Raw genomic sequence first — 133267 nt, 5'->3', positions numbered from 1 at the left:
CTTGGCCTCTCCAAAATTAAAATCTAATGGAATCTTGCTCCGAGACAGCATCATCGTTTGTTAAAACCTTTAGATAAGGGTGAGTAAATCCAGGTTCTTCCTTTGCAAAGGTATTTTAATTGAGTTTATTCCTCCAAACGCTGATCTTGGTAAATGACCATGTATCTTTTGCTCGATGAGGAATTGCACCCTGAAGCCCCAAAGGCGTTCTGCTCTGGCCTGTCTGTGATGCTCAGACCCCACATGCCCCTGAGCAGTGGAAAAGCAGCTGTGCTCACATTATTTTTATTTCTGGAGGTCAGCTTGGGGGAACCGAAATATGATCTGCAGACTTTGGTTTTAAAATTTTTTTTTCTTTTTTCTTTCTTTTTTTTTTTTTTTTTTTTTTTTGGGTTACTCTGCTTACACCGGAAACTCTGAATAGGTATATTTGTCAGCTTTTACAGTAAATTTCTTCTTTCCCATCCCCCAAACCTGGAGCCAGAAACCACCATCCTTCCCCACCCTGATTCTGCAGGGAGGCCCTTTGATGAGTTGGGGATGAGATACTCCCCAAAATGTTCATTTCTGCCACTCAAGCAGCTCTGGCAGAGCTCAGATTTGTGGAGCTGATGTTTTCCCACAGCACCAAGAACACCAGAACCCTTTATTATTTGCACTCAAAGAAATTAGTACCGATTCAAGTTAAAAAGCAAAACGTGAATTGTATTAAAAGCCCTTGTGGATGCTTGTACGGAGACTTAAAGAACCCTTATTCTGTATTAAAAGTTCATTTTGAAAGCCACAGGATTAAGGGGAATGCAAGAAACCTGATTTAAAGAGCCACAAAGGATGTCCTCAGAAAGCAAAAGTAGATCAGGCAAAGGCTGGAAAATCATCTTTGCTTTAACTGCCATTTTAAAGTAAAGTATTTCCTTAATGTGCATAAAAGAGGCAACAGTTCAGTGCATAAATGGAGTTCTGTCTGATCCTAGAAGGATTTATAATGGCCAATCAAGATTTCATAATTAAATTATGCACAGTGAGTTAATAAAAGAGCCAAGCTGAAGGGAAAGAAGCATTTTTTAAAAAATAAATTAGAGCAGAAACATTCGTTAAGTAATTTTTGAGGTGGATTTATGATCTCTGTACTTAGAACTCCATTTTTCTCCTCCCAGGAATGTGCAGCAGGAACATCTCAGTGTACACAGAATTAAATGTAGCTGGGAGAGATGATCTGAGGTGAAGTGATTCATTCTTGTGGGATGTGAATCTAAACAATTGCTCCCGGGGTGGAATAATAGTTCAAAATTCCGATTGGAGCTGGATACCCACCTGTACCTCAAAACCAAAGGCCAGTTGCAATCTTTAAAAATGGAAAACTTATCAATTTATGTATTTACACACCAAAGTGCAGTAAAAGGGGCAGGCAGCCACCTCTGCTATCGGTGCCTTTACAAACACCAGGCTTTGATATCCCCTGGTTTCCTTCTGCTATCGATTCCCGCCCAACACTCCGTGTAAAATATGAGTTGTTAATTCTGGCTCTGGCAGAAATGTGCTTGCCCTGCTCACATGGCTTTGGGAGAGGCTTTTGGAGCTGGCTGTAAAGTTAATTCTTCAGAACAGAGCAGAGTTTCTGGGTGTGAGGTTTTGGGGTGTAAGGTCTGTGATGTCTTGTCTCTTGTTTATCAACCTCTTGGCCAGGCTGTGAGCAAAATTTGTCTGGAACTGAAATACAGCTCTGGTCTAGGTTGGGACTTCAGCACGTGAAGATATTCAGTTGCTGAAGAGATATGAGATATTCAAGAGAAAATGAGATATTCAAGCCCAGCTAATGATGTTTAAATGGTTTGCCAAGTGACGATGTTTTCCTATTTTGGGTTGCTTTTATACCTTCTGCTTAAACAGCGAATATATTTCTTTTAAATATCCAAATTCTACTTTTTTATGTCCCTGCCTGGCCAGCAATTCTGGTGTGCCACCTTTTGGTTATATTTGCTCTGGTTTTCATTTTGGGAGTGCGTGAAGCTGCTCTGCAGGTCAGTGGCACTGAGAGACACAAAGGAAAGGAAGAATAAAATAAACGTGTTCCTGGCACAGGCACCAGGCTGCCGTGGGGATCTGGGGTCCCTGAAAGGAAAAGAAATGCTACATGAAGTTTTAATTTTTATTTTTTTCCCTCAGCTTCTGCCCCAGACCAGCAGCCACAGCCTCGGCCCTACCAAGGTGTCCGAGTGAAGGAGCCGGTGAAGGAGCTGCTGAAGAGGAAAAGGGGGAATGTCCATAATTCCAGTGCTACTGCAGCTACAACGGTAGGGAAAACACAAACAGGAGGAAAAATCTCCCTTGGGAGCTCAGTGATTGCCCTGTCCCAGCAACACTGTGCCAGGGAAAGAAACCTTTGCATCTCTGGAGCTTTCTGAAGGCCCTGCAGCCTGGTGCTGCCTGGCAGTGCCATTAATATCTCTTTAGGTGGGGTGGTTTTAGTGTGCTGAGCACCTTCCATCACTTAATGGAAAGGGGAAAGAGCTCTGCACTTGGCAGGATCTGATTCCTGGGAACTGATAGCGGCTTGGATGGGAGGCAGCGTGTTCAGGAGTCTGAAAGAGACAACCCAGAGCCATCCCTGGCTGTTTGCTGCTTGTTTTCAGCCTGCATTTGCCCTCCCAGCAGGCAGCAGCTTGGCTGGCTCCTCTCTGATGGAGAATTCCCTCTGCTGCATGAGATTTGGACACACTTTGGGCTCCCCTGGAGCTGAGGGGACACGGTGGGTGTTTGGGGTGGCGTGTCCTGGCTGCCAGGGTCGGTTCTTCTGGCCCTTGTGTGGGGTGGGAGAATTCAGACCCTGACACTGACAATCAGCTGATAATCCCTGGCGTGCTTTGTGCCTCTCTCTAAGTGATTGGATTTAATGCTGATGTGCCCCCCCTCTGATTTTTTCTTTTTCTTTATTTTCTCTCTTCCAGGTTGTTTTGCCCCATCAGCCAGTCCCTTCCTACTCACCCATGGGTAAAGTATCCCTGACTCTCCGTCACTCCCCGGGGAAGTCTGTGCTGAGCTGGGCTTTAACCCCGTCCCGTTTTGCAGGCCAGCCTTGCATTGACATGGACGCCGCTGCCCCTGCTCTGCCCGGCCCGGAGGAAGGAGCTCTGGCCTCTGGATGGATCCCCCAGCCCTCTCCCACCCCCCTGCAGCCCCTGGCTCAGTGGAGCCCTTACCCTGACTACGTGTCCCACGAGGCTGGCAGCTGTCCCTACACGGCAGATATGTACGTCCAGCCCGTGTGTCCCAGCTACACCCTGGTGGGACCCTCCTCTGTCCTCACCTACGCTTCCCAGCCTCTCATCACCAATTTTGCAGTAAGTCCGAAACACCGAGCTGGAAATGATGTTTATTCCCATTCTAGCAAGGGCTGTAGGGTGTAGTTAGTCTGAATTATTTAATTACTGTAACGTCGGCTTGAGCTGGGCAAAAAGTTGTGGTTGTGCTGGAGTCAGGCAAAATTCACAACCTTTGCCCCAGCTCTCTTCACTCTCCCAGGCTGAGCAGGGATTTTCACTCTTTATTTCCAAGTTTAAAATGGAAAAAAAAAAAAAAGAAAAAAGTGTCATTGGTGTTCCAGGAAACACATCGATCAGGTGAGGCAGGAAGGGTGACTGGGCAATAAATTTCTCAGAAGCTGCTGTTAAAGGATAAAAGAGAAAGGTCAAAATACGCAGAGACAGCAGAAGATTTGGCTTCAGGCCAGACAAAATCTGCTCAGCTGACACAAGATTATGCGGCCCCCTTTGGAGGCGAAGGGCAGAGAGTTCTGTTCCAATGGACCTCAGGCAGCTGATTTTCCTTCCCCTGCTTCAGTCTGGCTGCTCGGGCAGACCCAGCAAATCCCCCAAAGCCATGCCCGTGTCCTTGTGGCCCCCAGTGCTGAGACAGGGCCGCAGGATGGATTTGGGATGTGGCTCAGCCTGGGCCGTCCCAGAGGCCACAACGAGCTGCCTGCAGCCTTGGTGGCACCAAAGTTGGGATTGTCCAGAGGGCAGCTGGCAGCACAGGGTGTAACAGGGTCACAGGGAAGGTGGGAATGGGCACAGGAAGCTGGAGGGAGCCTGAGGCCAGCGTGACCTGGGCACAGGGAAGTGTCACCCTCGGTGCAGAGCTTCACCCGGCGGGGCAGGATGAGGGATGCTGGCAGCAGGATGAGCATCCCCATGCTGTGCTGCATCCTCCCCCTGCCCCACGTGGCCGTTCGTCTCACTTTGCTGTATTTCTGTCCCCTTCCCCAGCCCCGCAGCACCGCCCCGGCCGTGGTGCCACCGCTGGAGGTGACGGAGCAGCAGCCGCCCTTGACGTACTTCCCGTGGGCGCAGCCCCTGTCTGCGCTGCCAGCCTCCACCCTGCAGTACCCTGCGGCCTCCTCCAGCCTCCCCGGGCCCCAGCTGGTGCCCGTGCCCATCTCCATCCCCGAGCCAGCCCCGCAGGAGCTGGAGGATGCCCGGCGAGCCATCGGCGCCCTGCCCATCGAGAAGCTGCTCCTGGAAGATGAAGACAATGATACGTACGTGTTAAGCCACGCTCTCTCTGTCGAGGGGCTTTAGGTCGCACATCTGGGGCCTGGTCCTCGGCCGCTCCATGCTCCATCCAGCACCTCCGTGGGTTTTGAGTGGGGATGAGGAGGAGCGGGCGGGGTGGGGTGGGAATTTCGGCACGCGGCGTTTCGCGTGTCGAGTGAAATTCGCTTTGTCCTGGCGCCCAGCACAAGATCGCTTCGCTGTTGCAGCTCCTGCCGCCTCTCCTGGGCGGGTTTGGGTGCTGCACACTTGTGCTCAGCGCCAGCACGAGGTGATTTTCACTTCCATGGCCACAAATTGACAGATTCCTCTGTAGCCAAGGCCAGCTGTAGCATTCGGTGAGGGTACGGCCACCTCTAAATTTGGGCAAACCCGGTTCAATAGGGCTGCTTTTGTGTAAATGCCTCGTTTGTGTGTGTCCACAGAGGAACTCCCACCAGATTTAGGCCGCTAGAAAACATTGGAGGGGGGGTGCTAAATGGACACTTTTCTCTCCTAAATTTTACTACTCCTTTGGAAGTCAGGAAAACCATAAAGAGTAGCTTTGTTCTGCTGGTGCAGGCAGGCGCAGTAGCCTGAAAATAAAGCTGAACTAAATGCCAGGGCAGTCAGAGATCCCTGTTTGCAGAGCAAGAATTCACACCCAGCTGTACCTGGAAGCTCTCACCTTGTCTGCCCCCGGAGCCCAGCCCTGCAGGTGTGGAGCAGCGGGATGGGGCCGTGGGCTTTCAGCTGCAGGGGGGTTTGGGGCTCTGAGATATCCCACTTTGAGGGGTGGGGCTGATTTAGTGGCTGCCGCTGTCCCACTGAAGCCTCTGGGAGTTTTGCCTGAGTCAGGATTGCAATTCATGGCCCTGTGTCAGGAGATCACTGAGAAGACAGGGATTTTCCAGATGGACTGCAGCCCATCAAGGAATCCATGGCATTACCGTTATTTGGCAATATTTTCGCTTTTCTGTAGCATTTGAGTGTGGGGCTGGTGATGTGCTGAGCCAGGGAACTTTAGTGACCTCTCCTTGGGAAGTTCCGATTCCTTTATGGCTTTCTGATTTCCTTTCCTAAACAATGAGTAGCTTCACTTTCATGAAAGCAATGCGACTGAAAATATTTTGGTTGAGGCTCAGGAGTGCCATGTCACAGGCAAATATATTTCAGGAGATACATCCCTTTCAACCCTTGTTTATTGTTTTTTTGACAAACAAGAGGCTCTTGGCTGGTAAACAAAATTTCTCTGGGTTTTTCTGCTTTCTAAAGCCCAGGATTGTTAGATGATTTTATTATTTGCAAGATTAACTGCAAAATAATTTATTGTACTCTTTATTACCTGGAGTCCAGTTGCCACCCAGGCAGTATTTCAAGTGGCCTTACAGTTTGTGCCTGGATGAGGTTTGAAAACTCAGGTTGAAAGCCTTAAAGACTTTCCAAGAGTATTTTTTAATTGAATATTGACAAATGTGGAAGACACGAGCACTAGACCATGTAAGTGATCATAAAGTTGTTGGAAAAGAGCAGTAGTTGAGGTTTGCGTTGAAATTAGTGGCTTGTATTTGCAGAAAAACCCAGCAAAGAAATTAATTCAAAGGAGCTTAATTCACCACTGCTTCCTCCAGTTTGATAAAGTTCAGAGATATTCCCTAGGTGAAACTGGGATAAAGCAGTTGTGAATCAAGCCTGTGGTTGCTCTGACTGCTTTTCAATTCCTTTCACTCCAATGTATGTAAATTCTGTGTGTGAACATAAAACAAAGATGAAACTGTTTCATCATTTCTTTCTGGGTTGTTCTGGTTAGAAAAAAAAGACCTTTTTTTTTTTTCTTTTTTTTTTTTTTTTTCCCAATAAAGATCTACAGTAACTTTGCTACGCCTAGAGTGTTTTATTTCCTACCCACAAGCTGGTTGGTTTAGCAGTCAATTAGTTCAATAATATATGTACAGGCTAGAACCAGAGATTAGCTGTCAGACTTTGTGCTAATTTTACACATTGAGCAGACTAAGAAGGAATTCCACGATCCAGCTGTGGCCTGGAGGCATTTCCTGCAGCAGCCCTTGCTCCTGCAGCTCCGCTTCAATCACTATCATCCTCTCCTGGCACCCTTGGGGACGTGTGGGTGTGCAGCCACAGCTAATGCTGAGCTTGACTGAAAATCAGATTAGCCAGAGAATTGTATCTCCACTTCCTGAAGTTGCGAGGGGTGGCTCTGGGGTGCAAAATTACCCGAGGAGAGAAACAACTGCCCACCACCTTCTGCCTGAAAAGCATCAGATATTTCTGTCTGGGGCAGAATGAAGCCAGGGCTTGGTGTGACTGTGTGCGGGGCGGTCTCCTCCTGTTCTCGGGGCTTGGCATTTCCTTCAAGTAGGGCCTGGGGGAATGGAAGGGGCTCCGGCCAGAGCCAGATGACCAAAGGGAAGCAGAGAAGCGTTTTCCCCATCACTGAGGGCCACCAGCCACTCCCGTGGGCTGTGACAACTCTATGTCTTGTGCAAAATATAAGGTCTGGGTCCCTCTCGCCAGGAGTTTAGATAAAAATTAGAGCTGAACAGGTTGATACTGTACAAATATATCAGTTAGGGAGTTGGACAGGTTGATGTATCACAAATACATCAATTAGGCAGTTGAACAGTTGATATATCACAGATACATCAATTAGGGAGTGGTGGTGAGGTTTCCCCGACACACCCAGGGCTGCATCACCCCAAAAAAGCGATTTATACATACAATTCCCCAAACTGGGAATTGTGGAGGACTTTGACACCTCCCGGTGGCGAATCTCAGCTGAAGGAAGGTGCTGGAGTGGGAAGGAGGCAGCATGGCAGAGCTCAGGAGTGCTGAGGGCTCTCGGACACTGCAGCTCTTTGAGGTAGGAAGCCCTTCCCGTGGGAATGGGAGCTTTTGGGGCTCACGGCATGGATGTGTGGGACTCTGGGCGTGAAACCCCGAAAGTGGCAGTGCTACCCTGTGAAACTCTTTGCTCCCATGGCCCGTCAGTGATCGGTGTCTTTATTTACTGTCTTAGAATTCTGCATATTTATGCAGCTAAAGGCCTGAGGGCCCACACGCTGGCGGCCGCAGAGCGCATGAAACCCCTGAGGAGACTCGATGCCAAGGAGCACAGAGGAAAGGTAAAAAGGGGCCACTTCCTCCTGCAGGCCACGGGGCTTGGGGCGGGAGCGGCCTTGGCATGGCTGACGGCAAGGTGCCCTAAAAAAATCCAGCTCGGCACCGATCAGCCTCGCTTGGGGCAGGATCGTAAAATTGGGTGGCGTGACCATAAATTGGGTGGGATGGGAAGGAGCCCGTTCTTTTTTTTCAGGGCCATGATTCATGGAGCCATGTGGGAAAACACTGGTCCAGCAAAATACCTGAGCGTTGGCGTCAGTCTCCGAGGCTGAAGGGTTTATGGCCTCGTTGAGGAGCTGATGCAATCGGGGTGTCACAAATGCTGGGTTTGGGTTGCCAGCCAAAAGAAAGGCTGAAGAACACCAGAGGGAGTCCAGCCAGAGCTGGGAAATGTCCCCATCTCACAGTGCCATGAGGGATTCCAAACCAGGCTGTGAGCTGTGTTCCTCATCCCTGGCACCACAGTCCTCGTTCCAGTCACCCAGCACTCCCCACGCTCCCTGTTTTATGCCAGCGGCTTCTGCTGATGCTTTAGGATTTTAGCTCGTCTATTTTTCATGTATTTATAATCCTGCAGTTCTTTATTGTATAAAGCTCCATGGCCTGTCAGCAACTGTTCTCCCATTTCATTCAGACAAACAATTCCTCTCTAGGCCTGGAACTCCAGGACACCTCACTGCCTCAAGCCCTGAAAAGTATAAAGAAAATGAATTGTGAGGGGAGCAAACCGGGGGAATGTGTCTTCGTTACTTTAATGGGAGGATTAACCCCTGATACGTAAATGGACCAAACTTATAATTGTCTGAAAAACCCGTGACCACCACCCACCTCGGCCGCAGCCTCTGGGAGGCTCTGAGTGCCCAAGGTGGATCTGTCGAAGGCCTTCAATAAATTCCCATTTTCACTCTCCTGATCTCGCCTAGCCTCTGTTTCAGGTCCGGCACCCCTGCCAGGCTCTGGCACCTGCCTGGGCTGTCTCTCAGGGCTGTGTGTGCTGCTCTTGCAGACTCCCCTGCTGGTGGCTGTCACTGCCAGGCAGGCAGACATCGTGCACGACCTGATCCAGGCGGGAGCAGACATCAACGCCGTGGACAACAAAGGGCAGTCCGCTTTACACCTTGCTGCCACTTACGGCTATGCCCAAGTCCTGCAGGTAGGGGAAGTTTAATGGTTTTAACGGCTGGTGGTATAAAACCACAATAAAGCGGGGACGTTGGTGGCTTTAAATGAAGGCAAGAACTCAGGGAGAGATGGGCACTGAGCAAAGGCTCCTCGTGTCAGGAATTGTCTTCCCAGGGTGGGGTTTGTTCCTGTTTTAGGACTGTACTCGCAGCCTGCTGTCACAGAGGAAACTTCTTGAGTGGCTCTGTGGGGGGAATAGAAATTATTTCTGCAGATCGCAGCTCTAAATGTGCTGGTGGCCGTCCCCAGTGTGGCTCAGCATTGGAGGGCGATCCCCAGCCATGAGGGGTGAGGAGAGGGAGCCCTAAACCCAGGGTGAAACCCCATCCCTGAGGGCACTGTCATCCACACACGAGCAAAAAATTGTGTCCAGGCTAAATCCAGCAGAAGAGAGATGAGATGTGACCCTGCAGACAGGGACAGCCCAGGCACAGCCCCCCAAAATGAGGCACATTTGGCAGATTTTCCTTCAAGACCTGACTCATACGAGCCAATCTTTGCTTCCCTGTCGCTTCACGGATTTCCCTGCAGACAGGAACTGCGCCTAAGCTCTGTGCCAGCCCTGAACAGCAAATTAACACCTCGAAACAGGCCTGGTGGGAATTTTGGGAAGGCGTTCCAAGGCAGGGATTAGCAGCCTGTGAGTCTTAAATGCTTCACTATTGGCTGGAAAATGAAATTAATAAAAAAAACCACCCCTGTCTTGAGCAGTGTCAGGGCCGAGCACAGGCAGGGTTTGGTGGCTCTGCTGAGTGCCCTGAGGGCAGGGGACAGGGGTGAGGTGCCAGGGGGTGCCCGCGGTGCTGGCACCACGTCCAGCATTCGTTAGCTGTGCCCAGGGCTGAGCCCTGAGCGGGCAGTTAATGTGTAACACAGGCAGTTCTCTGGAAAACAGGTGTTTCCTTAAGTAGGAAAAAGGGGTTTAATCCAGATGATGCCAACAAAGCCTCGCAGAGTGCCTCGTGGTGGTTTGGATTGCAGGGTTCCTTTGTTTGGTTTTTCTTTTGTGGGTTTGTTGTTTTTCTTTTTTTCTTTTTTTTTTTTCCCTGCCCTGACATATAAAGGGAAAACGGGCAGAGACTTGCTCCTTGCTGTGGTTTATGGTTTATTTGTTTATTTTATTAGTTGGGGTTTTTTTTCCCCTAATGGATTAACTATCTAATCTCTAATAAGCACCTCAGAGCTGGCTGTCAATATTTGATCTGTACATGTTTTCTTTTTGTTGTAGGGAGATAAGTCAAGCCCTAACCGTTCTGGGTGATCTTTCAGTGGGAGGATTCTGCCCTGAGCCTTGTCTCACTTGACACAAATGAGTCACTGCAAAAAGTCTCTGCCATTAATGTGAACAACTTGCTTTATCCGATCAAAAGAAATACATAAATTCTCTGTTATAATATAGACAAAGAGCTACTTAACTCCATCGTGTTAAATCTATAGTTTTCTTATATTAAAGAGTTTTAAAACTTTGGTTCTCTGATAAATCCAAGAAATTCTCTTCTCCAGATCACAATTCCTGGTGCTTCTGTACCCTCATTGCCACAAGCTGAGGGCTTAACTTCACACACTGAAAAGGAAAAAGTAAATAAACCCAGCCTGAGAATTGTCAGGCCATGAAGTTTGGCTACACCTGTCAAGGAGAGGTTTTCGTTTGTCTTTGTCAAGGATCACTCAGAATAATAAACATGGACTGGTGTTAGTGGTGTCTTTGCCTAACCCGGGGTGAGAGTGAGGAGTCTGGCACTCCTGAGCTGGGGGCAGTGACTGAATTTTACTGCTCTGAGCTGAGAACCTGAAAGGATAATTGGGTGGGAGTACAGGAACCAGGGAATGTGATCACCTTGGATGTCCCTGTTGGGGACATTCACAGCAATTAGTGTCAAATAATGGCTTCATTTGTAGTTAAACTATCATCATCTGATGTCTGACTTTACATTTTGTTGGTTTGGGCTGATTTTGGCTCGCACACTGTTCTGCTGAACTAAAATTCTGCATTTCTCTGTTGCCTCCAGGTTATCCTGTCACTGGGCTTCCCTCTGGATTTGGAAATGAAGGATTTTGAAGGTAAAAACCTTTGCACGAGTGGTGTGAAAACCTGAGTTGGATATTTCATTGCCTGATGCTCGTGGGGTTTTGGGGGTGTGCTGGGAGGCCAGAGCAGGCTCAGAAAATGCCTGGGGGAGAGAGAGCTGTGTCTGTGCACACAAATACCACAAAACTCAAAGGTGCTGATGGCTCAGGGGGATTCAACCGGAACTAAAAACATGCTGGAATGCCCCAAAAAGTATCCATAGAGCCAGAGAAGACACTTGAGAAGGGCTTGTGCCTCAGCAACACCTGAACAGGTTGAATAAATGATTGAACGAATGATAGAATAAATGATTGAATAAATGATAGAATTAATGGCTGAATGAATGATTGAATGAATGATTGAATAGATGATAGAATCAAGGATAGAATTAATGACTGAATGAATGATAGAATAAATGATTGAATGAATGATTTCATAAATGATTGAGTGTGAATGCTCTCTGTGGCAGCCCTGCCTCCTCTCTGCCCATCAGTATTTTCCTGGCACTGTCCTCACCTCCGTCCCACATTTCTTTTCCAGGCCATACCCCTCTCCACTGCGCTGTCCTGGCCCACAACACCCTGCTGAGGGATCAGGGCAGCCAGGCACTGACAGAGGAGCAGCACAGGGAGCTCCAGCAGCAGAGCAGGGAGCTGGAATCCTGCATCCATCTCCTGGTGCAGACAGGAGCCTCCATCTATAGCCGGGTGAGGGTGGGCTCAGTTATCCCTGGGTTGGCCTGGGAATTCTCCCCCATTCGGGGCTCTAAACACAGAGTTGGAGAAGGAATGAGCTGCTGGCACAAGGGCCAAGCCTGCTCTCCTTCCAAGGGTCTGCTGGCGGGGTTAAGTGCTGCCTTTTGGGGTTCCTGAAGACACTCAGAGGGTCACTGGAGGCAGGGAGGTGCTCCCCATCAGCTGCAGAGCTGGCCTGGGTTTCCTCTGATGAGTTTATGGGATATCTCCAGCTTGTCCTGCAGAACATTTCTTATTTGGCTTGTTTTGTTTTGTTTTGTTTTGTTTTAATATTCTTTTTCCTCTGTTTTTAAATAGGACGTGAAAAGCAACAAGACAGTTCTCCATTACACAGTCCAGGATGGGAACATCTCCCTGCTCAGGTACTTCCTGGAGCTGAACGCTTTCAAATCCAAGGATTTTGTCAACAACAAGGTAATTTTCGTCAACAACAAGGTTTTTGTTTTTTTTTTTTACAGAGGGAAAGGGCAAAAGTTGTGAATCTGAACTTCTTTTCAACCCCAAACTGCATTTTCCAGTAAACAGACAATTCTCCAGGAGAGCAGCACCTGGCTCGAACTCTGTCATGAAAAGCAGGGCCCTCTCCCAGCAGGAGATGACACAGTGAGAAGGAGATAAGCAGGGAGGAGGAAGAACGGGGGAAGTGGTTGCTTGAGGAGGAACACGGACTTTAGGTTAGCCTGAGGATTGGGAAAATCCAGTGCTGCAAGTTTTGACAGCAGCACAACGCTGAGAGGTGGCACTTTAGGGCAGCCAGGTATCGATTCATCTCTGCTGTCAAATGTGGCATTGCAGGAAGGACAAAGTTCCTGTTTCCACCAAGGGACACGGGGATTCTTTCTGCCTTAAACATTATTTGCAGATTTTCTGGCACAGCCGTCCCTAGGTTCGGTAAAACAAGCTGGAAACCTCCCCAGTGCTGCCCCACACCTCACCTCGGAGGAGAACCCGGGCAGGGATCATCTCACACAGGCAGCAGCTCCACCCTTCCTCCCAAACAAGAATCCTGACGTTCCCGGGAGCCTCAGCTGAGCCAGCAGCCAGAGCTTTGGCTCTGGACAGGGCTGAGGGGGTGATTTTGGGTGTTCCTGTCCTTCTCCTTTGAGAGTCAAAGGGGTCCCTGCTTTTCACTTCAGCAGCTGCAGTCTCAGCCTTGCTTGTGCTCCCCGGAGTTTGTGTCCCTCAGGAAGGAACCGAATTTCTCTGTCAACTCCATTGCCCACCGAGGCAGAGAAAGGGAAGCTTCACTTCTTTTACCCCTCCAGATTTCTGTTGGACCGGAGAAAAACATACTTTGGGTTGTGTGCGTGGGTAACGGCGCCGAGCTGGTGTTTTTCTGCCCAGTGAAGGGCTTTTCACTGCATTCTTTCTGTATCTTTAAAGACCCTTCAGGCAGGTGGGAGCCTGTCCGTGGGAGTTTCTGTTGTCTCTTGATCACAATCCTGGGAGAGCTTCCTCCTGTGATAGGATCACTTGGAGTCTTCAGCCTTGTTGCTGAGCTGTCTGGGGCAGGGAGGAATCCTGGCTTTTTTAGCTCTTGGAAGGGTGAGGAAGACAAGGAAATAGCCATGTTTAGGTTTCCCTGGCTCACCCACTGCTTCTGCTTGTCTCACTCCAAATCTGTTTCCGTGGCGTTTTCACAATGAGAAAAATTTTGAAGCCTTGGAGGTGTTTTTCACCTGGAGGATTCCTGGAGCCCACTTTGTCTCAAACGAGACCTATTAAAGTCAACCTGAGGCTTCAAGGTCAGGCCTGGTCAGATTGCCTCATTATCTTGGCCCATGCCTGGATTTGGAAGCTCTCAAGTGCCGATCTTTCCACTTTAACAAGAAATCCTGTAAAGAGCTTATAACCATCCCTTGACTTTCTGGGATAATTAACTTGACAAAGGTCTGCTTGTTCAGGGCTTGTAAAGCATGCTTTATCTGAGAAAAACCATTACAATTCTGCAATTTTATTTTCTGCTTCAGTTCTCCCTGACGTCTCGGCGGTTAACAGGACCTGAAAATCACATTTTTTCATGTAACATTTTAACAACTGGAATATTAATACAGGCTGCAATTTCTGCCCAACCATTCCAATGCAATGACAAAACCATGATTGTCTCTGAGAGAAAAAAAAAAAAACCCAACAAAAACCCAAGCAGCTGCCTCAATGAGACTCTTGAGGACTAAAAATACCTCGCCTTGTGCGTTTGTTTATCAGCTTTTTCTCATTTACAACCGTTACCAGTCATACCTGACCAGACAGGGCACAGATTTCTACACGGTCTGGTGGCACCAGAGCTTCTGCAGCACCCTCCATCCATGCCTGGCTTCACAGCCAGCTCTGCCCCTACTGTGCAAATCCTCTCACTGGAGCCAATCCATGCCTGACCCTGGGAATTTGCATCTTCCTGGAAGTGTTGGGAAAGGGGGCAGTGGGGATCCGTGGAGCACAAACAGGTCTGGTGGTGTGGAGCTCTGTGTGGTGAGGTGTTTGGTGTCTGTAATCCAATTTAATGTTCCCCAGCGAAATATTTCCAGGCTTGCTACAGCCTTTTCTTTTTTCAGTAACTCCCCAGCCTCTGTTTCCATGAGGGTGGGATTTAGTGGGGGATTTCAGAGCAGTTTTAAGGGGGGATTTCAGAGCAATCACACACAAGGCTATGATTTTGGGGAGATTTCAGCATCCAGCTATTTATCAGCTACACCCAAAGCATCAAAGTCCCCCAGCTTGTGGTGCTCTAGCAAAGAAAAAAAATCTGAATCCACAAACCTCCTGCCTGGGAGAAACAGAGCAGAGATCCTCCCTCAGCTCCTGATGACAAATCCCGTGAGGATTCTTCTCTCATTTCACGTCTCCACATCTAGGATGATTCTGAGGAGCTCACAGCTCACCAGAGGGTTTATCTGGGTTTTTTATTCCTTTTTTTCTTTCCCTTCCCCCTGCTTTAGGCCCATGGCAACACAGCCCTGCACATGGCAGCTGCTTTGCCCGGTGACAAGAACCAGAAGGAAATCATCCAGCTGCTCCTGGAGCACGGGGCAGACCCCAGCATCCGGAATTTGGACAACGACCAACCAATCCACATGGCCCCGCCTGGAAAAGCCGGGGATCAGGTATGGGATCCGCACTGCTGCTCTTCCCCAAAGCACCTGGGCTGGCTGGGTTTGATGCTTGCAGCTATAAAAATATTCCTGCTGTAGTTGGATGTTTGTTTCGTTGCACACGTACACGTAAATAACTGCGTGCGTGAGTGCTTTGGGCGGCTCGGAGGGTGCTCCCTGAAATTCCGCATTTTTTGGCAGGTCAGGCATTTGCTGAAGAGAGGGAAAGTCACACCTGCGTTCGACTCCTGCCACAGAAATGCCAGATCCTGAGTGAACTGCAGTTTATGGAACGGCTTCAACTCCAGCTTCTGCCTCCTATAAAAACTGTGAGGGTGGTTCTGCGGCGCATCCCTGCTCCTCCAGGCTGAAACCAGGGTGGGGCGAGAGCGTTTCTCAACCTGTGGCCACGAGCAGCACGCCAGATGAGCTTTCAAATGATTGAAAACTCAATTTTGGTAACAGAGAACGCGAATAAACCTCCAGCAAGGAGGTGAGCAAATCGAGCAGCTGCTGCATTAATAAGTAAATATTCCAATTAAGCTCACAGCACAGGCAAGCTTTGGTTTGGCAGGAGCCGAAAGCCTTGGAGGTGACAGAGCACAAGGTGCCAGTCTGGCTATAAAAGGTTGAGAAATGCTGCTCTGAGACATCCCCAAACTGTTCCTCTGTACAGAGGGACCGCTGGCAAAGCTGCAGCCTCGGAGACGTGCAGTTAGCACTGTCCCTGCTCCCCTGGGAATGCTGAGGGGAGGGAAAGGCTGGATGGAGAGCTGGAGTCAGCCCTGGCTGGATTTCAGCCGAGGGGATGGGATGGAATGGGATGGGATAGGATGGAATGGAATGGAATTGAATGGAGTGGAATGGAATGGAATGGAATGGAATGGAGTGGAGTGGACATCCAAACCCAAGAGCCCCACAGGAGGGTCCTGCAAGCTGGAATTCCCCGTTCCCAGCTCTCTGGGAGGGCTCTGGAGCAGCTCCCCATGGCCAGGCTCTCTCCTCAGCCCAGGTGCTGTAAGAACAAGGACACAGGGCAGGTTTGTGTGGCTGCTGAGGGGACACTTCCAATCCAATCCAATCCGAGTCTCCGGCTCTGGTGGCACAGAAGAGCTCTGGAAGCCCCTCAGGTGGGGAGCTGAGCCCTCACCTGGGTGGGAGACACAGAATTCCTTTGGGACTCCAGCAGCTGCTCGGGCACAAACCCCCGTGGGTGAGAGCACAGCGTGGTCGGGGTGCAAGGGCTGAGCGCTCTCCCGCTCCCACTCCCACCGAGAGGGGTTGAAGGGGTTCTTTTCGGCGTTTCTGTGAAATGGTTTGTGAATTGCTGTGCAATCTGTGACTCTGCCGGGGCAGTGACTGAGGGTCGGTGCCTGAAGGGAGGCAAGGCTGTGTTCCTCCCGCCCTCAGGGCTCGCTCTGAGCTGTTTTCTGCTGGTCTCTCAGTGTGCACAGGTGCTGTTCTCCAGCAGGATGAGCAGAGAGATGAAGGGCAGAGCTCTTAAATCACTGCAGCCACTTCCTTGAGCGCCCACGGGCTGCCTCAGTGGGATTTCCTGAGGCACTCGCGGGTCTGGAGTGTTTAAACAATTGACAGGGACAAAAGCTCTTAAGAAATGCAGAGATCTCGATTTTCCAGCCCTCCTCTCTGCTGTTGGGCCATTGCCTCTCACTACACGTATCTACAATCCTGCTGACAGCGGAGCAGACGTGTATTTGCATGTGTTTGCATAAATTTTCATGTACCTGAGCACAGGCCAGCGAAAGCTTGTGCTGTCTCACTTGGAAGGATGTTACAAAATGATGGATAAAACATCGATTTCTGGAACCTGCCAGCAGCAGAACTGTCAAACTGCGAGCAGCACGTGAAAATGTTAAAAGCTTTTTTGCCATCTAGAAATGTCTGCGAGGTGACCGAAGCCCCCCGGCAGCGAGGGGACTCACTGTATTTGTGAAAAAAATACAGGAGCTTTCTTTCCTAGAGCGGCTTTTCTCTTTATTTTGTCATCTGTTGGGTGTTTCATGCCAAGCAGTGTCAATGGGAGCCTGGAATCATCACCATCTCCGGAATATCAGGGAAAATATCCTTGTAGGGGAGGAATGTGGCTGCGTTAAAGCATCACCCTGGCAGCTGGTGTTGCTGGGAGCTGGCGGAGGAGGGTCGCAGTGGGAAGAGCCCGTGACAGCCCCAGGATTCCTCCTCTCTGTGCTCAGCTTCCCAAAGCTCAGGCAGCAGAGCCCTGCTCTGAAAGCAGCCACAATCCACAAGCTGCTCCTGGTGGCTTTGGACTGGAGCCACCAGACTGTTGGGAGCTGCTGCTTCCCCCTGCGTCTAAAACAATTTTCCCTTTCCCAATTCCTGGTCTGGCTGTGAAGAAAATCACTTTTAAGGCTCAAACCTGTCCTGAGTGTCCTCTCTGCTGGGGTGAATCTCACCCATTTAGGCAGTTCACAGTTCACCCCCCGATTTTTTATTGCTGTTTCAGGGGAATTGTAACTTCTCCAGGCTCAGCCTTGCTGGCAGTGCTGCGATATCCCTTTATTTGCACAGTTTATCTCTTCCTACCTGTGGCTTTGGATAAGATGCTAATAACAAAGGCTCGTTATCACCAAACAAACCTTCTGAAGTGGCACCATAGAAAAGCTGTCAGTCGGCTGGCAAGCGAAACTTTTAGATCAAATTCTCTGCTAGAAGAGCCGAAAATAAGAACCTTTTCTTTTCTCTGTGCCTGTGGGTGACTTCTGGAGTTATTCACGGCTTCGTAAGCACGAGGTGATCCTCGGGTTTGTGTTTATAAAGGCTGTCAGGGCTTCACCTGGCAGGGAGTGATGAAATGCCAGCCTCTGTCCCGGGTATTTCCTTAAACTCCTTTTTTATTTTTGGGAGGGATAGAGGAGGGAAATAGTACATTTCTCACCGCCAGAAAACGCACATTCAACCTTTGAATGGCTCCTCTGTTGTGTTTTTTTTCCCTTTCTTGTGTCAACAAGGCCTTGTGTCAACAGCCAGCAAGCTTCTACTTGTCCTGAGCGTGTCCCCTGGGGCTGCTGACAGGGAGGTGGGGACAGCATCTCAAACATCTTTCCAGTCTGGCACTGGGGGATTGCAAAACCGCTGGAGAAGGAGCAGCAGGGAGAGAGGAAGAGGCTGCAAAGGATGGAAACGTTGCTGCTTCTGTGATGGAAGCTGATAAAACCGGGAGATTTCGGTGTGTAGGAACATTCTGCTGGAAATACCTTTGTCTCCTCCACTGAGGAGGGTTTTTTTTAGCCTGGATCGGGCATCACCCGAGGAGAAGGGTGGGATTTCGGGTGGTTTGAGTGCTGACTTTGCTAAGTGGCTGTGCCCAGCAGTGGGATCGGGGACGGGCACGACCGCAGCCCTCGCACAGAGCAGTCCTGGCAGGACCCGCACCACAACACATTGATAAGCGTGCAACCTGCCAATAACCTACCAGAGCCACACATCCACCTCGTCTGGAGCTCACAGATATCTTGTCAGGCTCCAACACTTCCCCTCCTTGGCGTGCACGCTTCGGCTGCTACTGCAGGATGTGTTAATGAGTGTTCTTAAACCTTTATTTCCCATTTCATGGTGCCTTTTTTACTCCCTGACAGCATCTCCCCGGCTCTGCTAAGCTCAGGCCGACCTTGCCAAGCCATGGGGAGGATGTGGGCGCCCCATTTCCTCTAGAAGCCTCCAATTTCTTGCCTCAGCCTTACCTTCTCCTGGCTCTTTCATGTTGCCGATAAGGGGCTTTGCCGTGTGCCTCGAGGTGTGCCCGCACCTGAGGCAGGAGCGGCTGGCACCGGGAGAGCTCTGGGGCAGAATTTCAGCCCTTCAGTGCCCCAAAAGATCCCTCAGGGGCTGAAGCAGCTGCCAGCACTGCTAAAATGACACTTGCTGGGGTGTCCCTGCACAGGGGTGATCACACCTTTAACTGCTGCAAAGTTACAGCTCTTTATGGTTTATATAATAATATATATCTTCTGCTGTGACCTCATGGATTTATCACTTGGGCCAATTACGGGATTAATCAGGGGAGAAGTGGAGATATTAATTGAAGGTGTCAAAATATTTTTAAAGCATGTTTTGGAAAAAAAAACAAAAAACAAACCCACTACCTTACACAAGGTAAAGGAACTGGAAAGATTTTCAGTTCAGTGTGGAAGTGTCTGGACAAGGTGAGCAAACAGCTGGAGAGAATTCGTGTTTCTCTTCACAGGTGTGGTTATTTTCTCTTTTTAGTGGAATTTAATATGGAGAGACGCTTCTTTCTTTTTTTCTCAACTGGGTGCTCAGCTGAGAAACTCCTCCCCAAGAGGAGGCAAGAGAAAATCTTCAAAAGGTCTGGGTTTATGCAAGAAACAGAAAATCCTCAGTTATTCCAACCTTCCCATTATCTATTTAGGGAAAAAAAAAAAAAAATCATTTCGCTCCTGTTCAGCTGGCTATGCTGAAAACCTTTTATCAACAGCCCAAACTCGACCAAGGGCTGCCAAACTGCATCAGCCTCTCAGGGAAATTCTGCTTCCACGGGGAAGCTGGTGCTGAGCAGCAGCCAGAGAAGTTTGGCTCTGGATTTTACCTCTGAGGGGCCGTGGGCTAAACCCTGGGCTGGTGTGGCGAACAGCAGCTTTTCCTTTTCTGCCAGAACTACTGGGAAATGTCACCAGGGCAGCCTGAGCTGCAGCAGCAGGTGAGGAGCTGCAGATCCAGCCCGGAGCTGGGAGATGCACGGCGTTCTCTGGGAAAAGCTGGGCGCTGGATTAAATATGGACCTTTTATCTGCTGGGAAGGGTGAGTGAGACCTTTCATGTCACTGCTCAAAATCTCACCCTCACCTCTGTGAGAGCAGGGTCAGCAGCAGGAAAGAGAAAAGCACTGATCTCTAGCACATGAAGAACGACCAGGTTTCAGCATTTGCACCAAATGATTTATTTGTATCAAAAAAGAGCTGGTTTAATGATAAGTGTTTGATAAGGCAGCTTCGGATTTATTTAAAAAACAGCAACGAAAATAATCAGGGAAAAAAAACAAAAACAAAAACAAAAACACCAAACCACCACAACCCCAACAAAACACCCCTGACCGTGGATTAATGTAGTGACAGCATCGTGTTAAAAAAAAAACGTGCGAGTAGTGAAGAATAAACCGGACTGTGTTAGGCAGCACAACTTTGCATAGTTCATGGGCAATTTAATCTGATTTGGGTAGAGTGGATGTGTGAAACCACAGTCCCCATTAGCTGTAGCAAATGTCACAGCTCCTGTCCCTCCTGAAGAAGTCCTCGGCCAGGGCCGGGGGTGGCAGGAATTCCGTGCAGTCCGTGCTGGGGCAGGGGAAGCACTGCGGGAGCCTGGCGTCCGTGTCCTGGGAGCCGCAGGCTGGGCAGCAGCAGGCAGGGCCGGGGAAGGGGCACGGGGGCTGGCACGGCCACTCCTCCAGCGGGCAGCTGTAGGGTTTGGTGTCCAGAGCTGAGGGCGGGCTGGGGGTCAGCGGGGTGAGGGGAGAGAGCTCGTGGGGAGAGCAGCTGGAGCTCCACGGGCTGGGCAGGTCGGCTGAGCTGGGCGAGCTGGCAGCCTGGAGTTTGAGAGAGAGAAAAAGGAAAAAAAAATGGGAAAAACAGGAGATTTTAGGGAAATGTGGCCAGCAGCCTGAATTCCTGTGCTGTCGCCTTTCTCAGAGGAGTCCGGCTGCCCCGAGAGATCTCGGAGGTCTAAACCCCGAGGCAGTTTCCGTTAGTAGGCACAATCCCTGGCAGGAACTGTGCTGCTGCTTGCAGAAAACCTACAGGACCTCCAGAAGGGACATTCCCCACCCTGCAGCCTCTCCCAGTTCATTTGGGGCTCCCCATTCAGAGCCCTTGAGCATCCCAGGCTCCTAAAAGCAGCCAGATTCCCACATTGCTGCTGTTCTGGCCCAGGATGTGACTCCCTCTCCCCTTGGGGACACTTGTGGCTGCTCCCCTGGCTCCCAAAGCTCACCAGGCCCTGGTTGAAGCAGAGCTGGACCGGCTGGAAGGGGTCTGGGGTGTAGTGTGGGGGCTGGAAGGCGCTGAAGGCCGGCTCCGAGGGTGCATCCGGCTGCAGGCAGGAATCTATCAGCTGCTCCAGGTATCCAGGGCTTTCCTCGCAGGACAGGCAGCTGGAAAACTGCCAGGACGGGCAGCAGCTGGGCACAGGAGGGATGGGCTCTGCTTCAAAAGGTTCTGGGAGAGAAAGGAAAGCAGACAGCAGCAAATTAATCCGTGTCTGTCTTCGCAGAGGGCAGGTGTTGCCCCAGGCCAGGTTTCAGTGCTCTCCTACGCTGTGAATTTAGGCATTAAAACGAGCCCTTCAAGGGCAAGGTGAATTTTGTAGGAAAGCAGCAACCAGGAGGGAGATGCTCAAATCATGTGAATAACTCAGGGAACCCGGCCCCCTCAGATGGAAACTCTTCTGGTCCCAGGCTTTTTGGACAGGGATCCAGCTGGAAACTCCCTCAGACTCTTGACCCTCTGTTCTCCCTTCTGTGCGCTGCTTGCAGCCCCAGAAGGTGCCAGGCAGTGATTTGTGCTTCCCAGCCTGGCAGATGTGCCTTTGCCTCATCTCCAGACCCGGGGCAGCTACACCTGCAGGAAAAGGGGGGATAACAGGAGGATAATTTGCTTTTTTTTATCCTCCAAACAGCCAGACAGGAGACAAACCTCTGAGCAGAGCAAAAGGAGCAAGCCAGGCACGATGTGGCATTGTGACCACGCGGCGTTACTGGCCAAAGGGTGAGTTCCTGGAAAGCTCCCAGCAGATCTGGCTTTTCAGAATTATTATCTTTTCATACACCGAGTTCAAACACGGTTTAAGCCCCGTCCCACGTGAAGGGCGCAGGTCTGAAGTGCACATTGCAGGGTCAAAGGTGGCAGCGCTTAGCTGGCTGTGTGGAGTGAGAAACACCCAAAATACATAAACTGATGGAGACCTTCCAGCCTGAAAAGGCTTTGGCGTGTCGGCTGTGGCGTGTCTCACGTTTCTTTATTAACATAAGCAAATGGATTCCCAGCTATCGATGCTTTAACGATTTCCTTGTCCGTGCAATGTGCGCACTCACGCCTGCCCAGCCTTTCCTCCGTGCTTTGTCAGGGGATAATTGAAGGATCTGGGAGCCCAAAGTGCCCCTCCCCTCACCCCTTCCCCCTTTTCCTTGGATATTGGCAGGCGGGAGGAGGAAACTCTCGGTGGTGTTGAAAATCTGGTATTTCTCTCACTCCTATGGATGCTGGCAGGAGAGGGAGAAGAGAACAGAGCTCAGCCAGGTGCTCCAGGGCGCTCTGACCCTCGGCGTGGCACCCACGGCCTGGGGAAGGCGGTGTTATTCCCTAGGGACGAGCATCCCTTCCCGAGGGGGATGCAATTCCTGGCTGCGGGAGGAATACCCTCCGGAAAGGAGAGCTCCTTTTCCTGAGCTCCTCACCTGCGTTCCAGGGGCTCCCCGCAGGTCTGGCTGGCCGCGCCGCGGGCGGTGCCGGCCTCAAACACGGGCTGGGGAGGCTCGGGGCTGCGGGGAAATTTGGGAACGGGGCAGGAACGGGCCGTGTGGATGGGTTTTGTACCGACCTGGGTGAGGCGGAGACACGCACTCTGCAAACTGGATGCTGCTGCTGCTGCCCCACGAAACCTGAGCAGAGAGAAGGGGAGGAGAGGAGCTGTGGCACAGAGCAAGGTGAGTCCGGATTTCAGGGAAAACTCTTGAATCAAACCTCTTTTCCCTCACAGCCGCGGCTGGGAAAACCTCCCCGGCACTGACAGAACATCAGGTTAATGCGCATAACACGGTTTTTGCTGGTGACAGCCCTGGGAAGCACAGCACCGAGCCCGAAGCCCCTGAATCTTTTTTGCTGCATTCCCGATTCCACAGAGCTGCCTCTGAAACTAATGTGTGTTCATTTCCAGGAGCGTGGATTCCACGGTGGAGGGAATCCCGAGGAATTCACAGGGACGGATATCACTGAGAATGAGCGATTAACTAAAGACCACTGCAGGCATCCCATCAGACCGGACTGATGTCGTTTGAGAACCAGCCCTGGAAGTGCCCCTTGGAAAGGGACAGCTTCGTTTTTTAAGGAATGTTGGAAGCTGAAGCAAGAGAGATCAACCACTTCTATGAACCTGACCTGCTGGGAGGGAGAAATCCACCCCAAAAGCCACGGGAGGGGCCAGGATTTTACTCTGCAAGTACAAACACTGTTGGTTTGGGGCTACTTTTCCCCTCAGTTTTAATTCATACAGCCCTCCACTTCATTTCCTTTATTCAAGATGCTCTCGAGCGAGCAGCTCATTTCCCTGGCAACAACTTCCTAGCACATCCCGTGCATTTAATTCCCGAGCAGCGGCTCTGCTGGGCTGAGGGTGCCTTTTCTCCCTGGCGCAGATGTGACAAGGCGGAGACAAGAGTTGAGCTTTTCTCAGCGCACATCCCAAAGCCTCGGGGGTTTTGGGGCGGGCCGTACCTTGTGCAGGTCACCGAGCTGACTTCCCTCACCGCCTCTTGTCACTTTTCTCCCGTGTGGGCACCACAGGGGCTATGTGAAGTTCTGGTGGGAACTGAAAACACAGTTCCACGCAGCCCTGGCACACCTGGCTGCGGTGGAGAGGCCGCTGCGGCTGCAGGGGAGGAGCGACCCAGCGTTTCCAAAACTTAACAATTCTCTTCTCCCAGACCTCTCTGCCCCTGGCTCTCAGGCTGGTTTTTGTGCAGTCAGCCGCAACAAGGCGCGGAGGCTGAAATCTGAAAGGCTTCAAAGAGCTGCAGTGTCACGAACCAGGAAGAAATAATGATTTGCCAAGCTCTTTATGCAAATCCCCAGAGTGGCTGGAGCTGGAGGAATCCTACAAAGGCTGGAAGAGGGAACCAGAGGGGATGTGCACGTGTGTGTGCACACAGAGCTCCATCCCCTCCTCCAGAAGGGATGGGGCTGCCCGGGTGAGCCTTCCATCCCGGAGGGAGTGACTTTTCTGGAGCAGCAGCTCCGCTTTCTCCCTGCATTCCTCAGATTCTCACTGCTTTAGGTCATTGCTGCAGCTACTCTGAATGTTCTTTCCCCTCATCCTCACCAGCCTGCTCCACTCGGATTTTGGCCCAAAAAAAACCCCCCAAAACACCAAACCATTAAAAGAGAAGGTACAAAGCAAACTCCACAGTATTTTTACTCACTGCCGAACCAGTGGCTGCTTGTCGAGCTCTCCTCTGCTGCAGCAACTCCTTGACTGTGATCTTCACCCTCACACCTTGGTACACCTTGGGCTTTCCTGGAAGAATTTGTGGGGAAAAAAAAAACACTTTGCAAAGAGGGAGAATCTCAGAGCAAACAGCAAATCCAGCAGGTTTTCAGGTGTGGTCTGTAACACTTGCTGTTCCAGCTTGGGACAAGCAGACACTCATGAAAATCTTGCTGTTGATTATATTTAATAACCACATGTTTTATTCCTCTCTACCTCCTTCTTCCCCCTGCCCCCCTTCCAGCTTTCCCAGTACCAGGCTCCATCTGGTGCTGCTGTTGGATTCATTTAAATTCCTGACATATTTCCCTCTCTCGGGACCTGAAAATAAATGTGGGAAGCGTTTCATCTGGCAGACGAAGGCCAGGAATAAAACAATGGAAATATGTGGGTGGTTATTCAGAGAGCTAAACAAAACACCAATAAAACGGCTGCTTTCTTGTAAAGCCTAGATTATCTCTTTATTCTGCTCATGTCCAACCCCTATTTGTTTCAAACAAGAATGTAGGGTGTGTTTAATCCAGCCAAAACCGACCAGCAGTCACCAGTCACTGATGAGGGATTTTTAGGACAGGAAATGATAAAGAATTTAGTTCTTCTGAAAAAAAACCCAAACCACTTTCACTTGTTGTACTCATGGTAAAACGCTCAGATCCTCTGGCAGCTGTTTCTGTCCTCGCCTTCTGCCGGTGTTTTAATCCAAACCCCACAATAAAAGGAAACGCACCCAGACTGGTCTCTACACTCAAGAAACGCCGGAGCAGGGAGCAGACAGCCCCGAAGGAGACACCAAAAATAAACTCCCAGCAGGAGAAGAGCAGTGCCGGAGCTGAAGCCGGCCTTCCAGTGCCACCTCTGGGCACGGAACGCCTTCTCCGCCCGGTGCCGGGAGACCCTGGCACAAAAACAACGCCGGGTTTGCGGGTTCTGCCCGCACAGCCCGGGAACCCTGCACCGCAGGCACTGTCCTCTTCTGCTGCAACCTCTGCCAGCCCCCGCAGTGCCCCCGTGGTGCTCCGGGGCAGAACAAGCTGGGACAGGCTCCCGGGTCCCTCCAGAGAGGTGACAGGGCTGCCTTCAGGGCACTTTGCCGAGCTGGGCTCAGCTGGGGATTATTCAGCTCGTGTTTTGGTGGTTTGTTTCTGTTCGACAAACTGAAGATGGGGGAAATGAGGGGAGGGAGGAGAAGGGTGGGATTCCGGGAGATCAGAGCTCCCGGCAGCCAGGGAGCAGCCCCTTCTAGCAGGGTGAAGGGTGGGCAGGGAGCAGAGCGATGGCTCTGGGGTCGGGGTGATGGGGCTGGGGGTCAAGTTTGGGAGTCAGGGGCAAGGAGAAGGGTGGCCAGGGCGGGTTGGGGGGGTCAGGGGCAGAGTGACAAAAGTGGATTGAGGGTGAGGGAACAGAGTGATGATTCTGGGGGTCAGAGAGCAGGGTGATGGGGCTGGGGGTCCAGGGGCAGAGAGATGGTGCTGGGCATCGAGGGAGAGGGTGCTGAGGGTGGGCTGGGAGCAGGGTGACAAGGACAGGGGGGTGGACTCGGGGTCGGGATTCAGGAGCAGGGTGTGCCGGGGAGGGCACGGAGAGGTGCAAGGAGGGGTACGCAGGGATGCGGGGTGGGCACGGAGAGGTGCAAGGAGGGCACACGGGGATGCGGAGTGGGCACACAGAGGTGCGAGGTGGGCACACAAATGCAGAGAGGGCACAAAGGGATGCGGAGTGGGCACGGAGAGGTGCAAGGAGGGTACACGGGGATGCGGGGTGGGCACACAGGGATGCGGGGTGAGCACAGAGGTGTGCGGGACCCCCTGTCACCCCCCTGCCGGGGGTCGCAGGGCACCCAGCCCGGCAGAAGCCCCGCTCGGTGCCCGGCGGTGCCCGCGGAGCCCCGTCCCGAGCCCTCCGCGCTGGCAGCCGGCGGGCAGCAGCCGATCCTTCCCTGCCTCCTCCCTCCCTCCTCCCCGCCCTCTCCGCTCCCTCCTGCCTTGGCAGGCGGGATCGCCTCGCTGGCGAAGTGACCCCGGCGAACCCCGAAACGGCCCCAAAACGGGGGTGTCGGGGGCCGGCGGGGGCTCGGAGCGGGGCTTACCGGACATCCCGAGCCGGAGCGGGCAGCGCCTCGCCAGGTGCCCGGTGCAGCAGCAGAGGTGGCCCCGGCCCCGGCCCCACAAGCTGGCCCAAGGGGGCAAGAGGAGTCAGGCTTGAAATTTGGGGCTGAAGGGACCTGCCTGCCAGGTGGCAATGGCAGGTGGATCCCGACAATATTATTGTTTTATCCCTACGGGTATAAGTTTGAGTTTTTCTCTCCTAATGCCAAGTATTTAAAACCTCTAGAAACCAATGATTTGACAATCAATGATTGCGCGATACTTTCAATTTGAATATTCAAAGGCTCCACAAAATGGGCTATCTTTTTGTGGAACTGAGCACATCCCCATCTAGCAGAGGGTCTCGGGGAACAGGATTTGCTGGGGCCACCCTCCCCACCCTTTGCTTTTGGGACATTTGCAGGGTTTTATCCATCTTTCCCTGAATGAAGCAGATGCCTCCAAACCAGCCCAGTGTTTTCCCCTCAGATGCGCAGGCTGGGCTCCAGCCCTCTCATATTTCATTTGCTACCTGCAGCGAGCACTCTGCGAGGCACCCACTCGCTTTTTGCATGTTTTTTGCATGTTTTAAGGCTAAATCCTGAGGGTTTGGGGCCAAAATGGCAGCGGGCAGGCGTGGCCTAACAAAGAGGCTGCCCTGAGCACCCAGATGGCTGAAGTTACCTGAACCCCACTTCTTCCCACAGCATTCCCTCCCTCTGCCTGGATGCTGGGCTCCCAACTGGAGTTTATTTGTGTTTTCCCCCGGTTCAGGCTGTTCTGTGCTGCACAAATCAGCCTTTTTCTCACGAGCCTCAGTGCTGGCCTGCCCCGGGAGCTGCAGCTCTGGGGGTTCAGTGTGTGGCTCAGACTTTTGGGATGGCCGTCCCCTCACAGCACTGCTGTCACTGGGTTTTTAGGCTGCCTCTCAGCTTTTCCCTGGGGACCACAGCCTCTGCCACGGGCAGGCAGAGCAGGCACAGAGCAGGCACAGAGCAGGCCAGGCTGTTAATCATCTACCAGCAGCTCAGGCTGGCTGTTGCCACGGCCCGAATCTTTTCTTCTCCTTTAAGTTGAGCAAACAACACTTGATTTCTGTGGGAGTGAGGCCATTCCTGGCTCTGAAATGTGCCCCTGCAGCTCCTTGGTAGGCCAAGCCTTGCCTGGAACAGCTTTATAGGGACACATCCCACCAGGAGAGGAGCCCACCTGCCCCGGAGCACAAAGGAATGTGCTGTGCAAGGGGCGGGGGGGGTCTCACTAAGGAATTTGGGATCCCAAACCCTTCCCTTAGCGCTGTGGGTGGTGCAGCCCGGGCAGGCTGCAGGGAGCTGGGATGATGTTGAACCGTGTGAGCAGAGAGCAGAGCCTGCAGGCTGCCCAGCTCCAGCCCTGGGGGAGCTGCATGCCTTCAGGAAACACGAGGCAGCTGAGTTCTGCCTGGTCTGGCTCTTCAGAGCATTTCCAGGCTGATAAAATCCCTGCCTGGGTGAGGAGCTGGGTGCCTGAGTGGGTCAAACATTTTGAAGAGAGCTCAAAACCCCGTCCCTGCTTCTCCCTTGGAGCCTGGTGGCCACACAGCCACACTGGCCTGGTGGCCCCGCTCACAGCAGCCCCTGGCAGAAAGAAACAGCTGAGGAGGTCACTGGCATTCAGCCTGGCACTGGTGTCAGCTGTGGAGGGGAACGAGGCTCAAGCTGGACTCAGGTTTGGGGGAGCAGGGCTGGGTGTGGGGCCAGGAGAGCTGCACACCCCCTGAGGTGATCGGGGAACGGCTCTGGCTGGGCTGGGGCCACCCCAGGAGGCTCCACACCCGCCACTCGTGGGGGTGGAAGGGGCTGGAAAGGCTCCAGATGCCCCACCAGCGCCAGGGCTTGAGGAGAAAAGCAAGGAGGGACTTAAAGCGTCTCACCCCTACACATTCCCAGGGGCTGGAACGCTCCAGAGCCCCTTGCTGCCGGTGCCAGGTTCGGGGGCCAGCTGCGCCATGGGGGTGAGCCCCTCGCTGGGACAGAGCCGCCGCGATGCGCGGGCTGTGCCAGGGCTCCAGCTCGGCGTGTTTGCGTGTGCAGAGCTACCTCTAGCGGCCACGGGCCCCGGCGTGTCCCCGGGGCTGGGACCCGCTCCGGTCCCCTCTGCCAGCCCCCCGGGAGCCTCCCGGAGCAGCGCGCCCGGTGGGTGCGGGCAAGGAGGGAGCGGCTCCGCGCTTCGTCCGGGGCAAAAGGGACCTCGGGCAGGGGGCGGTGGGCGCCCTGCAGGTGGCAGGGGTGGCGAGGCTTCCTCGGGCACGGCGCAGCGGGCAGGGCAGTGCCCGCACCCCACAGAACCCCCGAGCCATGAAGGCTGGAGGAGCCCTCTGAGGAGGGGATGCTCGTTGGTGGGAAAAGCCCGCAGAGCGCAGGCGATTTTCCGGGCTGAGCCTTTTCACTCGTGGGACAGGGAGAAATTCCTTCCACGAGGCACTAGAAGGCACCACTCTGTATTTCTAACCAGAGCACAAAGCATCGCGATTGACGGAGCAGTTTTAGGACGGGGCAGTTTTAGGACGGAGCCTAAAACCATGCTTCAAGAACGGCCCGTTCCTCTTCCCACCAGCTCTTCTCTCTCCTCAATAAGTTCTCCTGCCTTCATAAGTCCCCCAGAGGGCACTTCCATCCTCTTTAGGCCAGGCCGAGTGGTCGGGAAGGTGCGGGGGCTCCGAGGGCTGCTCCGGGCACGGGTGGCTCATCCTGGAGGGCTCGCTGGCCACGGCCACCAACGGGGACAGGCTGTAGGGAGAGGCGGCAGCGTAGCCGGGGGAGTAGTGGGCATCTTCGAGGGGGTGCAGAGGGTAGGGCTGGGCTCCAGGGATGGCCGGGGTCCAGCCTGAGCCTCGGAACGGGGAAACACCTCCGGATTCGGGCAGGGGGAGGCAGCTGGAGCTGGCAGGGAGCGCCTGCAGAGGCTCGGAGCAGGCGCTGTCAGACTGGCTGAGGCTCTCGGCTGAGCTCTGCTCCCAGGGCTCTCTCTGCGGGGAAACACGGAGAGAAGGCAGGGAAAACGCTTAGGGACAGAAGCCTGTCCTGGAGGCGGTGGAATATCTATCCCCGGGAACGCCCAAAGGGTTTCTGTGCCTCTGGAGCAGTGTTGGGTGTTGTAGCTGGGAAAGGAAACATCCCTCCTGTCAGGACTGGCCAGCCCTGATCCCGCAGGATCCAGGAGCTCCGGCTGGGGCTGTGAGCGCAGCTGGCTCCTGGGAAGTGGCAGGGATAGGGACGGGCAACAGCCTGGAGTCACCCAGGGCTGTCTCTAGAAACCCAGGGAGGGAGAGTTTCATAAAATCATGGAACCACAGAGCATCCTGAGGTGGAAGGGACCCCCAGGACCATCAAGGACAGCCCAGCAATCCCAGCCCGTGCCTGGGAGCAGTGTCCAGTTCAGATGCCTCCAGGGACGTCACCAACAGGAACAGGGCACAATTCGATGGAACCAAAGAGAAAAATCCTCCCCCCAGAGCCCTGCCCCACCCACCAGGGCCGCTCCTGTAACAGCCCCATCCTTCCCCCGCGAGTCCCCCAGACCGAACCCCGCATTTCACCGGGGTGACCTCGCCACTCACGAGCAAGAAGTGCCCCGTGTCGCTGGGGAAGGGTGGCAGGAGAGGGGGCACGGCCGGGGGGGTGAAGAAGGAGCTGGTGCCGGCTGGGAGAGGAGGAGCGCGGTGATCCCCGAACTGCTCGCTGAGATAGGGCTCCAGGAGTGCTGGGTAGCCCTGGGGGGCAGAGGAGTCGCAGGAGAAGGGTTTGGAGCCCAGAGGGGAGGAGTAGACATCGCTGACAAACTGCTTGGGGCTGTGGAAATCCAGCTCGGCTGGGAAGGATCTGCGGACGCCGTAGTAACCAGCCGTGGTGGGTGAGCCTAGGGCCAGGAGAAAAGGGTGGGAAACTGTGGAGAAAACTCTAACAGCTGCCACAGAACGACGGACACCTCTGCGGGTGCAGGGCAGAGCCCTTTTCTCGCCAGCATCACCCAGGAACCCATCCTGCCTTGACCCAGGTGTGTGAGCCCAGAGGGGTTTTTGCTTCCATCTGCAGCAAACCAGAAGCGTTCGGGAAGTTTAAATAGGAGGGCAGAGAGATGGAGGTCAGCTCAGCCGGGCTGTGCCTCTTCCTTGCTCTGCTACAGCCCCTGGGGAGGAGGTTCCAGCCTCGCTCCGCTTGCCCTGCCCGGGAGCTCGAGGGATAAAGCAGGTCAGCTCCCGATTTTGTGCCTTCTCCCTCCAGCTCCAGGGAAAATGGGAAAACACAGGAGGAGAAGCAGGGGTTCTGTATGGCTCCTCTGCTAAAAGAGGTGGGAACTGCTTTAATTACTCTCTTTGAGGTTTTCGCACAAGATTATCTCCGTTCTTTTTGGGATCCTTTTAATTTCTCCCCTCCTGGCGTCTCTGTCTGAGGGGTGGCCCCGCTCCGGGGCTTGTTTCCCATCCTCTGGAGGAGAGCAGGCAGGGCTGTGCCAACCCTCCCACCTGCTCGGGAGGTGTTTAGCAGCGCAGGGAAAACCTCACCTGGCATTTGGCCAAAGGGCGACTGCGCTGTGCTGGTGCTGCCCTGCAAAATATAAAGAGGTGTTTGAAAAAAAAAAAAATAATAAAAAACCGACTTTCCAAAGCAAGGCAGCTCTGAGTGTACTTCACATGCACCGTTTGAGCCTGGGTGCTGCGGAGGGTTTAACTCCGTGATTTCCTCGGAGGTATTAAAAGATGTAGGCTAAGCAGAGGTTTTGAAGCAGAGCTGAGGAGAGGAGGAATATCGAGTTAACTGGCTTCTCCCTCCTGTCCCACAGGGTCCCTCGAAGCAGGCAGAATGCCGAGGAGTCCTTCTGGTGTTGGCACAAACCAGGCAAGGTGAGATCTGCGGCCAAAAGGGGCAGATTCCAGCCCGTGCTCCAGCTCAGCTGTGCTGGCTCTGCTGCCCCAGAGCTGCTGGACCTGGCCCTTCCCAGCAGCAAGAGCAGGCTGGGTGGAAAGAGCGTTCCCAGATCCTGTTTGGATCCTACAGCAATGGTTATGATAATAATAATATTGATATTGATCATCATTCTATCCCCTTGGTCTCCAGGTAAAGGAGAATTACCCCTGGAACGCTCCCAGTGCCTAATTCCTTACCCAGCACCCTGGCAAAGGCGTCTGCTCCTCTGGAATCCCACTGAGTCCTGCTCTGGGGAGCTCCAAGCCCCCGGAGCAGGGACACAGAGCCCCCGGGTGCGCTGCTGTCCCCTCTGCTGTCCCCTGGCCAGCGCTGGTGGCCCGCTCTGTCCGGTTTGCATAGCGCAAACAGGAGGCTCCTGCCGTAGCAGGCAACCAAATTTAGAGGTTTAGATTTGAATTAAATTTGCCAGCTCTGAGGACTTCCTTGTGCTGCCCAGGGAAGGTTTGCAGCTGCTCTCTGCTCCGTCATGGAAATGAGCCCTGAGCCTGCACAGGCCACACGGGCTGCAGAGGTGGCAGGAGGTGGCAGGAGGTGGCAGGAAGGAGCCCCCGGGGTTGTGGACAGAGGAGCGTTGGTGTCACACGGGCAGGGCTTGCAGCTGTCCCCAGCTGGAGCCATCACATGCAAATCCAGGTCCCCTCTCAGCATTCAGGTCACTTTTTTTGGGGGAAAAAGCCGAGCTGGGAGGTTCAAGCAGCACAGATGGTGCCCAGAGGGCAGGGGGATGCAGTGATGGGGGCTGGGATGCTCTGCTGGCGGGACAGGAAGCTCTCTGGGCAGGGCTGGCAGCCTCCAGCAGGGATCATTCCCAACTAGCAGAGCATTTAATCTTTGATCCTGTCAGTTCAGCAGCCACTGGAACTGCCTGGCTGTGTGCACACACCTGTGCTGGAGAGCCCCAGAGGTGCCAGGGCTTCACCTGCCCCTGCTGCAGCCCATCCTTGGGCAGAGCACATCCCTGCATTTCATTCCCCTCCTCGCTCCTTCTGGGCCTTAATTGAGAGCCATTAGTTCATTTCCTCCCTGCACTGCTTCCTCTCCCTGCCATGGGAATGGGGAGCCTGCATCTCCTGCAGGTCTGTTCAGCCTCCCGGGGGCCCACAGCGTGTCCAGCTGTCGATAAGCTCAGCCTGCCCTGCCCTGCCCTGCCCGTGGCCAGGCTCAGATCCTGGCTGGGATTTCTCCAGAGAGCTCTGCTGCTCCACTGCCTCCTAACTCACCTACAAATCTGCCTGAATTTAAGGATCCAGCTCAAAATAGTGATCTGGCCTTGCCTTTTGGTGATGCTTTGGCTTCAGGGCATCACCTCCCTGGGCCCAGCTGAAGGAATAGAAAAATTCTCCCTCAAAGCAGAGCTGAGCCTGGGCAGGGCACTGCTGGAATTGTGTCCCTGGTCTGGGAGGGCTGCTGGGTGCTCAGCAGTGAATTCTCTCTACACCAGAGCGTTGCAGCGCTTCAGCTGTGCTGGCATCCACTTCCACACCTCAGAGAGGACAGGAATCCTTCATCCTGCACGGGACAGCTGCAGGTTCCTACCTGTGCAAGGGGAAAGCCAGACTCTCCCTACAGCCCAGGCTCCAGCCCCGCAGTTGGCGCAGAACCCCGGATTTTGTGGGGGTTTCCTCACAGCACACCCTGACTCCCCACCACTCCATGTCTGCAGGGCCTGGCCGTCAGGAAATTGTTGAAACCCTAGCCCAAAGCTCTGCTCTGCCGAGCTCTGACCTTCCCTGCCCAGCACGGGCCTCCCCTCGCACCAACAACGGCCCAGGGGAATTTTTATTTTTCCTTTCTGGAGCAAAGCTCACCCTCAGACAAAAGATGCAGCTGAATTACCCTGCATCATCAACAGCCCGAGGAGTGTGCAGTTATCTGCCCCTGGCTTTGATTCTGGGCCATATCCTGCCAGACAAACAGAGCTGCACTTACAGCTGCTCTTTTCGTGATACGTCCGAGCAAATAAGGATGTTTGCCCTGCACAATAATTTTTTGTCTCTCGCAGGGAATGAGCAGCAGGGCTGGTTTTGCATCCGAGAGACACCCACGCACAACTGCTGGGCTCTGCAGCACAAAGCCAAGGGCAATAAAAGCAAGGGAGGATTTTACAGTTCCAGGTGTTTCCAGCGCGGCTGTTGAAGCCGCCGCCTCCAGAGAGGGAGCAGGTAAATGCTGATATCCTCAACCAGGAGCTGTTTTCTCAGCTGCTTCCTGCTGCTCCCCAAAGATCTCCTCCTAAATGTCTGCCTGCTGGGAGCGTGTCTTCCCCAGTCACTCCTTCTCCGTGGCTCAGGGGGGTTCTGCCTTCCTGCAGCAGCTGGGGGATGGATTTCCTCTGTGGCTGGATTTCGCTGTGTTTGGTGATGCCCAATCCTGCCTTCCAATTCCCTTTTTTTTTTTTTTTTTTTTTTCCCCTGCCTGTTTTGTCACACAGAGTTAATGGGCCTGAAAAACACTTGCAAGTCCCTGTGAGGCCTCTTCAGCAAAAAAAAAAAAAAAAAAAACAACAACCAAAAAGCAACAGAGGTGAATGGCTTTTGGGGGAAAACATCAGAATTGCCAATTTCTGTGTTGTGCTGCCCACTGATCCTGGGCTCTGCTCCCTCTCTCTCCTTCCAGGACACAGCTCCAGTTCCCCCTCCTCTGCCAGTGTCCCAGAGCTCCCAGCCAGCCTGGAAGGGAGGAGCTGCTGCCCAGCAAAGGTGAGTCCCAGGAGCGCCCAGGGAAGGGTTCCTTGTGCCACTGGATGCCACCACGTCCTGGCATCACAATATCGTGTCCCCTTTTTGGGGACAGCCTCGCTTTTCTGGCTGGCGATTGAGAAAACAACAACAACAAAAAAACCCCGATGTTGTGTGGCAGGACTTGGGTTTCCTGTTGCCACAGAACCACTTTAAGAGGAAATCATCTCTTCCAAGCTGATGCTTGGCCTCTTTCCAGCGCATCACATCCCTGCAGCTCCCCGGCACTGGAGAGGAGCTGGAAGGAGCTCAGCATTCGGGGAAGAGCGGCTGTTTTCGGGGCACTGACTTGTCCAAGCGTAGCTGGCAGAAAAGGAGGTTGACTTGGGCAGGTGTCACACGCAGGACGTGAAAGGAAAGAGGAATTTAACATCACTGCCACGATTTAAAAAGGAATTCGAGGCATTTAAGGTTCACAGATAGGAAAATCAAGGCGCCATCAGTGATGTTTTGGGGCAAGCATTACTGCTGCGAATGGTTTTGCTGTTCTGTTCATACCGGCCGTGCCCCAAACTCTGTTTAAAGCAGGGGATGGGATGACGCGAGTTTATGGGGTTAAAAAAGGGGGTGGGGGACGGGACTCACGCTGAACCGGGAGCCGCTGCTCTGCCGGGATCGCTTCTCCGCCAGGAGATCCTTGACGGTGTGTTTCACCCGCACTCCTTGGTACACCCGTTTGCCGAAATCTGCGGGGACTGAGGGGGTGCGGAGGTCAGGGGAAGCGCAGGGCTTCCATCACCGTCACCTCTGCGCATCGAGTTGGGCAGGGAAAATATAAATCTGCAATTATTAATAGAAAATCAGCCCTTAGGAGCCCGACAGGGAGGGCAGGGGAAAGGCTGAGGTGTCCTGCCCTCTCCACGCAGACCCCTCTCTGCCTGCTGCTTTTGGGGCTTTTGTTTTTCCAGAGGGAACCCCGCATTTCCCCTTGGGGTCAGCGAGAGTTGCTTGAACTGCTGATTTCAGCACAGGGGTGGCGGCTCAGCCCTTGTGGAGCTGCCAGCAGAGCTCCTGCACAGCTCTGATCCCATGGAAATGCCCTGGATGGATGGAGTGGCTCCTCTGAACCTCAAAAGGAGAGAGGAGCTGCCTGCCCAGCCTGTTTTTTGTCTCCACAGCAAGCAAAGGCAGGTGCTGGGGGCTCTGTTTTTATCCAGGTTTTTGGGAAGGCACAAAGTGTCCCTGCCCTGGCAGCTCGAGGGTTTGGCCCCGTTTGTTTTTTTGTCCAGGAACACAGCACAACCAAACCAGCTCTGGGTGGCTTTGGCACGAGGCACGTGCCCTCTCCCTCTGCCTGAATTTTGGGAGATGCACGCTGTGCACAGGGGTTTTGGCACAGCTGAGGGACAATGGCAGGGACAGCTCTTTTACCCTGGCCTGAAGGCAGAGCTCGCACCTGGGGAGTCAGGGAGGAGTTTCCACCTGGGCTTTTATTGGATTATTCCGGAAGAAGAAAAAAACCCTCCCTGACTTTGAAGCTAATCCCTTGGAAAACACAGCGCCACGCTCCCCTGAGCCACAAACTGCCAGTGCACAGCTGATGTGTTTGATCTCTGGGATTTATTTATCATTTGGCTATTCTGCCCTTCAGGATGTGTCCCTTGGCTCTGTTTCTGGTGGCATTGTGGCCCCAGGTGCACACACACACAGGAGGAGATGACAACAACAACACGCTTCTGGCTTGGCCTCGCCCCAGATGGGGTTTTTTTTTGGGGTCACAGCAGCTGCAAATTTGGGCAAGTGGGATTTCATTTCGGTGTTTGAGTGCTGACCAGAGAGGTTCAGCCGCAAAGCAAACACAAAGCAAGGGACAGATTCCCCAAAAAATGAGGCGAAGATGAGAGCCTCGCACCAAAAAGCAGCAGGAGTGGCCAGAAATGAGCATCAGCTCTCGCAGGTGGAGGAATTCCAGCAGGTCTGGCGCTCTGCAGGTTTTCCTGGCACCTCTGCCGTGCTCCAAAGGCGTTGGAAAAGCTCTTCCACAACCCCTCTGCTCTTACACTCTGTTCTGTGCTGTTGAAGTCACTTCACTCACATACTCAGTTATTCCTCTGCCCAAATTTGTTTTAATTAAGCAACTCTCAGCCCTCTAACCCTGGTCTGAAGTTCTCACACCACTGAACCTGTTGCTTCCAGTGAATTATCCAGAGGCGTCTGACGCTGAGCTCTCAAAACTTCAGGTAACTCTGCCACTGGCAGCACTGGGGAGGAAAATGTTAATTCAGGCCCGAGTTTATGTCATTTCCCAGCAAATTGAATCCAATTGCACATCACTTTGAGCTAACTGCCTTTTGGAAAAAACAAACAAAACCAGACAAACAAACAAAACCCACCAAAACCCAAACCAACAAACAAAACAACAAACCCACTAACCCATTGCATTGTGAAGGACTATAAATTCAGTCTGGAGGAGGCAGAACATGCTAATTGATACTATTAAATTCTTGGGACATTTAGGATGTCACATGTCTATTTTAGACAAATTTTTGTGGTTTTGTTTTCGATTTTTTGTTGGGTTTTTTTTTCCATAGGAGCCCAAGGACAGCACAGTTTGTCCCTTCCCCGATATTGCCATGAAGATGCCTCAGCCTGTGAAAATCTGAGCTGCTGGAACTCACCTGCTTCCATTGTTGGTGCTGCTGAGGGGTCCCGGGTCCTGCAGGAATTTGGGGAAGATCTGTCCCTCGTGAACTCCCCAGGGCAGAGTGAAGCCTGTGCTCATAATTCCCTGGGAAACTTCCAGCTGAGCCTGGCGGAAATGGGTTTTCTAGACCCTAGGGATGTCTCCAGCACCATAGCTCCTTTGGGATTTGCTTAAATGCAAATCCCTGGGTCTGTGTTTCACTCCACTTTGCATGGTCAGTGCTGGTCCTTCCCCAGGAGCCTCCTTGCTGTCTGAGCTGACATTTCAGGGATGAAAACCAGAGGTTTATGGGCAGCAAAACCTCGGGGGGAAGTGAAAGGCTGGCGAGCCTTGCAGGGAGGAACCGTCTCCTTCCAGGTGAGGAATCTGCCTGGAAAAACAAGCCTTGGGATGAGCATTTCCCCCTGTGTGAGTGTGAGATCCCCACGAGCTACTGAAGCCCCCACTTGGGCAGGAATTCTGCTTTTCTGGGACTCCAGAGGCTGGTCTGAGCTTTTCACAACCGAGGGGGATTTTCCTGGAGCCCGCAGGCTCCTGCAGGGAGAGGGACAAGATCCATGAGAGGGACGGGCAGGAGCATCAGCTGAGGGGATGAGGGAGCCAGGAGAGGGAAGAGCAGCCAGGAAAGGAGCTCCTGACCCAGATTAAAGGTTCTGGGGTCAGAGCTGGCGTGGCCACTCCTCTGTGGGCAGCAAGACTGATTGTGCAACATCCTGATGCCTTTTTGGTCAACCTAAAAAAACAGAGGCCAGACAAAATGAAGGGAATAAAAAGCAGTTCTGTTTATTGAAGGGAGATTTCGGGCAGACAAAGCCCCCCAGGGGCTGCACCCAAAATGGACAATGGTCACGGGTTTGCACACTTTGATCACTTTGGGCCATTTGCACATTGGGGTTCATCTCCCAATTACAGCTTCAGCTAATGAAGTCATTGACCCCAAGTTTGCTGCCCCCAGCTCACTTTTGTTTCCGTCTCTCAGGCCTGAGGCAGTGAGGTGTCCTTGATGGCCAGGCCTGGAGAGGAATTGTTGTGTGTGAGCAAAATGGGGGAGCAGCAGCTCCCACTGTGTGTGGGGTTTGGAGTGCTGCACTAAAGAACTGCAGGGTTACAAACACGAAAAGCAGAAAAGCCGAAATCATAAGGCACCAATCCCAACCGAGGAATCCAACGAAGCCTTTAAACCCTCCCTTACCCGCTGCAGCGCTGCTCTGAGCCATCCCCACGCTGGCTCTTTGCCTTTTCCCCGCAGCGCGGTGGCACGGAGCACCTCTGCCGTGCCCAGCAGGGTGGGCTGGCTCCGTGCAGCGCGGCTCTGCTCATCTCCCAGGGCCAGCACCAGCCTGGCGCCGGATTGCTGCTCCTAATTGAATCTCTCTCCTGGTGGAGTCTGCTGCCGGCTCACGGGGCCGTGGGGTAAAATCCTGCCCTCCTGGTCCTTCCAGGAGCTCTCCCCAGCGCTGGCCTGGAGATTGATCCGGCCTCTCACGTAGCCTGCCTTCCTGGGGAAGGGTTTGGGGGTGGGTTGGGTTGGTTTGGTGGGGGTTTTTTTGTTTGTTTGTTTGTTTTGTTTGTTTTGTTTTGTTTTTGGTTTTTTTTGTTTTGTTTTGTTGGGGTTTTTTTGTTTGTTTTGTTTTGTTTTCTTTTGGTGTTGGTTTTTTTTTGGTATTGGTTTGGTTTTTGGGGGGGGGTTGTTTTTGTTATTTGTTTTGGTTTGGTTTGGTTTTTTTGGGGTTTTTTTTTTGTTTTTTTTTTTTAGTGTAATTATTTTTTAAAGTGTAATCCTTCTTTCCTTTCGGAGGAAATTTAAAAAGCACCAAGAGCAGCAGCTGGGCAAGGCAGGTCCGGAACAACATCCTGAGTAATTCCCGATTTTTTTTAACCTGCAGAACCCCTCAGGTTCTCCGCCTGCTCAGGGCTGGGAGGACACCACGCCACCAACACCCTAACCCCTGTGTGCGGGACCCTTCCCGATGTCTGGGTGGATTTCTGCATCAAAACATCTCTCATTTTGGCCCTTCTGTTCTTTCCCAGCCCTCCAGATGTGTGGGATTTGGCTGGCAGGTAACAGAAAGGGCAGAAGCACCAGGTGAGCCGGGGCAGATGGAAAATGGCGCAAAAAGAAGTTGGTTTTGTTCTGTCAGCAACGGGCTGCGTTTGCCAGCTGTCTCCTGGCACTGATTTTTGCCTCCTGGGCTGAGATTGCTGTACTTTGGTGAGGATGTCCAGGTTAAATCCCAGCCCCATTCCATGGCCGCTCACTCCAGGTGTCTTCTGTGCTGACTGCAAATTACATTGAAAACGACCAGAGAGAAAACAAAGGCTCGGCCAGGCTTCTCTGAGATGAAAACCTCTCACCTGGGGTTTCCTTTTCAAAAATCATCACGCCCAGATTTTCTGGAGAGTTTGGTGGATTTGGGCACGTGTTTTCCATTCACATCGGGGCAGAGCTGGGCTGTGTGATGGGATTTGCAGGAGCTGTTGTGTGTTGGCACGACACTGGGCACGTTCTGTACAACCCCTTTTAAAAAGGGGTTTGAACCCTTTAAATCCATTTTAAAAAAGCATTTACCTGTGCCAAGGCAAACTTTGGGAATTGTGCCTCTGCTTTGCATAACAAAGAGCCTGGGACAGCAGATGGGACACTTAACGGGTATTTAATTCAATTTGTCCACTGATGAAGGAGCAGAGAGAATTCGATGCATTCTCTCACAGCAAAGAGCTGCACAGCTGACAGGTTTTGTGTTCAGTGTTGGCCGGGATGGGTTTTCAGCGTGAGAACTCTTGTTTAAACAAGGAATTGTTCCGGAAGCATCAAAAATTAACTGGGAATCATGGAATGGTGGGGGTTGGAAGGGACTTTAAACATTCCACTCCACCCCTGCCATGGGCAGGGACGCCTTCCACTACCCCAAGTAGCTCCAACGCCTTGGACACTTGCAGGGATGGGGCAGCCACAGATCCTTTTCGGCGTGGAGCGCTCCTGGCTCCCGCGACAGGCTTTTTTCCCAAACCCGAGCGGCGATTAACGCCGCAGTTCTGCGAGGCCCTAAAGAACGCGGGAACGCTTGTTGCGGGGCGCTGCTGTCCGGCGGGGCCGCTCTGGCGGAGCGCGCAGGCGGCGGGTTCCTGCGCGGTGATTGGCGGGCGGGCGCGCGCGGTCCGCCGCGTCCCGGGGCCCCCCGCGGGGCGGAGGCGGGCGGAGCGGCGGCGGGCCGCGGGTGCCGGCCCCGCTCTCCGCCAACCCCGCGGCTCCCGCCGGGCTCGGGGCCGGTTCCAGGCGCCGACGGGAGCCCTGAGCGGCCCTGCACGAGGCCCGGCCATGCCGCCCGTCCGTGCCGGCGGTAAGGGGGCCGTGGTGCTGCAGTGCGAGTGGCAGCAGTGCTCCTTCGTGGCCTCGGAGATGGAGGAGTTCTGCGGGCACGTGGCGCAGCACCTGCAGCAGCATCTCCCCGCCGAGCACCGCGACGAGATGGACCCTCTGGGTGAGCCGGGGGAAAAGGAGCTCAGGGGGAACCTTCTGGCTCTGTGCAAGTCTCTGAGAGGAGGGGACAGCCCGACGAGGGGGGGTCGGGCTGCGCTCGCAGGGAACAACGGGGCAAGGAACATATCGTCAGGTTGTTCAGCTTGGACATAGAGGGGGATTTCTTCGTGGAAGGGGTGCTCAGGGCTTGGCAGGGGCTGCCCGGGGAGGTTTGGAGTGCCCATCCCTAGAGGTGCCCAAGGAAGGGCTGCAGGTGGCACTCGGAGCTCTGGGCTGGGGATGGGGCACGGCTGGGACTCACTGCTCTCGGAGGGCTTCTTCAACCTAAATAACTCTGATTTTCTGCGAGGAAGCTTCTGGACTTTTATCTCCCTCCCTGAGCAGAGCAGGGCTGCAGGGCTGGGACCTCAGGTGTGTTTGTCCACCTGCAACAGCTGAGCTTGACTTGGAGAGCAAAGTGACCGGGAGAGAGGATTTGCTTGGAGAGACCTTTCGAGCTGAGCTTCTGTGTTGCACAGGAGCGGTTTCTGTTGCACAGGAGCAGTTTGAGTTGCACAGGAGCGGTTTATGTTGCACAAGAGCAGTTTGTTTGTGTTGCACAGGAGCTGTTTGCGTTGCACAGGAGCAGTTTGCATTGCAGAGGAGTGTTTTGTGTGTGTTGCACAGGAGCTGTTTGCGTTGCACAGGAGCAGTTTGCATTGCAGAGGAGTGTTTTGTGTGTGTTGCACAGGAGCTGTTTGTGTTTCACAGGAGCAGTCTGCGTTGCAGAGGAGTGTTTTGTGTGCGTTGCACAGGAGCAGTTTGCATTGCAGAGGAGTGTTTTGTGTGCGTTGCACAGGAGCTGTTTGTGTCTGTTCCAGAGGAATACACGTGCCTGTGGCAGGACTGTGGCTTCTGCTCCCTGGAGAGCTCGGCCGACCTGGTGCGCCACGTCTACTTCCACTGCTACCACACCAAACTGAAGCAGTGGGGGCTTAGGGCCCTGCAGAGCCAGGCCGACGTCAGCCACTGCCAGCTGGACTTCCAGAGCCGGAATATCATCCCTGAGATCCAGGAGAACTTCCTGTGCCTCTGGGAGTACTGCGAGGTGAGAGCGGGGGGCTCGGTGTGAAAGCAGCTCTGCTGTGGCTCAGCTGCACGCTCTGCTTGGAGCTGCGTGGGAGCATCTCTGGGCTTGTTTTGGTCTCCTTCACCCTTGTCCCGTGTGTCCTTGTCCCCCTCAGAGGTCGTTTGACAACCCCGAGTGGTTCTACCGGCACGTGGAGGATCACAGCTTCTGCTCCGAGTACAAGGCGGCAGGGAAGGAGAACCACGTGGTGCTCTGTGGCTGGAAAGGTTCGTGGGAGCCTGCAGGGCCTCTCCAGAGAGCTTTGGGCTGGCTGGAGAATGTGGTGCAGGGGAAGGGGTTTAGGGAGCCCCTTGGCCTTCAGAAATTGGTGTGTGCACGGGTCTGACCGTGAAATATTCCTGCAGGACTTCCTTCAGGGAATCCAGTTCAGTGCTTAGTACAGAACTTCCTATTTCTATGTAATCAGTAAATGTAGCTTATATGTAATCAGTACCTTGGAGAAAAGGCTGATTTATTTTTTATTTTGATTTTTTTTTTCGTTAATTTCTCCCGTGTGTGTTCAGTTGCCTTACCTGCTTGGGGGTGGGGGCCATGCTGGTTGTGCTGTGGTGATCTCCCCCTGCTCTGTGGGGATTTTGGAGCCTTGCTGGCCCAAACAGGACGAGTGAGCCGCTATTCAGTGAGGCTGTGTCCCCTGGGAGGGCTCTCAGCTGTGCTGTCCCTCCCCAGACTGCAACTGCAGCTTCAAGGGCCGCTGCAAACTGCGGGAGCACCTGCGCAGCCACACGCAGGAGAAGGTGGTGGCCTGTCCCACCTGTGGGGGGATGTTTGCCAACAACACCAAGTTCTTCGACCACATCCGCCGCCAGACCGCCCTGGACCGTAAGTGCCGGCGGCAGGGAGGGGCTGGGGGAGCCCTGGGCTGGGTTTTTTGGGTTGCTGGAGCTGCCTGTACCCTGTGAGCCAAGGGCAGGGTGTGCTCGGAGCAGCCTGGCTTCTCTGCAGACTGATGGGAGAGTCCGCAGAATTCCGGAATCGTTTAGGTTGGAGAGACTGAGTCCAGCCTGTGGTTGATCCTCACCTTGTGAGCCAGCCACGTCCTGGCCAGGGGCAGGGGCTTCCCCACCTCCCTGGGCAGCCCCTTCCAGCCTCTGATCACCCTTTCCGTGACAAAATTCCTCCCGATGTCCCACCTGAGCCTCCCCTGGCCCAGCCTGAGGCCGTGTCCTGTGGGAAGCGTCTCCTGGCAGAGGGTCGGAGGCTGTTCCTCCTGTGGGGACCCAGGGCTGCCCACCAGGGTTCCCTGTAACACCTCTCCTCACTGCTCTCCCTGTTTGTGCTGTTCTCCCTGCCCTGATCTCTCCTGTCCCCCCGCTGCTGCAGAGCAGAGGTTTCAGTGCTCCCACTGCTCCAAGAGGTTTGCCACGGAGAGGCTGCTCCGCGACCACATGAGGAACCACGGTGAGTGAACCCTGCTGCCAGCTCCGCCTCTGCGGGCTCTGCCCTGCTCTGGCCTGACGTTTCTCCCCGTTCTTGGCCCAGTGAACCACTACAAGTGCCCCCTGTGTGACATGACCTGCCCGCTGCCCTCCTCGCTGCGCAACCACATCCGCTTCCGGCACAGCGAGGAGCGTCCCTTCAAGTGCGACTACTGTGACTACAGGTGAGGGACAGGGCTGGCCCTCTCCCCAGGCCTCCCAGAGACCTCTGCGTGTGCGGTTGTGTCCGTGCTGCAGCTTTGTTCCCTCGCTTTGTGCTTCCAGCTGCAAGAACCTCATTGACCTGCGGAAGCACCTGGACACGCACAGCAAGGAGCCGGCGTATCGCTGCGAGTTCGAGGCCTGCAGCTTCTCGGCACGGTCCCTGTGCTCCATCAAACTGCACTACAGGAAAGTCCACGAGGTGGGAGGAGCTTGCATTGCTCGTGATAGCCCGTGCCCGTCTTCTCTGAGAACTTTCTGTCTCCTGCCCTGCACCTGTGGGCTCTGACACGGCTCTCTGTGTCCCTCAGGGTGACTCAGAGCCCCGGTACAAGTGCCACGTGTGTGACAAGTGCTTCACACGGGGGAACAACCTCACTGTCCACCTCAGGAAGAAGCACCAGTTCAAATGGCCCTCGGGGCATCCTCGCTTCAGGTACTGCTCGCCCTTAGCTCCTCAGTGCCTGCCCTGCAGCGCAGGGCGCAGCTGGAGCTGCATCCTGCCTTGTGCTGGCGGTGCCTGGGCCCTGATGTTTGTGAATGTGTCCAAGAGCCTCTTCCCAGCGGTGGGAGGCACTGGGCACTCAGCATTCAGTGGGATCTGAGCAGTGCTGGGTGGCAGCTCCAGGGCGGTGGTGCCATCACTGCTGGGACACTTCTGGTCTTGGCAGGGGCCAGGTCCAGGTGTCCCCCTCTAGAGAGATCAATCTTGTGACAGAAGCCTCTGCTGCACCTTCTCTAGGAAACTCCAAAGGGTTTCCAGAGCCTGAAAGCTGGGAGGGGAAGAGGTGCACTTGGAATGCTCCCAGTGAATCAGAGGGGTGGAAGGAGATGGGCTGGGGAGCAGATCGGGCCTGGCACAAAGCTCAGAAGCTGCCACATGGGTGTTCCTTGGGGAGCAGAGGCTGAAATACCATCTGTGCAGCACAGGGACTGAAACCTTGGCTGTTGTGCCCTTTCCTTGGCTGTTTCCTGTCTCCTGGGAAGGGAAGTGTGCCCGGCTGACCCCTCCTGTCTGTGCCCAGGTACAGGGAGCACGAGGACGGCTACATGAGGCTGCAGCTGGTGCGCTACGAGAGCGTGGAGCTCACAGAGCAGCTGCTCAGGGACAAGGAGAAGCGTGGGGAGGCTCTGGATGGCTCCAGCGAGTGCCTGGTGCTGCCTGAGGGCGAAGGCAACCTGCAGGGCATCCTTCTGGAGCCGCCAGCAAACCCTGCCCCGGCAGAGAACAGGATCTCTGAGCTGCCCGTGCCCCCAGCCCTGAGCTCTGCTCCCAGCCCTGAGCCAGCACAGTCAAGGTCCTGCCCAGGAGCTGCCTCCTCCTCCTCCTCTTCCTCAGAGCAAGGAGCCAGCAGCACAAGCAGCCCCATCATCCGTGTGGTGAACAGGACCAACGAGCAGGGCCAGAGCGAGACTGTCTATTACGTGATGGCCAGCACGGCCTCGGGAGAGCAGGGCACAGCAGCCCTGGCTGTGGAGCTGGAGGAGAACGTCATGGACAGGCTGCAGAAAACGGCCGAGGAGCTGGGCATCCAGATCGTGTGAGGGGCTGGGCATCCAGATCGTGTGAGGGGCTGGGCATCCAGATCGTGTGAGGGGCTGGGCATCCACATCCTGTGAGGAGCTGCCTCTCTGCAGGAGGAGAATTTCAGCCTCCTTGGGATGTGCTGGAGGAGTGCTTGGGGAGAGAGCTGGGCCTGAATTCAGCACAGCCTCGTGGGTGCTGGTTCTGCTCAGCATGGGGAGAGGGGAGGGACAGATCTCCCAGGCGTGAATCAAGTGATCTGAGCGGCAGAGAGCTGTGTGCCTCCTCCTCTTGGGGGCTAGGGGCTGTCAGGCTTGTCCCAGCCCTCTGGGAGGTTTGGCCTAGGCCTGGCAGGGTGGGGTGGTGACCAGCTGTGCCCTTCTGAGCCTGTTCCCCGGGCAGGATGGTGTGTGCAGCACACACCGTGCTCCTCTTCCCTGGGAGCATGTGTGGCCTTTGGCAGGCCTGTCCTGCCCTGTCCATGCCTTCTCCACGCCTTCCTGCACACATTCCCTGTCTCCCCTGGTGCTGGTGTTTGCCTCCCTGATCCCATAAAACCAGCGCTGGTCTCTGGCAGGACAGTGCTGGAGGTGCTGTCCCTTGCAGGCCACTGCAGCCCTGGGACATTGGGAGCTTCCTGCTGTTTTTGGCATCCCCTGGGCGTCCTCCCCACATTGGGGTTTGGGCTCCTGGGTGGGCAAAGCGTGCTTTGGCAAGACAAATAAACGTCAGGCTGCCAGGCCCAGCAGAGTCTGGAGTGTTTCTCTGCACAGCCGTGCCGTGGTGGGAGGGTGGCACTGGGAGAGCTGCAGTGTGCGAGGTGGGCACTGAGGAGCTGCCAGGCTCTCCTGGCACCGGAGTGTGCTGCTCCCCAGAGGTGGCACTGGAAGGCCGGGTTTAGCTCTGGCACTCGTGTTCCTGCTCTGGGGCTGGGTTTTGCTGCCTCCCCCAGGGCTGTTCAGGACTTTGTTTGAATACAGGGAGTAGCCTGGGTTTGTGAGCAGAGGCAGCTGTCCTTTGTTGAGTGACTGGGCAAGGTCAGTGTGACTTTGGAGTTCCTGGAGTGCCATTTATGCCCTCCCTGCCCACGGGGACACAGGGAGGCACCCTGCTGGTCTTGGCTGGACACTGACTTTTCCATATTGCTCCTTTCTTAAGCAGCTGAGCAAAATCTGTTGGAATTCTGGATTACTGGGGAAAACCCTGGATCCCAGCACCTCTGTGGGAGAGGCAGAAGCTGTCCCTGACAGCACTCACTGCTGGAGGATGCTCCTTGCTCCAGGCAGAGCGTCCCTGCCCCGGGCACTCTGCGTGGCCTTCTCGTCCCTGCCTGGCCCCTGCTCCCCGGCCTTGGCAGAGCTGTGCTCAGGATGCCTTCGAGAGAAGGGCCCCGTGCCAGCTTTGCATTCGCAGCACTTCCAGCCTGGCCCTCACTCCAGCGAGCTCCAAAGCCAGGGCTGTGCTGGGTTTGGGTGCGGATGCTGGGAGTGTCCCTTTAAACACTGGGTGCCGGCAGGGTAATCTGCAGAGATTATCTGCTGGGGAGGGGATTGGCATTAAAGGGAACGTCTCCTCCCTTCCCCCATGTCCTGCAGCGTCCCCCGGCCCGGGTGTGTGTGTGTGGAAACCAAGTTCACTTTCTCCTGGGCGAGCAGAGAGGGCTCTGTGCTTGGGGGGTGAGGGGAGGAGGGCGATGATGGCGCTGGGCCTCCTCTTCCTCGCCGTGCTGGCCACGCTCGTCTCCTGCCAGGACCCAGAAGGTAACGGGGGGCTGGGGGGGGGGTTATGGGGTGCCCCAGAGCTGCTGGCACCAGTGCTGCCCAGTAAGGAGCAATCCCAAGGCTTGGCACGGGGAGAGCGGGAGCTGAGGTCTGAGCGGCTGCGCTCCTCGGCACAGCACGGGCTGCGGAGGGCTGCGATGGCTTTTGTGGGCTCCAACACCTCCTGGGGGAGATCTTAGGGCTGGGTAGCTGCTGGCCATGGTACCCTCGCCCCCCCAGCCCGGCCCTGCCCTGCCCTGCCCCAGCAGAGCTGGACACTTACTGGTCTGGCACGGCGCCCATCTGCCTGGGGGGCTGCAAGGGGAGGCACAAGGAGCTGAAGAGGAGCCGGTGTGGGAACGGCAGCTGCTGCTGGCTGGGCTACAAGTCCTTCTGCAGAGGTAAAGCCCCGGGGGAAGGACGGGGGGTCCCTGGGGACGCTGCAGTGTGCCACGCTGGCGTGTGCGAGTGCCTCCAGCAGCCTGGGCCACGCGGGGACACAGCCCGGGGCACACACACAGCCTCGTCTGGGTGACCCCTGGGCTGGTCCCCGTGGCCAGCAGGCTGCCCAGGCTGCCGTCCGCGTCCGCAGTGAACTGCGGGCGGCCCGAGGCGGATTTTAACTCGGTGGTGCACGGCAATGACTGGTGGGTGGGCTCCGTGGTGCGCTACAGCTGCCGGCCCGGCTTCCTGCTGCTGGGGGACCCTGCCAGCGCCTGCCAGTCCGATGGCCGCTGGACCCCCAAGCCCTCCTGCCTCCGTGAGTACCCCGGGGGTCGCTCCGAGCCCCTGCCGCGGGGCTGCGGCCACGTTCCCCGAGCGCTCCTTGCTCCGGGTGAGCGCCCCGTGATGGGCTCTGCCCCTGCCCCGCAGGGATCTGCCTGCGGGGCCGCATCGAGATCAGCGAGCGGGACATCACCGGCAAGTGCTCCTCGTCCTGCGGCAGCCAGGAGCACCTGGGAGCCTTCCTGAACCGTGGCTGCATCAAGATCTCAGCCTGTGTCACCAAACTCTCGGGCTGGGCGCGCTGGTTCCAGCGCTGTGACATCTGCGAGTGCGACTGCCACGTGCCCTGCGGTGAGTCCTGCTGGTGGCACTGCCCAGCTGTGCCTCGCTGGTCTGTGGGGAAGGCTGGCACAGCTCGAAATCCGCTGTCTTTGCTCTCCTCAGGTTCTTCCAGCTAGGGCTGCGCCGCCCGGGGCTGTGGCCGCTGGCCCCGTGCTGAGGGAGGCTTCCACCCTGGGTTCTACTCCTCTTCACTACGTGTCTCCATTGCTGGGCTCCTTCCCTAAGCTCTGTCTGTCCAGACGCCGTCATCTGAGAGGGGAAGAGATCTTCTGGACTCCCTCCTGCAGGGCTGGCTCATCCTGGGACTCTCCAGGGGCAGGGGATGCTCTGGGAGCAGCAGGTGCTGGCATCTGGGGGGGTTTCCTGCAGCTGGGTTTGGGAACAGTGGTGTCAGCCCCCGTTTCCTTGCTGCTTCCCAGAGGAGGAGTCCTGGATCCTGCCCTCAGACCCCCTTTTAGGGGGGAGGCAGCACCTGTGCCTGTTGCAGAATACCCTTCCTTCAGTGCTGCAGGTTGTGATTTCTCCGTGTCAGGTAATTGCAGGCGCTGAGCTGAGAGCCGGAGCTGCCCTCGGAGCGCGCTGAGGCAGCAGGAGTGTGGCATCCGCGTGTCCCCACGGCAGGGACAGAGCGGCCTGGCCAGGCCTGCAGCACCCTCTGCTGAGGGATGCAGTGGGTCAGACTGCCCCGGGAGCGCAGAGTGGGCAGAGCTCTCATCTCCCACGTGGAAAACCTTTCACGCTCCAGCTGCTGGTCCTGCTCCTTCCCGCGGGTCTGTGGTCCTGCCCCGAGAGCCCCTTTCCCCTGGGGCTTCTCCTCCCCACAGCCTGGGGCTACAAAGGGAGAGATTTGGCTCCAGCCAGGAACAGCTCGGTGCCCCTTGAGGGCATCTCTGGCTCCATAGGGAGCAGCCATGGGAGCAGTTGGATTCCCCCAGGGAAGGAGAGGGTGGTCTGGAGCACGTCGTGGCATTGCTGAGGGTGCTGGAGGAGCAGCCACGGGTCATTAAAAATATATTCGCAGGCAATCACACAGGTTTTTCTGTCATGCCAAGAGGTTCTGCTGCTTGCTCTGTCCCTGCAGCCCTGAACACAAATGACAGAACCGGGACAGGCTCCCTCTGCCCCACCATGGGGACACAGCTATGGACAGGGCCACTTGAGGAAGGTCCCAGCTGGGGATTGGTGGGATGTGAATGTGCCCATGGCACTGGGCTCCATCCCTGCTTCCTGCCCCCTCAAAATGACTCCTGAGCAGCTGCTTGGGCCCAGCTGAGCAGAAAGGGGTTTAGCATCAATGAGGTCGTTCCCAGGCACTCCTTCTGCCCCCCTGCAGGGAGGAAAAGCTGTTTGGGATTGCACAGAGCAAGGCAGGGCTGGGACCTGCTGATGGGGAGTGCCCCAGGGATAGGAGGCAGCCGGGTGCAGAGAGAACTGGCTGAGTCCCTTCTGCTCCACGACAAGATGACTTAAGACCTCCATGAGGAGCTTGGCTCTGTGGATAATTCCTCATGCCCTCCCCTGGCCCAGCCCCCTGGTCTCCTTTGCCTGGATCTGCCCTAAGCTGGCGAGGGGCGGGGAAAGCTCTCCTCAGCTCAACAGATGGTTTTTTAATTAATACTCTTGCTGGTGCCACTCATTTCCATATGTCTCTCGTGTTGAAGTGCTGTGGTGGGTGAGAGGTGTGAGTAACAGCGAGGAGGGAGCCAGGCGTGGTGCTGGGGAGGTGCAGGGGGATCCAGGTCCTGCAGGATGAGCTGCACCAGGCAGGGTGTGCCGGGGGTAAAACCCTGAAGGAACAGCCCCCTGCCATGCCCCTTAGTGACCAGCTGTCACCCCGCTGGCTGTCCCAAGCCACTGCAGCCCTGGTGGCACCCCGTGCCCGTGTCGGGGTGTCTGCACTGGGGTCTGTGCAGGCCTGAGTGGGGCAGGAGTGGGTTTGGGGTGTGTTGGGCTCACTCAGGGGTGTTTGGGCTGAGGGGGCAGTGGGGGGAGCTGCGGCTGCTGTGTCCCAGATGAGAACGGCAGCCAGCACTGGGGTGGAGGGGGGTGCAGAGGCAGGGCTGCCAAACCTCAGGCGTGCTCTCAGGGATGCTCAGGGCCTGCTGGCAGGCAGCGAGAGGAAATTGGGCCGGTCCCTTTAAGAGGATTTTTCGCTGCCTGGCAGCGCTGCCTGCCCGGGCAGCCCATCCATCCATCCATCCATCCGTCCATCCATCCTGCTCCCCGCCCGGCAGCACCGGCCGCGGGGCGGGCGGAGAGGGGCGCCCCCGAGCAGCCCGGCCCGGGGGACCGCTAGCCACTGCGGGGCTGCTGCTAGCCGCTGCGGGGCTGGGGCCGGAGCGCCCTCCGCCCGCCCTGCCCGCCCAGCCCCGCGGAGGGATGGGGAGGAGACCTGGGCCGGGCACCCGCGGGGGCAGCGCCCAGCCCGGCTCCCACCGCTGAGCCCCGCGGCCGAACCGAGCCGAACCGAGCCCGGCCGGGCCCCCCGGCATCGCCCCTTTGTCTGCGGAGGAAGCGAGGCGGGGGCGCTGCGGGAGCGGAGCCGCCGCCCCGCACCCTGCCAGGTGAGCGTGCGGGAGAGCCGAGAGCCTCCCCCGGGCCGGGGGGGGGCTGGGGATGGAGGGGGCCGGCGGGGAGCGGGGATGAAGGAAGAGCATCCTCGGGCAAAGCCTTCCCGTCCCCACCCCGCGCCTCGGGGCTGGGCTAAGCCGCGGAGAGCCGCTTGCGGGATTTAGCGCTCCGTGAACGCCCAGCCGGAGGAGTCAAGGTGAGCCCGAGGGCGCTCCGAGCCCGCTGCCCCCCACCACCACCCCCGAGCCCCCCGTTCCTGCACCCCGCGGATGCTGGGAGGGGACCCGCGGGCTGGGAACCCCCACCCCTCCTTCCCCGGGGCTGGGCTGGCTTCCTTCCAGCCCCGAGCGGGATCTGCCTGCGGCAGGGAGTGGGCTGGGGGGATCTCCCTCGCGGGGGCCGTGTGTGTGCGCTGCAGCCGCAGCGCGGCTGAATGTAGGTTAGCCAGGCGGTGGGACCCCAGCCTGGGGGCCGGGATGGGCGCAGCCCGCTCCGGCACAGCCCGAGCTCCTTTTGGTGCTGCCGGGGGCATCCCCGGCCCCCTCTCAGCCTCTGAGAGCCAGGATGAGGGTGCCCCCCGCCCTGCTTGGCTCGGCAGCACCGCAGAGCCCCCGAGCCGGGCGGAGACGCCAGGAGCTCGGCCGTGCTGCAGCCGGCTGTGGAGCACTGCAGGCAGGAGAGGGCTGGGGCAGCTCTGTCAGCGTCACGGCCCCCGTTCCGTGTTTGAGGCTGTGCTGTAAGAGCCCGGAAGGTGAAATGATGAGCCAAGGAAGGCAGAGAAGGAATGGCAGCAGCAGAGCCCCCTCCCTGTTCTGTTAAGGCTCTCCCAGCAAGCCCACGGGGACCCCGGGCACCTCCTGCGGGTCTGATGTATCCAGGGCTGCTCTGCCCCAGGAGCAGGGCGTGCTTTGTCCGAGGAACCAGCCGGAATAATCCGCTCGTGTAGGATTTCATACCTGTGTTCCCTAAGGCCAGGCCAGGGCTGGTTCCTGGTGAGTCCTTGGGGACATCCAGGCGCAGGGCAGGACATCAGCTCTGCCGCCTCCCACCCTGCGCCCACCGGGACGAACGGCATTGGCGCTGGGGGAGCTGAGCAGCTCCGGCAGCAGAGCTGGACCAAGCTGCAGGAGGTGCATGAATTATTGACCGTGGAGCTGAACAAAACCGCCCTGAGCCCCCCTGGGCGCAGGCTCGGCGTCCCTGGCTGCTCCATCCCTCCAGCCAGATGTGGGTGCTGGCCCCAGCTGGGCGGAGGGGACAGTGCGGCCTGGAGCCAGCGGGAGAAGGAGAGACAGGACTTGCTGCGGGCTGGTCCCTGCAGCGCCTGGGAGAGGGAGCCCGCTGCGAGCCGAGCCCTGCGCGCTCCCCACAGAGCGGCAGGATGGCGGAGAAGGGCATGGATCCCGCCTGCGTCTCCATCGCCCTGGAGGACACGGTGTGCCACGCCGGCCCTCCGGACGCCCCGCTGCTCACCACCCACCTGAAGAAGGTGGAGAACCACATCACAGAGGCCCAGAGGTTCTCCCACCTCCCGAAGCGCTCGGCTGTCAACATCGAGTTCATCGACCTGTCCTACTCCGTGCGGGAGGGATCCTGGTGGAGGAAGAGAGGTAGGGGCTGGCGGGTGGGGAAGGGCAGCGAGGGGAGGGGACCCGCAGGGCTCTGGCACCCCGATCCCGTTCTGCATGCCATGATCTCAGCCCGGTCTGTCCGGGTGCCAGGGGCTCTTTGTGGCTGGTTGTTTGTTCTGGGTGCCCGTGGGAGGAGGAGGGAAGGCTCGTGTCCCGCAGCAGATGCTGCGTGCCTGGGCTGTGCCATGTCAGGAGAAGGCAGAGCGCTTTCCAGGGACACCTCTGGCCGGGGCAGATATCCCGGGACAGCCGGGAGGGGTGGGACGGGTTTCCCCATGGGTGTGACGGCGGTGTGGGATGCAGCAGGAGAGCCCAGGGGTGCCCCAGCTCGGAGCCTGGCAAGGAGAAGGTGCGGTTTGGGGGGGATTTCCTCTCCCCGTGCAGCCGAGGCCGTGGCTCCCTTCCCTGCGTGCGGCTCTGGCCGAGATCTCAGGGAGGGGAGAGGGGAGGCAGATGGCTGCTGGTGGGTGGTAGTCTGCTTTAATTAGCGCTCTCAGTTAATGGGATGCCAATCAGGCAGCCCGATAAGATGGAGGGTGAGCTGATCTGCAGAAGCTGAAGGCAGGCGGGGACCGAGGTGCCAGGGCTGCTGGGTGAGGGGCTCCGCCAGCCGGGAGTGCCGGATGGGGCTCGGGAAGGCGAGGCGCTCCAACGCGGTGCGAGCAGCCCTGACATCTGCCGGGACGACGCCTCCCTGGTTATCCGGGATGCTCAGGAAGCGTCCCAGGAGGATCCATGGCACAACCGCGGGTCCGCCGGGGCGGATCGTGCTGGGGGCACCCAGGAGGGAGCCGGCTGCTTGCCAGCGGGCCAGTGCCCTGCAGGGAGCGAGGGGGAAAGGCTCGGGCAGCCGGACCGGGTGGGGCAGCCGGACCGGGTGGGAGCAAGCCGATGGCTCCGGGGGTCGCTGGGCTGGCGGTGGGAAGGGCGCTTTTGTCCCCGCGTTGGGGCAGAGCTGGCGGGGGGTCGCGGTGGCTTTGGCAGCTCCTGCCGGCCCGCTGTGCTGAGGCAGGAGGTTACTGGCAGTCAATGAACGTGAGTAACCGCTGCGCAAGCTGCAGTGGCGCCGACGTGAGCAGCATGCGCGGTGCGGAGCCGTGCGCGCTGCCGGGGCCGGGGGGGGACTACCGGCTCTGCTCGCCCCTGGCCACCCTGCGCAGCCCCCCGCCCTCCCCTCTGCCCGCGGGACCCCCTCCTGCCGCGGGGCTCCTGACCGCGAGGAGTGCAGAGGGGGCACGGGGGGCTCGCGGTGCTGGATGACCTTCCCTGGGGAGGGACAAGCCACAGGGCTCCCCAGTGAGGTGGGACTGCGAGCGGCCCCTCGCTGGGGTTGCCCCAGCTTGGATATGTTGCCCTGGCCCCACAGCGGGTGTCCCCGTGGGGCACAGAGGGGACACGGCTCCGTTAGGAGGATGCTCGAGCTGGGTCCGTGGTGTTTTCATCCCCTGTCCCACCGCTCTCCGGCCAGGGCTCCATTTCAGGAGCAGCTCCTGAGAGCCTGAGGCTGTGCTTGTTCCCTGCTCCCGACACATCGTGTTCCTTCTGCCAGAAAATGCTAATCAGCCGCCTTTAAAGCAGAGATAATTCCAGGTCTGATTAGCAGCGGCTGCTGCCGGGTGCCACAGCGTGAATGCCAATGAAGGCAACAGCCGGATTGGGAATTCTGCCTGCCCCGCGCTGCCCCGCTGCCCGCTGTCCCTCCCCCTGGCCTTAGGGATCAGCATCTGAAGACATTCCCAGCACCAATGTCACAGCCTGGTAATCTCCCTTAGCAGCTCTGTGACCTGACCCGGGGATTTCCCTGCTCTTTGCTGTGATCCCGGTCAGGAGCTTCTTCAGCACCGGGAATCAGTGGGATCGGCCAGGGACCAGGGTGGAGGTGACAGCTGCCGTGGCCATAGCCCTGGGGCTGCTGATGCAGACACCTCCAGGCACACACAGCCCCTGGCACGGCACATGGAGGCTCCGAGGTGCCCCAGGAGCTGGGATGGCATCGCAGGCCCCGTAGCACTGCTGCCCTGGGAAGCCAAACCCCTGCTGCTGTCTCCCTCCAGGGTACAAGACTCTCCTCAAATGCCTGTCGGGGAAGTTCTGCCAGCGGGAGCTCATCGGGATCATGGGCCCCTCGGGAGCTGGGAAATCCACACTGATGAACATCCTGGCTGGCTACAGGTGAGGCTGGGGGGAGCTGGGGGGCCGGGGGTGCAGGGCCGTGCCGCATTCCCCCCACACCTCTTTCCCGCAGGGAGACCGGGATGAAGGGGCAGATCCTGGTGAACGGGCGGCCGCGGGACCTGCGCACCTTCCGCAAGATGTCCTGCTACATCATGCAGGATGACATGCTCCTGCCACACCTCACCGTGCTCGAGGCCATGATGGTGAGCGCTGGGGGCATCCTCTGGGCTGTCTCCTCGTGCCGTCAGGCATTTCCAAGGGCTCTGGGACGTGGGAACAAAACCCTGCTGTGCGTGCTCCCTTCATCCTGAATAGACAGGGGTGGAACCACGGTGCAGCCAGCTCTGGTCCCTCCATCTGACCCCCGTGTCCCCTGGCCATCCTCTCCCTGCAGGTCTCTGCTAACCTGAAGCTGAGCGAGAAGCAGGAGGTGAAGAAGGAACTGGTGAGTGCTGAGGAGGGTGAGCACAGACCCCCTCATCTCTCCCCAAGATGGGGACAAGGGGAGCAGGGAGGGAGAAGGGAGGTGGTGGGGATGGGATGGAAATCCACGAAAGCCCTTGTCTGTCTGACAGGTGAATGAGATCCTGACGGCCCTGGGGCTGCTGGAGTGCTCGTACACCCGCACCAGCTCCCTCTCGGGGGGCCAGCGCAAGCGCCTGGCCATCGCCCTGGAGCTGGTCAACAACCCGCCCGTCATGTTCTTCGATGAGCCCACCAGGTGAGGCCACAGGGGCTCCCAGCACTGCCTGCCGAGCTGGGCTGCCCGTGCTGGCACAGCCGGTACCCTCTGGTGCCCACCCGAGCGTGGGATGGGGCCAGTGCTCTTCTGCATCGATCTGAGGGGAGGGCGCCCGCAGGGAGGAGCAAGCAGGGGCATCTTCAGGATGCTCTTTTTCCTCTCTCAACTCTCCCCTTCTCTCTCTGCTGTCTCTTTCTCCTCCACCCCGTCCTGCGTGGTCACAGCGGCCTGGACAGTGCCTCCTGCTTCCAGGTGGTGTCCCTGATGCGGTCCCTGGCTCAGGGCGGGCGCACCATCATCTGCACCATCCACCAGCCCAGCGCCAAGCTTTTCGAGATGTTCGACAAGGTTTGGGCTGGGACAGGGTCCCTCTGGCCCCAGGACCCAGGAGAGAGGCCGTGGGAGGGGTGGGCTGCAGGCGTTTGACCTGGGGCTTGCGTGGCAAGGGTGGCCTGTGTCACCCTGGGGCGGGTGACAGTGCCCTGGCTGCCCTGCCCCTGCCACATCCCGGCTTTCTCTTGCAGCTCTACATCCTGAGCCAGGGCCAGTGCATCTTCAAGGGCGTCGTGACCAACCTCATCCCCTACCTGAAGGGCCTCGGCCTCCACTGCCCCACGTACCACAACCCCGCCGACTTCAGTGAGTGTCCCAACCCCAGCGGAGGGCGGCCAGCTCCAAACCCGTGCCCGAGCCCTGGGGGCTGCCCGGGTTGCCCCCAGGTTGCCCAAGGGAGATGCTTGTGCCCTTCCTTGTGCTTGGCTCAGCACCTCTCAGGGGTCCTGTCCTCCTCCACAGTCATCGAGGTGGCCTCAGGAGAGTACGGGGACCTCAACCCCGTCCTGTTCCGCGCTGTCCAGAATGGGATGTGCACCATGGCTGAGAAGAAGAGCAGCCCTGACAAGGCAGATTCATCGTGCCCGACGTGTGGGACGGTGAGTGGGGGCTCAGAGGAGCCTCCTGTGCCAGCAGGAGCCTCCTGTGGTGTGAACCCGTGTCCCTGTGGCCTTGCAGGATGTGGATCACATCGAGAGCCACACGTTTGCCACCAGCACCTCAACTCAGTTCTGCATCCTCTTCAAGAGAACCTTCGTCTGCATCCTGAGGGACACGGTGAGGGCAGGGGAGCCTGGGCCAGGGCTCGGGGTTGGGGCTCTTTGGGGGCTGGCAGAGACAAGGAGCTGCACGGGCTGTCTGCTGCTCCCTTGGGATGTTTTTGGGGTGCAGCCCCGCCTTGCTGAGGCCCCCCGTGCCCACAGGTGCTGACCCACCTGCGGTTCATGTCCCACATCTGCATCGGGGTGCTGATCGGGCTGCTCTACCTGCACATCGGCAACGACGCGGGCAAGGTCTTCAACAACACCGGCTTCCTCTTCTTCTCCATGCTCTTCCTCATGTTCGCCGCCCTCATGCCCACCATCCTCACCTGTAAGCAGCTCCTTGCCCCCAAATCCCCTCGCTGCTCCCAGCTCTTGGGCTGCTCCAGCTGCGTGTGTGCTGGGGAGCCAGAGGGATTGCGCAAAAGGGGGAGAATGAGAGAGAGGAGAAAAAGAATTAAAGAACGGGGGAAAGCACTTCACTTTGCCTGTATTGCGGTTTTGCACTTTATTTGGCTATTTGGCCCTTGTTGGCTCAAAGCAGAACGCTGGAATTTTAATATTTTAATTTTTTTTTAATCTGAGAAAATGCGTGTAAATCCATATTTTCTGCTTCCCTTCTTTGCTTAAAACGCCCCACCCAAGCTGACTCCTCCACGTGGAAATTTCCCGTATCGGTCCCTGATGTTTTTTTTTCCCCCATGAAGGTCTGAGCACCCTCTCATGATGCAAGCAGGAGTTTTACCTGCTGCATCCCACCTGCCTGCACCGGGGTGGGTGGGAGAGGGGCTGGAGCACCCCAGGGCAGGGAATTGCTGGCTGCTCACTCATGTCCCTGCAGTCCCCCAGGAGATGACCGTCTTCCTGAGGGAGCACTTGAACTACTGGTACAGCCTCAAAGCCTATTACCTGGCAAAGACCATGGCAGATGTGCCCTTCCAGGTGAGCTTCCCGTGGATTTAGTCCCTGTGCTGATGTGCTTGGCACAGCCAATTCCTCCAGTGCCCCAGGCTGGCCGTGGAGCGGCCCCTTGGTGCCCCAGCGGGCTCTGTGGGGTGGGGATGGCTGTGCAGGGCGGTTTCTGTCCCGGTGCAGGTGATCTGCCCCATCGCCTACTGCAGCATCGTGTACTGGATGACGGGCCAGCCGCCCGAGGCCACGCGCTTCCTGCTCTTCTCCGCCCTGGCCACCGCCACGGCCCTGGTGGCCCAGTCCCTGGGGCTTCTCATCGGAGCCGCTTCCACTTCCCTGCAGGTCTGACGGGGCCTTGACTCCTCTGTGGAGGGTTGCAAGGGGCGCCGTGACAAGCTGGGGTGCAGTGTCACCCACGGGCGGGCAGGGACCTGACCCCCGGTGGGCTCTGCTCCCCAGGTGGCCACCTTCGTGGGACCCGTCACTGCCATCCCCGTGCTGCTCTTCTCGGGCTTCTTTGTCAGCTTCAAGACCATCCCCACCTACCTGCAGTGGAGCTCCTACGTCTCCTACGTCAGGTGAGCCCCAGCTCTGGCCACAGCTCCGTGTCCTGGCTCCCCCGGGGCCCCTGGTGACCTCGGGGTGCGCTGTGCCCTAGGTATGGCTTCGAGGGGGTCATCCTCACCATCTACGCCATGGAGCGCGAGGACCTGGAGTGCCTCGAGGACTTCTGCCCTTTCCAAAAACCCATCAAGATCCTGCAGGAGCTGGACGTGGAGGAGGCCAAGCTCTACCTGGACTTCCTCATCCTGGGCATCTTCTTCGTCATCCTGCGGCTCCTGGCTTACCTGGTCCTCAGGTACAAGGTCAAATCTGAGAGATAAAAAGGGGCCGTGGGGCCCCGGTGCCGTTCCCGGGCCTGGCCTGCTGTGAGAGATGTTCTGCAGATGGACACGGTGCTCCTGCAGGTCCCGGACCCTGGCGGAGGCACTGGGAGATGCCAGCCAGGCCTGGCTCAGTCGAGAAGGGTTTTGAGACATCTCGGAACTGTTTTAACCTTTCCACACACTCTTCATTGCAAAACGTTTTGTACAGCCCTGGCATGTGCCGCCCTCCTCCCCAGGACTGAGGAGCCCCACGGAGCTCGGCTCCCCTCTTGCTGTCCCTGCCTGGTGCTGCCCTGGGGACGCCAGGGACGGTCCTGCCCGGGTGGTTTGTGCCCAGCACGGCTGGGAGGAGCCTGCTCCGTGCCCGGGGAGCAGCGGGCTGGGGCTGGGCTGGGAGGAGAGAGTTGGAAGGGCAGCTCGTGGCCACGTTCCTCGTCCCGGCCAGCAGCGTGTGAGTCAGGGCTGGGAAGAGCCCAAAGATGCCATAGGTGGAGTTGCACAAGGCTTTAGTGTTTCCTGTTTCGCCGTAGCCACAGAGATTGCTGCATCCCCCTTTCCTTTCTGTGCAAATCCTTCTTTTTTTTTCCTTTTTATTTTTTTTTTTCCCCCCCCCCACAAACCCCACTGCATCTCAGTCTTCATGGAGGGGAAAGGCAGCCAGCAGGAAAAGAAGGGCTTGGAGCTCTGTCTCAAGACTCCTGCTGGGACACCATCCTCATGGGATCTTCAAACCAGGGTCTGTGGGAGCAGGACAGCGCTCTCAGACCTTCGGGAGTCTCACATTCAGTCCCTGTTGTCTCTGGGCTCTGAGACAAGAGGGTCTGAACCAAATCGACAACACAGACAGAAGTGACTGGTGCCTCGCATGGGGCAAGAAGGATTTGGGCTCCCACACCCTGCCAGTGCCAGGAGGCTGAAAAACAGGGCTGGGCTGGGCTGTGTCATCACTGGAGCCTCTGCTGCAGGAGGAGAGCTGGCCCTGAGCCCTTCCCCTGCCACCTCTCTTCCCCCAGCCCCACTGGGGCTGTCTCAGCAGGACAGGGCGGACGAGCCTCGCTCAGCACCGACTCTGCAAGGAGGGGATGCCAAGGACACTGGGCCTGTCACGGTGCCAACCCCCCGGGGTGACACCGTGCAGAAGGGGGGTCCAGCAGTGCCTGAACTGGAAGCCAGGTGAGATCCCAGAGTGGTTTGTTTGCAGCGGTGACCCGGACGCTGGGAAGGCTTTGGCGCTTTGTGACTGGTTACCAGGAAAAATTCCCTTTTGGCTCGTGTCGCTTGTGGCCGCTCCAAAGTCGCACACCTTGCAGAGGGAAGGCAATTCAGCACCTTGCTGGCTCTCCAGAGGAACTGAGCTGAGCCCAGAGCTGGTGCACACGCTGCTGTGCTGGGAACACAGCGCCCTGCTTACCTGCACAGCGCAGGCTCCGTGGGCGTGCTGGCACTGCTGGCACCGGGCTGCGCTTGTCACCCACAGACACGGGGACCTGCAGGGTTTTCGCAAGCACAGACGTGGGGGAGGCAGCCCTGCCCCACCCTGGCAGGCTGGCCCTGGTTCAGGGCAGCCTGGGCGATCCTGCTCCCGGCACTCCGAGCAGCCAGGGAATGCAGGGCAAATGCCAGATTCCAGCAGAATCCTGGAGACTGACCTTTGGTTTTGCTGGCTTGGGTTGGGGCTGCGCAGCGGAGTCTGGCTGGCCTGGCACTGATGCTGGGCACTCAGCAAAGCTCAGTTTCCCCTTCCTGGAGAGCTCTGAGGAATGTTTGGCCGTGGGGCTCTCCTGCACAGAGGGTCTGCAAGCAGGACTCACCCTGCTGCCCTTTCCCTGCTGGGCGTCGGGGTTTTCCCCAGGGGTTGTCTGACTTTTCACTATCCCTCACAGAATTCCCCTCTGCTCCTGGATCTCCCTTCATGCTCTGCAGTGGAGCTGTGCCAGCTGCAGTGCTCACAACCACAGCCACAGGGGCACGGAGGAGTGGGGGACAGTCCCTGTGCCTGCACGAGGTGCATGGATGGGCAGGGAGCGGGGGGATGTGGGGTTGTTACCCTTCTCCATCTCCTTGTCCCTGGAGCTGATGGGATTGATGCCCTGCTTCTGTCCTGCTCCTGGGCTGGGACTAGTCAAGCCTGGCCCAGCACAAAGCGTGCTCTGCTGGGCTGAGGCTTTTCCCTGGATGGATCCCAAGATGCAAGAGGTGTCAGTGGGGCAGCTTTGCACAGCTCCTGCTTCCTCCCTGGCGTTTGGGGCTCTCGTGGTGGGGCCCTGTCTTCTGCACCCTGGAGGTGCTGCTGTCCTGCACACCTGGACGCCTCTGTGCCATCACAGCCAGGGCCACCACCACTCCCAGGAGCACCGGGACGAGATGGACTAGTGTGTGGAGCAAAGGGGCAACCAGCAGGCACGGGCGACTGCCACTGCCCGTGTCCCCCAGACACAGGGAATGCTTTGTTGACCAGGCTGTGCTGCTTGCAGAGAAACCCCGTGGAACAGGCTTCCCCAGCTCGGAGCAATGCTGCCACTGGTGGGCCCAGCTTGCCTGGGGTGGGGTAGCTGGCAGCACCCCCAGGATGTCCAGGAGGGCTCAGCACAGCCTGAGCCTCCTGTGCCCATGAGCTGCAGTGCCCCAGCTGAGCAGGTACGTGGCCACTGCGGGGCAGAGGGCCAGGACAAACCCTGGAGCTGCAGGATGGCTGTCCCCGAGCTGGGCAAGGGCTCTGGGGAGTGGGGGTGATGGGGCAGGCCGCTCGTCCCCGGGCAGCAGGACACGAGTGAATGTGTTGGTTTGATCGGGCTGATGAGTGAGGGATGTGGCACCGGGCAAAGGCACCCTCGGGGCTGAGCCACGGTGCCTTTGCCTCTCTCCATGGACAGTCCCAGAGGCGGTGGGAGGTGCAGGGAGATTCAAGGAGAAGCACGTTTGCACTGAGCCCCCAGGCTGGCATGGCTGGGCTGAGCACCCCGGGGTTCATTGCCTGGGGTGTCCCTGCCCCGCAGGAGCAGGGCAGGAGGGGTTTTCTCTGCCCAGGACGGGGTGCAGCCATCCTGCTCCAGGGAAGCAGCAAGGATGCACTTTATCAGAGCAGGGAAGCGGAGCCGTGGGTTCTTCTGGCTGCAGGAGTCCCACGAGAGAATGCGGCTGGATAATCACGAGGAGTGTGATGGAGGAGAGCAGGCTTCTCCCCCCACACCTCCTCTCCTCTCCTGCCCCTGCCTTTCCCTGTGATGCACTTTGAGTGTGGATGAGGGTGGGGTTCAAGCTGTGGCTCTGGCTCCCTGGGAACACCGGCTGAGCCTCAACCCACCAAAAACTGCTCCAGCCCCTCTGGCCCATGGCTGTATCAGGTTCTGCCTCTCACGGGTGCTGGGAGGCCAGGCAGGCAGGCAGGGGCATGGCCACCCACCTCCACGCATGTCCAGGCCACCTTTGTCACACGCACAAGAAGAGCAAAATGCTTCATCACCTGGCTGGGGTTTGCTGGAGGGGAGACGGGGCTAGAGCAGGGGATGGGGCTTCTCCCAGGGTTTCACCCCTCTCCCAAATCAGGCAATAAAACAGTGTTTCCTTCTCACTGTGCGTGGACACCGTTTGTCCTGTCCCTCTGCCACGGGCAGCCTGTGGCTGCCTGGCATCTCTGTGTGTGTCCCTGCCACGCTGGAGCCTGTGCTTCTCCAGCCCTCACCGTGTCCACACGTGCAGAGGCTGGACGCTGTGATCCAGGGGGGACCATGCAGAGAAGCGCAGGCATTGAAACTCGCATTTCCACAAGACCACAGGCGTGAGCTGCTTTCTCCCTGGGACAGCTTGCCAGAATGAGATGCAGGTAACAGCTGAAAGGCCGAGGGAGTCTGCTGGCACAGCTCTGTAGTGGCAGCTGCTCCGGGTGGCGTTTGCCCAGGGCATTCTGCCATGCTGGGAGGAGGCTGTGAAGGGCACCAGGGCACTGCTGCCCACAGCGGCAGCCTGGCAGGAACCAGGCAGGGTGGAGGTGAGGCCCCGGGCTCTCCAGGCTGGGCTGCACACGCAGGTAAGTGCCCCGCAGGGACGGGGTGCCGGGTGCCAGCTTGCTGCTGGCGCTCACCAGTGCGCAGAGGGTCCCGGGAGCTGCCGGGCAGGAGGAGACGTTGCAGTTTTGTGTCGGTGTTTCCGAGATGCCAGCTGTACTTGTTGGATTTCACACATCAATAAAACCTATATTTATAGTGTACTGCTCGGATGTCTCCCTTTCCTGAGAGCCTCGGGGGCAGACCTGTGAGGGGGGGGGGGTGTTGAATTCGGGGTGCAAATATGTCCTGGCAGCCTTACCCAGGTGTGACCCCTCAGTCCCAGCACTCCTGGGTGGGCTGGCACCTCCCGGGACAACATCCAGGGACCGAGAAGAGTGCGTGTGGCCCCGGTGACACCCCTGCTGGGTGGCCGGAGCTGATCTGCCTCCAGCAGCGAGAGGGCAGGCACAGGTGTGCGTGTTTGTGTGTGCACCGCGTGTGGTGTTAAACAGGCACAGCCGGCACAGCTCCTTCTCCCGCTGGGGAGGGATTCTCTCCGCAGCAGAGCTCGCCCTTGCAGGCTCCGGTTGCACAGCCGGGCAGCAGCCGGGGATGCAGATCCGCCGGATGCGTCCGGAGACATCCCCGCCTCGCAGCGCATCTGGTAAGACCGCAGCACATCTGGTAAGACCGCAGCTCCCCCGATGCCGTGCGCGCTCGGATGCTCTCCCGTCCTGCTCGGGGAGCTGGCAGGCGCCGGGAGCGGGGCGGGACAGGGCACGACGGCGTTGCAGGAAGGTCTGCCTTGCCAAACAGCCGCCCCCGCGGCGGGGCCGTGCCCGGACGAGCATGACAGAACGCGGATGGGCAGCTCCGGGCCGTGCTCCGTGAGGCCGGCAGCTCCAGCACAGGGAGCTCGGCTTTCCCGGCTGGAATCCTGCTGAACGAGGTAACCCCGCCGCTGTCGCTGTCGCCTCGCTCGGTGACGGCTCCGCCGCTGCCCCGGGCTCCCGTCACGGCCTCGCCATGGAGCAGGGGGGGCACAGGGAGAGAGGACACGTCTGCCACGAGTGCCACGGGGGCCCCTGAAAGGGTTCTGCGGCACCTCGGCTCAGCAGAAGGGCTGGGAAGGGGCTGGAAACACGGGACGCAGTGGGGTTTGTTTTCTGCCCCGAGGTCGCAACAGCCGTGTTCAAGGTCAGCTCCCCCGGCCCTGTATCTCAGTTTCTCCTTTTTATGGATCTTAGAAAAAGAGACTGTAAACAGCGTGATTTGTGGGAGGTGTTAGTGAGCGAGCTGTCACCCTGCTCCTTCCTTCCTCTCTGCTGTGGTTTGCTTATATCTTCCTTCTACCCCCCCCCCCCCCCCCCGCCCCCCCCGTGCCTCAGTTTCCCAGGATGTTGGGGGCTGTGAGCACCACTCGTGCTCCTGAAGGATCGCCCTGCTGAGCCGGGGCGGCAGCCTGAGTCAGCGCCAGCACAGCCGGTTCTGCCGGACTGGACCACGCTGGGGCAGGTAAGGCTGGGCAGGGCTCGGCTGCACGACATCCAACCCCACATCCAACCCCACATCCAACTCCACATCCAACTCCACATCCAGCCCCACATCCAGCCCCCTGTGCTCTGCTGAGCACCCCGGAGCCCCTCAGCCTCCTGCCCTGTCTTTCAGGTGGGGGATGTCCCGGGCCATGCAGTGCCAGGGCTGCCTGCCCTGGAGCAGCTGGGCGCAGCTGCCGCGGCGCCTGGCAGGGAGCGCGGGGACCCGCAGCGTGTCTGTGTGCGCTGCTGCCGTGCCAGGTGAGCTGGGCTCCGTGCCTCTGTCCCTGCTGGACACCCCTCCCCAGCTGTGCAGGGGTGTGCGGCACCCTAGCTGGGTGGGGTTATCCCTGCCGGGCGGGAGGGGGCCAGCCCTGACCGTGTGCATTGTTCCTCCCCGCCAGGTCCTGCAGGCAGGTGTTTCCTCAGGAAGCTCCTCCGCACAAGCAGCATCTCCCTCCCCAGGTACAGTCGGTGTCACGCGGCTGGGGCTCTCTGCCACAGCACCTGGGTGGCTGAGCTGGCTGCCTTGGCACCAGCGACACTTTGCTTTGCTTCCACCTAGAGAAACACCCAGACCCACCTCCCTGCCTGCTCTGACTCCAGCCCACCTCCTCTGCCTCTCCGCGGGTTTTCTGGGAATGCGCGGCCCGTGGCTTGCTGACCTGCCATCACCTCCCAGCCGTGCCCCTACCCTGGCCCTGCGCTCTCCCGTGCTGTGGGGGAAGGAAGGGGTGAGCTGGCTCCTCTCAGCACTTCCCACAGCCTCGCTTGTGATCTGCCCACCCCGCCCCAGGCAGGGTTTGGAGCTGCTCCCTGTGACACCCTCCCTCCTCCGGCAGGAGCTGTGTTCGCTCTCTCCAGGGAGACTCCCAGGAGAGCTCTGCCCAGCCCGGCTCCTCTCGCCATGGTCAGTCCCAGCTGAGGAACGTGGCCTCTTCTGGTGAGTTTGCAGCTCTGGTCTGGAGGGGGGGGGGGTCCTACACAGCGGGGTGGGGGCTGTGCTGGGCAGCGTGAGGGTTCCCCATAACTGGGTGCTGTCCCCTTTCAGCAGTGGCTCGGGGCGGGCAGCTTCCCCAGTCCCCTGCCAGTGAGCAGCCCCCATAGAGTCCAACACCTTCCTCCTTCCAGGTGCCATCAGGAAGCACCAGAAAAGCCTGTCTGCGTGGTTCAGCCACCAGCCCAATGAGGAGAGGCAGTTCGGCCCTTCCTTCTCGCTGGATGCCGTTCACGTGGACCCAGTGATCCGGGAGAGCTCCCTGGAGGAGATTCTGAAGCCCTCCCCTGATTTAACCATCCAGAACCAGCTCCAGCAGCCCCGTAGGAAGGTCATCAGCCTCCACAACCTCTTTGACGTGGATGCCTGTGGGCGGCAGGTGAAGAACGTGGTGCTCTACGGCACCGTGGGCACGGGCAAGAGCACGCTCATCAAGAAGATGGTGGTGGACTGGTGCCACGGCCGCCTGCCCCGCTTCGAGCTGGTCATCCCCTTCTCCTGCGAGGACCTGTCCCACAGCCACGCCCACGTGTCCCTGCGGCGCCTCATCACCAAGAAGTACCAGCACCTCCGGGACGTGGTGCCGGTGCTGGAAGCTTCCAACCTCAGGGTGCTCTTCATCCTCAACGGGCTGGAGCGCCTCAACCTGGACTTCCGCCTGGCTGGCACGGAGCTGTGCTGTGACCCCAACGAGCCCGTGCCTCCCTCTGCCATCGTGGTCAACCTGCTGCGGAAATACCTCCTGCCCGAGGTCGGTGTTGCCCTCCTTTGTGCTGGGAAGAGGTTGGGGGGGTGAGCCCTGGGGCATCACAGGGCTGTTGTGGTAATTATTTGTGGGCCAGCGGGGCTGGGAGCAAGGAGGCAGCCTCTGTTCCTGGGGGGACTTGCCAAGGTGGCCTCGTGTCACTGGTGGGATCTTTGGGGAGGCTTGGTGTAAGGTAGTGAAGGCTGTGATTTTCCAAACTTTATTTATGTCTAGGAGGGAATGGGGAAAGTTCTGTCTCCGCTGCCTGGGCCAGGTTTGATCCGGCGCCCTTTGTGCAGCAGCTTTGTGAACCCCAACACGAAGGGGATGGGGTGATCCTTGTGCACCTGTCTGTGGGCTATGCCCTGCTGAGCAGCCCCAAACCCGTCCACCCCCGTGTCCCCAGGCCAGCATCATCGTCACCACGCGCCCCTCGGCCGTGCGCCGCATCCCTGGCAAGTACGTGGGACGCTACGCCGAGATCTGCGGCTTCTCCGACACCAACCTGCAGAAGCTCTACTTCCAGATGCGTCTCAGCCAGCCCGGCTGCTCCGGAGAGGAAAGCCAGGACCGCAGCTCGGCCGAGCAGGAGAACCTGGTGGAGATGTTGTCGAGGAACTTGGAGCGCCACAACCAAATAACGGCTGCCTGCTTCTTGCCCTCCTACTGCTGGCTGGTGTGCACCACCCTGCACTTCCTCTACTTCACCAGGACGGTTCCTCCCAGCCAGACCCTGACTGGCATCTACACCAGCTTCCTGAGGCTCAACTTCAGCGGGGAGGTGCTGGACAGCACCGACCCCACCCACATCTCCATGATGAAGTACGTGGCCAAGACAGTGGGCAAGCTGGCCTACGAGGGGGTGATGTCCCGCAAGACCTGCTTCTCAGAGGAAGACCTGCGGCAGTGCTTCGAGGTGGAGATGAAGACGGAAAGCGAGCTCAACCTCCTGGAGGTTTTCCGCAGCGACGTCTTCCGCTTCTTCCTCAGCCCGTGCGTGCAGCCGGGCAAGGAGCACACCTTCGTCTTCACCATCCCCGCCATGCAGGAGTACCTGGCAGCTCTCTACGTGGTGCTGGGCGAGAAGAAGACCCTGGCCCAGAGACTGGGGAAGGAGCTGTCAGAGGTCATCGGGAAAGTGAGCGAAGATGTGGCTGTGGTCGTGAACATCGTCTCCAAGGTGCTGCCCCTGCGCTTCCTCCCCGTGCTCTTCAACCTGCTCAAGATCTTCCCTCGCTACTTCTCCCGGGTGAGCGGCAAGGACAGGGATGCCATTGCCCACACCATGGCAGAGGAGCTGTTCAAAGAGGAGGACTACTACAACGACGACGTCTTGGACCAGATCAACTCCAGCATCCTGGGTGTGGAGGGCCCCATGCGCCACCCCGACGAGGCCCCGGATGACGAGGTCTTCGAGCTCTTCCCCATTTTCATGGGCGGGATCCTGTCCCGCCGCAACCGCGCCATCCTGGAGCAGCTGGGCTGCTCCATCAAGAACCTGGCGGCCTTCGAGATCGCCCAGGCCATGAAGAAGACGGTGATCAGGAAGGGCCGCAGGGGCCTGCCCCCCTCCGAGCTCATGGACTACCTGTTCTTCCTGCACGAGTTCCAGAACGAGCGCTTCACGGCCGAGGCCATCCGCTCCCTCCGCGCTGTCAACCTCTCCTCCATCAAGATGACTCCTCTCAAGTGCTCTGTGCTGGCATCTGTCATGAGCACCACGTGTCATGAGGTGGAGGAGCTGAACCTGACCTCCTGCAACCTGGACAGTGGCAGCTTGAGGATCCTCTTCCCTGTCCTGCTGCGATGCAAAGCTCTCCAGTGAGTAGCACCTCCTCCTGCCCTTGGGCGCCGCTCAGAAATTGGGTTCTTCCTCTCCTCTGCCCATCACGGGGATGCTTTAGCAGCCCAGGTGTGGAAAACTTAGGCAAGGGCGTGTTTATCCTCAGTGCAGACCTCGGGAACTACAGCTTCCAACATGCAACACTCCTTGAGCAGCCTTTCTAGGGCACTGCATGCTGGGATTTGCAGTCCCAGCTCACCCCCCCGCAGGAATTTTTGGGAAGTTCCCTGCAGCTGGTACAGGCTGGGCGGGCTGCCAGCTGTCCTGGCAGACCGGAGTCCCTACGGGAAGTTACCCGGCATCCCCGTGTCGTTAGCCCTGTGAGGAGTTTGCTGTCCCAAAGGTGGGAGTCTGGGCTGTGCAGATGTTCCCACAAACGTTCCAGAACATTTTGTGGAGCTGCAGGTCTTCCTGCCGCCCAGGTGGTGGCGAGACGTGCTCAGCACAGATGGATCGGGCTGTGCAGCTGGGCTGTGCCGCACTTCCTTCCTCCAGATGCTCAGGAGGGCTTGATGGAGCCCTGATCCCTCCTCTGACCTTCACCCATCCCCTGAAGATTCCGCCATCCCCTTCCCCTCGCCCTGCTCCTGCTGGCACTGGCTCTGCTGGCTCATGCTCCGGTGCGGTGTCACTGTGCTCCCTTTGGGAGAGGAAACCTGGAGTGGCCTAGTTTGGGGAGCTCGGGGAGGACGGTGATGGGCAGAATGGAGCGGGCAGGGCTGCCAGGCTCACAGCTAACAGCCATTTTGTTCCTGTCGCCCCCGCGTCTCGCTCCTCACCAGTCTGCAGCTCAACAGCCTGGGCTCCGACGCCTGCAAGGAGATCCGTGACCTGCTCCTGCACGACAAGTGTGCGGTGAGCAGCCTGCGGTGAGTACGGCCCCCGGCCCTGCATGGCGCTGCCGCTGCTGCCCAGCACGTGCCCTGAGCTCCCGTGTCCACAGGCTGGCCAACAACCCGGTGGGCGAGCAGGGCGCTCGGTACCTGGCCGAGGCGCTGGCCGGCAACCGCTCGCTGACCCAGCTGTCGCTGCTGCACACCGCGCTGGGCGACCCCGGCGCCGAGGCCATCGCCCGGCACCTGGCCGAGAACCGGCGCCTGCGGGAGCTCAACCTGGGCTACAACTCCCTGACGGACTCGGCGGCCCTGCGCGTGGTGGAGGTGGCCAAAAGGCACGAGACGCTGGACAAAGTGCAGTGAGTCCGCTCCGCCGCGTCCCTGCCCTTTAGCCCACGCGGCGTCCCCGTCCCGTCTGCCTCTGTCCTTCCCCTCAGCCCTCAGCGGTGTCTCCTGCTGCTTCCACAGTCTCTACTTCAACGACATCAGCGAGGATGGCAAGAGGGCACTTGACAGCCTGCGCATGGACCGGGACGGCGTCAGGGCTCTGGTTTTCCTCACGGCGGGCACCGACGTCTCCGATTACTGGTCCCACATCCTGAACGTGGTGCAGAGGAACCTGCCCTTCTGGGACCGCGAGCGGGTCCGGCAGCACCTCGCCCTCCTCCTGCAGGACCTGGAGAGCAGCCGCAGCCAGACTGCCAATCCCTGGAGGAAAGCCAAATTCCTGCGAGTCGAGAGCGAGGTCAAGAAAATGCTGGGGAAACTGCAGGATGGGAGCCTCTAACCTGCTGCCCATCCACCAGCCAAGGGTGGAGCGGTGGAGTGTGCCCAGCAGCGCATTCCCTGCGCCCTTACCCACCTGGAGACGCTGGCTGGATGGTGCTGTCAAAGGTGCTGGGGGTGCGGGGCTCAGCCTCATCTGCAGGCGAGGCTGAAGCGTGGGAATGGGTCAGAAATCAGGCCAGGAGCAAATGGGACTTTGTTCTTCTGGGCTTGTGGAAAGCCAGCCCCTGCGCCCCGGCCAGAGCGGTGGCGGGGAGCAGGATTGGGGCTTGTCTGTGAATCTTTTGGGAGCATTAAAGTGCACCTCATTAATTCCACTGAAGCACGCTAGTACCAAGACTTGATCTCCTCTTTGGGCCCTTCCTGGGGAGGAATGTAGAGCCACCCCTCCAGCAGCTGGAGCCGAGGGTTCTGCCTTTCCCCATCCCACAGCATCGCCATGGAGCAGCCCAACCTCTGCTCCAGCACTGAAACACTCACTCTTCCCCCCGTGTGTCCCCCTGGAAGTCACCAGGAGCTGTCCCCCTGTCCCTAAGCTGGGTGTCCTGGGATGCTGGTCCCTGCTCCCAGCTCCGACTGGCAGTGTCCTGGGGCTGGGAGGGCAGGGGAGACTCGGGGCTGTTTAACCATTAAACCTGGGGCGTCTTGGAAGAGGCGGGGACACAGTTCCCTGCCACTTCACCCTGTACCTTGCTCCCGCTGGCGATCCCTGCAGCCATGAAGCAAACAAAAGGTATGTGCCGGGGAATCCTCTGGAGACCCTTCCCCACACACACTGCTGCCAGATGGAGCAAGGCACTGTCAGAGCCCAGGCAGCCTGTGGAAAGGAGCCAGAGGCGTGCAGGAAAATGTCTCGTCGTGGGGGTGCTGGGGAGGAATCCCCTCTCCCTGGGGCTGGGGTTCCTTGTGCCCAAAGAGGTGTGGAGGGGTTTTATGGGGGGTTTGTGCCGGGGAAGGTCTCTGTTTCCTTCTCCTGGCTCCAGCAGCTCTCTGGGATCCCGGTGAACCTTCTTATCCCTCACTGAAGAGCCCTGTTAACCCCCAGGACTGAGCCCCATCTGCTTGGCCCTGCTTTGGCCCTGCAGTGAGTGCCCATGGACCTGACGTGGGTCCTGCTGTTGGGAATGCAGGAGGACAGCGGTGCCAGGAACAACCTGTGCTGAGAGACAGAGGGGCTTGGGGGCTGTGTGAGCTTGGCAAGCCCCTCACCTGGCGTGGCAGGCTCAGCCTGAGAGTGGACAAGCCCTGAGAGCGTGGGGTCTGCTCCCAGCCCACCACCTCCTGTGCTGACCTCTCCTCTCCCTCTGCAGGGCTCGAGGGAGACAAGATGTCCATCATGTAAGTGCTGATCTCCCCTTGGCCAGGGGCTTTCTGGGGCTCAGGAGAGATGTGGGGAATGGTCCAAGAGAGAAATCCCCTCTGGCTTTCCCCAAGGAAGAGGAGCCACAGGCCCCAGTTGGCTCTCTCTGGGAGGAACAAACTCCTCAAGGCTGGGGAGGCAGGGGCAAGGCTGTCCGGCACTAACGTGGCCTCTCCTGCCCTTTATCATTTCAGGAAATTTGAATTTAATCCCAAAGTCGGGATCGACAACCCTGCCTTGACACTGACTGAGGACACGGGTAAATACACCCTCATCTCCCAGGGTGTCCTTGTGTCTGCACGGGCTTGTGGCACCCGGGTGTCCTTGTGTCTGCACGGGCTTGTGGCACCTGGGTGTCCTTGTGTGTGCACAGGCTTGTGGCACCCGGGTGTCCTTGTGTCTGCACGGGCTTGTGGCACCTGGGCACTGCTGTGGCCCTGAGCTCTCGCTCTGGGGACTGTGGGAGGTGAACACAGAAGGGATGAGCAGATGCCCAGCCCGGGATGGGGTGGAGAACATGTGTGAGGATCCCTGCAGGGCCCTGCTCACGGGCTGTGCCCCCACACAGACGGCGAGGGCGTGGGGGAGCCCCGCTTCTACCTCCTGACCAAGGAGAGCACAGAGACCTTCGGCTTCTGCCTGCACGAGGAGCTGTGCTGCCAGGGCCACGTCATCCGGCAGATTGAGCTGGGGGGGGTGGCCCAGCGCAGGGGGCTGCAGGACGGGGACCGGCTGCTCCAGGTCAATGGCCACTTCGTGGACCACATGGACCACTTCAGGGTAAGCTGGGAGCATCCCGTGGGAACTCCTGGGGCCTCCCCAGCCGGGGGGACAGAGGATGTACGACCCCTGCTGACCCCAGGCACCCTGGTCCCACCCCATCAGAGGGGTCCCTGCCCAGGGCTCACAGCCCGGGTCCTTCTAGGTGGTGCAGAAGATCAAGGCTAGTGGGAATCAGGTCCTGCTGGCAGTGCTGGACGGCGACTCCTACGAAGCAGCCAAATCCCTGGGCAGGGACCTGTCCCGGATGCTGCCGGATGACATCCGCCCGCGCCTCTGCCACGTCACGAGGGACAAAAGCGGCTTTGGCTTCAGTGTGTCGTGTCCAGAAGGTAAAGCAGGATGCTGTCACTACGAGCCTCCCCGCTGTAGGACCTCACTCACCCCAAAGTGTCCCTTCTGCTCCTCCTGCAGGCACCAAGGGCACCTTCCAGCTGTCGGTGCTGCAGGACGGGCCAGCGGACAGAGCAGGGGTGCCACCAGGCTCCTGGCTGCTGGAGCTCAATGGGGACAGCGTGAAAGGCTACTCCCACGCTCAGCTCACCAAAAAGGTGCCTGCTCTTGGCGTGGGGGGGCGAGGGATGGGGCTGAGAAAGTCACTGAGCACCCTGTGCTTCCGATCCAGCTTAAGCAGAGCGGGAACAAGGTGACGCTGCTGGTGGCATCCAGCTCCGTGGAGGAGTTTTATCGCCTGCGGGGCCTGCGGGTCACAGCTGCCTTGGCAGACACCTCCAGGCTCCCCTTCAAGGTCCGCGAGCTGCACATGGTGAAGGGTCCTGCTGGCTACGGGTTCCTGCTCAAGGAGGATGACTGCAGCTCGGGGAGAGTAGGTGAGGGGGCTGAGAGGGGCAGTTTGTACCTGAGCAAGGCATTTCTGAGGGTTGGGAAAAGCTGACAGCTCTGTGCCTGCAATGGGATCCTGTCCCCACCTGCACACGGGGGTCAGCAGAGCCAGTTCTCTCCCTGCGGTGGCAGGCCAGTTCCTGTGGGATGTGGATGTGGGGCTGCCGGCCGAGCAGGCGGGGATGAAGGAAGGGGACCGTGTGCTGGCGGTGAACGGGGAGAGCATCGAGGGGCTGGACCACGAGCAGACCGTGCACAGGATCCGCGCCCGGGAGGACCAGGTGACGCTGCTGGTCATCGACCCCGCTGGTGACGAGTTCTACCACTCGGTAGGTTTTGGGGGGCATGGTCCTGCTCTGCCTGGGGTGCTGTGAGGCTTGCACGGTGGATGGGTGTCCTCTGTAGGGGCTGTGCGTCCATCCCTCTTCCGCTCTTCCAGATCGGGCTGTCCCCCCTGCAGTTCTTTGAGGACAGTGACCCCGCCTCAGGCTCCTGCACGCCCTCGCTGCCCTCTCACAGCGGCTCCCCTGCGCTCTGTGATGTTGAGGTGGCACCCAAGGGACCTGTGTCCTGGCTGATGGCTGCTGCCAACAGTATAGAGATCATACAGGTAACTCCCCAGGGCAGTGCTCGCAGCCTGGCAGCGCTCTGAGTGCTGCCACCCTCCTATTCTGCCCGTCCTAACATTTCCCTGGCGCCTGTGGTGCTGCCAGGAGGAGGCTGTGTGGCCCCAGGCACAAAGACCCCTCCAACCTGTGTCCTTGCAGAGCCAGCGCCAGGAGGAGCAGACGAAGCTGTGCCAGGCATTCTAACAGCCCGGGAGCCTCTGGACAGGCTCTTGCACACAGCACCTCCACGCAGGCCACATCCAGCCCCTGGGGCCTCAGCACTGCTCAGCATGGACCCTGCACACGCAGCTCCTGCGTCTCCATGCCTGGCTCACAGCATGGCACTGCCAGGGACTCTCCTCTGCTCACCGAGGCTGGCTCAGAGCTTTTATCAACCACAGTGGCAGCTCCTTGTAACCCGACCACAGGCCTGTGTCTTTGCCTGCCCAGCTACCTCCAGGGATTTCTCAGGACATGGCACTGAAGCCCTCGCCCATCTCCAGGCTCTGGGAGTTCCCAGGAGAGCTGAGGCACTGCCCTCTGCACCATGACCCAGGGGACTTGAGGGTTGGCTCGGATCTGCACGTGCATGGACATCTCTCCCGTGCTTCTCCTCTCATCCTCTCCCTGAATCCGTGGGCAGTGAGCGTCCACCACCACCCTGTTCCTGCACCACCCTTTTGGGGTGTGATTAAAGGACAAATCCACACTGCTCTTTGTGTGGGTGATGTTATGGACGGCACTGCGACTTGGCAGCACATTCCAGGGCCAGATCCATCCTCTCTTCCCCAAGCCTGGATTTGGGCAGTGGATGTAGGAAGCTCTCCAGGTGTGCTGCTGAAAGGGAGGGGGTTGAGAGCTATCCTGAGAGCCCCTGGTTGCTGTACCTCCAGGAATCTGAGAGCAAACCCCTGCAGGCATCCCTTGTGCTCCATGGCGAGGGTTGTTCCTGAGGGTTTCCCCTTGCAGGTGACACATCAGGAGATGCTGAGCGTGAGAGAGTGAAAACGAGCACAGAGTTTTGCTCGTGGCCAGGAACCGCAAACCTCTGGCTGAGGTTTTACCTCGGCCCCTTCTCGAGTGTGAACGGAAACGCGATACCAGAGCATCGCCCCACCAGGCAGGGAAGTCTCTGCCTCTGTGTCCTCTGAGCTCAGTGCAGGCATCTGGGGTGCAAGAAGTCCTTGTCCAGAGCCTTTGGGAGCTGGCAGCTCGGGAGGGAGCAGGGCTGGCCAGCTGCAGGCTGATTTGGGGCTGAACGGTCAAGGGAGAGGTGGGAAAAGCTTGGCTGGGAGCCCCCAGCAGCACCAAGGCATGGGGTCCCTGCGTCTGTCCCAGTAATCCCAAGTGAGACGGTCAGAACAGTCCCAAGCAAAATCAGCCTTTGCTTGAAGTCTCACACATAGCTGCAGCCCCAATGTGGAGTGAATAATGCCCAGAGAAGCAGATAGTCAGGAATGCAATTACTCAAGCGTGTTCCCTGATCTCTTTGGATCAGAGCCATGGTGATTTTTTTACTTGGCTCTCACAAAGCCAGTGTTGCCCTCCCCAGTTCTCTCCCCAGGTACTTGTGGTAGCGTGGAGCTGGCCAGGGCACCTGCTGGTGGTCAATCCGGCTTGACTATTAGCCAGAATCCATTAGCACCTAATGGGAAAAGCCTCAGGAACACGGCCTCAATAAACCTTGACATATTTGAGGTCAATATAATCCTTAGGAAAATTTGCCCAGGTAATTAAAGCCAGACAAGGAGTTGCCTGTCCCAGAAATATTTACCAAGCTTTACCAAAGGCAATAAAACGAAGGCAGGGAGTTTTATAACCAATCCATGCTGGGCTCCCTTGTTGTGTTTAGTGCTGCTTCCTGCTGCGCTGTCCATTTGGCTCCTCAGCAAGCGGGTGTCACAGGGGAAGCAAAGCTCCCTGGAGGGAGGTTGGATCCAGAGGCTGAGGCTGTGCTGTCCAACCTCCAGGCCCGAGTTCGGGGTGCTCATGGTTCCCCAAACCCATGTGGCCAAACTGCAGCACCCACGGTTTTCCTTTGCCTGGTTTCCCGTCGCAGCCCCAGTGGTGAGGCTGACGCCGTGTGCTACCAGCCACAGCTGCTTTTTTGCAAAAGGATATGTCCTTCTGCCTGGGAGAGGAGATGAAAAGAGGATGTGAAGGCAGCAATGAAACAGAACTCAACTGACTTTCACGTCCATGTTGTAATATTTTGAAAGTTTGGGGGTGTCGGCTCTGACAAACCCACTCCTTGGTTCCCTTTATCTTCCCTGGCCCCTTGTCTCTGCCCGGTCTTTTTCACCCCCTGGTTCCCTTTTCTCTCCTTTGTCTCCTTTTGACCCCCTGGTCCCTTTTCTCCCCCTGGATCCTTTTCCTTCCCCCATCTCCTTTTCTGTCCCTGGCCCTCTTTTCACTGCCCTGTCCCATTTTCTCTCCCGGGTCCTCTTTTCTCTCCCCTGTTGCTCTCACTGCCCTGCTCCTGCTGCTTCTCCCGGAGGAGCCGGGATGTCGGGAACAGGGACTCATTCCCGGTGGGCTCTGCCTCGCCGTGCCTTTGCGAGGAGATGCCTCAGGCACCTGCCAGGTGCACCGGGCGCTCTCCCGTTCCCATTCCCTGCCTGCCATGGGGATGCCGGTGCTGCTCCTGCCTCGGGCACATCCCTCCCTGGGAGACGGGGCGGGGGGGGGGGTGGGTGCAGCGCCGCTTCCCCGCATCCGTTCTTAGAAAAGGGAACGCGTCCTCAGGAAAAGGGAAGGGATCCCGTTTCGCAAGCTCGGCCAGGGGCTCGGGAAGGGCCGCGGATCCCTCCCGGGGCCAGCGCGGCCCCCGCGTTCCCATGGCGACCGCGCCCCGCCCCGCCCCGCCCGCACCAAGCATGGCCGCCACGCCGCCCTCAGCCGGCGCGCCGCGTCTGCGCCTCTCCGCTCCGCCAATCGGCGCCGGTTCCTCCCCGGAGGCGGAGGCGTGTCCGGGCGCGCGGGGGGGCGGGCGGCCAATCAGCGCCTGCGAGGAGGGCGGGGCCTCGCTGGAACCGGGCGCCGCCGCCGCCGCCACCGCCCACGGCCGCCGCCGCCGCCCTGCCCGGCCCGGCCCGGCCCGGAGCGCCTCAGCCCGGTCCCCTGCAGGGCCGCGGCCCCGGTGCCGGACGGGCCCCGCGGGCCGGCTGTGGGCGCCCCCATGTCGGCGCCGCTGAAGAAGGGCCCCGGCGGGCTCATCGGGCTGATGAAGGACGCGTTCCAGCCGCACCACCACCACCTCGGGCCGCACCAGCCCGGCGCCGTGGACAAGAAGATGGTGGAGAAGTGTTGGAAGCTCATGGATAAGGTGGGGAGGGTGATGGGATGGAAGCGGCCGGGGTGGGGTGGTTGTGGGATAGGGCTGGCCCGGGGGGTTTGGGACTCTGGGATTAGAAGGGGTCTGGGATGAGCCTGGAGCTATGGGGTTGGCTGGGGGAGAGAGGGTTCTGTGCCTCGAGGGGAAATATTTGGGGGCTGAGAGGTGTATGGGCACAGAATGGAGTGCAGCTCTTTGGGGGAAGGATGTAGTGAGCATGGAGTGACAGGACACGGGGGAACGGCTTCACAGTGATGGAAGGCAGGGTTGGATGGGATATTGGGAAGAAACTTCCCCGGGAGGGCGATGATGCCCTGGCACAGGGTACCCAGAGAAGCTGTGGCTGCCCCTGCATCCCTGGAAAGGTCCAAGGCCAGGCTGGACAGGGTTGGAGCAGCCTCGGACAGTGGAAGGTGTCCCTGCCAGAGACTGGGACAAGATGGACTTCAAGGTCCTTCCAGCCCCAACCTTTCTGTGATCCCACGTGGAATCTGGTGGAGAGGCTGGAGGCAGGATGGGAACGGGATGCCAGGATGGGAAGGTATGGAGGCAGATCAGCAGCTCTGCAAAGAACGAGGTGGAGGAAGAGGGGGCAGTTTGGAATGGAGGATTTATTACTGCCTCAGAGGGTCTGGGATGCTTCCCCAGAGCAGTGATCACAGCCCTAAGGCTGCCAGAGCTCTGCATTTGGACAACCCTCTCAGGCACAGGGTGGGATTGTTGGGGTGTCCTGTGCAAGGCCAGGAGTTGCGCTGGATGATCCTTGTGGGTCCCTTCCAGGGCAGGATATTCTATGATGTCTGTATCAATCGTCTCCATGTATAGATAGTGCCAGTCCTGTAGGTGCTGGGGTGGGCACTGGTGGTGCTGGGAATGGGCAGGGGCTGCTGGGGAGCTGCAGATGGTGACAGCAGCAGGACAAGGGGGAAGTCTAGGATTTGCTCCTTGGAAGGTGTGCCTTGGCCTGTGGTAGAGCCTGGTGTGTGGGTAGTGGATGGTGAAGCTTTGTGGCAGGTCAGGATATTCCTTTTGGAATGAACAGGAATGCGCTGCTGCACCCGGGACAAAACCTTTCCCTTAAAACTGGGAGCTGAGGGAAAAACTCTGAAAGCCTGCATCAACCCTTTTGCAATAAGTACGTGTAGTTACAGAAAGATAAAGTATCAAGTGATGTTAAACAAGAAAAACTTGTGGCGTGGGAGTTGGAAAGGCCTTTTTCCAGTCCCACACCTTTAGGAGGGGCACGGCTCTCTGGGGTCATTAAGAGTCTCCTCTCCTCCTCCTCCTCCTTTTAAACTGCCAGGAAATGCCTTTTGCCGGGGGCAGGACACCAGACCTTTTGGCCTGTTAGTGTGATGGGATATTTGATTTACTGGCCTGGCTAGGTGTGCTGGTCAGTCCAGTGCTTTCAGAAATCCTGGGGAGTTGTCAGGGACTGATCAAGTGAGTGAGCGCAGGCACGCAGAAGTAGGCACATAATAAAAATATAACCTTTTGGTGGAGTTTTCATTGATAATTACGGTTCAACCCTGAAATCAAGGCTAGGCTGGACATGCTGCAGTCTGAAACGTGCAGTGCATTTTATGACACTGAGTTCAGGGCCCTAAAAGTAGTGTAGAGTAAGAGCATCACCCAAGTTGCCCCCAGGCCTTGGGGACTGTCACCTGGTCACCTCCTTCCCCTCTGGGAGCAGAGCAGGCAGGGATTTTGGGCATCCTTGATCCAATTGCTCCTCAGGCTTATGCATTTTCCTTCTCTTCCCCCTGCATTGTTTATCCATGCAGTGTCTGAACCTCCTGCAGTAAGTGCTAAAAGCAGGCAGAGCAAATGACTTCTTTAAAGGCGTATTAAATTATATTCCTGCCAAGAAATCACTCTGTGTTGGCTGGCTCAACAAAAGGCACGGTTTATAGTTGTGCCTTGCTGTGCCTTGCTGTGCCTGTGATGAGCTTTGATCACCTACAGCGAGACTGGGGCGAAGGAAAGAACCCTTTTGAGAAGTGCCAGTGGCTGTGTTACAGACACCGAGGGCCAAGCACAAGTGCTCATGTAGGAAAGGCACTTTGGGCATGGAAGCAGGACCCTAAATAAGTGTAACCTGTAAGAATGCACATCTTCAGGTATGGAAAATGTAGATCTAGATGGCGACTTGTGTTAGACCTCATAACCTGCTCTGTTGGAAGGAAAAGACTAGCCTGGAAAAAAGCTGATTATCACAGCATTTTAAAATGCAGTGGGATGTTTCTTGGGGGGGAAATTTCACAGCTTCAGGTCTCTGTAGCAGGTTGGATATGTTCTCTCTCCAGTGACAGAAAAGCCAAGGCTGCTGCTGTGTTTGTCGCAAGTTACATCAACCTCTTTTGACTCCGGGTTTACTCATAGACAGCATCCAGGGGCTCTCAGGCTTGAAGTCTTGTTCAGTCTGATTTGTACAAAAGCAGAAATCTGGCTCTGAAAAGCCTTTCAGATTTCAGTTAGATTTCAGCTGTGCTTATGCACACTCAAGAGAACACATCTGAATTAAAATCTTTTTGGTGGTATGGCAAAAACCCAGAGAGGCTCATGGTGAGGAGGGCTAAATGAAGGGAAGGTGTTGAGACTGGGCTGGATTTTTGGGCCAAGAACGTGAAATTCCAGGTGCAGATAAAAAACCTGCTTGTGTGCATGTTTAATAGATGATGTTTTTGCCTCTCAGAGCTGCGTGCTGTGTCTGTGTGGGTACACTACACTCACGACCTCGTTTGTTAGTCTGCATAATTAGCTGGTGTTGTCAAAGCATTCGTGCATCTCTGCTTTCGGATGTGACTGATGAATTTCCTATGCAAGTTGATTCTTGTCCAAATATTTTCCCTGTAATGCTCTCCATAAGCTGCCTGACATATTTATGTCTTTCAGATTCTTTCATTCGAAGCCCTAATTTTTTTGTCAAGTGCCATTTCTCCCACGTGGTCACACACAGGGCATGGACATAAAATAGCCCTTTCCATCCCTCCCTGTTGGATGTTCCCCTTCAGCTGAACGAGGTGATACTTGTGCATTTCTCTGCAGAACAGAGATTAAATGCAGCCCCCTGGAGTTCACCGCCGTGGGTGGTATTTGAGGAATAGGTGGGTTAGTCATGAGCTGCTTGGGATGGAGCAGAATGGAATAAATGTGGGAAGGCACGGAGGAGGAAGGGGAGCTTTGAGATAAAGCTTCTCTAAAGGGTTTCCTGGTACCATTCAGTTCCTAGCACTGATATAGAGAAGTGCCACTGCGGGTCACCTTCGTTGTGCGTAGAAGAAAGGCCAAACACAAATTTAGCAAGAGATAAGAGATGTTTGAGTAGGTTTTGTTTTGCCGTTGGCTTATGCTGGAATGAGGTGTGATATCAGTACAGTTGGCTGTTCAGCTGCTAAAGGAAGGAAAAAATGAGTTTGCAGAACTGCCTTGGAATTAAAAATCTTACCTGGGAGTTAGCCCCTGGATGCTCGTCAGGCCTGGGACTATTAAATCCAGAATTAGTCCGGGCAAGCTGCAGATTGTTGAGGGGGGAGATTCAATTCCAGGCCTTGAAGATCTAGATGAGATTATTTTTCCTAGAATGAGTAGATAACAGATTCTTTCCTCAAAACTCACTTGGGGAACCTGGTTTTTGATTATTTTCTCCTCTTGCATTTGGAAAATGGAAATGGGTGAAGTCAATTTTCATGTTCTTCACAGGCCCACCTCTCTTCATGCTAAGCTTTATTGGTGTGTCTAAAAACCCAAAAATGTCTCCCCGAAAGGTTTGTTCCTCAGAGAACACAGCATAAGCCAGGCAAACTTCTGGATGATAATTTAAAACCGTGGATTGCTTCTCTTTGTTGCCATCACACCTAAACAAAAAAAATACATTTTTCTGCTTTTTGCTCAATTTCCTTCCACGTTGCTGGTCCCTGTGGAAGGCTGCTGAGGGGCAGCTGTTCCCAGGGCTGGGAACATTCCTTTGGATGTTGTCATAATGCTGCAAGTGCACACGTAGAGAAACAAGGAAAATGCCACGGCTTTTGTTGCTGCTGTGTTATAAAAGGACCAAGGAGGCAGCAGTTGCTAGTTATGCAGTGTTGTTTAACTGCTCACCTTAGCTAATTTTGGTTTGCTTGGTAAATAAAGAAGCTGATTTGGTAATAAAATACCAGCAGCTTTGACCTCTCTGTTAACTGTTTGAGGTATCTGCATTTTGGGAGGCATTTTACAGGGGCTCTGAGAGGGAGCAGTTTGCAGAACTCCCTGCTGCTGTGGGGGAACTGTTCTCATTGATATCAGAGTGTGAAATGCAGCAGGCCTGCTGCTCCCATAGCTGGGTATTTTCAGAGGGTAACAGCCAAACTGTTCTCTATTTCCAGCCGGCTGAGGGAAGTGCAGACTCTGCTTGCTTAATGTGGCTTCCTCCTCAGGGCTGACTGTGTTTGTTAAGGTTTTAAACCCACTGTATAACAAACAATTTCTGCTGAAGAAAAGGTTTTGCTGCCCAGAGCACAGCTGAGCTGGGTCCGAGGAGCATATTTAGATCCTATTCATGTTCATAGTGAAACTATTTTTTTTTTTTCCAGGGGACAAATGTGTGGACTCAATTTGTTGATATGGTTCACTGTACAATGTTCACAGGCTCCAGCAGTTGAGGCATCAGCATCAATTGACTAACTCAGCTGTCTGGCCATCCATCTCTTTATCTTAACACCGTGGCAGCCTCCTCAAGATGGAGGGAAAGTTTGGGTAGTTTGTTTTGGTAGTTTGTTTTCCCCATGTGTTCTTGTAGTAGCTTTTTTTGGTGTTTCTTTTTTTTTTTTTACCAGCAGTCTGATTTTTCTGGTTTGAGTTTTGATACACTGTGTGCCTTTCTCTTGGCTGAAGCCGAACTCAGGTCAGCTCTTGGTACAGACTGCTGTAAATCAAATAAAATTGGAGGTGTCACTTCACAAGGTTGCTTTTTGCACGTGCCCTAAATGGCAAAGTGAAGCGCTAAAGCGCTGTTTCAGAAGGAATGACTCTGTTTACCATCCATGTTTAAGGGAAGTAGGTATTTAAGCATGCACTGTAGGGAACTGCTCAATTCCTCTTGAAGGTTTCACAAGGTTTTGTGGAAATGAGGTACTGCAAAAGGATGTAAGATTGTTCTCTTGCTTTTTCTCATCCACTGTGCTTAAGGTCTGCATTTTGCACTGTTTGATATCTGTAATTCCCTCATACATGGCAATGTCATGAGTTTAGACCTTATTTTTATGCTGGGTGTTAAGCAGCCAGATAATATTCATTAAAGGGAAGAACTTAACGTGTGGCTACATTTTGTGCTCAAGTTTGCTGGAAATCACAGTATATAGCAGGGTTAGACTGCTGCTTCTTACCTTGTAAACTTGATGCAGAACTGACCTCACGACTCAGATTCCAGCCCTTTCTATAACTGAGAGTTCACTGCTTAATTTTTCAAGTGGCTGCTTTGCCATTAACTCTCCCTTTAATTTTCTCGGTTTAGATAATGGAAAAATTTGGCTATGTTGGATGGTGAAGTGGCTTCCTTTCCCCTCCCCTGTCACATAAATTTATTATCATGAGTTTCATCAGTCCACATGCACTTCAGCCCAGAAGTTGCATTCTTTTATGGTGGCTGGACTCACTATCTGGAGAAAATAGCCTGGAGAAAAGGAGGCTCAGGGGAAACCTTATCACTCTAAAACTCCCTGAAAGAAAGTTATAGAGAGCTGGGGGTTGGGCTCTGCTCCCAGGCAAGCAGTGGCAGGACAAGAGGAAATGACCTCAGGCTGCACCAGGGAAGGTTCAGGTGGGACATCAGGAGGAATTTCTCCATGGAAAGGATGGTCAGGCTTTGGAAGGGGCTGCCCAGGGGCGTGGTGGAGGTGTCCAAGGGATGCCTGGACCTGGCACTCAGTGCTCTGGTCTGTGGCGAGGTGGGGACCAGGTTGGACTAAATCTCAGAGGTCTTTCCAGCCTCAGTGATTCCGGGATTCTATCTGGACTTGACCAACAAACGGGATTTGTTGCAGCACACGTTTCAGAGCGCCGTGTTTGCACCAGTGAATTGCGTTGACCCCCCGATCGTGCTCCTCTCCTTGAGTTTTCACAAAGCTGCTTTCTCCATTCCGCACAGGTGGTGCGGCTGTGCCAAAACCCCAAACTGGCCCTGAAGAACAGCCCTCCCTACATCCTGGACCTGCTGCCTGACACCTACCAGCACCTGCGCACCATCCTGTCCCGCTACGAGGGCAAGATGGAAACCCTGGGCGAGAACGAGTATTTCCGCGTCTTCATGGAGAACCTGATGAAAAAAACCAAGCAGACCATCAGCCTCTTCAAGGAAGGGAAGGAACGGATGTATGAGGAGAACTCCCAGCCCAGGTAACAGAGAGAAATGATTTTGAGTGTTTCTTGGAGGAATTAAATGCGTCAGGAACTTTGTATTTAAGGTAGATCGGTCGTCGGCTCGTCTTTGGTTTTGTGCAAAGGCATAGCTGAGGTCAAGGGGCATCTTCAAGGTGAACAGCACTTGAGAAAAGGATGGGAGGCAGAAACTGCATTTTGCTGCATATAAGGCTCTCTTGAACAAAATAGTATGAATTTCATGAGAAGCTCATCCAGCTTTAAGAAAAGGAAAGACACGGTGATTTCAGAGTAGACTAAAGCTCTGGGAAAGATGAGTCTTACACATTTGTGTAAGATTTAACAGGCAGAGATATACAAGGCATACATTTGTAACACTAAATTCATTTCAGGTTTTTGAGGTAGATGTTGAATTAAAAAAAAAAAAAAAAAAAAAATGGAGGAAAAAAAAAGTGAAAACCGCCCAGTGGCTGAACATAATTGCCCTGGGGAGAATGTGGTTAATGGCCTGGCAACAGCTTGGAGTTACTGGAGGGGGAAAAAGCGCTGGCACATGTTTCTGGTTTAATACTGAACTCTGTGTAGCGTATTCCATGACGCTGAGCTCCAGTCAAAGGCTGTGACAGTGACTCCAGAAGGCATTGCTGGTGCTGCTTGGATTGCCAGTGACTGTGTTGAAGGATGGATTAAGAAGTGGAAGTTTTTCTGGAGCGTTGTTAACTGTGTGCGTATTGTGATCCATCATAAATCTGGAACATCTGATGAGTAAATGATGGCTGTGTCAGTCATGAATCCAAAATCCCACCTGCAGTGCCTTGGTTTTTCAGAGAGGAGCAAAGAGAAGTAATTCCAGAGAGTTAATCATCCCAGTTGGTTTGTAATCCAACTAATTGACTAGAGGGAGCAGGGGAAATCCAGAGTGATAGATGTGGATGTCAGGACTGAGGCAGAGGCCGCTGTTCTCACAGCAGGCACGGGAGTCCTGGGGGAATTGCTAATTGTCCCATTTATGAATAAACAGCTCAAGCAGGAAAGGAACTGTGGGGAGACTTGTGTTAAACACGAGCATTAGAGCAGCATCACCTCCTGGCCTCTCTCGTGGCATCTTGCACAGCCCAGGCAGCAGCAGTGACTGTTTGGTCATGAAGGGGTAGCAGCAAAGAGTCTTTTCCTCCTGCTGGTGCTGAGCCTGGCAACATTCTCAATTCTTTAATTTGTCACAAAAAAAAGGACAAGATTGGAGCAGTCAGTGCATGTGATTTGTGTACCAGTTCGAGAGATACCCACACAAACAATGAGGATTTTGGTTTGAGGGATTCTGTTAAATGCTGCACTGCCAGTGCCAGATTCCATGGATGTGGGAGCTCTTGGAACCCAATCAGTTCAGTGCTATTTGTTAATTTAATTAAATTAATTTCTGCTAGAAATGCACCTATAGATATAAAATATATGTACTAATCTAAGGTGAAGAAACCGAAATTTTCTCACCTTGCTAGGAGCTGAGGAAAAATACTAATCTTTTTTAGTAAGAATTCATAAACTAATACATTCAAAAATTATAATAATTTATTAATACATTAATAAATTCAAATACTCCAAATGTGGGAGAAGCTTTCTGGAAGATGGTCAGCAGTCTGTAAAGCAAACAAATAGAACCTGAATCTGGTGTTCTCTGGGAATGTACTCATGGCAATGTGTATATGTGCATATACATATATACATATATATATATATGTATAATCTGGTTTGCTCTTGATCTCATGCAGGTTTGTGGCCATTAATCTGCAGTCTTTTGAGAACAGAACATTTAAAGTTTAATGAATGTGTTGTTTTGACTTTTCTGAGTTTTTTTCCCGGTTGTTCTTGAAGCTTTTTTCCTCCTCTCTTCCAGACTTCGCATTCATTTTGCTCCCTGTTGTGCATGACCTTATTTTCTCCCCCAAAAGGCTCCCGGTGTAGAGCAAAAGGCACAATTTTGCCATTTGCATGAGCAGTGTGAAAGCTGTAGTTTGCTCCTTCAGTCATGGAAAATGACTGAAGCAGGATCAGAACTGCCCTGATCACTTGAGCATCACCCTTGTATCCTTATTATTTCCAATTTGCTCTTTGTGTGTTTCCTCTCAGACATTTGGGAGGTCTCTGTAGCTCTGTGGTTGTGGTCTGCAGTGGTTCAGACTACAAATACATAAATTAAGCATGGTTGTACCTCTCCTGCCTTAAACTCACACTGTGATTTTTGTGAAGAGAGCTTTCAAGGTGCTATTTAAATTCTGCTTTAGCTCGCTTCCATGTCTGTTTAAAAATTCATGCTGCTGAGGGTGCTTTCAAAGCTCTGTGTGCATTTCCTGGCTGATAGGTACGAGCAGTAACTTCTGGGTACTGTTTAAAAGAGAATTTTAGGGAGTAGATCAGATGCACCTTGGTGACTTTGGGGTTTTTATTAGAGATACTGTGTTGTTCCTCTGAGCTTTGACAGCTAAAAGTCACAGCTGCGGGCTTGGAGTCAAAGAGTGTTTCTAGAGTTAATCATTTTGGATATTTTGTTGTATGCTTATAATAAGGTAAAGCTGATCATCCAATGATTGGTTGGCTGGGTGCAGTAATTAGGAATTCTTGAGGCTGAGCACATTTCCAGAGGTGCTGCTTCCTGTTCTTCATAGATCCGGGGATAAATATGTGACTTCTCTATTGTGAACTTCTTGAGTTCCCTTTTTAACAAAAACCAAGGATGAAATAAACCATATTTTCCCCTGCAATGTGATGGTTCCGTTGCTTGACAGTGCCATTCTTACTCTGAACATGCTGAACCTGCCTCAGATCTCGATTTCAGTTTCATTTAGAGGCTTGGTGGTTTGGCTGGGCTTTTTTTTTTTAATGTTTCCATTGCAGAAATCTTTTACTTGTCAGCCCTCTTGCTTGCAGAGAGGAGCTGCAATTTGTCAGCTTTCCACACTACATAAATTACTTCTTGCAGCAGTGGTTTTGCAGTTGTGTAAATAGATTATACTTGACATGGCAGGAGTGAGAAATAGCTCGTTGGTCAGGAGACAGGTAGAGGAATTGTCTGTTCCGTGGGAAAGAATTAATTAGGCTGAAGAGTCCGTTTTTCACCGAAGAATCAAATTTACTAATGATGTTAAACCAGTCTATAACGAGGGAAAAATCAGAGAGGTTATTTTCTAAATAAAATCAGAACACTGCAAATGTTTCCACATTAGAACACAGCTATGCAAGCTGCAGGGTGAGTGAGGAGAAATAATTTGTCAGGATGTGGACTGGATGTTTAAGGAACAGCACAAGATATTTTTCTAGTTCAGCTGTGGGAAACAAATTGTTAACCAAGGCAGTCAAAAAATAAATATATCTGTAGAGAAAATGGGGGTAAGCAGGAAATATAATAAACTTTTTCCATAGAGCATGGAGATGAAAAAAAGCTTTGGGAAGCTGGTCCATGTTTAATTGTTCTTCTGACAACAGCTTAGGGGATGCTGGCTCAGCAGGATTTCATATTCTTCTCTAACTCCAATGTTAAGACTCACTAATTTACACAGGAAAAAGCTAGCAGTGTTTAATGTCTCCTGGAAATGACCATGCATATCTCTGAAGGGGAAGGAAGTGTATGAAGAATGACTTGGAGGGAAAAAAAAAAAAAAAAAGAGAAAAAAAGAAAAAGAAAAAAAAAAAGGTTGGAATTTAAAGAGGAAAAAGTTGGACAACACTTGTGTTAAACCCTGAACCAGAAAACCCTCCAGGAGGAGGGGGGTTGGTGCTCTAATCTCATCTTTGAGACCTCTTGCACACATTCCTGCCCAGTGAAAATGAGATAGTGCAAAATGTGGAACTCAAAATGGTGTGTGAGTCCTCTTTCTGTCACTTCCTTCTAATACAGCAGCACTTTTTTTTTTTTTTAAACAAAACCCACTAGTGTGAAGTCTACATCTGCATTTAAATTAGAACATCTTAAAGAAAAGAACAGGCTCCAAAGCTGCCCACAAGAAAGGTTTCCTTGCCAGGCTCCAGCATATGAACACAAACTAACTGCTTATTACCCAAGAAGAAATTCATTATCATGTAAATGTTGTTGGAGGGGAGGAATGTGAATTATTTCTTTCTAATTCGGTTTTAAATTGCAGTTTAGGTGATAGTTTTGGAACTTAAGTAACACTTAGCATAATTGGCTTAAGCTTGCATTCATTATAGTTTTCTTTCTGTCTAAAATTGGACCACAGTCTTGAAAATCAATTTGTGGACTAATGCAAGATCTCAGATGATTGCATAATAAGGGAGGAAGATTTTTATTCTTCTTTCCTCTCAGAGCCTGTAAAATTGTAGAGTTTTATGTGAGGCTGTGGACTTGCTGTTGTGGGTGGAATTACAAGCACATTGGTTCGTTTGTAGTAATTATCATTGGGAATGTGATGGATTTCTCCATGCTGGCAAAAATGTGCTGCTGCTGCTGCTACTTGGCAAGCGTGTCGTGTCTCTTGGGTGCTTGGCTGGGCTGTCCAGGGCTGGCCTGCCACATTTGGGATTTCTGGGATTGGATTTTAGCCCATCCCAACCCCTGCCGTAGGTGGGGACATCTCCCACTGTCCCAGGTTGTTCAGGGAGTGTTGTGGCACTCCCAGGGATGGAGCAGCCACAGCTTCCCAGGGCACTCTTAGAATAAAGAACTTTTTAATACCTACTCTGAACCTGCCCCAGCTCCTTGTCATTCCAACTTGCCATCCAGGACAGTTCATGAAATACAGAATCTTCCTCGATTTGGAGATGTCCTTTGTGCTCTGTTTTTAGCTATTGCAAATAGCCCCTGAAATACAAATTTTGGTTCCAGTGCAGAGAGCCCAAAATTAGGTATAATGAGAAGTGTCCTGAGCAGTCTGTTTCTTGTGTAATCCCCTTGAATCTGGTAAAATAAATTAATCTGTTACCTAAGTGAGAGTTTTATCCTTTACCTTGTCAGTCCTCTGAACGTGTTGAGCTCTTTTAAGACCATTAGTAATATCAAACGTATTCCTATCTTTCAAGCATTTTCTCTAAAATTTAAATTTTAAAGGTGGATTTTTAGCTTCTTAACAGTGGGGGAAAAAAAAAATGTAACACCAACGCTCGTGCCTAAAACAAGAAGTTCAGATCCTTTAAAGGTCAGTTGGTTTGGTCCTTGTGGTCAGTGGCCTGATGTCCTTTCTGTTTCACATCACTCACAGCCATTTGCATACTGATGGGAATATATAACGTTTTGGGGTGGTTTGTGGCCTGCAGTGTATTTTAGTAGATTTTAATCACATTTTAATGTGATGGGCAGGCTCTGCTCACAGAACTCAAGGTGTTAAAATATATTTATGTGACCTGAAAAGTGCCAGGGTTCGGCAGAGCGTAAGGAAACTGCCCTGCAATACCTAAAGCACTGAAAAATAAGGAGCTGGTGGTGAAAAAATCCTATAGAACAAGAAATAAATTTAATGTTGATCTGTTCTTTTGGTTACTCTGAGGAAATCCTGTACGTGTTACAGAGCCTGACTCTGTAAGGTGCCTTCTGTTGAGCCAGCAATAGTTAAGTGGAATTTCATTCACTTCCTGTGTTGCAAGTTTTGTTGAAAGTAAGTTCCGCTGTTTCTATTTTTAACCCCGATCTGTGCGTGGAGAGGACGCCCGAGCTGCCTCAGGGTTACAGAAAACAGCTTGGGATCACCTCGAGATTTCCACTCACTGCTTCTGTCAACATGAACACGCTGAAAACTCCTGGCTGGGGTGGGAGCAGAGCTCTTTGTTGAAGCCAGGCACGTCAAACTCCCTGCTGAAATCAAACTGCTCGTGGCTGGAGCATCTGAAAGCCCCTGTGACATGAGAACCTCACATCTTTGTGGTTTCCAAAAGGTGCCTTTTACTCGTTGGTGTCGTTAAAAGAACTGTTTGGTTTTTTTAATTTTTTTTTTTTTTTTAGCTCTTCAGGTATAAAATTGTAAGATGCAGTTATAGGAAAAAGCCTGCGGGTTTGTGGTTTGTGTTTTCATAAGCAGTGGCGCTTGCACTTACCTCCAGTGGATGCTAACCCTGTCACCTAAACAGAATCTGGTGGTAAGAGTGCAAGAATAAGAAATAAGGACAATAATTACAGAGAAGTGAAGCATTTTGAGGTCGGTTTCTTGTGCTCCAGCTCATAATTCCTCTGTGTTTGTGACATGCCTTCAACAGAATGAGCTTTACAGACACGACAGCGTGTGCACGTCAGATTATGGCATGTGAGCACAATATTGTGACTAAATCAGCCTGTGGAGCTGATCCTTGCTACGTGTGAGGAACTAAATTATACCGTGTCAGCTGGGTAGCTCTGAAGGAGGTGAGAAATCCTGGAAGAAAATGAAAAAAATCCTAGCTGGCAGTGGCGGAAATGGTTGTGCCACGTTAACGTTGCCTTGAGGGGAAAAGGCATTTAGTCAGGAAGCACATTAATTTAACTAATTGTGTCAACGTGGCTGAGAGAGACATCCCTGATTAAACCATCTTCTGCCCTTAATGGCTTTCCAAGACAGAGCCCATGCACTGGAAAAACACTTTTGTCCAGGAAACTGGGAAAGAAAAATCTGCTGAGGGTCTGGGGAGAGACAACACCACCAGAACCCCCAGCTGGGGCTGGCAGTGGGCGGCTGCGCCTGGAAGTTTCTCCTCAGCCTCTTGAATTGCACAGAAACGCGTGGAGCAAACCCATCCTGGGGCAGGAAGGAAGGAGCAGAGCCGCGGCAGAGGGGGCTCGGAGCGGGAAGGAGGAGGGAGCCTGTCCGTGGGCATGGGGTAACTGAGGAAACTCTCTTGCTTCGTGCTGGTTTTGGTTCCCCAAAGTTGTGTTTGACTGCAGGGCCTGCAGCCGAACTGGAGCTGTGTCTGAAACAATTCTCAGCTCACTCTGTGTCCGCGAGGACCGATCCCTCCACGCTGGAGCTGCAGGTGTTCCTCGCAAGTGAAACACTTGGTTACTGTATACAGTGGAAAAAATATTTAGCTTTTTACGCTTTCACTCGTTGATTCATTATTTCTGACCATAATAAACCAAAAGCTTTTGCACATAGATGTGAAATCCCACCTCAGCTGTTGCTGCAAGCGCAGAACAGACCCAGGCTCTGGTTCTTTGAAGCTGGCACAGGTGTTGCTGCAGCTGCCTGGGGACAGTTCACTGGTGTGGCCGGAGCTCCCTGGGTAACGTTTTCAGCAGTGCTCGGGTGCCAGGTGTTTAAATTCCCCAGCAGCAGGATTTAGGTGCTGCAGTCAGCTCTTCCCAAACTGGGCTTGGCGTGTCATTCTTTAACGTGTAAGATTTAATTCTCATTAATTCTTGTAAGGTTTAATTTTTTGACTTGTAAGGTTGAGTTCTTGTGAGTGAACTTGTCTCTGGTGGAGCCCTTGGTGATGGTTTTGTGTGGATTACTGTGTTTAGGTAAAATTAAGAAAAATGGCCATCATGGGGCATTGCTGCAGGTCTGTGGCCAAAACTCTTTGGGAATGTCCAGTCTAAGACCCACAAATAAATATATTAAATATATATGCCCCCTTTTCTGGGAGTCCATTCACATCTGTTTAGTTGAAGCAATGGCAGTAAGGACAGTTCTGACATTGCTGAAAATAAAACACAATCATCAGTAAGCTTTGATGTGCCAATAAAAATATTGTCTATAATTGCAAGTGTTTATTTGGTCTGTACAAATTTACAAAGATGTAAATTGTTAAAATAAAGAAAATGTTTGTCCTTTTAGCATAGGATTGGTAACTGCTGTATATAAAAGCCACCAACACGAACTGTTCTGCAATTTGCTGTATGTTCACTTCCTGTGGTTTTTCCTGTTATTTACCTACAATATAGCTGAATATTTATTAAAAAAATACGATGACCTAGAGAACTTAAAATGTTCAGCTATCCAAAATGGTTTTGGAAACAGAGCCCTTCAGTGTGTGTGTGTGTGTAAAACCATTTGTTTATCCACCCTTAAGCCTGAGGAAGTCCTTACTTCTCTCATTAACTGATGTGCTCAGCGGAGTGCAAGCACTTCCTGGCGCTCAGCTGAGGCAGAAGAGATAAACAAGGGACACAGGAATATTCCCTGGCTTCTTGCAGTGTTTTGTTTAAACCATGCACTTGTTCAGGGTCAGAAATGCATCCAAGTGCTTGTCTGTCGTCCCCAAATTTCCCCACGTTGTGCTGGGCAGCGGTAGGAGAGTACAAATTCATTAGCAGGTTTATTAAGGCCTCTATTTTTATAAACTCAGTTAAGAACAGCCCCAAACTCTTTTGCTCGAGTCGTAGGTGGATTAAATGATCGATACCAGCCTGGTGTTTGCTTTTTTATCTTGCACTAACACAAACTGTTCTCTTTTTTTGCCATTTTGTGGAAGTGAGGGCTTTCGGAAGTCCGCAGCTCCCACCTGTGATTTGCAGTTTTTCTAGTGTTTATCAGACCAGGGCATCGCAGGGACACGCTGGGAATCTCCCTGAGGGAGGGAGCTGGGGTGTGAATTTACAGATAAATCATCCTCCCTGTACCACGAGCTCAGAATCTGAGCCTTCCCCTCGTAAATGCAAAGAGAAATAGGAGGCTTTGCGTTGCTTAATGTGCCAAACCCAATCTGTAGAACTGCTTTAAAATACCAGTTTGAGTGTGTGCCGCATCCAGAGACAGCTGGGCAATGGGACAGCTCCTGGAAAAGCAGCTGGGGGTTTTTCCTCGTGTTAATCCCAAGCACCTGCTGTTGTTGGACATGTGTGAAATGACAAAAAAACCCAGAATTCCTTGTGTAGCTGGTGCTGTCCGTAAAGACTTTGGGTGGCTTTCATTGTTGCACACAAATGAAAATGTAGCTGAATGAAGAGGGATAAGAGAGAACGGCTGTCAGAGAAAATTTAGAGGTTTGGGCCCTTCTTATCTCCCCAGACTGTCAGGACATGGAGAAAGGGCTCATGAGGGCTGAGTAAATACTAGAATATATGTCAATCAATATGGTCACTTCCAACTGGGTCTAGACCCTGTGAAAATCTGGGAAATGTCCCAAATGTCCATGGAATTTGTGTGGAAAGGCTGGAGGTCAGTTCTGCAATCAGGCACATTAGCAGGATGAGTCCTTCGAGCGGGAGTAGCATGTTTGGAGCAAGTGGTATCTGAAAAACATCCAAGATGAAGTGAATAGGAAGCAATCCAACCAAAATCCCAGAAACTGGTGAAAGGCTGGAGCCTGGGGGAGTGGAGTTTGCTGCCAAACACAAGTGTCTTCTGCAACAGCAGCAAACTCAGGGAGAGAGATGGGAAAACAAGCAAATCCAATGTGACTGGGGGTGTTCCCTCCCTCTGTGTTCAATGTGGAATAATCAGGGCCGTCAGTGACTCTGTGCCATGCCTGGGTGGCTGGTGCAGTTTTCTGCCCAGCTCTGGTGTGTTGGGCACAGCTCACAAGTTGTACTTGCCCACATGATGTCAGTTCCTTCTTTTACCTTCAAGCACGTGATGTGGGGGGTGAAATAAAACCCCTCTGGCCTGGAAATCTCCCTGCCTCTTTTCAGGAAGTTTTCCTAGCAGTGGAGTGGAGGAGAAGAGAGGCATCCTTTCTTTTGATAAAGGAGTGAGGGGAAGAGGTGCCTCTGGTGATTAGAACGGCAGAAAATATCTATTCTCTTCTCCAGCTTTTCCACTCCAGCTTAAAAAAGGGCATATCCTGTGGGAGAGAGCACTCCTGATGTCTCAGTGTGTCATCAGGCAGAGAAGGGACTTGAGGTACCAGCTGTAATTCAAGTTGGATAATTAAACACGATATATTTGAGAGCCCTGACCGTGGAGCTTTTGTGTGTAAGTCGTTACCATTTTAGGAAAAACCTGCAGGTGTTCTTGCATTCCCTTGGGCCTGGTATGATCAGTTAGACGTTCCCTGAGCTAATCTATTGTGTTAGGAGCCTCTGGACACCTGGAAAGATGTTCAGCTTCCATTGTCCGGGGCAGGAGTAGTTTTATGTGCTCTCAAAAGGAATTTTCAGCCCCCAATACTCAGTAGGTGAGGTCTGAGTATTGGTTTTGCACGTTTTCTGGGAGTGTGTTTTTCCACGGGAGGATTTTTGCCTGCCCACCTTAAAGAGATTATACAGATTTTGTCATTGTGGAAAGTGTCTTGACAAACATAGGTCTTGCTGGTAGTTCCCATGGTTTGGATGTTCTGAATGCTGGGAAGAACCTTGAAAGAGAGCCCCAAATAAGAGTTTTGCATGCTGGGATCATCCTTGAATTGCAATAAGTGCTGCTTCTGCTTTGCTCAGAATGCTAAACGCTTTTTTATTTTCTAAAATAAACAATTTCTGTGGTCCTTTGCAGGAGGAACCTGACCAAATTGTCCCTGATATTCAGCCACATGCTGGCAGAACTCAAAGGGATTTTCCCCAGTGGCCTCTTCCAGGGAGACACGTTCCGGATCACCAAGGCAGATGCTGCAGAATTTTGGAGAAAGGCTTTTGGTGAAAAGTAAGTTTCTAACTCTGCTTAGAAATAGAGGTGTGGGAGAAAATTGCACAGAGTGGTTTTTTAAGAATTCTGTTGGGCTTTGTCAGGTTAAAATAAATGATGGGAGAGACCTAGGAATTGTTCCTACATTAAATTTCCCAGTTTTTGTCCTCTCTGGTTTTAAATGTGTCAAGTGATGAATCTTTCCCCAGTTTCCCCAGGAGACTCTTGTATTGTCACAGTGTCTCCCTTGATTATTCAGCTTAAATTTTCCTCTCCTTGATTTAATTCTTTAACTTGTAAGTAAGCTCTACAAGCTGTGCAAAACAATCCTTTCTTCTTCCAAAGGTTACCTTGCCCCCAACATGGGTTGTTCTTTAGCTAAGCCATAATATTATATTCTTTTCATCTTCCCTCCAATTAGTCTTTCCAATCATTTACTCACCTCTCTTCTCTGAATTTCTGTTTGCAAAATGGCTTTGCTAGGAGCGAAGGGGAAGGGGAAATGCAGCAGTCTTTGTGTGCAGACTGCTGAAATGTCAGGTTTAATTTCTGTATCTAACGAAACACTGACTAAATGAACCGTGGAGGTGTTCACAGCAATGTTTGGGGATTAAAGTTAATGGATTGGGTACTGCTTTCAAACTGAGGGAACTGAGGTACTTCACCTAAAGGGTTTAATTAGTAGCTGTCAGAACAAAAAGCCATAATGTATTTACTTGTGAATAGCACACTTGTCTGAAGTGAGGCATTTTCTTTCTGTGTTTCTATGCCACTTGATATATTAAGAAAAGGAAAATATTCCTTTAAACAGGAGCCTGTGTTTTGGCTTCTGATTATCTTCCTTCTCCAGTTAATCCTTCTTTAGAGAGTTGTTTGCAGCTTTTTTTCTTTTTAACCATCTAGAGTTTTTCTCTACCGGCTGCAACGCTGTGAGATTATTATCAAGTGATGCTGTGCCAGATCTGCAGAAAGAGGGAAAAGAGAAACCAGAGGGGGACTCCTAATTCCAAAATCTTGCACGTGCAGAGAAAATTGCCTTAAGTTCATTTGGCCGCTGATTTCCTGCAGCACCAAGAAATCTGTGTTTGTGTGACGTGAATAAATCTCTTGGGGCAGTTTTCGATTTTTCTCTGTTCTGTTACCACAACACGGCTGCTCACAGAGACAATGTGTAGGTGTGGACGTGGTGGTGGTGGTCCTCAGCCCTTTCCCACTCCCTGCTTTTCCCCAGGACCATTGTTCCTTGGAAGAGTTTCCGGCAGGCCCTGCACGAGGTGCATCCCATCAGCTCAGGGCTGGAGGCCATGGCCCTGAAGTCAACCATCGACCTGACCTGCAATGACTACATTTCAGTGTTTGAGTTTGACATCTTCACACGACTCTTCCAGGTAAGAATTGGGGAATGGGAATCACTTGAAGTGTCTCACCCCTTTTTTATATCCAAGCCAACATTTTACATACATCATTTATACTGTATGGGATTTCTTTGTCTTGCCCTCCATCCCTTAAGGAGTAATGCTTAAGACCCCATATGGCAGTAAAGGTGGGTGATATTTCTGGCTGTAGAATAAAAAAAAAATCCCTAAATATACCCTGCAATTCCCAGGCCCATTCAGCATCCTGCCATGAATCAGGTTTTCTCTTTCAAAGGTCACTTTGAGACTGAAGCTCTGACACAGCTTCTGCAAGCCAGGAAATGTGAAGCTTAGTTTATCACTCTGTCTTTCCTCATCCCTTTCTTTATTGTCGGATTTATTTTCCATGGAGAGGGGGGGGTTGTTCAGGATGGAGCTCGAGCATGGAAATTTGTGTTTCCTATCTTTTGAACTGACCCAGCCAGGATGTTGTGAACGTGTCTGTGTATGTGAGAAATCTCTGTATCACTGAAGGGATATTAATAGTAGGTAAAATCCTTCCCCTCTAATAGCGTTAAGTTCAAAAACACAGCTTCTGATGGTACAATTGGGTATTTGCAAGAACAATCACTTACTTCTTTGGCTCTGACTCGCCTTTTCCCATGTGATAGGGTGGGTTGTAATTAAGATATGTCTAGATGAGAAATTCCCATGTTTGGTGTTGCAATGCAGCTGATCTCATTCAGCACTTTTTCCAAGTGTTGTACATAAAGAACAAGTCAAGAGCTGCTGCAAATTCCAGGGGGTGTAGAGTTCTTAGGGAGTGCTGATACCTTCTTGTAGATGGGTTAAGAAACGTGGAAAAATCAGGTGTGATTTACAGACCCAAGCCATTCTCAGGGTTGAGAGATTTCAAATTGCTGGTATGTCTTTTGGGGCATAGTTTTGAACAATATTTGAGATGTGTGTGCTGGTTTCTTTATTCAGACCTGAGAGCAGCCACACCCCGGTGAGGTTGGGTTGGTGAGGAACAGTCACAAGTTACAGACAGTGAATCTGAGACACAGAGGGGAGGGCACTGTCCCCAGGCCATGCAGGAAGTGTTGGGGAGCAGACCAGTCATGGTTCCTGGGCCTGTGCATAATCAGGAATCTCATTAAACTCCTGCCTTTATCCCTGGCTGGGGAATGAATCATTTTCTCTGCAGGAGCAGCACAATTGATTGATGGCTGTTCTTAAGCTGTGACCTCAGTGACTTCTTTTGTATTTATTAAAGGAGTTTTGATTAAGGTCTGTCTTAGGCACTGATTTTATCCCCAACAAGCAAGAAACTCAAATGCCAAGTGCTGCACGGGAATGAATGTTTTGCTTTCCTTACTGGATTTGTGGTGGAACAGAAGCATGTTTCTGGAGCTGAAGAGCCCTTTCATTCAGGGATACTGACCCTTTGCAGAAGCGTGTGGTTAATTAGTTTCTTTGGTGCTTCCCCAGCCCTGGTCGTCCTTGCTGAGGAACTGGAACAGCCTGGCAGTGACTCACCCCGGGTATATGGCATTCCTCACCTATGACGAGGTGAAGGCCCGGCTTCAGAAATTCATCCACAAACCTGGCAGGTGAGAGGGAGCTCAGCCTGCAGGGCCCTGCTGCGAGGTTCTGGCTGCCACCACTGACTGCAGCGGGGCTGGCAGATTATCTGTGCTCCTTTCTGCAGCTCGTGGGGTTACTTCTGGGCAGCTTTTAAACATGGAGACCTCCTTGTAGTCTGTTTGTGTGCTGGCTTTTTGAAAGTCAGTTTGAAACAAATGATTTTAAGGATGTTAACTTCTCTTGCTCTGGATTCTGGGTTTAATTTCACCTGGAGGCCAGTGCTTGGATTCTTTTCTCATTTTGCATCACATTGCAAAGTTCCCCTTTGAACTGCCTGGGGGTTAAGTGACGAAAGCTGCTACAAATCATCAAGTTATCCCTACTAATTTTTATTTGCTGTCTTGATATGGCCAAACAAAGGCTGCTTACTTGTCATTTAATCTTTTCTGTCTGCTCCAAGCTGAAGTTTCTTTTCCTCTGTGTGTTTTTAGTTACATTTTCCGGTTGAGCTGTACCCGCCTGGGTCAGTGGGCCATCGGCTACGTCACTGCAGATGGGAACATTCTCCAGACAATCCCCCACAACAAACCTCTTTTCCAAGCACTGATTGATGGCTTCAGGGAAGGCTTGTAAGTAACTTTATAAAAATCAGGACAAAAAAGCAGTTACATTTTGAATAGTCCCATTGCTGTCAGTGGAATAACTCATTGCTGAGCTATTTTGGCACTCAGGAATTAATGACAGCTGTCTGTGCACTGGAGAGCTGTGCAGTAGCAGATGATAAATGTGCAGCAGTGTTTCCCTTCTCATAAATCCTTTTTTTTTTTTTTTTTTTTTTTTTTTTTTTTTTTTTGTCAAACCCTTAATTTGAACCAATACTTTGAGAGTAAAGTGGTTGATTTTGGTCCAATCATAAAATCCTTCCAAAACTTTAGAACTCAGAATACCTTAAATTCCCACCCCTTGCTTCTCACCTTCATTCTCTCTTCCCTTCCCACCTCCAAAAGAAACCTTAGCTATGTGTGTGTGTCCAGGCACGTATTGAGATATTTTCTTCCCCAACTTCTTCCAGTTATTTATTTCCTGATGGTCGGAATCAGAATCCTGACTTGACTGGCTTGTGTGAGCCCACACCTCAGGACCACATTAAAGTTACACAGGTGAGTAAAATATCCCATTCCATCAAACTCTCTGCCTTTCTCCCTGGTTTCTACCCTCCTTAGCTGTTCATCCAGTTCTTGGTATTCCCAAAGCTTGTTTTTAGGGCTGCAGTATTTGACAGGAATCACAGAAATCTTTGCATGATAAGGATGGGCAGATGAGATTGCAAAGAGAGATTTTAAGGGTTTATTTTTAGAATGTTCTGCCAACATTGACGCTTGTGTGCCTTGTCTTGAACCCAGCTTTTCTTGGGATGCTTAAATGAAAATTACTGGATAATTTGAATTCCACTTTTTTCAGAGCTTGATAGATGCATCTAGCACGTAAAATGACAGAGAAATCTTTGCATATTTCTGTTCTCCCTGTGATTGGTGCTGTCCTTCCCTCAGGAACAATATGAGCTGTACTGTGAGATGGGCTCCACGTTCCAGCTGTGTAAAATCTGCGCTGAGAACGACAAGGACGTGAAGATTGAACCTTGCGGGCACCTGATGTGCACCTCCTGTCTCACAGCCTGGCAGGTGAGCCTTGGCCTCTTCTTTATCTCTCTGAGGGCAGCTGCTTGATCTTTTACAGATATATTCTCTTCTCAGAGCTGTTCAGGTGTGGAGGGATGGTAGCAGAAACATTATCTCATAATGTCACTGCATCAGCAGCTCTTTAGATGCCTGATCTCTCAATATGGAATAAGGAAAAACTGTGAAAACTTCCTAAGGTGTTGTTTTGCTACTTGAAGGAGAAAATATTCCATATTTCTAGCCCAGTTTGCCTTTGCCTTCCTCTGAGCTGAAAGCTCCCTGCCAAAAAGCAGGTTTGTTTCTGGGGCAGGTGACAATCTGTGTGCCCCAAAGGCTGCTGTGACAGATCTCTTCTGTCCCCTGCAGGAATCTGAAGGCCAAGGTTGTCCCTTCTGCCGCTGTGAGATCAAAGGCACGGAGCCAATCGTGGTGGATCCCTTTGATCCCAGAGGAGGAGGAGGATTGTCCAGGCAAGGGGCAGAAGGAACCCCCTCTCCCAATTACGACGATGACGACGATGACAAAGCCGACGATTCCCTCTTCATGATGAAAGAACTCGCTGGTACCAAAGTAAGCTCACTGCAGTGGGTGCTGATCAGTGTGGCAGGGCCTCTTCTCCAGCAGTTTTCTCTCGGTGGGTTGTGCCTGGGAGGGTTGTCAGACTGTGTGACAGTAAAGATCCTGCTCCCGATGGAAAGCGGGGATTTAGGTCCAGATTTGTGAGCTCACTTCACACTGGCAGTTTGGGATCACACTTTGAAGCCTTTGATCTTTTGTTTGTTGTCTTGGAGGAATCCCCAGAGGGGTGAAAAAACTGGCCTGACCTGTTGGAATGGAAGATCTGGCTTTGGAACACTGCTCTGTGTGTTAGACTTTGATTTCCAAGCCAGAATTCACCCAGATCAGCAGAAATTCATCCATTTTTCCCCAGTGATGGATACAGGCAGGCAGGTACAGCCTTCCCAAGGTCCTGATGAATAACAGGGTCGAGGGCAGGCTGTTCTGCTGAGGAACTCAATTTGGCTGTCACCTTTTTATGTGGTGGCTGATAAATCTATTTAATAAAGGTGTGATAAGTCTACCTTTAGTGCTGCTTCCCTCCAGGAGCTGTGTACAGGCGTTCTTTGTGGATCCCTGCATGGCTTTTTCACTTCATTTTCATTTCCCATTTCAAAATCTGATTGCTGCTCTTGCATTTTTTTTTTTTTAACTGCATAGGGAAGTGGGTTTGAATATAGCTAATTTTTAATACCTGAATCAACTAAATTAAGCTGCATTTCCTGGTCAGAAAGAATCTTCACCTCTGGTTTGCCTGGAGTCTTATTTCCCTTTATCTTCCATCCTGTGAAATAATGTTCTAGTCAGTAAACACTATTCCCGGAGGGCTTTTTATACATATTTTGGGGCAGCAAAGCAATTTTCTTGGTGTGACATCCTGTCAACGTTGGTATTTCGTTGGCTTTAATGAGCTCAAACATACGTGAAGCTTTTCAAAATGAGGCAGCACTAGCTTTGATTGTAAAAAAAGAGAAAATAAAGAGGATAGCAGGCACTGTGCTGCTCTGTTAAGTTAAAACCCAGCTTTCCAGGGACAAAAATGGAGGGTTTGGTGCACACCAGCGCCCTGTAGTGAAAGCAGTGCGCACAGGAGGCTTTGCAGCAGATCGTGCCCTCTGGTGTCGAAAAGCGGCTTGTCCCTGCTCAGGCAGGTCCGTAACTCCATCAGAGCTGTTTTGTTGCTAAGTGTGCATTTCAGCGGTGCCTCAGCTCGGGCTGCTCCGAGCGCTGCAGTGCCGGGCGCTGCCATCGTTCCTGGAGGACAGCTGTTACTCCGGGAGCCTCTCCCGAGGACAGGAGCTGTGCGGGCTGAGCTGTGTGCTGTGCCCTGGCAGGTGGAACGTCCTCCCTCGCCGTTCTCGCTGGCTCCTCAGGCCGCCCTCCCTCCCGTGCCGCCCCGCCTGGACCTGCTGCAGCAGCGAGTGGCCAACCCGCCCGGAGCCTCCAGCCCCGGCACGGCTTCCAAGGTCGGACACACCTCCTTCCCCTTCAGCTGCCGTTCGGGTGGGGCAGAACCAACTGGTGACCCCAACATGTTCTCTCTGACGGCCCCAAGTACTTCCTTCCTTTTCTGTCTGGAATCCTGAAGTACCAAATTATTATTGCTACTGCCACGTTCTCTGGTTTTTACCCTCAATCCCTGCTCCCTGCACCTTCTGGATTTTCCTCATATTTTGTTCTAGCTGATACAGGAGGTATCCTATTTCTCTCCCGACTTCTCTGCCCTCATTTTTACATCAAGCATTTTTTTTAGATAGAAAATGAGGGAAGGAATTCAATGTGTGTGACTGGGAGAAATGAACTGGCTTTCTGATTGATCAGCAGAAGGTGGTAGGGTGATCTTGGTGGCTTCGAGTTAATGGTTCTTGAGATGCAGCAGCAGTTCTTCATCTGGTTCGGATGAAATAATGAAATTAGGAAAGTTCAGGCAGAGAAAAGTACCTGTTTCTGTGACTACTCATCACTGACTGATGAATGTTAACTTGTACAAATAACCCACGATCGAATCATTTTTTTAAATCATGCTGAGGCTCTATTTGGAATCCAAGCTGAGGCTGCTGTGAGCTCATGTTTTCCCTCAAGAAGAGGAATCGGGGCTGTTCAGAGCCTGGCTGGAATGCACATAAGTTCCTGTGTTATCTCCTCGAGCCTGTGCAGAAGGTGTGGAGACATCTCCGAATTCTCAGAGATAATCCCTTAGAAAAACAGATGAAACCACCCCAAAAACTCTGGCTGCCGCCGCCACCTCCCTCCCGTTTATCTCTGCTGGCCGGGCCGCCCGCGTTAAGCGCTGCTTTGCACTCCTCCTCCCCGCAGGTCGCCCCCGGTGCTCTGCACAAGGACAAACCTCTGCCCATCCCACCCACGCTCCGGGACCTGCCCCCGCCGCCGCCCCCGGACCGGCCGCACGCCCTGGGCACCGAGAGCCGCCCGCAGCGACGGCCCCTGCCCTGCACGCCGGGGGACTGTGCCGGCAGGGACAAGCCTCCCCCGCTGCCCTCCAGCCGCCAGGGCGAGCCGTGGCCGGGCAGAGCCATCGCCAAAGCGCCGGCGGTGGCTGTGGGCGCCGCGGAGCCCTGGGCTGGCAGGGAATTGTCCAACCGGCACTCGCTCCCCTTCTCGCTGCCCTCCCAGCTGGAAGCCAGGGCGGAGGGCCTGCGGCTCGGCAGCACGCTCAGCCTGGACAACCCGGGGGTGAGTAGGTGTGGTGGGGCTGGGGGGGATCTGGGAGATGAGGCAGCAGCTTCTCACGCTGAGGAGTGGGATTTTGTCGTGAGAGAGATGAAAGGAGCTGGTGAGTTCCAGGCAAGGGAAATGCTGTCGTTCCTCTTGGGAGCAAGGTTGAAATCCCAGTTTCAGCAGTTATGAGCCGCAAGGCCTGATCATCGTTCACCTTTCGCTGTTCACTTTTCAGCGTTGAAAAGCCAAGAAGGTTTTCTGTTGTTACCTGGAAAAGTCTGGTTTGCTCTGCTGGCTTTTCAGCCCTGAGAAACCTGCACACATCAGATGTTACAGCTGTTTGGGCAAAGTCTGAGTTCCACTTGGGTCTGTTCACCTGTTACCAGTGAACTGAGTAGTCCAACGTTTTGTTCTCTAGAAGAAATTGCAGGCAGTTTTGCTTTCCTTGATTCCGTTCCCTTAATTTTTCCTTCTAATGCTTCCAGCTTTCTAAAATTGAAAGCAAGCACATTTTTAGCCAGATTTTCTAAGAAAATGGCACGTGCACCGTTGTCATCCTGTCTCCAAATGCGTGTGCTTGTCTGCATCCTTTTCCTCTTGGCTCCCATTTTGAGCTGTTTCAGCTGAATTTGCCAAGGCCGCTGGAATCTCAAAACCTGTGAAGTTCTTCCTGCAGGAAAACCCCTGCGATGCCCTCAGCTGAGGGAAAGCTGTCAGGGAATTCCTAGATTTCTGAGGTGTGAGTAAATTCTGTGGAATAAATCGGGATGCTTCATTCCACAGTGGCTTTGCAGTTGGACTGGGACATGCGTTATTTCTGATTCCTGGTTGTGAATTTTGTCTTCCAGAGCTCCACCAGTGGTCCAGCAGCAACCTCAGAGTGTGAACACCCCAAAATCAAACCCTCCTCGTCTGCCAATGCCATCTACTCCTTAGCTGCCAGGTCTGTTGGGATTTTTTATACCTTACAGAGTGGGAATTGCAGGGTGGCTGGTGCCAGGGACAGAACTGGCACAACTCTTTCAGCCTTAGTTTTAAACTCTGACAGATTCAAAACACAATTTTGAGAAAGCGGCTGAAATCAGCATCCCAAAGAGCTGTGGGGGGTGGTGGGAGTTCCCCTGGGCTGTAGGAATCAGGCTCCAGTTGCCGTCAGCTCTTTAATAAATTCACTTTTGAGCGGGGTTTTGTGTGATGTAAATGTACATGATGTTGTCACTTCCTTTTGCACCATGACCTTGTGGGCTGCGTCCTGAAAACCAAATTATTTCTTTAGACAGACTTGCTGTGAGGGGACTGAGGATTTTAAAGGGCACCTTGGTGTTAATTAGATTTGCTGTAAATGTTTTATATCTTGTTTCTCCTGCCTCCAGACCATTGCCTGTACCAAAACTGCCTCCTGGGGAGCAGTCTGAGAGCGATGAGGACACCGAATACATGTCACCATCCTCTCTGCCTGTGGTGCCTCCAGGTCCTGCTGTGCAAAAACCAGAGCTCAAAATGCCTTTGGAAATGACTCAGAGTTTACGGTGAGATTCTGCCTGGTTTTGCACTTCCTCCTCCCAGCTCTGGGGCAGCACATTTGGGACAGTAGGGTGGGAATTTTGCTCGCTCAGATTTCTGAATTCCCTCAGTGATATTCACCAGATCTTGACTAAAATAGCAATAAAGGAAATGTGACCACTGCTCTTGTGCAGAGTCCTTGTACAGTATTAAAGGACTCAGATATCCCCTTCCTTCCCACTCTCTCTGCCAAGAACCTTTTTGAGGAGCACAATCAAATTTTGAAATTCAAAACTCTTATTAAAATGTAATTTTTGGTGGTATCATTTTAACTCTCTTAAGCTGATGCGCTGCACTGCAACAAACATTCACTGAGCATTTTCTAGAACAAATATTTCACAGGGCAGTGGTGGCTTCACCTAGGAGCAAGAAGCTGTGCACAAACTCTATCACAGGGAAGGGTGGAGGTGGTGGCCACCTGTGTGAGGGGGAATGTGTTCTCTCCCTCAGAGTTTTGGACTGTGACCAGCAGCCCGAGGGCTCCATGTATGAAGCAATGTACAACATTCACTCCCAAGCAGCATCCTCTGCTTTCGAGGCTGTCAACACTTCTGGTGAGTGGGCGTGCTAAAAAGCAGCTGAGGAGCTGGGGTACAATGAATTGCTCCCAGGGGAGCAGCATTTTAGGCTGATAGAAAGGAATTACATTTGGTTTTGTTGTTAAAATAGCTGGGATGTATGTGGAAGTATGAGTCTGTGCATGCACACTGCATCTATCAAGTATTTTAACCTAATTTCCCCTTAGAAAATCAGGTTAAAAATCATAGAAATTAGAAAGAGCTGCCATTCAGTGTGAGGTTTTAGCAGCTAAACTTCAGCTGTGTGTCCTGTCAGTGCTTGGGAACTGGGGGAGCAGAGTCTGCCTTGAGAGACAGCTCGGTTCCAGAGCTCAGAACGTGCCTCCTCTTCCAGATGAAGGGAACCTGGCAGCAGCCACTGCCAGCAATGGCCCTGAGGAGCCAGAGAATGAAGAAGATGGTTACGATGTCCCCAAGCCACCTCTCCCCGTTGCCATTGCTCGTCGCACACTGTCTGATATCTCCAATGCCACTCCTGCCTTCAGCCGAATGTCCTTGGAAAACGACCCTGTCACAGGTCAGGAGCTCTTGTGTCTCTTCTTGCCTGGCTCTGCAGCTTTGAAACTTGTGTCACTCGCTGAAGATTTTGGATGTGAGATGTAAAATCAGGTTTAATGAGGCAGAATTGCACTGGTTCTTAGGTATTTCGTTTGATTTGTTTTAGCTTTTGTTTGATTTATAGCCTGGAATGTGCTGCCTTGGTCATTTAATCCCCAAGCTTGCAAATCACACTGAAATGAGTTAGGAAAAGCTTTTTTCAGCTTAAAGTATATTCCTTAAACCACTGTTTCCTACTGGGCATGGAATATTTTTGTACCAGGGTGTGAAGCAGGGTTTCCCATCCCTGGAAGTGCCCAAGGCCAGGTTGGATTTGGGGTTGGAGCACCCTGAGACAGTGGAAAGTGTCCCTGCCCATGGGCAGAGGGTGGAAGGAGATGAGCCTTGAGGTCCTTTCCAACCCAAACCATTCAGGGATTGTGTCCCTGTTCCAAGGGGAGGATCCAGGGCTGGCCTGGCAGGGCTTGTGGCTCTGCCAGTGCCTGCAGATGGCACAAGTGTTCTGCTCGATGCTCTCAGCTCCTCTGAGCAGGGACCAGCGGCTCAGCAAGGTCAGCTTTGTGTCCCTGGGGAATAGAGGACATCGTGTCCTTCTGGCTGCAAGGCACATTCTCTGAGGGAACAGCTAAAGCCTCGTGTCTCCAAGAGCCTTTCTGAATAATGATTGACTTATTCCCTGCTCAGCAGCTCTTAAGGGAGCTCTGGAACTCTTCCTGTTGGGGGATTTCAGTCTGAATGTGCTGGTGATTTGCCAAGGAGGAGGAATGAGTTTCTTGTTCCTTCTTGGAGGCAGAACCTCCAGTACCCAGAGCCCCTTCCCTCAATGAGTGTTCTCTTTTCCTGCTTCACCATTCCACTTCCCCGACCTTCTTTAGCACAGAGAGGAGTTTCCTAGTGCAGAAAAGTTCATTATTTTTGCCCCTACCTCTCTGTTTGACTTTTTAAATCTGTCCCTGTGTCTGTGGAATTTGGCTGAAAGGGATGAAAAAGAACAGGGCAAGTCCCACCCCCTCTCCCAGATGAAGTATTTAGCTTAATCATTGACACTTTGTTTCTACAGCCCTGAAATAACGCTGCTGTTGTCCTGCTGTAGGGGTAGGAAAATGGAAAATGTGGAAAATGCTGATTGTTAGTGCTGTGGGGAGCGAGGCACTGGTGCAGGCAAGCCTGACTGCTGTGGGATTCATCTTGGCAGATTTATGCTCTCAGGAGCCAGAGCCTGCAGTTTTAATTAATGATTTACCAAAATAACTGTCTTAGTAGTTGTCCTTTCAGACTGACCCACGGTCTCTGAAACTTGATCCAGCTCACGCTGAAACAGCGATTCCAGAGGGCAGTTTGGGGCAGACCTTTTCCTCACATGTACAAAAAGCTTCTTATGTGTGAGAAACTTGAATTCTGAAGATGAGGGAGCTGGACTGAGCTGTGGTCGGTGAGGAAGCTCCAGGGAATCTGATTCCTGAAGAGCCTTCTCTGTCTTTGGGCTTTTGGTGCAAGTGTTTCAGAAAGGCCCCACAATGCTGCTGCTCTCAGCAGGCTGCAGCGCCCACTCTTAAAAAGGGATTGTGTGGACATGATTTGTCTGTTGTACTCCAGTTCTGCTGCCAGAAAACTCTGTAGAGTGCCCTGAGGACTTTTTCCAGGAGACAAATAAATCTTTCTTTAAGGTGATGTCAAATATCCATGCAGAAAAGTTTCCCATGATTGGCAAAAAATGCTTTCTGCGATGATACAGGAGGTTAAAACCCAGAAACGGTCAGATACAGGATGAGCACGTTAAACAATGTGTTTTTTCCTTGGAGAGTTTGGTGACTTGTTTGGTTTACTGGCTGTTATTTCCTCTTCCCAGCAGTGCATGATGTGGCTGCGGGGCAGTGTCACATCAGAATGACTCAGGGAAAAGCGGAACAGGCTGAGCTTTATTGATCTGCCATTAGGCAGAGGAAGAGGAGAACATAATTCAGTTGCTGACCCTTCAGAGAGTGTAATTCAGTAGCTGAAGCAATTGCGGTGGCTGAGTTGGGGCCGAGTCTGTGCACACAGAGATGAGGGAGCAGCCTCTGGGCAGTTAAACTGGGGGGCTCTGTCTGATTCTGGGAGGAAATGGGATTGAATATTCACTGCTGTCATTTTTTCTGATTCTAAGGCTGATATCTGAGCTCTGCTTACACACACAGATCCTGTGTCATTTTTTATGTGGTTTTATCTTAATAAATGAGCCTGATGAGCCCTGCTAATTAAGAAAAACCTCCACAGCTGTTTTTGCACACAGAAGGGGAAGCTGAGCAGGTTGGGAAGGAGGATTAAAGGGTTGGAAAAAGTGGCAGAGCTCAGTGACAGCTTTTTGAAGTGCCATTTATCCCCCCGATGTCATCTCAGCTTTGTTCCAAGCAAAATTTCCACATCTTTTCGCGGAATTGATGCACTTGTTTCTCCTCACAGGTTTTTCGGATGGCTCCCAAGTCCCCGAACGGCCGCCAAAGCCGCTGCCCCGGCGGATAAATTCCGAGCGGAAAGCCGGGAGCTGCCAAGCAGGAGGAGCCAGCAGCGGGGCCAGCTCCTCCCCGCACCTCTCCAGCGAGATCGAGAACCTCATGAGCCAAGGCTACTCATATCAGGACATTCAGAAAGCTCTGGTCATTGCACATAACAATATTGAGATGGCCAAGAACATTCTGCGGGAGTTCGTGTCCATCTCCTCCCCGGCGCACGTGGCCACATAGCACACGGGCACCTCCACACCTGAGCTGCTGTGGACCAACTGCCTGGGCAGCTGCTGCCCGGCTGTGCACCAAAGGGGAAGGGGGTTCCTTTAGAGACTTCGTGCTGAGGTCAGTCCTGCCTCTTTAAGAGAATCAGTTATCAGGTTTTCGTGGTTCCAGATTTCAAAGCAGTGGGATGAAACGGAGCGGAGCGGTGTTTTATACAGTGTGTGTCTTGGAGTCCTTTACCCCTACCTCTTGTCTGAGAGAACGGATTTATTGCCAGGGTGTTGGTAGAGAGAGGTATCGTGAGGAGGGATCCCCGAGCCCGTGCCCTGGAGGCTGGGGGCAGTTGTCTTGTGCTGTGAATTTTAAGTGGATGCTCAGAGAAACAAAGTCTCGAGGTCGGTGTGGTGTGTCCTGTGGTTCATGGTACTAGGTTTGGATCTGTTCGCTGCTGTGTGTCTGGCTCAGGCTTTTTAGAGAAGCTGGGAGGTCACTTTCTGCTGGGAATTTATAGGAGACCTTGGAAGAATCGTTGGATTGCTTCCTGTTGGCCGTGGTGTGTCCCTCTCGCCTGTAACAATAGCAGTTACTGCTTCTGATTCCAGTCCTCCCTTGCTGCCTGGAGATAGCAGGATGAGCTTCTGTCAGGGATTTTGATCCTGGCAGCGCTGGGAGTTGGGTTTCTCTCATGTGTGTGTGTGTGCTCTTGCACTGGTAGCACCAGATTCCAGCAGCCGGAGGAGCTTGGCGAGGTTTTGAGGGGCGGGAGAGGGGGAAAAGAATTCGAGCAGGAGCAAAGAACTGGGGCTGCTGCTTCTCCTCTCTCAGCCTCGAGCATTTTGTGCTTCAGTGCTCAGCTTTGATTTGTGGCCCTGCTGGGCTGGAGCAGCCGTCACTGGACACTCCCATCGCTCTTCCCTAGGAATGTTGCACCTGGTAAATAGGATGTTGTATTTCTCTTCGTTGCATGGTGGCTGTTGCAGACTAGTGGCCTTCACACACATTCCTCCAGAGAGCTTTTGCAGGAGCCATCGTCGTGCCCAGGGTGTTTTGTGGAATTGGTAGATGCAGCTGATGTGTTTGTTGGAATCTCACCTGCTTTGCGGTCACAGAAGCGCAGCAGTTCTCTGCATGGCTGTCCAAACAGCATGGGGGCTCTCCCTTCCGTTCCCATTTCTCTAAGGTATCACCAGGTCTGGTGTTAAAACAGACCTGGGGAAGAAATTCTGTATTTGTGAAGTGATCACATAGTTTTAAAGGTCAGAACTCAGCTGTCGCATTGGAAAAACCTGACTTGCCTACTCAGCTACTTAACTCTGTTCATGTTGGAGGAGTGGATGGTTCCTTTGGAGAGGCGCAGTCAGATCACAGCCTGACAGCCTGAGAGGCTCTTGGCCTTTGGAGCATGTCCAGCATTATTTGCATCTCCCTGAGGTCAGCAGAGGTCACCAGGCTGAGGGCTGCAGCTTGGAATATTGCTGGAGTGATTCTGGCAGTCGGGTGCAGTTTGGCCTTTTGAGGAATCCAGAGGCTGGGCCAGATGGCTGCAGTTGGCAGAGAGTGTTAGCAGAGCAGAAAGTGAGTTTTTAATTAAAGCAGAGGTTTCTCTCTGGACCTACAGCTTTCTGAACTGTTGTAGTGGCTTCCATGAGCTGTCTCTCTTTACTCCCCTCCTTTCTGTATTGGAGAAAACACTCTGAGAGAGCGTGAGGGGATCTCTGCCACGCTCCCAGACCCCGGCCCTTGCTGTTCTGGGGTCAGGGCTGGCAGTGGGCAGGGGGCTCTGCAGGGCACAGGGCTCGGGCACAGCCCTGGGGAGGAAGAAGGGGAAGAAGAGCTGCTCTTCCTCCTGTGCCCCCCGTGCAGCTGCCAGGGGTGCCAGCCCTGCTCCTGTGGGAGCCTCTGGAGGAGCAAGGCCAGCACTGCTGAGGCAGGAGCAGGGGACAGCTGTGGGGAGCCTGAGCAGCCAGACAGACCCTTTGTCCTGGAGATCCAGGGGCAAAGCCTTTAGTGAGGGCTTCAGTTCCCTCTTTCTCACACTCCCGCTCGGCTGTGTGTTGGTTTGGAGCCCTTGGTGTGTGCCCAGCCTGAGTCCTGCCATGGCTGAGCCAGGGCTGAGTCCAGCCAGCTCCAAAGCCTTAACTCGTGTCCTGCCCAGTGTGTGTGACCAGAGCGGTGATCCCCTGTCCCCTCCAAGCCCCTTGGGGCAGGCTGGCTGTAATTTCCATGAAATCCTGCTTGGCAGAGCTGTTGCCGGCCTGTCTTTGGGGTCTATGTGCCAAGAGATGTTCCTGTGGGTGTTGTTCCGGGTATTAGAGATTAGAGAGAGCAATCTTTGTGGCATGTATCACTGATTTCTCTGCATGTGTCCTTCCTGTGCACTTGTTTATGTCTCAAACTGATTTAAGAAACTTAAGTCTTGCCTTTTCTTCCTTAGACACGTTAAGAATTTGCTGATGCCACTGAGGGCAGCAGAGTCCTGGCCATGTCTTGTGGCTGTGCTCTGCCAGCTCAATCCAGGCACTGCCCAGTGGATTTTTCTTGTTCCTTCTAAGCCCAAGATTGACTGCTCTTCTTTCCCTTCACTTCCCCCTTCTTTATCCTTTAGAAAATTAACTTTCTGATGCTACTTTCAAAAGGAAAAAACAACCCAAATGTCTAGTGCCTTTCTTAAGGGGACGCTGCATGGCCGGGCTGGATCCGAGATTCCCCTCTGGGAAAAGGAGCAGAGCTGGACAAGCAGCACCAAACTGCTTTGGGAAGGGGGGAAAAGGAGGAGCAGGAGAGATGGGCAATGGTCACTTGGACTCTGACACTGTGTTCTGTAGCATTTCAGCCGTGGAGCTTCCGTGTTTGGACTGGTGCTGTGCCGAGCTCGGGGCCGAGTCAGGATCAGGGGGAAACAATGCTGGGGTTGCCCTCCAGCTGTCTCCAAAAGGAATGGGAAACACTCCCCAAAGGAGTGGGAAACACCTCCCAAAGAAGTGGGAAACACCTCCCAAAGAAGTGGGAAACACTCCCCAAAGGAGCAGGAAACACTCCCCAAAGGAGCAGAAAACACTCCCCAGAGGAGCAGGAGCTGTGGGAAGCGGGAGGTGCCCTCCTGAGCAGGACGCAGGTGATTTCCTGTGTCCAGCCCTACAGGAATCCCAAATCTTTCCCCTTTTTCTGTGCATGTCCTTGCCCCAGCCCTCCCCCGGGCTCAGGGCCCAGCATGTGGCCTCCTGCACCAGACTGGTGACGTTACTGTAGCTAATCCTGAGGCAGGCTCGTTACTGTAAATGTGGTTTGATTGGTTGCTCTGTTGGGGTTTTGTTCATTTTTTGTTTTTTGGTTTTTTTTTTCAGTTGAGCAAGAAAAAATGCAACTCCCAGGGCACCTTCTCAAGGGTGCCACTTTAAAGATTAGTGGGGAATAAGGACATTTATTTTAAAAGTTCCTCCTAGAAATCTCTTTTTTTTTGTTTGTTTGAAATTCCCAGTGGAGGAAGAACTGCTGTTACTGTTGTTCTTTCTCAAGGATGACAAATACCAATCTGTAAAATATCAGTGTTAAAAAATGTTGAGATTTTCACGAGATATTTTAAAAGAAAAAAAAAGTATAATAGTGTCATTAATATAAAATTATAATAGCAGTATTTAATCCTTTCAGATCTGTAAAGAATAAGGAAAAAACAGAAGGTAAATATTCTTACAGAGAGTAGCTGAGCTTTAAGGTTCACTTGGTTTAAAGTCCTCATTTTGTTTGCAGATGCATTGTTAATGTTTAGAGGTTATACTAATGTTATTTATTAATTGTTTCCATCCTTGTATGCTGCCCACTAAGAGCTTCTTTGTTTGGGATTTCATTCACCTGTGTCAGTAAGAAAGAAAACAAAACAAAGTTTTATTTTTAAATAAAATTTCCTTTGTTGTAGCAGATGGTGTGTGTGTGTTGTGGTGCTTCTGTGAGTGCTGGAAGAAGAATATTTCAGGATTTCAATCTCCTGGATCCTTTGCAGACCGACTTTGGAGTTATTTTATATTTATTACCACAATTATCTGTTAAATTCAAATTTGTATTCTAGCCCCTGACAGAGGCCAGGAAAGATTTATATAAAGATCATAATAATTAAACATGTTCTGAGAGACTCAATGGATGAAGGCTCTAGTCCATCAGGACCAAGAAGGACATGAAGTTACCACCCAGGAAGAGAATCCAAGGGAATCCATGGGAATATCCCACAGACTTTTAAGGTTATTCTACAGAAATTATAGAAATAAATAAAGAAATCTCTCACACAAATCTCGAATCATCTGCATCGCAATTCTAGAATGGAATTAGTAGAATATATTATGTATTATTAATAGGGATAGGAAAACGATTCTGTATCTTTGAGTGTATTAATTGAATATTCATTGGTCTCTATTCATATATATCAATATATGAATATTTTACATAGCAAGTAGATACAAGAAATCCAGGTTCTGCCACCCTCCAACATTCCGGGGCCCAGGAATGGAACCAACAGGGACACACGGGCCCAGCTGAGCCCCCGGGACATTCGGGGGCCAGGGGACACTTGGGGACAAAGGGGGACACTCAGCTCCCAGGGGTCCAGTGGGAACCCACAGACAGATCCGTGAGGATAACTGGGGAGAACCGAAACTGGGAAAAACCTCTCCAAAAACACACTGTGGGGTGCAATGAGGGTGATTGGGGTGGAACGAACACACGGGGTTACTTGAGGTCATTTGAGTCCCTGCTCGGGGTTATTTCAGGTCATTGGGGTCATTTGAGGTCACTTGAGGCCCTCATCGGGGTTACTTTAGGTCATTGGGGTCATTTGAGGTCACTTGAGGCCCTCATCGGGGTTACTTTAGGTCATTGGGGTCATTCGAGGTCACTTGAGGCCCTCATCGGGGTTACTTTAGGTCATTGGGGTCATTTGAGGTCACTTGAGGCCCTCATCGGGGTTACTTTAGGTCACTGGGGTCATTCGAGGTCACTTGAGGCCCTGCTTGAGAATATTTTAAATCGTAGGGGTTACTTTAGGTCATTTCAGACTCTGATTGGGGTTATTTCAGGTCATTGGGGTCATTCAAGGTCATTTGAGGGTCAGATCAGGGTTACTTTAGGTCACTGGGGTCATTTGAGGTCATTTCAGAGACTATTCGGGGTTATTTCAGGTCATTGGGGTCATTTGAGGTCATTTGAGACTCTGGGGTTATTTCAGGTAATTTGGGTTATTTCGGGTCATTTGAGGCTCAGGGTTACTTTATAGCATTGCTATGAGCTATTAATACAATTATCAATATATTCCAATATTAAATTCTAGTTACACTATTATTTTTTTAAGATCCTTTGGTACAATCACCTACCACAGCCTAAACCCCAGGATTATTTATTAGAATAAACAGATTAATTAGCAGCGGTAGAAATTAGTGTACCATTAGCAGCCACAGGGGCATAAATGGATCCTGTTGGAACCTCCGTGGGATTATGGAATGCCCTTCCCACCTTTCTGTCTGTGGGAACAAAACTCCAGCACTCAGCTTTGAATCCGTACTTTATTTTCACATATATATATATATATATATAAAAAAAAACCTTGCAAGTATCGGACGAAAAAAAAAAAAAAAAAAAATCCCAAAACAACAACAAACAGGAACAAAAACTCCTGGAAATGTACACACAATCCAACAAAAATATATATAATAAACCAAAGCTTTTGCTCGGACACCACGTGTAGCAGGCGGGGCTCCCCAGGGGACAAAGGCTTGTGGCCAGCAGAGCTCAGGGGATGTGAGTCAGAGGCAGAAGGGGCTGATCCCTCGGGATAAGGTGGGAGGGCTGGGACAGGAGCCCGTGGCAGGTTCTTGCCCCTCTCCCTCCTCACCGTGGAGCCAGAGAAGCACAGAGAGGAGTTTGACCCGGGGCTGGCAATGGCTGAGCACAAAAAAAACCCTGAGACGTCACTGACTGGCCCTGTCTAACGCTGAATTTAAACCTGTGGGAGCTCTGCTGCTGCAGGACCCTGCGATAAACCAGATTCGGAGGGGAGAGGGGAGCCCTGCCCCTCGGGGCAGCGCGGCTCCAAAGCAGACACCCTAAAAGCCTTGCTGCAGGTTGGCACCCCCTTCCTTGCTCTGCCAGGTCCTGTCCTCCTGTGGGATCACAGCGCTGCCGGGACAAACTGACCCAGGAACGGTTCAAAGACAAAGCAAAGCACTCAGAACCCCTTGGAAGCTGCAAACACCTCTCTAACGCACCCCACTTCCACTCCTCTCTCCTCCCACCTGCATCCAATGCAGCCAACGTGCCTCGGACATCCCAAAACCCACACTTCACCAGCCTCTCTGAGCAAGGTCAGGGTAAAAAGAAGGCACGGAGAAACCTTCCCACAACACGTACAGAACAGATTACCTGAAAGAGCCTCAAATCCTTCCACCAGGCAGGGATTAATGGGACACAGTTCTTCCTAATATTGCTGTGGCTTCTCTGGAGGAGTAAAGCGAGTCCAGCTTTGCTGCTAAGGCAACACCTGCAAGCCCAGGGCTGAGGTAATGGCCAGGTGAGTCAGGGAGGTGTCCCCTGCACGCCCAGCGCGGTGACACACGGGGGGTCTCTGGCCGTGCTCCCCAGGGGCTGGAGCAGGGGTGGGAGAAGGCAATCCAAGAGCAGGAAAGGTTGGAAGGAAGAAAGCACTTAGTAGGTTTCCTCTCTAGTTCCTCAGATCGATGTATTTCTCGCTCTTCGGTTCCGCCGAAAGAGGGGGAGAAAAGGGAGGGAAAACACACGGTTAGGGATGAACACACAATCCTGTGCTGCAGCTGTGGTGGTGACACACACAGTGGGGTGGGGGACAGCTGGGGCACCCCGGGGTGGCTGAGCACCCACCCCGAGGGGAGGGCAGGGGAGTGTGAGCTGTGCAGAGCGGGGCAGGGGCTCTCTGCAAGTAAAACCACGCTGGGCTCGGGGCTGCATCGTGTGGCTGCCACGGACAGTGGTGGGCCAGCAGTGACAAAGCTGCTCCATCCCAGCTGAGGGGAAAGCACATGTCCCAAAAGACTCATCCCAAGATTCCTGCAGCCTCTGACTTCGGGCCAGAGATCCTTCTGTTTTAGTTCCTCCCCCAAAAGCCCCTGGGGAGAGGAGGGGGGAGCCTGGCTGCTGCTCCACGGAGGGAGGCAGAGCCAAGCGGGGCAGGCAGTGGCCACCACCACGAGCAGAGCTTTGTCCCCTCCCGGAATTGTCCCCTCCCCTCCATCCCACGGCCACCCCGAGCGCTGCTGATGGATGATGGAGGCCCGTGCAGGGTGGGCAAAGCATTACCTGGGTGCAGCCCCGTCCCTGAGCTGCGCTGGCGGCCCCGGCCCCAGAAGGGCGGTGCCCGTCGCTCTGTCCTACCTGGTCAGCTGCGGCTCTCCTCTCGCCGTTGGCGCCCTGCAGGAGCCCCGCCTCTTCGGAAAGTTTATCTGACTTAACTTCAACTACAATCTTGTCTTTACAGGCCTCTGGCTTTGTGCTAGGGGAGGGAGGTGACAGTTTTTGAGACGCGTTGGCGATACCCGGGAGGGCACCTGGCCGAGCCCTGGGGCTCAGAGCGCTGTGGTCAGAGAGCCTCCAGCTCACAGAAGGCTTTGGACTGCGCGGGGAGGGGGCCCTTGGCTGCTCTACCGCTCTGCTGAGTCCTCCCTGCACGGCAGTGCCCTGTGGGAAGCTGGAAAAGCTGCGGTGCCCCTTCCCTGCTCTGCGCCGGGCAGGGAGCAGCTGGAGCGGTGGGATGGGGTGGGATGGGAAGCATGAGTGATATCGAGCACCCCCAGCCCCACGGGCCCCTGGGGGACAGGTGGCAGTGCTTACATGTCCTGCTTGCCGGCACGGCCACACGGGATCTTGCCTTTCTTGTGCAGGAAGTAGATGACGGCGCCCAGCACGGCCACCACGAGGATGGCCACGATGATGGCCACGATGATCACCCCTTGGCTCTCCACTGTTGACTTTTGATCTAAACACAATGGGGAGGGGAAGAAATTAATGCCTTTCCCACTGTGACCCCCTCCAGCTTCCCTACTGTGGTAGGAAAGGGCCCCTTCTCCCAAAAAAGCTCCAGTGCTTCCCCAGCTGCCTGCAGGAAATCTGCAGGTTGCAGATTTCAGCACAGAAATGCTCTGTTGGGGCTGTTTCTGCAGGAATACAGAAATTCTGCTCTGCGCTGCCATGCCCCATGTGCCGCAGGAGCATGGATAACAGGAATTCCTGCGAGGCAGCAGGCCATCCCCCTGCTTCCTCGCCCAGCAGGTTTGAGCTGCAAGAAGCTGCGCTCTGAGGACAAGCAGGCAGCTTTCCCACCGCTGGGACGGAGCCTCCGCCTCCCTCCTGGCTCGGCAGGGAGGGAAACAGCAAGAGAAGCAGCACAGAGGCAGCAGCCAAGCTCCCTCCCCAGGCCAGAGGCGAGCATAACTCGTGTCCTGACGGACACCACCAGCAGACTGACCTTTCCTGAAGGAATCCTCTAGAAGAGCAGGAAGGGAGGGAAAGACACCGAGCTCAGCCACCCCGGAGCCGGCGCCTGGGCCAGGGGGCACTGACACTTTTGTGGGACGGAAAGCAGCGCCTGGCACTCACCCACCAGCTGGATGTGCTTCTCACTGACACCCAGCCTGTTGGACACGCGGCACATGGCTCCGGCCTGCAGCAGGTCGCGGCTCACGCGCACCGTCAGGTTGCTGGCGACGTGCTGGTCGTCCACGTACTCGTGAGCCTGGGCGGGGCGGGCAGGGCAGGGCTCAGCGCCTGGGCGGCCCCGGGGACATCCCAGCCCGGCCCCTCGCGGCTCTCACCGTGCCGTTGATGCTCCACTGCACGGTGGGCCGGGGGAAGGCGATGGCCTTGCAGGTCAGGTTGATCAACTCGTTCTGGCGCACGTACAGCGGGGAGCTGATGGCCACGATCCGCGGCTTCCCTGCGGGCAGGGGACGTCAGCACCCACAGCTCCTGGGGAAATGGGTGCTGGGCGGGCAGGGGTCACTCTGCACCCAGGCCAGGCCTTACCCTCCACAGCCACGGACACCTTCTTGCTCTGCTCCAGCCCCGGCACGCTCGGGGCCATCACCTTGCAGCTGAAGGTGTTGGCGGTTTCGAAGGTGAGGTTGCTCAGGAAGAGCTGGCTCCCTTCCACCAGCTTCCTGCCCTGTTGGGAAGGAATGTCCCCAGCAATGAGCCCTCTGTGCCCACGTCCCAAAGGGGTTCACACCTCCCCCATGCACTGCCAGGGAGCTTGCAAGCACAAGACGTCCCTGCAGTACTGGCCAGGAGGTGACAATATTGGGGTGGACAATGCAGGTCCATGAAAGAGGGAATCCTTCCCCTGGCCTCTGAGGAGAAATGAAGCAAGATCCTGACTCTGCCTAATTTGCCGCAAAGCCCAGGCTGAGCCTGAGCACGACAGAACTGGGATGCCTGCTCACCTTCTCGTCCCTCCACTGGTACTTCAGGTCCACGGGGCTGTGGGCGTCACAGCTCAGCTTCACGCTGTCCCCTTCACGAAGGGTTGAGGATGGCTCCATCTTCACATGGACCCCTTCAATGTCTGGAAGAGGGATGGAGAGCAGGGGCAGGGTGAGCAGGATGGACAAAGCACCCGCCACGAGGTCCACAGGGCCCGGTCCCCTCTCTCTTACAGTTCACAACAAGATCCACGTCCTCCTCTATCTGTGACATATCATCCAGGTCCAGGGACTGGCACCTGTACGTGCCGTTGCTGCTCTTGTTGACATCGTGCAGGTTCAGGACCCCGGTGTCGGGCTCTGCCAGCGACGACAGATCCTGCCACCCATCCAGCTGCAGACAGCGGGCACAAAGCAGAGTCCTTAGCCCCACACAGGCCCCCTCCCACCCAGCCACTCCCCAGGACCCTCCGGGCAGGGGACAAGGAGCAACAGGGAGATGTTTGCCAAGGGAGAGGCGCCCCGGTCCCCTCCAGCCTCACGTCTTTTTTAAAGAAGCTGAAGACGGGCTGCGGGTTCCCATCGGCCTCGCAGACCAGCGTCACGTTGTCCCCTTCCTTCACCAGCGCCGAGGACGACACCACCTGCAGCTTCAAGTGCTCGGCAGGGTCTGGGGGCAGGGAGGGGCAGAGTCGGCGCCCGGCCCCGCCGCAGGGCACGGGGCGCGGCCCCCCCCGGGCCCAGACTCACAGAAGACGTTGACCTTGACGCCCCGTGAGTCCAGGGTGCGCGTCTCTCCCCGCAGCCGGTAGTGCACGGTGCAGCGGTAGCGCGAGTGGCGGTCCTCGCGCGTGACGGCCGCGTACAGCACGCTGCTCACCGTGTACAGCCCGCTCGACTCGCGCGTCACCGTCGACTGGATCGTCACCTCTGCAGGGGACGCGGCGGCAAGGGAGGGCTCCCTTGGCGCTCCGAGCCGGTCGCCCCCTCCCGAGCCGGTCGCCCGCGCCCGCCCGACTCACCGTTCTCCTGCGCATGCAGCTGCTGCCCGTTCTTGTGCCAGGTGATGTTGGGAGGGGGGAAGCTGTTTCTGCTCACGCACTTGGCGATCTGCGGCGGCGGAGACAGCCCTGAGCACGGGGCAGGCTCAGCGGGGAGCCTCCCCCCCCTTTGCACAGCCTCTCCTCCTCACCTCTGGGATATCAGAGCTGTGCACAGAGATGCCTCCCGCGTTGGGCTCAATCTCAGGGGTCTGGGGGACCTCTGGAAAGAAAAGCCACCCCACAGGTATTAGGAGAGGTGGGGTCCCCCACCAGCCCCGCGGAGCAGCTGCCCCGCCGTGCTGCCCTCCTGCGTCACTCACTGTAGACGGTGAGGTTGGTGCTGCTCTCGCCCACGCCGTAGCTGCCAGCTCCGACCTGGCACATGAAGGTCCTGGCGTCCTGCAGTGTCACTGCGCTGATGGACAGGGACTTGTCCTCCCCCAGGGACAGCCGCTTCTTGTAGTCCGTGTCGTCCTCCAGGACCCCGTTGGCCGTGGCGTGGTACAGCCTCACCTGCTTGTTGCTGCGGTCCACCTGCAAGGCGAGGGGCCAGGCTGGGCCGGGCAGCCCGGCAGGAAGCCCTGGGCTGGGTGCCACCCCGGCCCACCGGGCAGAGCGGCTCTGCCGGGCCAGCACTCACGTAGAACCAGTCGATGTAGGTGTAGGAAGCGTTTTCAGGGATGTAGAAGTTGCACTCGATCCTGGCTGTGTCCCCCACCTCCACTTCCACCACGGCTGGCATGGAGATCTCCAGCTTGCTGGCTGCAGCTGCGGGACAAAATTTGCTTTAGGGGCAGGAAGAATGGGGAATAATGGGGAATAATGGGGAATAATGGGGAATAATGGGGAATAATGGGGAATAATGGGGAATAATGGGGAATAATGGGGAATAATGGGGAATAATGGGGAATAATGGGGAATAATGGGGAATAATGGGCTGTCCGAGCACAGCCTGTGCCCATCTCCGTCCCCCAAAAGCTGTGGGGCAGAGCTGTGCATTGTGGGCTGTCCCAGCCCAGCAGGAATGTCAGCCAGGACCCCACTGCCACAGCATCCACAGAGAGCCCGTGGGCTGAGGCCAGCGACGCTGTTCCCAAAGAGGGGACATGGCACGTCGTGCCCCAGCGGCCGTGTCCCCAGGACACCGTTGGGAGGCAGCACATTCCCAACCAGCACGGCCCTGGCACAGCCAGGACTCCCAGGTCCCTCTACAAGCTCTGATCCTGCCGTCCCGGCAGGAACCCAGCGGTCAAAGCATCCATCCCTGCAGCATTCCCGAGGTGTGCCCTGGCTGCTGCTCTGCTCTCTGCCCAGCTCTGCCCACCCACGGCACCCCTGTGAGCGGAGCTTGCCCATCCCTGCACTCCACCTTCCTCCCAGCCCAGCCCAGGCAGCTGCAGCAGTAATGGAGCTGCTGGCCCTGCTCCAGAGAGGATGGGAAAGGTAATGGCTATTGATCCAGGACAGGGCACGGTGCAGCTTCCCAAGGGATTGGGAGCAGAGCAGCCCCAGCGGGTGGAGCAGAGACAAGGGCGGCACCGCAGCGAGGCTGGCAGCATCACTGCCGCCATCCCCGCCGAAGCAAAGCGGGATCTGCACGCCCTGCGCTGGCACATGGCCCTGCAGAGGGGACAACAGCCTGTCCCCAAGCAACAGAGCCAGCCCAGGTGTGGGAGCTGGGGACAAGAGGCTTGGAGGAAGCAGCTGTGTCAACATCTCCCTTGACAGTGCCCGCTCCGTAACAGCCGCCACCGAGGCGACTTCAAAGGGCAGCGCCGTGCCCACAAACTGCTCTTTGTTTGGAGTGGGTACATGGTGGCACGAAGCCAAAACGCAGCCAGGGGCCTTTCTGCCACAGCAAAGGCCCCGACACGCAGGACCAGCCGCCTCAGAACACCCCAACGCGTGGGGTTTGGCCCTGGCCTATCCCGTCGGCGCGTTACAGTTGGCACTGGGCAAAGAGGGATGAGCAAATCACGGCCCAGCAAAGAAGGCGCTGGAAAAACAGGTGAAAGTCCCAGAGATAAGCACGCAGCGGGGACAGGAAACTGGCTGAGAGTACAAAGGAAAAGATAACTTTGCACAGGAGGCAGCTGCCCACCTGTACGGCCACGACTTGGCTGCCTGCTGCAGGAGAGCACCTGCACAACTGGGCCAGCCTGGGGCTGGGGTGTGTCCCTGCTGGCCCCACGCAGCCTCCCCTGAGCCCTGGCACTCCGGACTGCAGGCAGCCAGGCCAGACTTCACCTCTCCATCATTTTCAGACCTTCGGAGAGGGCCCCAGGCAGATCCAGCCCCCGGGAGAGCAGCTGGCCCTCCTCCTGACCCGCTCGGCATGAGAGCCCTCAACCAGGCAGCGGAGCAACCGAAACCATGAGCTCAGAGCTGGAGAATGGCTGGCATCCGCGGCTGGCATGAGCAGCACAACCCTCCCAGCCATTCACTGCCCTTGAGGAGGCTGACATGGTCGCTGCAGCCCCCAGCCTGCCTGGAAAAAGGGCTCACATCTCCCCGGGACAGCCTGCAAGAGGGACACAAGGGGACACTCACAAGGTCCCCCACAACCATGGCGACACAAGGCTCTCTTCTACAGCTCCAAGACCTTTTGCTATGTGCGTGGGCAGGCTAAAGAGGCGCCGGGCACGGCCAGCCTGGCACAGCAGGCTCCGGGGACTTGGCGATCCTCCCTTGTGCCCGGCGCAGCTGCAGGTTTGGCGATGGAACCTGGGGAGATCCATCAGCCACGCGTGGAACGGCCCAGCTGCGGCACCGAGCTCCATCCACCCTGAGTGCCTGGCACGGCTCCAGCCGGAGACCTCGAGCTCTGGAGAGGGCGTCTGCAGGGAAGGAAGGAGAGCCCCCGTGCCTTTTCCATCTGGCTGGCGGACAGCCGGCCGGCAGCCAGCGCTCCGCAAGAACAAAGATTTGCTTTTAGAGCTGGGGAAGGGGGTGGGGAGCAGCACAGTCCCTCGCCAGCCTCCTGCAGAGCCGAGGTGTTCGAGGAGACGGCGAGAAGTGCGGCTGCGTTGGCGGCACGGAGCCCCCGGCGCTGAGCCCCCGGCCCCGAGCAAGAGGAGGGGCACCGCAGGGGTCTGGAGCCGCATGTGGGATGCCTGAGGTTCCCGTGGGTTTGTGCTCCCCTCTCAGGGAAACCAGCTGCGGCCAGATCTCGCCTGCTCCCGGCACAGCCACACATGCTACCCTCCTATTCCATGGGAAAGCTGCCCAGATCCCCGAGCCGGGGCGTCCCAGCTCACACAGAACAGCATCACCCACGCTCTGTCTTCTTCACAGAGAGAGCAAAGAGGGTGCAGAGCGCCAGCCCTGCAAGGGAAGCACCACCAGCAGCGCCCAACACCTCCGCCCAACCGCATCCGCCCAGCCTGCACCCTGCCAGGGATGGGGACGGAACCAGGGCTCTGCTGCGGCGGGCACCAGCACCTTGCACCCCAAAACAACCCCACCACCCTGTCAGGACCCCGTGCTGTGCACCCGGAGCGGCAAAGCTCTCAACCCCACCCCGCAGCTCGGTGACAGCAGGCAGACACCTCTCTAACAGCCAGAGCGCGGTGCACAAAGGGATGGGGCGGCTCAGGCAGCACCGGGGTGGGCTCAGCCCCCCGTTCCAGCAGCGCTGGCCGGCCTGGGAATGTCTTGGCCGTGGCCCCTTGTGCTTCTGGGAAGCATCAAGCCTTTCACGTGGCTGGGCTTCCAAATACACCGACGCCGCCAACCATTGAGACTCCTGGCTCGGCCCATGAGCTGTGGGAAGGGGATCCCGACACGGGACGGGGGTGGGAGCAGCCTGCTCTAGACTCCGCTCTGAGCCTGACTTTGGCTCCAACACCTCGGCCTGGGCAGGTTCCCAGCGCCGGGGCCACCTCCGCAGCTCAGCGGGGCAGGGAGCAGCCAGCTCACCGGGACAGCTCCCGGGCCCCCGGCGAGGGGAGGGCGAGATGCGGGGAGCGGGGCAGGGCAGGAAGCGCAGCCACCCCCCGAGGGTGAAAATGGACTGGAAAGTGGATAAAAAAAGAAAGCGCGAAAAAAGCCAAGAGAAACACGGCGCTTCGGGGGAAAACTCCTTAGAAGGAAAGGGGTGGACGCTTCCTAACAACAACCAGTTCGCCCCGGTGCGCTCTGAACGCACGTGGGTCACCCCTCAACCTGCCCTGCCCCGGGGGGCTGCAGAGGGGCCCCGAGAACGGGACGGGGCACCCAGACCCGCCCCGGGTCGCGGGGCCGTCCGGGCGGAGACACACAGCGGGAAGGGCCGATCCCACCTGGGCTGCCCCGACCCCGCGATCCGAGCATTCCCGGCGCCGCGCCAGGCACCGCCCGAGGGGCGCAGCGCTCCCGGCTGCCCGCGCCGGCCCCGCCGCGGCTCCGCGGGATCACTCCTCCGGCTGCCACCTCGGGGAGCCGCACAGGGGCAAAATCCAGCCCCGCACCCCCGCTGCAGCCCGGCGTGCCCCGGAACGAAGGACATCCCCGCCGGGGCTCCGCGGGACCCCGCGCCGCGCCACGGAGCGCTCCGCAGGTGCGCGCGTCCGCCCGCCCCGCACCGCCCCGCACCGCCCGGGCTCGGGCCCGGCGCTTCCCGCAACCACTCACCGCAGCAGAGCAGGAGGCAGCAGCCCCAACCCAGGGCGAGCCCCGCCGGCCGCCGCCCCCCAGCCATGCCCGCCGCCGACCGCCCGAGACTGAGCGGGGCCGCGGGCTGACGTCAGGCGGAGGAGGAGGAGGAGAAGAGGAGGAGGAGGAGGAGGAAGGCGCGGTGCCTGCCCACCGCCCGCAGCCGCTTATCACCCCCAGCAGCAGCCGGGCGGGCGCCGTCGCCGCCCAGCCCCGCAGCGCCGTGTCCGGCCCCGCACGGCCGCGGGCAGCGCTCGGGCCGGCCCCCAGCACGGCCCCCGCCGTTCCCGGCTGCGCCCGAGGGGCTCGCAGGGCTGCCAGCTCCTGCCTGTCCGGGCGTGCACGGGCCGAGCCCGCCAGACAGCCGGGCGCTGGAGGTGGAATCGCTGGCAGACCCGGAGGAGGGGGCTGGAGCGTGGGGTGTGTTTTCCAGAGTGTTTGGGGAATGCCGGCTGCGGCGGCGGCACAGTCGCTGGGGGTCCGATGTGCAGGCGGCAGTGGCGATAATCAGAAGTGACCTGCTGCCCTGCTCAGCCCCAGCCCCGCACTGCCCTAAAGCCCAGCCTTAACTGCTGGGTCACCTTTGAACCCGCGCCGAGCAAGGACAGACTCAAAACAGGGAGGCAAAACGCTCTTTGTCTTTGGGCTCCGACAAACACCTGGGGGCTGTTTTCGCTGCGGGACGGAGCGAGGTCGTGTCCCAGGCAGGTCACAGGGTTTGCAGGGCTGATGCCCCTTGCTGTCCCCGAGGAGGGGCCCCAGGGCACCACAGCGGCCCGAGCCCCCGCGCAGCTGCTGCTCAATGCGGCGGCTGTGCTGGAGCTGCTCCCTGCGGTGGCCGGGGCAGCAGCCCGGCCGGGGGCGGGGGGGTTCGCGGGGCTGCACAAGGCTCCCATTATCCAGGGGTAATCACCCAGCCCAGCGGGGCCCGGCCCCTCCGGCAGCCCGGGGCAGAGCCGGGAGGAGCGCAACAAACCCCGCCAGGTGCTGCGAGTTGCCCGCAGCCAGCCACGCAGGACGCCCGGCCCCGGTGTCCCTGCCCTGTGGCAGCCTGGCTCCGTGCCTCAGTTTGCCCCGGGTCGGTCAGAGCCAGAGGGGCTGTTGGAGGACAAAGGTTTTCTTCTCCTTCAAAACGTTTTTGCCTTCACAGGGCATTGACAGGACGCCCGAACTCACCGATTCAGGCTCATCACACAGGAGGACAGCCCCAGGGGCTGCCCGAACTCCCAGGAGCTGGGGCAGTGCCCTCCTCCCGCTCTCAGCTCAGAAGCTCTGAACTTTTGCACATCCTTTTCTCTCCTCCATTCGTTTTCCCCGCAGCGTTCCGGGGCTGAGTCCCTCCGACACTCCCTGGGGCACTCAAGGGCTGGGCTGCAGGATCCCCTGAGCCGCGGCATTCCTCCTGGGAATGCCCAGGCACCTCTCCCACCTCCAGCCCCCTGTGCTGGCCCCCCAGCGCTGGTGCCATGCAGCGGCCCTTCCCATGCCCTCCTCCTCCACCACCTCCTCCTCCTCCTCTGCACGCCTGACCAGCAGCACCCCCCCCAAGGCTTTCCCAGCCAAACACACTCGGTGATTCATCGGAAATGATTAAGTTTTTTCCCCAGGAGATCAGTTGCTTAAAATGGCAATGCTGGGCAGCGATAAGGCTCAGAGCCCTCGCTCCGCCGCTGGTCAGGGGAGGCCTCCTCCCTTTGCTGGGAAGAACAAGTGCAAGGGAGCTGTGCCATCATCCTCAGGATGCTCAAGAGCTGCTCTCAGGCCTCACAGCTCCAGTTTTGGGATGCTCTCACGCCTCATGGCAGGAGCTCCCTGCCTGTAGTGGGAAACACACCCCCTGAGTGGGTGCCCCGGGCTCAGGGACTCCGTGACAATGTTCTCCCTCTTCCCGTCCCTCCAAAGGGCAGGAAGCAGCACCGGAGGAGCCTGAGGCTCTGCTGTCCTTGGAGCAGCGAAAGGGATGTTCCACTTGGCACAGAACACCCTGCAAGTGCCACCCCGAGAGGGAAGGAGGCCCACGGGAAAGCATCCACCAAAGTCAAACAAACAAAGCGGGAGAACTCGGCTGACACGCCCCCAGTGCATTTTGTTCTGGGGCTAACTTTTATTCAGCGTTAAAAATAAAGCAGAATGTTGCTAAGAAAACCTCCGCAGAAAATTCCCAGCAGTTGGAAAGGGCAGTGCCACTCCCTGGGGAAAACAGGCTGGGGACCATGCCACCCTCAGAGAGCTCCCTGCTCTCACTGCACTGCTCTGCCTCCAGTTGGTCGGGCTTCAGCCTGCTTCACTTTGTAGAAAACTCGTGCTTTTTTATTTACCCCCCCTGACAAACGAATGGTTCTGGGGAAGAGGGGCAGGATTTGAAAGCAAGGCATGAACAGAAGGCATGAAATCACCCCGCTGCGCCGTGTGTGGCACCCAGCGGGCTCGGGGACTCTGCGTGGGGAGCGCGGCAGGCTGGCCACCTTCATCTTCCCTCCCTGCTGCCTGATCTCACGCCTCCTTGTTTATCTGCCTGCTTAATGGATTTGGCTGCAGTCCCCACTCACAGCGGTGCACACAAAGTGTGGATGAGGCTCCCATGTCGCAGTCCCACACACGCAGCTGGGGTGGGAAAGTCAGGGAGCAGAGGTCTGGTTCCACCTGAGGCACGGAGCAGCTCCCACAGCTCTCAATCCCTGCCAGCGGAGGGAATATTGGTGCCTGGGCCCCCGCAGCTCCCATCACTCTCCTCCTCCATCCCTCCTGCCACCTCTCAGACGAGGCTGTGCCTGGGCAGGCAGTTCTGCCCCTGGCAGTGGTGGGGCTTTGCCAGTCCCTGGCACAGCTGCTGGAAACCCGGGATCCACAGGATCCAGGGCAGGGCTGATTTCCCGGCATTATCTGAGCATCGCAGGTTGCAGGAACGATCTGGAATTGTGCAATTGCGTTTGCCTCCCTCCTCTGGCTCCTGCTGGGCTTGGCTCTCTGCAGCCGGAGGGGAGCGATGGCCAGCACGGTGCCGGGCCTGGGGCTGTGCATCCCAGCACACGCCGCAGCCCCTCGCACCTTTTCCTGCACCGCCAGACAGATCCCTGCTGATGCGGGGACCTTGGGATGCTGCCAGAGGGAGCTGGCGCAGCGTGGGCTGTGTCTGTGCCTGTGCCTGTCCTGACAGGTGGGACGGGGGCCCTGTGCCTTCCCCAAGCCCAGAGGGGCCCAGAGAAGCTGGGGAGTGCTTGGGGTGCTCTGGTACTGGTGGGCTGGCCCGGCTCCCTGCAGGTCTCCGGGGTGGATGGACTGCAGCCGTGCTGGGCAGAGGTCTCTGGCTGTGTCCACCCAGGCCTGCACCTCTTCACACAACACCGTCAGGGCCGAGAGCAGCCCCACTCCCTGGGGAAGGGATGGGATGGGATGGGATGTGGGCCAGCACCGAGCTTTCCCACCCTGCTCCGGGATCGGCCGCTGCTCCCCTGCCACTGCTCCCCTCGCCCTCGGGCGCCTTCTGCCAGCCCCTGCTGCTGCATTTTGGGGGGCTCTACAGCTCACACAAGGCTTTGCACTCCAGGAACCCTCCTGGGCTGTCCAGCCTTTGGCTCTCTGCTCCCTGGGTGCCATGAGGTCACTTTGGGGTACCCCTGCCCCATCTCTGTCCACTTCTGGGAGCTCTCTTCGAAGCCCGTGTCATCCAGCTCAGGAAAACGCCTCCTTCCAACCCCCTTCTTCGGCTTGGCTCCCGGCAGCTCCTTTGTGCCTCCACTCTCCTTCCTCTCCTCTTGTGCAGGCCCTTTCTGTGGGGATTATTAACCATGGCTACGGGGCCTTTGTTCAGGAGGGGCCGCGAGGAGGAGCCGGGAGGGTGGAGGAAGGAAGGACAGGAGCGGAAGGGGGGAAGGAAGGTGGGGGGGGAAAGGAAGGTGACATCTGGATTTCTGTCACGGAGGAGTGCAATTTTTGGAGCAGCTGTGCGGGGATGGCCGGGACGCAGCGGATGCGGAGCAGTGGCGAAACCCCAAAAAAGGGGCTGAGCTGGCACGGGTCACTCGCCCAGCCCAGTGCAGAGAGCTCAGCACACTGCCCTGGTGATGGTGCTGCTGACAGAGGACACAGGCAACACCCCAGGGCTCCAGGACTGACTTTGAGGACTGTTTGTGGTGCACAGGGGTGGCAGGGAAAGCTGTGGAGCTGTGCAGCCGTTCCCTTGCTCCCTGCCTCGGGAGCTGCATGCAGGGCAGATGGACAAGGACAGCTGGAGCACGCCTGGGAGAACCTTATCCAGCTGAGAGGCAGTGCCAAGGCAGGGGGAGAAGGAGCCCTCGGCCCAGGGCTGTCACTCGACATCCTGGGGGTACAGGAGCCCCATGGCCCGGAGCAGGTGCAGCCCTGGGACAGGGTGTGACAGCCACGTCCTGCCCTCGCTCACACACGTCCAGCTGGGCCGGTCACGTCCGTGTCCCAGGCTCCTCTCCCAGCCTGGGAGCACTGTGGGCACGGAGCAAGGACCTGGATTTGGAGACGGGCGCTGACGGGATGGTTTGGGGAAGGCAGGAGCTATTTATAAACTGTCCTTTTCCTTGGGAGCACTTCCGAATCCATCTCCCCCAGCACTGGCCAGAAAAAGGTCCCATTGTGCCGGCGCCGGCTGGGACAGGGCTGGGCACTCACCCACAGTGGGGCAGATGATGGCTCCGGCTGTGGGGTGCAGTGGGGGCTGCCCAGGGGACAGCGAGGGGTCCCGGCCACGCACACCCGGCGCTTGCCAATGCCACAGCTGCCCGGAGGAGCGGACAGGAGGAACGGCCCTGCCCTGTGCTCCCTGGCACCCGGCTCTTCCGGCTCCCTGCTGCCCAGGAAGGGAGGAGAAGGCAGGATGGGGACACAGCATCGCTCCCTGGGCTTGCCTGCAGGGATCTCTTCCTCCCGGCTCTGTCTGCAGGGCTCCCCCAGGACGGCTCCTTAGGATCATCTGTGAGGAAGCCTAATGGGACATTAGCCCCGGGCTGGCCCGGCTTTGGGGATCCCTTTGGAGGTTCCCTGTGGAGAGGGGTGGGGACAGCCAAGGACTGGCCGGGATAAGGCAGCAAGCGGAGCACAGGCCTCGTGTCACATCCCCACCACACTGGGGACACGATGGAGAGCCCAGGGGAACGGTGGGGCTGGGCTGGCCCAAAAGGAATTTCTTCCTGCAGGACGTTCCCATGGAAGAGGACTTGCCTTTCCCAGAGCCGTCTGGCCAGGCTCCAGGAGGAGATAGATATCCCAGCTCCCATCGTGGGGAGCCCTCCAGAAACACGGCCGTGGCTGCTGGGGACACAGGGCTGGGCTCCGTGCGCCTCCAGATCCTTCCCGAGGGCTGTCCCCAGCAGCCCGGGGCTGTTCCCTGCCCACGGGGGCTCCATCACCTGCCCCTCCAAGGCCAGAGGAAGAGCGAGCCACAGCGTCCTGGAGCGGAGCCCGAGTGGGGCCGGGGGATTTTCCAGAGCGGATGCGGCCAAATGAGCCATTGTTCCCGCCTGGGCTGCGAGCACGGGGCTGCAGGCGCCCGCCTCCGGCTGCCCAGCGCTGCCCAGGCCCTGGATCCGCACAGGACAGAACCCTGGGAATGGTCCCTGCTGCTGGGAGCGCGCTGGGAGCGCTGGAGCGATGCCAGCAGGAGCCATGCTCCAGAAATTCCCTCAGGATGTGCCCAAGGAACAAGGGAAGCAGGTCAAGATGCTGGGGCTGGGGGATGCCCCCAGGCACACCAGGCTCCAGAGAATCCCTCAAGCACTGCGACACCCAGCCCTGGAGCTGTTGCTTGTCTCCCTCTGCTTCCAGATAAATCCAGAAGGACTCATCACCTGCCAGGGCTGAGGCACTCCCCGGAGCTGGCGTCCTCTGGCTGCTGTTTTTCTGGAACGCGGGGTGAGCTCAGCAGCGGGAAGGCAGCTCGGAGCCGTGATGCAGCAGCCCCGTGGCCGGGCTCGCTGCCAGCGCAGTCGGTGCTCCTTTCTCGGCGCTCGTGCCTCGCTGCCCAGGGTTTGGTGCTTCCCTCCTTTCCCCAGCACTGGCCGGAGCCTCCTGGGCTGCACGTGGCTTTCCCATGGGTCATCATCCACTGCACTCCCCTTCTCCTTCCTTAAAAAGCCTTCAGTTGGATTTTCCTGAATTTATCATTGCCATCAGGGCAGCAGGGCTGGACCATCCCCTGGGGCAGAGCTGAGTAAAGGCTGGAGGGTTTGACAGCCCCACGCCCTGGCTGGGATCCAGCACAGAGGGCAGGACCTGCTCCAGGTAACCTTGATCTGGACTATGGTCTTGGATTTATTTTTGGATCTCCTGCAGAAAACTGCTTGGTTTGGTGAGAACAGCTCTGCTCTGGGCTGACTGTGTCCCAAAGAGGCCCAGGGGATCCCGCTGGCAAGGACACACCTTCCCTGTGCCAGGGCTGAGGCTGGCACAAACTCACCTCCTGCATGGACACTGCAGGCGGTGGGACCCCTGGGCTGTTTGGAACCAGGCTGAGGGGCTGCTATCAAACCCTGCCCATCCCGTGCACTCTGCCTGCTCTGTCCTGGCTCCCGAACCCCATCCCATCGCTCCATGCCTTGTCCCAAGTCCCTCTGCGGCTCCCCTGGAGCTCCTTTAGGTACTGGAAGAAGCTCCAAGGTCTCCTTCTCCTTCTCTTCTCCAAGCTGGACAGCCGCATCTCTGCCAGCCTGTCTCCAGAGCAGAGCTGCTGCGCCCCCTGAGCATCCCCGTGCCCTCCTCTGGGACTGAGGGCAGGGTTAAATGGGATAACAGGAAAAGATTCCTCCTTGTGAGCTTGAGGAAGGCCCTGGCACAGGGTGCCCAGGGAAGCTGTGGCTGCCCCTGGATCCCTGGAAGTGTCCAAGGCCAGGTTGGACAGGGCTTCCTGGAATATTGGAAGGTGTCCCTCCACCATGAGCTTTTCCTCTTACCGTAGTGGTCAGGCAGATCCACTTCTACAAAGAGGTCAGGACAGACCTCAATATTATAATATGGATTTTCTAAGTATATTCATTTTATTATCATTATAATATAACAGCATATAATTTAAATAAAAGCATAATAATTAATAGACTATTAATTACGAAAAGCTATAGTAACACCATACAACATTCACAAATATTTAATTTCCTGTCCAGAACACTGCCAAAACACTGCCAAAACCCCACGGCGGGGGCAGGGGGAAGCGGCGCGGCCGCGGGACAGCGAGCGCCGCTGGCGCTTTAAACGAGCGGCGATGGGTGTGCTCGCACCGGCAGCGGCCATCCCTCCCGACAGCCACTCCCCGGCCGCCTCCTGCCCCTCGGCGACGGCCAGCACCGATCCGGCGACGCCCATCGCGGAAGAGGCTCCGGGGCCGAGCCGCCGCAGGGACCCCGCGGGGACCATGGACGTGCAGCCGGAGCCGCGGCGGGGGCTGCTCCTGCTGCGGGACCTGCTGCGGGACCTGCTGCTGCTGCTGCTGCACCTCAGCTTCTTGCTGTGCTCCTGGCTGCTGGCCGCGCTGCTCTGCCTGCTGGCCACCGCGGCCGTGGCGTGCGGGGCTGCGCTGGCGCTGCTGCGCGGCTGCTGCGAGGGCACGGAGGGGCTCTCGGGGCTGTCCCGGCTCTCGGGGATCTCGGGGCTCTCGGGGCTGTCCCGGCTCTCGGGGCTCTCGGGGCTGTCCCGGCTCTCGGGCCCGGCACAGCGCGCGTGGGGCGCCGGGCTGCGCGGCGGGCAGGCGCTGGGGGTTGGCACCTGGCTGCTGATGGACCCGGGCAAAGTGTGTCTGGCCGCCACACGGAGCCTCTTCAGGCCGCTCGCCGCCCTCCGGGACTCGCTGGCTGGGTCTGTCCTCAGGGTCAGGGAACTGCTGGCCGCGTTCCTGGCGCTCGTGGCCACTAGAGCCACTGCCGTGTCCATCCGGCTTTGGCTGCGCTGCCAGCTGGCCGTCAAGCTCCTCTGCTCCGCCACCGTGGTCTTCATCAGCGTCTACTTCCTGGCTGTTGTGTGTCACAGCGGTGCCCGGAGCCTCGGCGCACCGTTTGTCACCCTCTGGGACTCACTCACCAGTCTCATTTTCGGGGTCACCGACCTGCTGGCAGCGTTCTTAGCTCATGTGTCCGGTGCTGCCATCGCCGTGTCCATGCTGCTCTGGTGGCTCTGCCAGATGGCCTTTGAGTTCCTCTGCTCCATCAGCAAGGTCTTCATCAGCATCTGCTTCCTGGTCAGCGGCCTGGTCAGGAGCCTGCTCAGCCTGTGTCTGATGGGCACTCAGTACCTCCCCAAGCTGCTGGCTGTCCTCTGGGACTTGCTGTCCAGTCTGCTTCTCGGGGTCACCAGCGTGCTGGTGATGGTCCTGGCGTACCTCTTCAGGGCCCTGTTTATCCTGCTGTGGTTGCCCTTCCAGCTGGCCCTCATACTCCTCTCCTTCGTCACACAGGTCTTCACCAGCATCTTCTTCGTCGGTGTTTACATCCTGGGCTTGCTGTTGCGCATTGTGTTCCTCGTTGTCCTTGTCGCTGTCATTTACTGCAATCAGGAGGTGCTGTGGATGCTGAAGGGACATGTGCTGGGCTCCTCCCGCCGCCTGCAGCCGGTCCTGCGGCGGCTCTGCCAGGTGGCTGTGGTGACCCTGCGCAGGGCCACGGCCTCCCAGCCCTGGCACAGGCTGGTGGACTGGGTTCTGACCGACTGGAGCCAGGCAGGCAGGAGGATGAACCAGGGAAGGGAGCAGCTGGATGCAGGGCAGGCGCCAGAGCCACGGCCTGCGGTGAGCTGTGCTGGGGCAGAACAGCATCTCCGGACACCCAGAGGGGAGCTGGGCACACCTGGCGGGAGAGCTGTGAGCAGGCAGCAGCTGAACGCAACAGCCGGGAGTGCTGAGGGAACCTCGGGTAACAACCCCTGGGTGCTGCTGAAAGAACAGGAGGAGCAGAAGAAATGCGTCATCTGCCAGGACCAGACCAAGACGGTCCTGCTGCTGCCCTGCAGGCACCTGTGCCTGTGCCAGGAGTGCACGGAGGTGCTCCTGCAGCAGGACATCTACCAGCGCAACTGCCCCCTGTGCCGCGAGGTGATCCTGCAGACCCTCAACGTGTACCTGTGAGCCCGCGGGGGGCTTGGGCTGTTTTCCCAGGAGGTCAAGGACACCCCTGTGTGCACTTCCCAGGGCTGCCAGGAGCAGCTCCAAGAACTGTGGATGGTGCTGGAAGGGCAGAACGCTGTGGGGTGTCTGCTGGTCACATTTGCTGCCTAACTAGGTTGTAGCCCTTGCTAACAAGCACAATACTGATCTCTGCAGCAGGCTGGAAGAGTTACCTGTTTTTTGTTGACAACTTTTGCTGTTCCAAGGCCTGTTGGGTGCATTGAACCTGCAGCAGCCTGAGATCCACAGCAGAGGGCAAAAGGAGGTCTGGTCCCTGCCAGCCACCTTATCCAGCTTAGAGCCACTGCCAGGGCACAGGGGGACAGAGGCTGTGGGCTCCCAAGATTTGGAAATGACACTAACAGGGTGGTTTGGGGAAGGCAGGAGCTATTTATAAACTGTCCTTTTCCTTGGGAGCACTTCCGAATCCATCTCCCCCAGCACCGGCCGGAAAAAGGTCCCATTGTGCCGGCGCCGGCTGGGACAGGGCTGGGCACTCACCCACAGTGGGGCAGATGATGGCTCCGGCTGTGGGGTGCAGCGGGGGCTGCCCAGGGGACAGCGAGGGGTCCTGGCCACGCTCACCCAGCGCTTGCCAACGCCACAGCTGCCCGGAGGAGCGGGCAGGAGGAACGGCCCTGCCCTGTGCTCCCTGGCACCCGGCTCTTCCGGCTCCCTGCTGCCAAGGAAGGGAGGAGAAGGCAGGATGGGGACACAGCATCGCTCCCTGGGCTTGCCTGCAGGGATCTCTTCCTCCGGGCTCTGTCTGCAGGGCTCCCCCAGGACGGCTCCTTAGGATCATCTGTGAGGAAGCCTAATGGGACATTAGCCCCGGGCTGGCCCGGCTTTGGGGATCCCTTTGGAGGTTCCCTGTGGAGAGGGGTGGGGACAGCCAAGGACTGGCCGGGATAAGGCAGCAAGCGGAGCACAGGCCTCGTGTCACATCCCCACAGCACTGGGTACACGATGGAGAGCCCAGGGGAACGGTGGGGCTGGGCTGGCCCAAGAGGAATTTCTTCCTGCAGGACGTTCCCATGGAAGAGGACTTGCCTTTCCCAGAGCCGTCTGGCCAGGCTCCAGGAGGAGATAGATATCCCAGCTCCCATCGTGGGGAGCCCTCCAGAAACACGGCCGTGGCTGCTGGGGACACAGGGCTGGGCTCCGTGCGCCTCCAGATCCTTCCCGAGGGCTGTCCCCAGCAGCCCGGGGCTGTTCCCTGCCCACGGGGGACTCCATCACCTGCCCCTCCAAGGCCAGAGGAAGAGCGAGCCACAGTGTCCTGGAGCGGAGCCCGAGTGGGGCCGGGGGATTTTCCGGAGCGGATGCGGCCAAATGAGCCATTGTTCCCGCCTGGGCTGCGAGCACGGGGCTGCAGGCGCCCGCCTCCGGCTGCCCAGTGCTGCCCAGGCCCTGGATCCGCACGGGAGGGCACCCTGGGAATGGTCCCCGCTGCTGGGAGCACGCTGGGAGCGCTGGAGGGATGCCAGCAGGAGCCATGCTCCAGAAATTCCCTCAGGATGTGCCCAAGGAACAAGGGAGGCAGGGCAAGATGCTGGGGCTGGGGGATGCTGCGACACCCAGCCCTGGAGCTGTTGCTTGTCTCCCTCTGCTTCCAGATAAATCCAGAAGGACTCATCACCTGCCAGGGCTGAGGCACTCCCCGGAGCTGGCGTCCTCTGGCTGCTGTTTTTCTGGAACGCGGGGTGAGCTCAGCAGCGGGAAGGCAGCTCGGAGCCGTGATGCAGCAGCCCCGTGGCCGGGCTCGCTGCCAGCGCAGTCGGTGCTGCCCAGCCCCGGGTGTCCCGGCAGGACAGGGAGTCACACACGTGCCGGCCTCGGCGCTCTCGGGGTTGGCTCTGGCGGTCCCAGACAGCAGCAGAGCTCTGTCTGCCCCGTGCCCAGGGAGGCTGAGGAGGGGAGGGGGTCACAAGCGGGGTACAGCCTGTCCTGGTGCCAGCTGCTGCCACGGGCACGGCTGGGAGTGCAGCAGCATCATTCCCAACCTCCAGCAAGCTCACGAACAGCTGCGTGGACTGTCCCTGTGAGGAAGGGTCCCACCCACAGCCCACCTTGTTGGGCAGCTCCCAGAGCTCTGTGAAGGGTTTCCATCCAATCCCCGGTCTCCTCCAGCCAAATCACTGTCCCGACATCAACTGCTACCAGATGTTGCCAGCCCTCTGCACCCCTCCTCGCCCCTGTGCCTGTCTCCTGCAGGTCTGCACGCCCTGGAGCTGGACATCCTACCGGAATGAGAGCGGGCAGGGCTCCCCTCCATCCCACGGAGCACCGGGAAGCCCTGCTCCGGAGCCACGACCTCTGAATGCTGCAGCCGCTGCAGCCCCGGCCCGGCGGTGGGGAGCCCACCATGGCCGGGGATGGGCAGGCACCGGGAGCCAGGAGGGTGGGGCAGGTGCACAGCCGTAGGCAGAGAACGAGTGGAGCACGCCCAGCCCTTGGCTCGGCTCTCTTTTTCCCTTCTCCTCTTTGGGAAAGCGATGAGAAATCCAAACATTACCATAAATGCTGAAAGCATCCTGACTCCGTCACTCCCTGGGGATCCAGGCGCCCGCTGCCTCGGAGCCACAGGGACAGGGCTGGCGGGGGGACAAGACAGCAGGACAGAGCCCAGGCAGGGACAGACAGACACGGACGTGCCACCCTGCCCCGTGCCCTGCTCAGGGGGCACCTGCAGGAAGGTGACCCCAGGTCCCTTTGGGGCTTGTGCCTCGCTGCCCAGGGTTTGGTGCTTCCCTCCTTGGCCCCACACTGGTCGGAGCCTCCTGGGCTGCACGTGGCTTTCCTGTGGGTCATCATCCACTGCACTCCCCCTCTCCTTCCTTAAAAAGCCTTGGGCTTCAGGGCTGGATTTTCCTGAACTTGTCATTGCCATCAGGGCAGCAGGGCTGGACCATCCCCTGGGGCACGGCAGAGCAAAGGCCGGAGGCTTTGACGGCCCCACGCCCTGGCTGGGATCCAGCACAGAGGGCAGGACCTGCTCCAGGGCTGTAACCTTGGTCTGAGCCATGGCTTTATGTTCAAACCTCCTGCAGGAAACTGCTTGGCTGGGTGTCCCTGGGCTGACTGTGTCCCAAAGAGGCTCAGGGGATCCCGCTGGCAAGGACACACCTTCCCTGTGCCAGGGCTGAGGCTGGCACAAACTCACCTCCTGCATGGACACTGCAGGCGGTGGGACCCCTGGGCTGTTTGGAACCAGGCTGAGGGGCTGCTATCAAACCCTGCCCATCCCGTGCACTCTGCCTGCTCTGTCCTGGCTCCCGAACCCCATCCCATCGCCCCATGCCTTGTCCCAAGTCCCTCTGCAGCTCCCCTGGAGCTCCTTTAGGTACTGGAAGAAGCTCCAAGGTCTCCTCCTCCTTCTTTTCTCCAAGCTGGACAGCCGCAGCTCTGCCAGCCTGTCTCCAGAGCAGAGCTGCTGCGCCCCCTGAGCATCCCTGTGCCCTCCTCTGGGAGTGGTGGGCCAAGGGGGAATGGCTTCCCACGAACAGGGGGCAGAGTTAGATGGGATATTGGGAGGAAAATCCTCCCTGTGAGGGTGGGGAGGCCCTGGCACAGCGTGCCCAGGGGAGCTGTGGCTGCTCCTGGATCCCTGGAAGTGTCCAAGGCCAGGTTGGATTGTGCTTGGATCAGTGTGGGATATTGGAAGGCGTCCCTGCGCCATGAGCTTTTCCACCAAGAGATAGGGAATTACCCCGATAACCTTCATCCTGCAGTTAAAAAACTGCAAAAACCGATGGGTCCGGGCTAACGGGCGCTACCGGCCCTTTAAACGAACGGCACCGGGCGCGGCCAAGCGCTCGCCTCCGCTGAGGCCCCGCCCCCGCCGCGTCCTGCGAACCGCCCAATGGGGGCCGAGCGCAGCCGCAGCCCCCGCCGCTGATTGGCCGAGCCCCGCACGGCGGCGGCTGCCAAGATGGCTGCGCCCATGGCGGAGGGGCCCCGCGGCTGAGCTGCCGTACGGGCCCCGCGGGGACCATGGACGTGCTGTTCGCGCTGCTCCGCGGGCTGCGCCTGCTGTTCGACCTGCTGCTGCTGGTGCTCGACCTCAACTTCTTCCTGGTGTCCTCGCTGGTGTCCGCGCTGCTGTGGCTGCTGGCCGCGGCCTCCAGCCTGCCCGCGGCCGCGGCCGCCGCGGCGGTGGCGTGCTGGGATGCGCTGGCGCTGCTGCGCGGGTGCTGCGGGGCCATGGAGGGCATGCGGGCGGCCGGGCACCTG

The 133267-nt window shown here is 55.7% G+C and overlaps 11 protein-coding genes across 20 annotated transcripts in view; 8 read left to right on the top strand and 3 right to left on the bottom strand.

The window, feature by feature from the left end:
• POU2AF1 (POU class 2 homeobox associating factor 1) overlaps positions 1 to 4577 on the top strand; it is a 10038-nt gene extending 5461 nt beyond the window's left edge. Inside the window, exons 2-5 of the mRNA XM_040085168.1 lie at positions 2167 to 2294; positions 2949 to 2991; positions 3070 to 3341; positions 4266 to 4577. Coding sequence (XP_039941102.1) covers positions 2167 to 2294; positions 2949 to 2991; positions 3070 to 3341; positions 4266 to 4577 — 755 coding nt within the window. The remainder of the gene's footprint in view (positions 1 to 2166; positions 2295 to 2948; positions 2992 to 3069; positions 3342 to 4265) is intronic.
• Positions 4578 to 19686: 15109 nt separating this feature from the next.
• Positions 19687 to 26223, bottom strand: POU2AF3 (POU class 2 homeobox associating factor 3). Of its 2 annotated transcripts, none has more exons than XM_040085133.1 (5): positions 26105 to 26223; positions 23954 to 24048; positions 22357 to 22417; positions 20752 to 20975; positions 19687 to 20347 (listed from the first exon to the last, which is right to left on the bottom strand). In XM_040085133.1, exons 1-5 carry the CDS (start codon positions 26109 to 26111, stop codon positions 20009 to 20011), a joined length of 726 nt encoding a protein of 241 aa, XP_039941067.1. In that variant the 5' UTR covers positions 26112 to 26223; the 3' UTR covers positions 19687 to 20008. The 2 variants fall into 2 exon arrangements, with proteins under 2 accessions (XP_039941067.1, XP_039941066.1); XM_040085132.2 differs by lacking the exon at positions 26105 to 26223 and adding an exon at positions 24275 to 24412.
• Positions 26224 to 28710: 2487 nt separating this feature from the next.
• On the bottom strand, positions 28711 to 36435 carry POU2AF2 (POU class 2 homeobox associating factor 2). Its single transcript, XM_040084919.1, has 5 exons — positions 36426 to 36435; positions 34393 to 34502; positions 30646 to 30688; positions 29701 to 29999; positions 28711 to 29109 (listed from the first exon to the last, which is right to left on the bottom strand). The coding sequence occupies exons 1-5, from the start codon at positions 36433 to 36435 to the stop codon at positions 28711 to 28713; spliced, it is 861 nt and encodes a 286-aa protein (XP_039940853.1).
• Positions 36436 to 39738: 3303 nt separating this feature from the next.
• On the top strand, positions 39739 to 44971 carry HINFP (histone H4 transcription factor). The gene is made up of 9 exons (XM_040085277.2): positions 39739 to 39933; positions 40793 to 41019; positions 41156 to 41267; positions 41731 to 41883; positions 42385 to 42462; positions 42544 to 42664; positions 42765 to 42903; positions 43013 to 43137; positions 43727 to 44971. Exons 1-9 carry the CDS (start codon positions 39771 to 39773, stop codon positions 44244 to 44246), a joined length of 1638 nt encoding a protein of 545 aa, XP_039941211.1. The 5' UTR covers positions 39739 to 39770; the 3' UTR covers positions 44247 to 44971.
• Positions 44972 to 49508: 4537 nt separating this feature from the next.
• Positions 49509 to 61272, top strand: ABCG4 (ATP binding cassette subfamily G member 4). Of its 4 annotated transcripts, none has more exons than XM_040085242.2 (15): positions 49509 to 49618; positions 50998 to 51235; positions 53311 to 53428; positions 53502 to 53634; positions 53826 to 53876; positions 54007 to 54152; positions 54398 to 54521; positions 54698 to 54812; positions 54969 to 55105; positions 55185 to 55283; positions 55430 to 55598; positions 56109 to 56209; positions 56363 to 56521; positions 56639 to 56757; positions 56838 to 61272. In XM_040085242.2, exons 2-15 carry the CDS (start codon positions 51007 to 51009, stop codon positions 57061 to 57063), a joined length of 1926 nt encoding a protein of 641 aa, XP_039941176.1. In that variant the 5' UTR covers positions 49509 to 49618; positions 50998 to 51006; the 3' UTR covers positions 57064 to 61272. The 4 variants fall into 4 exon arrangements, with proteins under 4 accessions (XP_039941176.1, XP_039941174.1, XP_039941173.1 ...); XM_040085240.2 differs by lacking the exon at positions 49509 to 49618 and adding an exon at positions 49755 to 49821; XM_040085239.2 differs by lacking the exon at positions 49509 to 49618 and having other exon boundaries at positions 50380 to 51235.
• A 267-nt stretch (positions 61273 to 61539) lies between these two features.
• NLRX1 (NLR family member X1) lies at positions 61540 to 69043 on the top strand. 4 transcript variants are annotated; one of them, XM_058423399.1, is made up of 11 exons: positions 61845 to 62001; positions 62441 to 62567; positions 62721 to 62848; positions 62992 to 63052; positions 63430 to 63530; positions 63719 to 64335; positions 64736 to 66150; positions 66955 to 67041; positions 67116 to 67367; positions 67477 to 67753; positions 68840 to 69043. In XM_058423399.1, the coding sequence occupies exons 3-11, from the start codon at positions 62728 to 62730 to the stop codon at positions 68843 to 68845; spliced, it is 2937 nt and encodes a 978-aa protein (XP_058279382.1). In that variant the 5' UTR covers positions 61845 to 62001; positions 62441 to 62567; positions 62721 to 62727; the 3' UTR covers positions 68846 to 69043. The 4 variants fall into 4 exon arrangements, with proteins under 4 accessions (XP_039941077.1, XP_058279381.1, XP_058279382.1 ...); XM_040085143.1 differs by lacking the exons at positions 61845 to 62001; positions 68840 to 69043 and adding an exon at positions 61540 to 61716 and having other exon boundaries at positions 67477 to 68116; XM_058423398.1 differs by lacking the exons at positions 61845 to 62001; positions 68840 to 69043 and adding an exon at positions 61540 to 61736 and having other exon boundaries at positions 67477 to 68116.
• A 65-nt stretch (positions 69044 to 69108) lies between these two features.
• On the top strand, positions 69109 to 71094 carry NHERF4 (NHERF family PDZ scaffold protein 4). Its single transcript, XM_040085144.2, has 7 exons — positions 69109 to 69132; positions 69349 to 69413; positions 69723 to 69934; positions 70080 to 70266; positions 70349 to 70485; positions 70560 to 70760; positions 70910 to 71094. Exons 1-7 carry the CDS (start codon positions 69122 to 69124, stop codon positions 70961 to 70963), a joined length of 867 nt encoding a protein of 288 aa, XP_039941078.1. The 5' UTR covers positions 69109 to 69121; the 3' UTR covers positions 70964 to 71094.
• Positions 71095 to 74553: 3459 nt separating this feature from the next.
• Positions 74554 to 108731, top strand: CBL (Cbl proto-oncogene). Its single transcript, XM_040084965.2, has 16 exons — positions 74554 to 74710; positions 80847 to 81094; positions 91420 to 91566; positions 92780 to 92936; positions 94395 to 94516; positions 94982 to 95119; positions 95563 to 95650; positions 96041 to 96172; positions 96536 to 96739; positions 98062 to 98193; positions 99044 to 99421; positions 100255 to 100349; positions 100780 to 100935; positions 101420 to 101523; positions 101882 to 102064; positions 104548 to 108731. Exons 1-16 carry the CDS (start codon positions 74564 to 74566, stop codon positions 104826 to 104828), a joined length of 2712 nt encoding a protein of 903 aa, XP_039940899.1. The 5' UTR covers positions 74554 to 74563; the 3' UTR covers positions 104829 to 108731.
• Positions 108529 to 120006, bottom strand: MCAM (melanoma cell adhesion molecule). Of its 3 annotated transcripts, XR_005703911.2 has the most exons (16): positions 119899 to 120006; positions 115928 to 116055; positions 115608 to 115821; positions 115437 to 115507; positions 115267 to 115354; positions 114995 to 115174; positions 114787 to 114914; positions 114479 to 114638; positions 114266 to 114387; positions 113850 to 113988; positions 113639 to 113760; positions 113424 to 113559; positions 112659 to 112803; positions 112203 to 112320; positions 111219 to 111546; positions 108529 to 108665 (listed from the first exon to the last, which is right to left on the bottom strand). XR_005703911.2 is itself a non-coding variant. In XM_040084966.2 (15 exons), exons 1-15 carry the CDS (start codon positions 119963 to 119965, stop codon positions 111517 to 111519), a joined length of 1848 nt encoding a protein of 615 aa, XP_039940900.1. In that variant the 5' UTR covers positions 119966 to 120006; the 3' UTR covers positions 110371 to 111516. The 3 variants fall into 3 exon arrangements, 2 of the variants coding, with proteins under 2 accessions (XP_039940901.1, XP_039940900.1); XM_040084966.2 differs by lacking the exon at positions 108529 to 108665 and having other exon boundaries at positions 110371 to 111546; XM_040084967.2 differs by lacking the exons at positions 108529 to 108665; positions 112203 to 112320 and having other exon boundaries at positions 110369 to 111546.
• A 7138-nt stretch (positions 120007 to 127144) lies between these two features.
• Positions 127145 to 129310, top strand: LOC120762476 (E3 ubiquitin-protein ligase RNF26-like). Its single transcript, XM_040084917.2, has one exon. It carries the CDS (start codon positions 127145 to 127147, stop codon positions 128993 to 128995), a length of 1851 nt encoding a protein of 616 aa, XP_039940851.1. The 3' UTR covers positions 128996 to 129310.
• Positions 129311 to 132961: 3651 nt separating this feature from the next.
• Positions 132962 to 133267, top strand: part of RNF26 (ring finger protein 26) — a 3630-nt gene continuing 3324 nt past the window's right edge. The window contains exon 1 of the mRNA XM_040085304.1: positions 132962 to 133267. This exon is cut by the window's right edge and continues 3324 nt beyond it. Coding sequence (XP_039941238.1) covers positions 133028 to 133267 — 240 coding nt within the window. The 5' untranslated portion in view covers positions 132962 to 133027.

Source organism: Hirundo rustica, chromosome 23 (assembly GCF_015227805.2).
Source record: "Hirundo rustica isolate bHirRus1 chromosome 23, bHirRus1.pri.v3, whole genome shotgun sequence".
In the NCBI taxonomy this organism is placed as follows: Eukaryota; Metazoa; Chordata; class Aves; order Passeriformes; family Hirundinidae; genus Hirundo; species Hirundo rustica.
This window is presented reverse-complemented; position numbering and strand designations above follow the sequence as displayed.

Bases quoted from the DNA above. Each gene is read 5' to 3' on its own strand.
- CBL (XM_040084965.2), top strand. From the start codon at position 74,564: ATGTCGGCGCCGCTGAAGAAGGGCCCCGGCGGGCTCATCGGGCTGATG. The intron at 91,567-92,779 runs GTAAGTTTCTAA...GCTTTTCCCCAG, and splicing joins AGAAAGGCTTTTGGTGAAAA to GACCATTGTTCCTTGGAAGA. The intron at 100,936-101,419 runs GTGAGATTCTGC...TCTCTCCCTCAG, and splicing joins GAAATGACTCAGAGTTTACG to AGTTTTGGACTGTGACCAGC.
- POU2AF2 (XM_040084919.1), bottom strand. The intron at 30,689-34,392 runs GTGAGTCCCGTC...TATATTTTGCAG, and splicing joins GCAGCGGCTCCCGGTTCAGC to GGCAGCACCAGCACAGCGCA. The intron at 29,110-29,700 runs GTGAGTGGCGAG...GTTTCCCCGCAG, and splicing joins ACACGGGGCACTTCTTGCTC to AGAGAGCCCTGGGAGCAGAG.
- HINFP (XM_040085277.2), top strand. From the start codon at position 39,771: ATGCCGCCCGTCCGTGCCGGCGGTAAGGGGGCCGTGGTGCTGCAGTGC. The intron at 39,934-40,792 runs GTGAGCCGGGGG...TGTCTGTTCCAG, and splicing joins CGACGAGATGGACCCTCTGG to AGGAATACACGTGCCTGTGG. The intron at 43,138-43,726 runs GTACTGCTCGCC...GTCTGTGCCCAG, and splicing joins TCGGGGCATCCTCGCTTCAG to GTACAGGGAGCACGAGGACG.
- ABCG4 (XM_040085239.2), top strand. From the start codon at position 50,851: ATGTGGGTGCTGGCCCCAGCTGGGCGGAGGGGACAGTGCGGCCTGGAG. The intron at 51,236-53,310 runs GTAGGGGCTGGC...GTCTCCCTCCAG, and splicing joins ATCCTGGTGGAGGAAGAGAG to GGTACAAGACTCTCCTCAAA. The intron at 54,153-54,397 runs GTGAGGCCACAG...GCGTGGTCACAG, and splicing joins TTCTTCGATGAGCCCACCAG to CGGCCTGGACAGTGCCTCCT.
- NHERF4 (XM_040085144.2), top strand. The intron at 70,267-70,348 runs GTAAAGCAGGAT...CTCCTCCTGCAG, and splicing joins CAGTGTGTCGTGTCCAGAAG to GCACCAAGGGCACCTTCCAG. The intron at 70,761-70,909 runs GTAGGTGAGGGG...CTGCGGTGGCAG, and splicing joins ATGACTGCAGCTCGGGGAGA to GCCAGTTCCTGTGGGATGTG.
- LOC120762476 (XM_040084917.2), top strand. From the start codon at position 127,145: ATGGGTGTGCTCGCACCGGCAGCGGCCATCCCTCCCGACAGCCACTCC.
- NLRX1 (XM_040085143.1), top strand. From the start codon at position 62,728: ATGTCCCGGGCCATGCAGTGCCAGGGCTGCCTGCCCTGGAGCAGCTGG. The intron at 62,849-62,991 runs GTGAGCTGGGCT...CCTCCCCGCCAG, and splicing joins GTGCGCTGCTGCCGTGCCAG to GTCCTGCAGGCAGGTGTTTC. The intron at 67,042-67,115 runs GTGAGTACGGCC...CCGTGTCCACAG, and splicing joins TGTGCGGTGAGCAGCCTGCG to GCTGGCCAACAACCCGGTGG.
- POU2AF3 (XM_040085132.2), bottom strand. The intron at 22,418-23,953 runs GTGAGTAAAAAT...CTCTCTGCTCAG, and splicing joins AAGCAGCCACTGGTTCGGCA to GTTTCGTGGGGCAGCAGCAG. The intron at 20,976-22,356 runs GTCGGTACAAAA...TTTCTCTCCCAG, and splicing joins CGTGTCTCCGCCTCACCCAG to AACCTTTTGAAGCAGAGCCC.
- MCAM (XM_040084966.2), bottom strand. From the start codon at position 119,965: ATGGCTGGGGGGCGGCGGCCGGCGGGGCTCGCCCTGGGTTGGGGCTGC. The intron at 113,989-114,265 runs GTGAGCAGGCAT...CCTTCCCAACAG, and splicing joins ACCAGTGGAGGGACGAGAAG to GGCAGGAAGCTGGTGGAAGG. The intron at 111,547-112,202 runs GTAGGACAGAGC...GCGGAACCGAAG, and splicing joins GGAGAGCCGCAGCTGACCAG to AGCGAGAAATACATCGATCT.